We start from the raw sequence: 144,179 nt of genomic DNA, 5'->3' as shown, positions 1-144,179 counted from the left end.
ACGTTAGCTATTTCTATTAAAATACTATGTACATTGTACGTATATAAACATTATCATAATTTAAACCGAGTCATTTATCATGATGTTAATTTTAATTTTATTGAAAAAAACTCCCCTGACAATGTATGTGTAACGTTTTCAACCATGATTCAACTATAGCTGCATCAGGAGAGACAAATAGCCCATCCTTATCTTTGTTTCACAGGTTATTATGTGGTGAAATTAAAGTTTGTTTTTTTTAAATATTTGAGTCATTTGAAAAGAATATAATTGATATGTTCCAGTGTTTTGACTATCAATGTTGACCTTGGCCTTGGTCCTGTACAAGGGCGGTATGTTTTCGGTACATTGCCTTCTAGGGATGAATATTTAAACCAAGTTTTAAGAAAATCTTTTAATAAAGAATTTATAACGCGGACAAGAAATTGTCTGATATTTGCAATTTGACCTTCAAGGGTGACCTTAACTTTCAGCTAGCACAGCAGTGGAATGTTTTTTACGAAATTCTTTGTTGAGGTGAACATTTTAGCCAAATTTGAAGCCCATATGTGCCATTTTGAATGAAGAATACAATTTTTCGTTTCAGAGACATTATGTGCCTTTGAGAATATGATGACAATAACATATCAGAATCAAAGCACCTACGTATGTCTATTAATCTAATATCACGTTTGATGAAACTGTCGTTGGAGAAAACATGGAACCTAGCTTAAAACAAACGATAATGAAATAAAGTTCTATACTAAATAATAGAAATTAAATAAAGTAAAGTACTAAGTATTTTCTGTAAAACTGCATTTATGCAAGAGACAATCAATAAATTCAGGTTCTAGACTAAATTTTAAAAGTAATGTCAAGAAAAGTAAATATTTTCTATAAAACTGCATAATGCAAGAGACAATCCATGTTTCGGTAATTCGTATGGTTATGGTATTGTAAGATATTTTCTTTTTTTTATCTAGTGAAATTCAATGCAAAAGTATATTTCATAACAGAAATGCTCCCTAGAGCTTACCTTCAATATGTTCAATATTTTTTTTACAGTATAAATATATATATAATGAAATAGAAATAGATTTATTATTCCCTATAAATTTACGACAATTAAACTTTAAAGTTAAACACTCAACTTTGTTTTTTAACTTCATAATAATGTTTTTTTTCAAACTAATTAGTATATATAGTAATTAACACTGTATTATACTATCACTAAAATATAAACATAGCTATATTGACGAATCGTCTTGGGACGTAAATTATGCGGGCCGAACTACTTTATAGGTCTCATTTATTATAATTGATGAAATTTTAATTAGGATATAGTACAGAAAATGTTAAATAATATGAAAAATAAATTAAAGAAAGACAAGATTTGTAAAATCATAAATTGCCAAGGACATCAATAACTTTATGTTTACAAGGCCTGAACCCAATCATTCAATTAGGTCGCAAAAACGTGTCAAATCAACTAAATCACGTGTTTTCATCTCTCATTTATTTCATTAAGTAAATTAAAGTAGAATTTTAAGAATAAATAATAATATTTTAGAAAATAATCAGTAAACTAAAGTAAAACATTACGGTAATACCTCTGAAATCCAAATGAATTGCCGAATCGTGTTGTTTTCCAATGTGTTCAAATTTCGAAACAGCGCCACCATTTGCCTGAACGATAATCATAGACATCAAACAAAATCATAGAGCGCAACAATTACTTCCCTGGACCAGCGTTATTTTATAAACGGGGATTTGACTAATATCAATTAATTAATTAATATTATTCATAAAAAAACTAAAAAGTAAAACAACAAACAACAAAACATATTAACTAATATTTAAAGCGTTAATAGAAAGTGAAAAATTATTTCCAACTTTATTTGTTTAAACGCTATTTTTGAATATTCGGAAAAAGATTGTAACGCAAATTTTCCTGACAAAAATCACCTTCAGACTAATTCAATAAAAGAATAATAACACAAAATTAGTGATATAAAAGTTTATATAATGATTTAACTAAATGTAAAACTTCAACCATAAACAACGTTGAATCAACGTTGAATATACATTGGCAATATATCCGTATGGTCGCCCATAGTTGAATATTGGTTGAACAACGTCACGACCATATTTCAACGTTGAAACAACGTTGAGTGCCTGCTGGGATAGAATCTAACCATGACGAAATAGAATTCACCTAAAACACGAGACTACGACATATTAACAAATAATATTAACATCCATTTAGCCATTTTTAGCATAGATTTAAATTACAATATGCATTAAGCTTTTCCACTGCTCGAAACATATGCAAAGAAAATATTATGAAAAGAGGCTGTTTCGTAACACTTTTTTCACTATTCATATTTCCTGTATGATATTTCGAAATCGAAACATGCATTTATATATAACAGGTTCTCTCTCAAAACATTTAAATTTTGGAACCCAATAGTTGCTCTCAATTATCCCAAGACGATTCTAACCTCAGAGGCTTGAACTATAGCATGTATAGATATTTAGAAGCACAAATATCTAATTTAATTTCAGATCTGTTTCTTATTTGTAAATTCGACCCTGGCCAATTGTATCATTTTAAACTTTTTCGATTCAAATAACACCTAATGCTTACTTAACTTTTGTTGCCAAACGAAACAAATGACTCATACGAGTTACATTCCATCTGTTCTATTCAAACATTCATAAAACTCTTACTATGCAGTATGTTAAGCAGCTTTTTTTAATCAAGACTCTTTACATATGCACTTTAGACAATTTATCAAAACTGAACATTGCTTGACTGATATGTTTCAATTAATGAACAGAATACTATCCATAGCACTTGGTCCCCCGAAAGCAAATAATTTGCAATCGTATTAACTGCTAGATGGCAGGGGTATCACAAGGCGCTACCTTGCTCGTTGTCGCCGAGTTTAGGATTTCATGTAAGACATTTGACATAATCAATGCAGAAAAAGCTTTCTGCTAGCAAAAAAACAACAAAAAAAACAAACAAACAAAAAAACGCAAAGAAATCACTTTAATATAAAAAAAAAATCCTTCAAAAATGAAACTTCTATGTAAACATTTCAAAACTGGAAATGTTTAATTTTCATTGACTCTGCTCTAGCTAAGAAAAATCAATCTTGCAATGACATAATGATCTGTATTCATGTATTCATTGAAATTATGTTTTATAGATGTTTTTCTCAAGATTTATACATTTTGTTCCGACGCTCTGATTTTACACGGACTTGCGACCGTTAGCAAACATTAAACAATTTATCTTGCAAACAAGCATTGAAGAGAAATTGAGAAAAATGTTTGCCAGTATCATTCCCGGACCAAAACGTTTTTTTTCTGTTAATGAATGAAAATTTTGATAAGAACTCTTTTACTGATTTCGCCTCATCAAGCAAAAGCGTCAAAATGTGTTTATGACCAAGACTCAGTAACATTATGTAGCGTGTATAACCAACACGACTCAACCCACCCTTCAATCTCTCATCTATTCATCAAGAGACCAATCTGGACTGATATCGCACGCCATACAGCGATGGGAATAGAGCGCTGATCACAGACGGAGCATTAGCTGTTCGAGCTTATTATACACGTATCATAGCTGTAACAAGCAGACTTATTACACTATATTCGCCAAACAGCCAGCGAGATATAGTGCTTGGTCTTGAGACCGTATTGACAATCTGCTTGCGCTAATGTTACAATAAACACAACTCAGGCCAAATGTATAGACTTTTATCTACCAACGTTGCCTTGTTAGCAGAAAAGTGATTTCACCTCATCACTCCAGAGACAAAATGTTTTATATAGACTTTTATCTACCAACGTTGCCTTGTTGGTACAAAAGCGATGTCACCTTATCACTTCAGAGACTTTTAGTGAAAAGCTGAAATAAAAGTTCAGATTAATGCATATATCAAAGTTGCAAGGTTTGCAGAGTCCCTCGGAACTGTTGGAGCCCTCGCCCTAGTTAACCCTATATTATAGCATAAAATCGGCTATTTTTCCCTCATTTGCCCATGTTATAACGGGACCAAAACCATGTGTTAACATAGCCATGCGCTCTTGTTATAGCCTGGCTTTACATTTGCGCAATACATACAGGGCCCAGTAAACAAACAAAAAAATGACGAGTTAGCCTGTTTGCCAAAGAGTCATGCCCACTTGTTATATTTAAATAACTAATTCGAGGACCTCATCAAATCTCATAACGGTGAGCAGCATTCAAGTAACTATGCCAGAAATACGGCGTATAGACATCGCCGCTTTTCTTTGTTATCGCAGTTTCTAAGAAACGGACAGTTGTCAATGTAAACAAATATCTGTCATTCAGTTTAACCCACCCCCCCCCACCCCCAGATTTACTTACAAAACAAGATAACACAAAATGAATATGAGAAAATGTTGTTTAATTGATAATTATATTGATAAAGTAATAAATGCTCTTTATATTTTTTGAGAGAATAATGTTTAGTGCCTGATTTGTTTTGCTTGGAGAAAAAAAACAACGATTCTGATGTCACTGATCTTTTTTCTAACGTCAGTCTAAAATCATGTTAGTCATTTCTGAGGGTAATGAATCGGTCTAGCAGTATTATAAAACCTGTTCGCTGAAGTTTCTTTAGCTAAGTTTTTTCAAGTGTTTTGTTGTGAGAATTATTCCTGGTAGATCAACTTTAATTGTTTCAACCGTGTGAAAATATATGAGCCGTGTCATGACAAAACCAACATAGTGCGTTTGCGATCAGCATGGATCCAGACCTGCCTGCGCATCCGCGCAGTCTGATCAGGATCCATGCTGTTCGCTTACCAACTCTATTACAAGTAGAGAAACTGATAGCGAACAGCATGGATCCTGATCAGACTGTGCGGATGTGCATGCTGGTCTGGATCTATGCTGGTCGCAAACGCACTTTGTTGGTTTTGTCATGACACGGCTCATATTATAAAATGTAAACAAATATGTTTATCATGCATACTGGATGATACAACAGTTTGACATTTTCACTTTATATTTGAAATATTAAATCAATAACAGTCTGTAGACATAAAAATTGTTTCTGCAAAATTGCCAGGGTTCTTAAATGACTATTTCAAATTGATCAGATATGATTCATAATCTGTCTGCATATCTAGAAAAATAAATGCAAATGAAACCTAGATAGGTTAAACCCCAGTCACACTAGAGCTTAAGATTACTTGCGACCACCGGCGACTTGTAAAACTGACGATCATCAGCGATTGTCTGCGACCAAAACCATTTTTGCACATATAAATTTACTTCTGCGACTATCGTAAGACCAGTCATCATTGACAATCGCACGACAGGTCATAAGCAAACGTACGATGGTCTCAAGATTGTGTGGGATTACTTACGACTACCCGTGACCTGTCATGCGATCACCTACAACTAGTCGTACGACCATCACACGATTACTAAAGACTACTCAAGATTGTCAGTGACTAGTGGCAATTTGAAAAGACTGTCGTAAGATTGTCGCACTTCTAAACGACCATCGTGCGACAGCCTAAGACCTTATAAGATCACTAGCGACCTGTTTGATCGCAAGGAGGTTTTTGTGCAAGCTCAAAAACCTCTCTACGACTGAAATTGGTCGTGGGACCTAAATAAGATATCCTGCGACTGTCAAAGATCACCGATGACCGTCGTAAGACGTTTTAAAGATTGTCCGCGACCAGAGGTCACTGGTGATCGTGAACTGGTCTTCACTGGTCGTAAGCTCTAATGTGACTGGGGCTTAGATACTGACTCTACCCATTGAGTGTGTATTTTTTTTTATTCTTCTTAAACACAAGACTAGATTAGGAATACAAAATGAACATTTTCAGTCACAAAATAACTACCAGTTTGTAACAAAATACTGTATACTCTATGATTTAGGCCTATATGTAACAGAACAACTACATGTTGTGTGTGGGAAAACAAAGTCTGTGTGAATTGTCACTAGGACATGTATAATTGCAAATTGAAAATTTTCTCTTTGTTTATTAATGTGAAACATATCTGTGATCATTTGTGTGTAACAATTGAGTAAAACACTGAATTGTAAGAAATATCAGCCTACCATGAATGAAAATATATACATATTTATTTCAAACAGTAATTGGCATGCACTCAAAGCAAAAAATACCCAGTAACTAGCATATGGACTTGAAGAACAGGACAGTATGTTCTTTTGAAATGACAGTATCAAGTAGCTTTTCTATTTATTTTCATTTGCATGCCTTTTCATGAAAAAACATGCAAATGAAAGTAAATAGAATGACTGGCTTATATTTGTTAGAAGACTGCATAGTAACATATCAAAAAAGTATTACAATATAAAGAATATTAATCAGCTCTTAGTACATGTATAATCACAATACACAATGAAGCCAAATCATGAACAAATGACATTTTTGGAATGCCGCATTTGTCAGAGGACCAGGGACATTGAAAAATTGGATTGATAAAGTAAAAATATTTGAAATGAAAGGCGATGTACACATTACTCAGACTTGAACATGTCAACGTTTTTGAAAGCAAAAGACAAGATAATGTCTTATTTTTCAGTTGGAATTTGCCCTTCATCAAAACAAAAACGTACATTGAATCATATGCTGAAAGGTCGCAATTACGCTTATAAGTGGTGTAATTACCTAGTGAAAGAGAAACATTTGAAACCGAAGCATTTCTACTTGCCCGCCTATATGACTGAAATACTGTTGGAAAAAAGGCGTAAAATAAAACAAACAAACAAACAAACAAACAAACACTTTCTACTTGCAAAAGGTTGTCGCTAAATCGAATGCAAGTGATGTGCCAGTCGTGTACAGACTTCTACATGATGAATTGTTGTTCGACAATAAGATGACAAGTATCAAGGGGACCGCTTGCTTAACCTTTTGTGCAGTGTACAAATCAGCACACACCAACCAAAAGAAATCTATATTATTTTAAAAAACAAGGATACTATTTTTTTCGAGAAGGATCTTTCGAAGTTTAACAACAGTTTGTACGATTGTTGACAACCAAAGATAATGCTGATGAACGATTTCGAAAATCGAGAATAGCTCTGATGGCAGCTAATTTTTCAAAATCTAGCAAGGACTGTAAAGTAAAATATCTCAGAATATCAAAAGATGTATCAAAGTTGCCACCTCTTAGTAGTGATATGAAGATAAGCAAACGAGCAAATGACAAATTTGTATTGCATATTCCATGTGATCCCATATGTTCTAGACAGATACATGTTAACTTAACAGACTCAAAAATGCGCGATTGATCCTGGAGACAGAAAATTCGAGACATGCTACGACCCAAGTAACTTAAAATGTTTTCAGGTCGGACGCAAAGAAAACAAGGAGAGAATAATTTACAATTTGCATGATAAAATAGATAGAGTTACTATAACAGTTACTATAAAAGTTTTTAACAGTTTTTAACAGGAACAATAACAGAAGAGTAAAGGAATAATAACAGTTGCGAACAAGAACAATAATAGTTTTAAACAGGAACAATAACAGTTACAATAACAGTGTAGTAAAAAGAAAAGTAAGAAACATAACGATAACAATAACAGTTCTTAACAGGAACAATAACGGAACAGAAAAGGAACAATAACAGTAACAATAACAGTTTTGAAAAAGAACAGAAAGAGTTTTGAACAGGAACAATTACAGAACAATAACAGTTTAGTAACAAGAAAAATAACAGTTTTGAACAAGAACAACAACAGTTTTGAACAGTAACAAAAACAGTTGTGATCGGAAACAATAACAGTTGTGAACAGAAACAATAACAGTTTCAAACTGGAACAATAACATTATAGTAACAGGAACAATAACAGTTTTGAACAAGAACAATAACAGTTTTGAACATGAACAATAAAAGTTTTGAACAGGAACAATAACAGTAACAATAACAGTTGTGATCAGAACTAATAACAGTTGTGAACAGAAACAATAACTGCTGTGAACAGGAACAATAACAGTTGTGAACAGGAGCAATAACAGTTGTGAACAAGAACAATCACAGTTGTGAACAAGAACAATAACAGTTATAAACTGGAACAATAACAGAACAATAACATTATAGTAACATGAACAATTACAGTTTTGAACAAGAACAATAAAAGTTTTGAACAGAAACATTAACAGTAACCAGAACAGTAACAATAACACAATAACAGTTGTGAACGGAAACAATAACAGTTGTGAACAATAACATCTTTAAATGGAACAATAACAGAACAATAACAGTATAGTAACAGAAACAATAACCGTTTTGAACAAAAACAATCACAGTTTTGAACATGAACAATAACAGTAACAATAACAGTTGTGAACAGGAACAATAACAGTTGTGAACAGAAACATTAACAGTATTGTAACAGGAAAAGTAACAGAACAATAACAGTAACAATAACAGTTGTGATCAGAACTAATAACAGTTGTGAACAGAAACAATAACAGCTGTGAACAGGAGCAATAACAGTTGTGAACAAGAACAATAACAGTTTTAAGTTGGAACAATAACATTATAGTAAAAGGAACAGTAACAGTTTTGAACAAGAATAATAACGGTTTTGAACAAAACAATAAAAGTTTTGAACAGGAACAATAACAGTTACAATAACAGTAACAATAACACAAAAACAGTTGTGAATGGAAACAATAACAGTTGTGAACAGAAACAATAGCAGATTTAAAATGGAACAATAACAGAACATTAACAGTATAGTAACAGGAACAATAACAGTTTTGAACAATAACAGTTTTGAACAGGAACAATAACAGTAACAATAACAGTTTATAGTAACAGAACAATAACAGTTACAATAACAGTTACAATAACAGTAAAAATAACACAATAACAATAGCGAACAGGAACAATAACTAGAACATTATAGTAATAAGAAAAGTAACAGAACAATAACTGTAATAGTATATGTAAAGAAACAGTAACAGTGAAGTCACTGTAGCAGTATAGAAATCTAGCAGATTGGGGGTTTACATAAAACCAAGGCATGATATGGTTCACATATATTTCTGCTTTTTTTACCAGTGGGTCCACTCAAAGACATATACAAATATTTATACACAGGTCTGTATATCACTGTGTAAGACTGTACAATATCATATAATTAGTACTGTCTGGATCTGAAACAATAGCTAAAACAGAAAGTGTTAACCATTTGATATCAATGTATCAAATGTACAAGATATTCAAAGAGATATCATAGTCAAATATCATACAAAATACAATATTAAGTTATCAAAGATGCAAATAGCATTATACATTACTAAATTGACTTTAAAGCTACATTAAATAAATATGTTAAAATATTTTTGGCGTCGGCCTTAAAACCAAGCATTCTACAGTTTCATTAACCTTTTTAACAGTATCGTTGTAAATCTCATCAAATATTGTTCATAAATTAGGATTTTAAATGGAAAACCCCACGGTAACACTAAAGTTCGCATACGAATTTTAACATGCAAATGAAGACTATAATGCGCTACGTCACGGTGTTATAGTTGCTATCCGGACCACAGCAAATATAAGATTTTCATGTGCAAACACACTTTAACCGTTTAAGCTTCACGGTGCACGAGGCCTGTTGTTCAGAAAAAATAATCATCTCATAAAAAAGATTAAATTTGTATGAAAATATCCGTTACAATGCGGAAATATACCGTTAAATTAAGACTGCTACTTATAGTCATGTTTGTTGTACGGCGGAGTTTCTCATGCAAACAGAAATTGTACTACCGAATTCGCCACAATAAGGTTGCACATTTGTATGCTCATTAAACTTATTTTGGTTGTCTGGACACCAAAATAAGATCTGGAGTCGATATGAAACCCAATTTATTAATGAAATGTCGCTATTTCTTTTTTATGAAATTTATTTAATGTAACTTTAAGTTAATAACTGTATCCTTACTCTATGAATCCAGAACAATACAACAGTATAACCCTAAACTTTATAATACATTACATCACTATAATAAGATTCAAGATTAAAATATCAAATAGAGATGATGTCTTGTGGTGTAGTGGTCTATACCATAAAATAAATGTTAATTAACAAGTCCAGAATAGGCTTAAATAATATTTTACAATATGATGTTTACAACAACAATACAACAGTTACATACCTTGTTTGTAAAACAAGTACCCTGACAAAATCACTCCACTCCACTTCTCTCTTCCCCTCGGTACGTGTACGTCGTTGAGACACAGGGCATCGGCACAATAAATGATTTAAAGACCCATCATGGTTGAAAAATGATAAAAACTGAAAAGTTAAGAATGTAGTAACTTGTAAAAAATCACATCTGCTACAGTAACAGGAACAATAACAACACAGTAAATTACAATTACAGTTGTCATTAAAGTATCTATTACAGTATAATCATATACATGTAATATTAAAGGGACTCCACTGAGGTTTTTTGACATGACGGGACTGGAAATAATTTATTTAGATTATTACTCCATTCGATGTAGATCTATACTAATAACGTATGTGCAAAATTTCAAATCATTAGCTCCCTCCGTTTTTCCAGAATAATTATTATATTAGTGAAAAATGACCAAAAATTGAAAAGCGTTTAAACGCTTTTCACTCAAATCGGACTGAGAATAGCACAAACATATGATTTTCAATGTATTTCTTGTATATTTCTTGTATATTTCTTGGTTATATTTTATTTATATTTCTGTATTAAGTGCTCATGTTTATCTATGTGAAAAATTAAAATTTAAGTTTGTAGGCTTATAAACCTCAGTGGAGTTCCTTTAAATATGAAATATGAAACTTACTTTGTATTGAGGATTTGGAAGTAATTCCGATTTTTCTGAGATATTTCATTTTCTAGGAAAGGCGTGTTGACCTTTTAAGTTCAATTTCCATACACTACAGCTGAATGTCCTTTTAACTAGATTAAATAGGTACCAGAAATTCTTCCAGCACAAGTGTTTTACATTTTTTTTTTGCATTTCACAACTTTTTTAATCCCCTGCCTAACAACATATAAATTCAAAACAGGGTCTGTATGCTTCATTTCTACAAAAGTGACTGGCTGAATTTAACTGTACTTCATGATTGATGTATAACCTTGAATAAGTCAACTGTGATAACAAATCAACGGGGTGAAAATTTGGACTAAGCAGTGCATATTTAGTACTACAGGATAAGGGGCCTTTCTTCAAGGTGTGAAAGCTATTATATCTGCTCTTTTTGTGATTTACTAGACCGCTTTTAACAAAAGAGCCGGTAAGTAAATACTATTATACAATCATTGACTAGTCAGTAATTGTTTTAGTATATGAAGGGACTATAAGAATTAAAAAAAAATTGCGCCTACAAAAGTAATTTAAGTTTATAACATTTAACTATAATACTAAAGTAATGATATTTTAATCGAGAAATACGCCATAAAGATTAAAACCCAAAAATATTTTTTAATAAGCACGCGTTATTATCAGTCTACAATATATGATCATTGAATATGAGGTTCAATCTATTTTTAGACTGGGAAAATCCAATTCAGCCAATGGATATGATACTTTACCCAGTGAATATGATTCTATAAAAAAGTTCCGTTGACTACCGTTTGGACCAATGAGATTGCAGCTATTTTTAGGTCATATACAAGTATACCTGTATATGTGGCCAGCAGTTACATAGTCGGATTGGTTATGTAAAGATTAACAATATTTCCAAGAAAATTCTAGAATTCATTTTGCTTGTTTTTCTTTTTTCCAGTAGAAAGTATGTTTCCATGTTTGCTTCTAGCCATTTAACAACCCATTTAAATTGAGTTTTATAATCATAAATATATGCGACCGTATTGTGGCGAAATCGGAAGTACAATTTCTGTTTAATTTCTGTTAACTCCGCATCCGGATCATCCGTACCAACAACCATGGCTATAAGTAGCAGTCCTAATATAACGGTATATTTCCGCATTGTAACGGATGTTTTCATACAAATTTGATATATTTATGAGATGATTACTCTTTCCTGAACGCCATGCCAAGTGCACCGTGAAGCTAAAACGGTTAAAGTGTGTTTGCACATAAAAATCTCATATTTGCTGTGTTCTGTATAGCAACTATAAAACTGTGACGTAGCACATACACGAACTGATAGTCTTCATTTGCATGTTAAAATTCGTATACGAACTTTAGTGTTACCGTAGGGTTTTCCGTTTAAAATCGTTATTTATGAACCATGTTTGATGAGATTTACAACAATACTGTTAAAAAAGTTAATGAAACTGTATAATGCTTGGTTTTTAAGCCGACAGTAAAATATCTTTACATATTTAATTAATGTAGCTTTAACAGACCGATAAGAAAACAACATTAACAACAACAAACACACAAAGACTGCGAACAAATAACCACATGATCGATCTTTTTTGTAAAATTTTAATGTTACATGTAGACTACATAGTTTATTCATGCTGTTCTCTTGATTAAGTAGAGGATATTTAAGTTTTTCTATAAATGCAGGATTTATTTTCATCGAGTGGTATGAAAATAAATAGTTCATAGGTGGCGGTAGCCACGAGTGAAATATGATAATTTTCATATCACAAGATGAAAATCAATTAATCCTGTGTTTATAAAAAGAACTTAGATTTTCTGTTTATTATATACATTTTTATCTTTTTTGAAATCAAAACTTGAAATACTTCCCCATATATAAATTTTGTGTATAAGCTGAATTTAGTAGAAAATAATCGGGCAAGACACTAGTGAAAATATGAAAAATATGTTTCACTGCAGTGAATAATATATTTTTACAGTGAAAATATCAATGGGTATAGTTGAATATGTAATTGTATTAGTGAAGTTGCTATGAAGACTTGTGTTTTGTTTTTTATTTGCATTATACAGGTACCTGGTAGGCACAGATGCCAAATACATCTTTCGGTTGCTCTGGAATTTGCCTGAATGTATAAGTGACTTTTTCTTTGACAAACAAGGACTCTACGATATCTAAAACCACTTAAATTATCAGTTCTGGAGAAAACTGCTAACTCCGAAGTTCTGAAGAATAGTATATGATATCATATGTTTTATATACATATTACAATTATACAGTATATTAAAACAACTTTTCTGTAAGTATATTCCTACCTGAAGAGTGGGGGTGGATGGATGTGTAGGAGTTTTTGCTTGTTTACCGACTTCCAGTCACTGGCGTCTCCTCAATGTAGGTGTATACCCTGTATCCAGAAACTTGTTCATATGAGAACGAACGTTGGTTCAACTTTAAAAGTACCCCATGTGATTGTCATGAGTCATGGATCAGAGTTAATTCATTCGGCAATTAAACATTTTTTCTTCTTGTGATCTTAAAAGCAGCCTCTTATGTATATGATTTAATTGAAACATGAATTTCCTTTTTAAATTTATCTTTTCAAATGCAGTTTGAAACGTCTAAATGTTTATAATTTTATAAATATGTTAATATAAATTCGCTTTAGTATATGTCAAAAGCTCATTTTGAATTAAATATATCTATATCTAAATAGGGCATTTTATTGTTTTTGCCGTTATTGTAATTCTTGTTTTAGTCGCGGAAAATCTCTTGAAACAATTTAAATTGGGAAGTTATGACTAAGGATAAATATGAAGTCCTGGAAATAAAAGAGACGAGTTCTCCGAAATTAGTTTCAATCACAATGGACGTCTCAAAAGATATTTTTATTTTGTAAAACATATCTATCGGAAAGTATGAAACATTTTAAATAGTATAATTTGTGTTTTCATTTGATTTTCAGTAAAAGGAAGACAATATTAACTTCGTTCCCCACTATTATACAAGCAATTTTGTCATTTAAATGTGTTATGGTAAATCTGCTACAATTTTTTCTTTGCTATAATGAGCATCAATGGAGAAATTGTCCTGACTATAATTTTGTAAGAGATGCTGATAAATTATATTATCTTTCTGAAAAGGAAACCTCGTATGTTTTCATCTATTGAATTATTCTAATTGTTAATTGCTTATCAAATTATAATAATAATGATAATAAGTACTAAAATATCAGAAAAATATATTGTTAAGAAACTCTTTATTCCGTTTAAGTGCAATTTTCGTGTGACACGTGATCTTACGATAATCGACAATGATATTGTGACAACAATATAACTTTGCTGTTAATACAGTTTATAAAAGTATTTAGATATAGCCTTAAACCCTTAAGAGAAGACGAATCGTTCGGAAATGTAAATAAGGAAATTGTACACATCTAATCAAAATCATTAATATAGTTCATGTCAACATAATTTTTAGCTCATTTAGGTCAATGATAATAATACAATAGTTGTTTCGATATTTTTATTACAATTGATGGTGTAGTTCTTTTGACCAAGCCATTTCAAAGTGATTTATACGCCAGTATAGAATTTCATTGACGCGTATCGTATCATTCTGTCAAGTTTTATGTGTTTTAACACTAAAATATAGTATTTTCAAGCTCGGACGAGTCGATATAATCCGCCCAAACTTATCAACCATAAAGCCCAAAGTTATCAAACATAACTATAGCTGTGTAGGCTTAATATATTAACTGAGTATTCGATGTCGAATGAATAAAAATAATTGAAAAGTATGGATATTGTTATTATTATCTGCATTGCTCTATCGTTCGCATATATCTTAGAATGGGTCGTGAGAAAACTAAAAATTGACAATTTCGATAAACGGTTGTTTTGGTAACCGGATGCGATTCGGGTTTTGGTTTGGAGTTAGCAAAGAAACTAGACAAAAAGGGATTTAATGTGGAAATTCCCTGAAAGACACAAGACTATGACGTGATGTCACGCCAAGTTTGTTGTTATATATTATTCTGATAAAAAAAAATGGATGACTCTTAAATAAGAGTCAAATTAGTGTATTTTAGTAACCGTCTTTACATTTTCAAGAACACTATAAGAATAAGCTTGCTAATGCGCTCATGAAAAAGATATTTTATGGAAAAATAAGCCAAGCTTCCGACGTAGGCAATGGCAGATCTAATAAGCCATATAAAAGCTATTTATAAATTATATAATAAAACAGATATGTACTTTTTAGCTGGTGAATATGATGTGATATGTACTGAAAAATTAATATTTACCTCGGCTATCGCCTCGGTCAATATTAATTTTTTCAGTACATATCACATCATATTCACCAGCTAAAAAGTCCATATTTGTATAATATTTAAATAGGAAATAAATGGAAGCTAAATGAATATCTTGAAAATGAGTACAAGCGTACTGAATTAAAAGTTGTACATACAATATTAACATTATTTTGACATGTTAAACTCTATGATAATTTGAATCAATAAGTTTAAAAAAATATACATGTTAATGAATGAATGAATGGATGAATGAATGAATGAATGAATGAATAATTAAATGAATGAATATATTGATTGATGGATGGATGGATGAATGAATGAATGAATGAATGAATGAATGAATGAATGAAATGAAAAAAGAAATAAAATATTATACATAAAAATGAATAAAAATAAAACTAACAATGGTAACAATGATTTTGCTTAAAACAAAAGAGGTCTTAATTGTGTAAATAATAAACTTCATTAATGTGTAGTAATGCCCGGATCCGTCTGTATAATTAAAACAATACATTTATTCGAGGTTATTTCTCACAAGAAATGGCGATATAAAAACAAGAAATAGTTATGTTAAATCGAAATTTCTGATGAAATTTGGTTATATATTTAGATCGAGGACTTAAGTGATAAGCACATGATATTGCTTTGTCCTTTCCAGATATTTGTTAGAAATTTCATTGAGTTAAAATAATGGGAGAAACCGGCGTTCTTCTATCATCAGTATCTTATCTGATTATCGCATCATATGACACAATCAATTTGTCCTAGGATGTCTTTTGTATCTGATGTTTTCATTTGTTATCGCGTACAATACTGAACACAAAATGTCAATTGAAATTAAGTCACTATAATTTTCAATTTGAAATAAAATTATTATTCTTGGGAAAATAATGTCATTATTGTGTTACGAGCCAGGCGTAACGAGAAAGAAAAGCCAGCAACAAACTTGTAACAATAATAAATTTATTACAGAAAAATTATTAAAGAAAAATAAAATAACAAATTATGTTTACAAATACCTGAAGTCCAAATAAAAATGAAAATTACAAATGTCTAGTCTGATCCTGGAATGATCCTTTTTGAATAGCACAGTTAAATCCAAGTTAAATCCAAGAACACTTTAGAATAAATTCCCACAATAAAATCCACAAGAATAATTTTAACTATTTTAAAATAATCCAAGCTCCAATAAATCACTTAATTTCCAAGTTGAATAATACTCCAAGGTAACTGATGACTTAAAAGATCACTGATGACTTAAAGATAATGGTAACGAAAAATGTCAATTTATATATATTAACTAAGAAAATTCCAGAAAGGTCTATTATGTTCTCAAGTAATCATAATCTAGCAACTTCAACAATAAAGAACATTCCAGAAGTTTCTATCTAAATATAATGCATGAGTTTTCTACAACAGGTAAGAAAGTTCTAGTACATACATGTAGTCAATGTTCTAAAAATAGAACAATGATAATATTGGAAATACCAACTGGTCATATATAAATTATATACATGTAATAAGTTGCATACATATAACACTTCCCCTCTTCAAGAAAAAGAAATATGAATGAAATGAATATTTCTTTTACATAAATTCAAACAATGTAACTAACAAATAACATAGGAGAAATGTTAAACAATTTTATACATTCATATATATGTGTATTACAAACAATAGCAAACAACAACAAAAAAATATCCAATCATATCATATAAATGTTAAATTTAAAATACTGCAAATAACAGTTTTAGACACGTGAAAGTGCATCAGGGATCAAATTATCTTTCCCTTTAATGTGTCTAATGTCAAGACTATATTCTTGCAAAAATAAGCTCCACCTCAACAACCTTTGATTTTTGTTTTTAAGTTTATGCAAGAAAGTGAGGGGATTGTGATCACTAAAGACAACAACAGGCAACTTTGAAGAAGTTAGATAAACTTCAAAATGCTGAATAGCAAGAATAAGAGCAAGGCACTCTTTCTCTATAGTAGAGTAATTTTTCTGATGTTCATTAAACTTTTTAGAAAAGTAACACACAGGATGGTCAACACCATTGTTGTCTTCTTGGATCAATACACTTCCAGCACCTATGTCACTAGCATCTACAGCTAACTTAAAGTTTTTATTAAAATCTGGTGCCAAGAGAACTGGTGCACTCTTAAGTATGGCTTTAAGGCTGTCAAATGCCATGTGACACTTGTCATTCCAAATGAATTTGTTTCTTTTCTTTAACAAATTTGTCAATGGTTCTGCAATAATCGAAAAATTATTACAAAATTTACGATAATACCCTGCCATACCAAGAAATCGCATCAGTTGTCTTTTACAAGTTGGCACAGGAAATTCAGAGATAGCTTTGACCTTAGCTTCTATTGGTTTTACTTTACCCTGTCCCACTACATGTCCTAAAAATGTTAAAATTGCGTGACAAAATTCACTTTTTGTAAGATTAACTGTCAATTTAGCATCACTAAGTCGGTCGAAGAATGCTCTTATAGTTGTGAGATGTTCCTCCCATTCATCAGAGTAGATGATTGCGTCATCAATGTATGCGTCACATCCGTGTAGACCAGATATTACCATGTTTATAAGCCTCTGAAAAGTTGCTGGTGAGTTTTTCATACCAAATGGCATGACTTTATATTGATATAAGCCGTCTGGTGTTACAAAGGCTGATATTTCTTTAGCTCTATCAGTAAGTGGAACTTGCCAGAATCCTTTTAGAAGATCAAACTTTGTCACATACTTTGCTTTTCCAATTTTGTCAATACAGTCATCAATTCTTGGTATAGGAAATGAATCAGTTTTTGTTACAGAGTTCACTTTACGGTTATCTGTACACATTCTATATGTTCCATTTGATTTCGGTACAAGAATACATGGAGAGCTGTAACTGCTTTGACTTGGTTCAATAAAGTCATTATCCAATAAATACTGAACTTCTTGTCTTAGGTACTTTTGTTTTACAGGATTTGTTCTATATGGATGCTGTTTTATTGGTTCAGAGTTTTCAAGAATGACGTCATGATGTATTTTATCAGTCCGTGTGGGAATATCAGGAAATAAATGTTCATATTCATTAATAAGCTGTTTCAGTTCATCTCGTTTCGACGGTTCTAAATGAGCAAGTTTTTCATCCAGATTTTTCAGAATATCAGAGTTTTCAAGCTTTGCTGAACCAGGATCAGACTTTTCAAAATTTTCACACCTATTAGATTCAATTGAACATTGATTTTGTGGAACAGAGTTTACAAAAGATATAGGTTTACTAATTTTGCTATCTCTATCAAAATATTCTTTTAACATATTTATGTGACACATTTGTTTTTGCTTTCGCCTCCCAGGAGTATTAATAATATAATTAAGGTCACTGACTTTCTTTTCAATAGTATAAGGACCAAAGTATCTTGCCTGTAATGGTTTTCCAGGTATAGGTAAAAGAGCAAGTACTCTATCACCAGGGTTAAAACTTCTTTCCAGAGCATTCTCATCATACCTTGATTTCATTTTACTTTGTGTTGATTTTAAATTAACCCTAGCTAACTCACATGCATTAGTCAACCTATTTCGAAAATCTGATACATACTGAAGCAAATTTAAAGATATGTCATCTTCAGACAGGAATTTCTCTTTTAGAAGTTTTAAGGGTCCTCTGACAGTGTGACCAAATACTAATTCAAAAGGGCTGAAGCCAAGAGATTCCTGAACAGATTCTCTTACAGCAAATAACAATAAATGGATGCCTTCATCCCAGTCTTTTTCAGTGTCAAAACAATATGACCTAATCATATTTTTCAGAGTCTGGTGAAATCTTTCTAATGCACCTTGACTTTCAGGGTGATAGGCTGAAGACCTATATTGAGTAATTCCTAACTCATGCATGACCTGCTGGAAAATACCAGACATAAAATTTGACCCTTGATCAGACTGTACTGATTTAGGTAAACCAACAAATGTGAAAAACTTCACAAGAGCCTTGACAATAGTTTTGGCTTTAATATTCCTTAAAGGAATAGCTTCAGGGAAGCGCGTAGAAGCACACATAATAGTTAATAAGTACTGAGAACCTGATTTAGTTTTTGGTAATGGACCTACACAGTCAATAATAACTCTACTAAAAGGTTCATCAAATGCAGGAATAGGCTGTAAATGAGCTTTAGGTATTGTCTGGTTAGGTTTTCCAACCATCTGACAAGTATGACAAGATTTACAGTACCTAGATACATCTGCTTTAAGGCCAGGCCAATAAAAATGATTGAGAATTTTATGGTAGGTTTTATTAACACCTAAATGACCTGCCATGGGTGTTTCATGAGCCAAGCTTAATATTTCCTGGCGATATGATTTAGGGACCACAATTTGGTGATTAACAGTCCACTCCTCTTCAGCAGGGACATTGGGCGGTCGCCATTTTCTCATTAAAATCCCATTCTTTTCATAATAACAAACAGGGACTTGTAAAGCTTCATCTTCACTAAAAGCCTTTTGAAAAAGGACTGAAATCTCAGGATCATTTTGTTGTTCCTGGATAAGCTGTGACCTTGACAGCGTATCATGACCTTGATCTTTAGATCTTGGTGTAGAAAAATCAGATATTGAAAAATCTGTCTGAGTTTCAGGCAGAGTAGGAGTAAGAGAAAAATTCATTTCATTATCAAAAGACTGACCTATAAAAGTATCAGCTAAGTCAATATCTGAACAATAATTATCTTCTTGAATGGCCTTCTTAGCCATAGCTCGAGTAACTGCACACGAAGGATAAAGGTCAGGAATTTCCTGCTCAATGGGGTCAGGTATCTGATCCACACAAGGAGTGTCAGTTACAAGTGGATTAACCACTACCTTATCTCCAGCTAAGTCATTACCTAGCAATAAATGAACACCTTTAAAGGGTAAGAAAGATCTTATACCTACAGCCACCGGCCCAGTTACCAAATCTGAGGACAAATAAATATTATGGAGAGGGACATTAGAAAAACCACACTCTACACCCTGAATAAGGACACTAGATCCAGAAGAAGTCTTCTCAGAAAAAGGCAGTGTATCTGCTAAAATAAGAGATTGAGAAGCTCCTGTGTCTCTTAAAATTTTAATAGGAGTAGGTGGGCAAGTATCACCGATAAGTGACACGGAACCTTCCGAAAGGAATGGTTCATAAATCTCCATTATAGAATCAGACTTGGGTTCTTTGACCTTCAAAATTGCATTGTTATCAATACAAGACTGAGGTTCAGACCTTGAAGTGGTAAGACCTGTGGGTTTGGCCTCATCACGTTGTTGTTGCCTCCTTTTTAAGGTAAAGCAATCAGAAATAAGATGTCCAGTTTTCTTGCAATAATTGCATGTAGGACGAGATAAGGGACTATGACCTTTATGTTCATCAGATGACTTTGGTTTGGAAGTATTTGACTGACTAGATAAGCCAGATAAATTACCAGAACTGAACTTGGAATTAAAATATGAGGGTGTGGACTTCCCTTTATTTAAAAATGAGACTTTGTGGGTTAAAGAATAATCATCAGCTAGACGGGCAGCTTCTTCTAAAGTTTCTACCTGTTTTTCATCTAAGAAAGATTTAACATCAGAGTGAATACAACGTTTAAACTCTTCAACTAACATGAGCTGTCTGAGCTTTTCATGATTTTTATTTATTTTTTTAGATAGACACCACCGATCAAAAAGTTGTTCTTTTTCCCTTGCAAATTCGACATGGGTTTGACCAATTTCTTTCTTAGAATTTCTGAATTTTTGCCTGTAGGCCTCTGGTACTAACTCATAACCTTTCAGAATTAATTCTTTTACATTATCATAATTAGAGCTTTGTTCAACAGTAAGTTGTGTATAGATTTCACGAGCTTTACCAATTAAGACGCTCTGTAAAAGTAATGTCCAGTGCTCTCTTGGCCATTTTAAATTTTCAGCAACCTTTTCAAAATGAAGAAAATACTTATCAACTTCTTTTTCTTGGAAAGGTGGAACAAGCCTAATATTTTTAGTGACATCAAATTTTGAATTTATTCTATGTTCAAACTGATTTGCTCTCTCTTTGATTTCTAATTCTCTCATTTTTAACTGAAATTCTCTCTCTTCTCTTTCTTTTTCAAACTGCCTTTCCCTTTCTTTTTCTTCCCTTTCTTTTTCTAACAGTCTTTCTTCCCTTTCTTTTTCTAACTGTAACTGCCTTTCTTCCCTTTCTTTTTCTAACTGTAACTGCCTTTCTTCCCTTTCTTTTTCTAATTTCATTTTTTCTAGTTCAAATTTAAATTGAAGTTCAAGCTCTTTTATCTTAATTTCTGGGTTTGTTTCAACAATCAGAGAAAGTGCATCTTGTCCAAAAATATCTTCATCCACAAAATAATGAATCAGAAGATTTTTAATTTCTTGTTTACGCATTGAAGATTTAATTTCTGATAAATTATACTTTTTTGCAAGATCGAGCAAATCAGTTTTCTTAGCCAAATCTAATACCTCCTGGGAAGGTTCAGCTACAAACTTTTCTAAATTAAAAGACATGACTGCTTGTTGCTGGTTTTAAACTCAGAAAGTGATGTGTTTCAAAAATTTCAAAATGAAAGGTACACTTAATAGAACAACTATGATATCAACTCAGATGAGTAAATACGGTAATAACAAAATGTAAAATAAACGGTAATAATTTCCAATAATGTAGCCAAAAAAGAAATATTAGATCCCGGACGAGCCCCCAATTTCTGTTACGAGCCAGGCGTAACGAGAAAGAAAAGCCAGCAACAAACTTGTAACAATAATAAATTTATTACAGAAAAATTATTAAAGAAAAATAAAATAACAAATTATGTTTACAAATACCTGAAGTCCAAATAAAAATGAAAATTACAAATGTCTAGTCTGATCCTGGAATGATCCTTTTTGAATAGCACAGTTAAATCCAAGTTAAATCCAAGAACACTTTAGAATAAATTCCCACAATAAAATCCACAAGAATAATTTTAACTATTTTAAAATAATCCAAGCTCCAATAAATCACTTAATTTCCAAGTTGAATAATACTCCAAGGTAACTGATGACTTAAAAGATCACTGATGACTTAAAGATAATGGTAACGAAAAATGTCAATTTATATATATTAACTAAGAAAATTCCAGAAAGGTCTATTATGTTCTCAAGTAATCATAATCTAGCAACTTCAACAATAAAGAACATTCCAGAAGTTTCTATCTAAATATAATGCATGAGTTTTCTACAACAGGTAAGAAAGTTTTAGTACATACATGTAGTCAATGTTCTAAAAATAGAACAATGATAATATTGGAAATACCAACTGGTCATATATAAATTATATACATGTAATAAGTTGCATACATAACAATTGAAAAAGAAATTATTTATTTATTTATATAATGTATTTGTAAAACGGCTCTGCAAGATGTCAAAGGAAGTGAGAACATTTTACATTATTATGTTAATTATAATTTATAAGATTTTACACAAGTTTTGAACTTGACTACCTGACTAACAACCCAAACACTTCTGCAAATAGTGTTTAGCGGTCACGCTTTGTTTTAACAATTGTTAATTTCGTTTTGAAACTGTCTAAATATCGTCAATGTATGAGCAATCATGTGAACTTAGCTTGGAATTTTTATTTTACACACCGTTATAAAGCTGTTACTTTCATTTTTATATGCATAACATGCTGTTTGTATTGTTAAAAAAACTTAAATAATTTGCTCTTAAAATGGCTATTCTCGTCAAAAATACATAGATGCTCGCCATTGTTTAAGAAATACATGTTCATGTCAATATATTTCAAACAAAATAAACAATCCAATTTCAATGTTGCTTATTTCCCTTTGAAAATTTATTTGTATAATGATTATTTCTATATTGACATTTAATGTATTTTAAAATTATATGTTTAACCAACTTATGTTAAAACAGCACACTTACATTAGCGTCTCCGGAAGTAATTATTTTTAGATACAAGTGAGAGTATTGCTTGTTTATATACTTCTTATTTAACCAGGAGCCGTAGCACGGAGATAATTTGCCCGATAACAATTGTTTATTCAGATGAAAACTATTAAATATGCGATTAGTTATATTATCTATTATTCTTCGTGTTTGTTCTTTTATTGGGAACCTAATTTAGAGCCTGTAACCCGTTTATTTATGCACATTTTACATATGAAGTTAATGTAAGTTAACGGAAACTATAGTGTAACTTTATAAGCGTTAATAAATTCAAAAATTTAATTATATCACTCGCAGAAGGTAAAAGTTTTTTTGTATTTCTTTGTGATCGTTTTTTTTTTGTTTTTTTTTTTTAATTTACGTTTTTTCTTCATTTGTAAAACAGTCATTTGCATTATATAGATAACATAAAAAGGACTGTCTGGAAATGTTTGACCGTACCACACTATTGTAATATCGATAAAAGAATTATCCTGACATTGTCATGCCAAGCACGCGGCTGCAACCACATTACTTTAAGTATGACGCGAGTATGATGGAATAATCTGTCACTGAAGTTGTCATTCTATTCTTTACATCATTTTCAATTTAACAATTTATTTGATTAATTGGTCAACACAAAATAATCGTTTTTGTAAATATCAAATTTACTTAAATCATTTAAAGATCGTTTGCACCGAGTTATCCAAGTGTTCCATGAACGCCGATTTGAAAATAGAAATTTCTTGGTACATGTAATGTTTACTTGTTTTCAATTAAAAGTGCAACGTGTGGGTTTTTATCACCACTTATAAAATACTATTTTATGATGCAAACCTGATGCATCATTTACTGAATGAAAAAAACGGAAACACGATTATTTATGCAACTCCAAATGGAACATTTTTCATAACAAACACTGACGTGTCTGAGTATTATTTAAACTTATCGTATAAATGTTCGCGTTGCTTTTTCTTTTGCTTTGGTTTTAAATATCATATTTTTATCCGAAATATGTTTTTTGTCAAGCTCAGGTGCATGTAAAAACATACTCAACATCATTTAAAGAAGAAGTTAAAACCTTCTGTAGAACATGAAATAGCCAATATAAAAGCACGGGCACAGCCAACATTGAACTGCCCCGAACTGTCACCAAATCTCACTCCCGAAATTGTCTTAGGGCATATCAGATCATTAAAAAACGCTTCCTTGTTGAATATGATCTGCGATGAGCATATGAAATATGGTGGCCATAAGTTATTAACTACAATAACAGAGTTATTTAATCTTATAATACAGACAGGAAAACTCTCCCAAAAATGGGTATGATTATACCTGTATTCAAAAAAATGAAAAGCCAAGAACACAACCTATAAATTACAGACCGATAACACTTCTGCCTTGCATTTATAAACTCTTTGAAAAAGTATTACATGAACGATTAAACAACTGGGTAAATGAAAATAAAATAGCTTTCCCAAATAGGCAGCAACATGCTTACCAAAAGTGCACAGGGCAATAACAGCATCCTTTAATTTACAAGAAGGCATCTATTAGAATAATGAACTAAATTGTAATGTATATGAATGCATGTTAGATACTAAACAGGCTTTTGATACGGTTTGGTTAGATGGTGTTTTTTACAAAATGTCAAAATAGGTAAAACTTGTACAATTTGGAGACTTCTAGTTGACGCAGCCACAAATATGTATAGTTGTGTCGCTGCTAATGACCTTCAATCTAGTTCTTCCCCAGAATACAAGGCATTAGAAAAGGATGGACGATCTCCACTTGGCTATATAAATTGTTTATAGATGATTTGGTAAACGAAGTAGAAATAGTGAATTAGGATTAAATATCCTTTATCTGTCTGTAGGGGCGACAACTCTTGCAGACGACATAGCCATATCAGCAACTAACCCCACCGACCTTGAAGAAATGCTAAATATTGCACGTAAATATACATGTAAATACAGGAACAACATATACCCACTGAAAAATAACATAGTATTTGGTAAAAAAAAACGAAAAGCGCCTCAGGTTCAACTATTAATAGGAGGTTGTCCTATTGATCAGGTTCATAGTGTTTAACATGTAGGAATCTTCCTAAATGATAAACTAAATGACAAATACAAGGTAGAACGACCATGCGAAAAAGCAAAAACATGCCTTTTTTCTCTACTTATCACTTAAAATAGACCCGGCCCACAGAAATCCAATCAAATCGGCTTTGCTTATTTCAAAAAGTTGTATACCTAGATTATTGTATGGTTGCGAATTGTGGTCTAGCCTTAAGAAAGCTGACTATAAACGACTTTATAGATTTGTTAGGCTAGCTGCAAAAAAGATACAAGGGTTCTCTGTGCTAACACGAACGGATATGTGTTTTAGCATGTTAGGCTGGAAAAATATTGAGGATGGGATGATGACTTTAATAGATTTTGTTTTTTACATACAAATATAGTGAAGTCAATTCTTTTGGAATGTTCTTATAAGTCAACAAGCTTAGAACACGCTGTCCAGATTAGCAAAATATGAATAAGCATACTGTATGTAATAATACAAACATTTTAATGTGTCTTGATTGCGGAACACTCTGCTATGATATCATAAAACATGTTGTTATAGATTGTAATAGAATGGAATTTTTTCGCGAAGAATTGTTTAAAACTTTGTATAACTTATTTGGCAAAGATGTTGTTACAGAAATATTTTTAAGTGATAGCGAAACTAAGTTTCAACAACTTATAGGCAGACGCCTGTTATCATTACAAAACATGAATTTTCATAAACATTAGAATAGCAATCGCATATGTTTTCTATTGCATTAAAAATGCACGATGTATACAAATCTCGTAGAGACAAAGATTATGCTTTAACAGTATTATGTTAAATATACGTTCAAATTGTCATAATTATGTTTTTATGAAAGGAAATACGATACTGGCATCAGTGATAACTGTACAGGCATTTAAAGTGTATCACAAGAAACAAATGTATAATGAAATTGTAAATATTCATGTACTCATATAATCTATATCTATTCGATAATTATTTTTAGTTTTAGTATAAAATTAAGATTTTGAAGTTTATGTTATTTTCACTTTATATTTTCATGTTGCATTTGATCTGTACTTAACCAATATATTACGCCTGTTATTACCACTAATGTTTCATATCTATGCAAAATTGTTTATATGTTTATTTGTTATTTTTCACTTTATAACATTGTATTATTATGTAAATGAAGAGTATTTATAGATGGTCATGTTCAATTCTGGAGTTAATTGATTTACAAAAACTGTACCTAATTTTATGAACATTTAAAATCATTTTGAGACTGTTCATTGTCACAGCAGAAAAAATGTTATTACTGCTTTTTTATAGGTTTGATTATTAATTGAGATTTACCACCAATATTATAGTAATGTACAAGCATAATATTTCTAGTTTGACCTTAATCAAAGTGTTACACAAGAACATTGTTAAGTGTTTCATCAAAATATTTTCTCCAGTCATTAAACTTTATTCTTGTAACATTTAGCATACAATTCACTTTTTTCAATGTCCTTCCAGAAATGTTTATGTTTATTTCCAAAAAATGTTTGTTCTCTATATCTTACGAAGATGTAATCATAATTAAATATAAATATACTTTATGTGACTAAATGGATAGAAATATATATGTATGGGGAAAAATAGTAAATTAATTATTCAGAAGAATTTTCAATATAAACCAACATTAATCAAATTTCCCTTAGGAAACTAAACTTATATATATTTCATTTATAAGATTCAGCTTTTCAGCTTTCAGTAAACTGAAGTAAAAGCCCTGCTTTGTTTTTTAATAAAACATAGTCCATTTAATTAGTTTTGGTAATAAAAGCTTCAAACTCTGCAACAGATTGTTAATTGTATTAACGAATTTCATTTTATACACAAATTGGTATTCTTACTCTTTAAAACAATACTAGTACCCTGTCTGAAACTTGATTATCTTTCTTTAAGGAGAACATAAAACCTATTAGCAGTTATAAGGAAAAATCATTATTTAAAATAAGCAAGTCTAAAGGGAAAAGAATTTTCATATATTTCCTATCTGGGACACATATCTTATCTTGCCTTTGTATTTAAATTTTTTATTAAATTGTGAAAAATTGCTTTAAGATTTTTATTTACATTGCATATTTAGATGCAAAAATTAAAATTTTTTTGGGCTAAAAAACCATGCTTGTTAATTTACCCAACGGGGAATTGCCCCAAAATATTTTGGTAGTAAAAAGATAGAAAAATTTTTTGTGAGAAACGAATACCCTTAAAAAAGCATATAAAATAAATTTTCACATAAACTTTTCTTTCTTGGGTAAAACAAAAGCGTGGCTTTTCATTTATAAAGTATATATGTTCAGAAGTATAAGAAGCTGGGTCAGAATTCTGACGACTGTGTAATATAAATATTTTGTGTATTGTTTTAACAAAGCGAGAGAAAAATGTGCATGTTATTATTATTAACACTTTCTTTCGTTTTAAATTTAAATTCATACATATCGCTTATGAATATCAATAGTGTTTTGTTGTGTTTTTTTTTCAAACAAAAAAAAAACAAACATTTGTTTTCAATATAATCAAGTGTTGATTTTACAGAACACGTCACTCGAACCAAACTAATAAAATTATCGTATTATTATAGGACGAGATGAAATAAACCGTCAACTTTCTTTTCATGCATTTTCAAGATGAAAGTGTTTCAAACACTCGTTTGCTAACACTTTAGTTATAACTTTAATATAAGTATACTGATACATATTTTACTTCTTAGTTTATATGAAAGGCATGGAAAATGGACTGACAATTTATTAAACTTGTCGTAAATACTTGGCTTAAAATATACATTTCACTTTGTACAAATCTGTGAGATTACTAGGAAAGCAGTATTGTTGAAAACAGTGAAATATTCCATTATCTATACAGAAGAAAGATGAAATATAATAAGAGTTTTCTTTCCATTACATATCACGAGAACAGATATCTATTCATTCTTGATATTGTGTAAGAATTGCCCAATCTCTCAAAAGGCATGTGGCGATGCTATGTTTTATAGGGCTAAATAATAAATTGATGCAATTTTGATCAATTGTCTTTGCTTTTGATTCAAACTTTACTTTAAACCAGACCTTGACTGTCACAAAGTTAATGCAATATTATAAAACTGTAAATTGAAACATTTTGTTATCAATGTGTTTGTCAATCAATAAATGAGAAAACCTTTTAATTCTTGCATCAACATAAACATAAATATATAATACAATGCCATTTTTCACGGTGCAAGAGAGAAAATACTCACTAACACTGTAAACAGTGTAGACTAGAAGCAGCTTCTGCTTTTTATGCATGTTTTTGTAAGAAATAAAAATCTTTCCATGGCGCAATATATGATCACATAATTATATTTGATAATTTTCTTCTTTTTACCAACAAGATATCTTTCTAATTCTTCTTCTAATGGAAATCAGTATATAATTATAAGACAATTAAAATACGAAACTGAAATATATTTATTATGACATTGTACAAATGTAATACTTTTTTCAAAAGATAACTTCAATAGATTTTTATTCAAGTTGTCCTATTGATCTGTCATTTCTGTTTTTCGACACACTTTTTCTTTGAATTTACGGGATCATTTTTTAAGGGATTATATGAAAGTATGTTGGGAGCTTTGTAATATTTCTTAGATGGGTTCAATGTTAGTCCATGAAAACTTTCAATGAATATAGCATTTCAATCACAAGATAATTATTTTACATGAAAACACACGAAAACGAAAAGATTATTTGGTCACTTATGCATTATAGAAAAAGAAACAATAATTGTTATATTATAATGAAAACAAACGATGTCTTGCTATAAAAGTAACCCAAGAGATTTGCAAATTGCTTAAAGAAGCTTACATAAGTGCATAGGTTTTTTCAAATCTAAAATAAAAACGCCATTTGCTTAATTCATTGTCAGTTCTATTATGATCTATTTTTTAATCCACTCATAAAATTACATTATGCTTTCATAAAGATACTGGCGAAAATTTGCAGGCTCATTTTTTATGTCGAAGACAGTTGTTCATTTACCCTTTCCAAAACAGTTCATTAATAATGCGGTGATTCTAAAAGCTCCAGTTTGACATATAAGTTCATTAAAGTAAACAAATGCGTTTGTGTTACGGTGCGTCTTTTAAGTTTATTAAAGCCATATTTCAGATTGCATTTGCAAGTTGAACACAAACAAAAAAAGATAATAAATCAAAGCACCATTATTGACATCGCCATAATGTTCAATGTTAATACCAAGCTATTTACTGCATACGACACACGTAAGTTCACGACCTTGGACATATGGCGGGCATTTCAATGTACCACATATTCCTTCTACAAGGTAAATCACTCGTCCATCTGTGTTGGCTACTCCGCCAGCAAGCATTTCAGCATCACTATCAAGACATATATATTCAGAGGCAGACGTATGATGATGAGCACCGGAAACGAGATATCCGCTAAAATATTGAAACTACGATAGTTAGTTGAAATAAATTAACTGACATAAGGTCTCTTCTTAACAGATTTTTAAGAGAATTGACAGTAAATACCATATCATTCATAAAAAAAATAAGTTAACAAGCTAGCTGAATATTTCAATCTAATTCCTAACAAATGATTGTTTCATATAAGAAAATATAGGCCTGTCCTAAATTATGCAACGTTAAAGTTAGAAATATAAGTTATCTTATTTTTTTTAATATCAAATGTAGTACTGCTTTTTATGTTCTTGTTTTCAAAACATAAATCTGAAGTTGAACATTTTCTTCAAAAGAACATGTTAATCGTATTATTTTTATTTAATGTTCTTAACGTAAGCAATACCTGTACTCTTTTGTCCAACCAGAAAAACACTCAAGACGTCCAGGAAACATTGCTACACTTGAACGCGGAGATCTGCAGAAGGAACATGGAGCATCTTCGTCATTTAGATTTTGTTTGAAGTATTTACTGCCCCCATTGTAATGGAAATCACTGAACTCATATTCTGCTCCGTATATCTAAAGTAACAGAAAACATCTTCATCAATTATGCTGTACTTAATTGCATCGTTCTTGTGCGATATCCTCCTAGAAGCTTGACCTTGCTTCGTTTCTTTAGTCCTCATATGCTGTTGTTTAGGCTGTGTTCAGTGTTGGTGATTGTGTGCTGTTATATATTGTTGGGGCACGCGTTCAACGAATGCCGCCCTTACCTAATGTTCCAGTCAAAGTGTCCCCAGTTGCTAGATATTTATCGGGAGATGCGTTCCAAGATCACTTTCTTCTTGGTTGATCTTTACTAAAATAGTTTACATACATGAAACTCGTTATTTTGATAAAAGATTACTGTAACAGCTCATGATAGCTTTTTCAATATTTATTTCAATGTACTTACTTGTGCACCCGATGCAATATTGTCCTCGTAGTATCCCCATTGTGGTTGCTCCGAGAGACACAACCAATTAGCTGCACCGCCAGTTACTCTATAGTCTGATCCAGCACCGTAACCTGTAATCATCTATCATAGGCATAAATTAGATACACCATTTTCTTTTTATTTTATGCTTGTAAGCAAGTTAAAACGAAATTTTCTTGATATTAACTTAAATATTAAAATCTGTTTTCCCCGCTGGTAGCCTCTTTTATGTACATGTATTAGTCGAAATTCTCATAAAATACAAGAAGTGCAACCATCCATATTTTTGCTACTTACTGCGAATTTATATTAGATGTTAAATGTAAGCAGCCGCCATTTTTAAAAGTTGTGTATTTCACGGGAGGAAAATAATTGTGTTTGATTTAGAGGGATATCATTTGGATTTGTTAGTCATACACTTTTTTAAAAGAAAGAAAACTTATTTCAGGATTGTAACAGACAATGTATAAGTGTTGACAGATGTGTATACATTCAAAAAATGGTTAGGAAATTGGAAACTTGGATTTGTTGAATGGCTGCTTACGAACGCTGGGTTGTTTACTTATTCTTCGGGCTGATGGCTGTCATTGCTTTTCAAGTTTTCTTAAAACATGCGGCAGATATTGCTCGTAGGATACTTAAATATGCCCAAATATCATCAAGAACAGTTTTGCATGTAGCAGGAATGTATTTTTTAGACTGTAAAAATGAAACAAAAAAATTAAGAGACGATATTTGGTAATTGGTAATTTGGATGAAAAGAAGAAAGTTTTCTTCTTTTTATTACCTTTGACATTTAATTTATTTATTAATTTCAGTTTTCCTTTTCTCTAAACAGCCTGACATTGTCAAAATTGTCAGCAAAAATAAAACTGAAGTACCACGTGGGGAAATCTTAAAACAAAACTAGTTCGTCATTGAAAAGTGTGAAATTATATTTTGATAATTTTCACTGTGAAATTATCAAATATAATTTTCACGGATAAATCAGTAATCCACTGAAAAGCATAAAATAAAAGAAAATATTGTTTCAGTTTAATAAGGTGATATTTTGAGTCGAATTGATAAAAAAGAACAAATGACCTTTGTAGACCAGCTCATTATCTGCCGGACAGGATGACCGTCCCCATCTGACATACGATGATCCAGAATCTGTTTAATGAATAAATACATTCCATATGATTTTTCCTAAGTAGTTTGTCACCGTGTATATCCAGTAACGCCGGAATTGGAAAATAACGCACGATTCGTGCAATTAGTAACGCAGAATTGTGCAAGAAATGGCGGATACCTGACAAGATTTCCAACGTGGTAAGTAAACTGGCCAATATATTTTTTATTAAACCGAACTGGAAAAAAGGAATAGCCGCATAAGGCTGCGAAGACATAACTCCTTATCCCTTATCAAGATTATTTCCACATAATTGTTTACTTTTCAAGATCATTCGTGAAAATGATGGCTTGACCACCGTTTTGAAAGAGATTTTGGCTTTTTGTCGACTCAATGCATATTTTACGGTATGATTTCGATTTTCGGAAGGCAGGTGATATTTACTAAACTTCTGGTGACAAAGACAATTTAAATAAGCTGATAAAATGTGATTCAAATTGTTTTTATGAGGTAACGCCTATGTACGTGAAGTGCATCGCGGTAACGCCGGAAAATGTGTTTTTTTTTCATATATGGTACTGAATTGTTACACAGGTTTAACGCCATTAATCGGCGAGTATAAGCACTTTTCAAATATTTTTTTTATGAGGAAACTTTACTTCATTTTATACAGAATTTATTTTAGTTTGATTGCGTAGAAAATAGAGACACAGTCTCGAATGCGTACCTAAAACCACAGAGCTATAAGCTTCGTAATATAAGTCATTGTTGAAGTGGGTACGATGTAATGCGTGAAACATTTCTTACTCGAGGAAACAACATGATAGCAATGGGGTAGCAATTTCTCAATACCTATTTCAATGGTAGTTATGAGAATGGTAGCATTTTCCATTGTTCGCACTCTTTAACTATTAATTATTTGATATAGTAAACACGAGGAAGTCCACTTTAAGACCTTTATGGCATGGGTAGATAAAATATTCTACAAACACAATCTAATAGATCTCCATATACATGTACATTTAGGTAAGAAACCAAAATATATTCAATTTATTTTTAGTCTATGCCACCCTTTACCTGGTAAATTTATGAAATGGTTTTACTCAGCTGTGAACTTGGAACAGTTCATTCAAAGTCTGAGAGATTGGTATTAGATATTTTATGTATTTGTACAAATGAATTACCTAAGAGAGCAAATGGTCACTCTGAATGGATGTGACATGGCTCTGTACTGGTGGCCTTTTTAGGGTCATTCGTCATGGTAGTTTTGTAAACGTCTATAGTTATGCCTAGCATAAGCTCTTACTGTAGATTTATAGGTTTTTCTCAAACAAGTTAACATATAAAATGAAACCCCAAAGATAAGGGTAAATCTCTACCCCAAGGGTTATAAATTATTTAACTAGCAGAGGACAATAAGGTTATGCTTTTACAAGTTTTTTGGGTATTATATTTTCTAAGAAAAATATCTTTTGAATACAAGTCACTTTCTTATATATATGAGAAAAAATAAATAAAGTAGTACATTTTCACAGTAGTACACCAGGCAAATTGCTACAGCCAAATATTTGTTTTGGTTGGGTTTCACATCATGCCAACACAATACAGGACATATGGAGACTTTCAAGCTTTACTGATGCATTATTTCAGGTATAAAATATACAAACACTTCTCTTGATTGTTTTCTATTATTTTTACATTAAATTTATTTGCAACAGAAGTTTATTGTTCTTATTTTCTAACAACATCAGAATTGGGCAACATGTTTGCAAATCAAAATTTATTATTTGAAACAATTGTCAAGTTTGTCAAGATGTAATAATCATATATTTCTTAATAAGTTACGAAGAAAAACATTGACTAGGTCGCAAATAACTTGTTTATATTCGCCGATAAAAGGTGTTAAACCTGTGTTATAGTACTGTACCATATATAAAAATATCACATTTTCCAGCGTTACCGCGACGAACAATTCACGTACATCGGCGTTACCTCATAAAAACGGCTGGAATCACATATTATGAGTTTATTTTCAATTTTCTAAATCACCAGAAGTTAAATTTATGTCTCTTGCCTTACCGAAAATCAAAATTATACGGTATAATATGAATTGTTGTACTTAATAGAGTCGACAAAAGGCCAAAATCTCGCTCAAAACGGTGGTCATGCCATCATTTTTACGAATTATTTTGAAAAATAAACAATTTCGTGGAAATAATCTTGATAAGGCATCCAGAGTAATGTCTTTGCAGCCGTTTGCATCTATTCCTTTTTTTCAGTTCGGTTGAATGAAGAATATATTGGCCAGTTTACCTACCGCATTGGAAATCCTGTCAGGTATCCGCCATTTCTTGCACAATTCTGCATTACTTATTGTACGAATCGTGCGTTATTTTCCCATTCCGGCGTTACTGGATATACACGGTGTTTGTGCACACAAATATTATACCTTGAAGTTCATAGATGAACGTCAAGTTGTAAGAAACAAAGATAACTTATCGAGTTTTTTTTCGCCGCTCGTTACTATACGCGAGGTTGCCTTCAGTCTTGCCGTCTGTCTTAAGTGACAGTACGGGAATAATATCCGTACATTCTGTACAGACTTGTAGGGAAAATGTTGCTTATGGGATGAAAATATGTTGCTTAAGGGGGTTTACTGATCATTTAAACGTATAACGTTAACTCAGCCAAAACGTTTCTCTGAAAGTATGGACGGTCGTCTGTGAGCAATTCGTCTCTTACACATCTCAACATTAGATGATTTGACAGGAATAATTGTCATGATATCTTCTTGTGCATGTCGTAAGGAATTTGACCTTGACCCAAATAAGACCTTGAAACTTAAGTACAATTGTTTAAATGTAGCAGATATTGGCTTTAACTTTGTTAAAAATGGAGGAATAATATTCATACTTGAACATATCAACATTGACCTTCCATGTCAAATTATGAATTTTTACTAAATTGGCCATTCTTTACTTATTCGTTGATGGATTTGATTCATATTTAAACAAAACAAGAACATTACTTGTTCGTGTTAAGCACCGAAAATATCACCTTAACACTTTCATGATGCTGATAATTTAAAAATCATGCTGAAATTGACAATAATATTGTTCTTAATTTAATAGATTTTATTGATGCATGAACACTTACCATTAAAATCGTTACGGTGTGAAACTCAAATTTGACATTTTAAATGACCTTGACCTGTAGACTCAAATTCTGAAATTATACTATTTTTCCATTATTATTCTATAATGATTATTAGATGTTTTGTTTTCATTTTTGGACATAAATCAGTGCTTTGGCATTTGATAATAAGAAACAGTCAGGCTTTTTACGCTGTTTGTGATTGTTCTTTTTTTTCTTTAGGTATGGAAACTGTATGTGAGGGGGGGGGGGGGCGAGGATGGTATTTATCACATTCAGTTATAGTTCTATGTCACGATAGTATAACACTTGTTTGGTATTTATTTACAAAAAACATTTATATTTGCATTAACCTGTTAACTCATATTGTTTAAGAATAGGTGTGGACAAGTGACTGCACTAAATTGACGAAAAAGTGTGAACGAGTGATGAACATCCGTGTTGAATAAAATATTCTGACCTGTTTGCTGTAGCTGCGTCTCAAGTGAACTTAGTTTCGTTTTCAGATGCTCGACCTGACATAAAAACAGAAAAAGGATTCAGTGAAAACATATTCGTGAAAATTTTCACCAGTTTTCCTTCACGAAACAATGACAATGTTTTAAAATTAAATGCAATAACCCTAACAATTTTCTATCAAGAAAAACTATAAAAAATATCAAATGTGTCTTGAAAACAATCCAGACTGTCAATAATAATGTATATATTTAGCATCTGATACATACGAAAGTGTTACAAACCTCTGAAATCACTGAATGAAGCTCTTCCAGAGCATTGCCCTCAAGAAGAATTCTCTTCTCCACTGAGTGTGCAGGTGTAAGTGCGAGGAAAACAAGAACTGCCACACTCTTGCAGTGACTATAATTAATCATTTTTACAGACTTATTCTAAAATTGTACGTCCCTTCCTTAATTATCTTTGTAGCCTATTTGTCTCTACAGTTGACACTGATAAGACTGATTAAAGTTTTTGCCAAATAAACAATTAAGTTTACACCTTTGCTGACATTCAACTTGATGATAAGAAGAATAAATCAAAATCAAAGTCGTTTAACATAAATTGTATAAATTCTAAACGGAAGAATTCTTCAAGATCGCTGTTATTTGGCAGCACTTAAGTTGGACATAAAATCCATTTGTTTCGTATCTTTTTGGGTATCATTGTGTAAAAAAAGTTGGTATACTATGGTGTCTCATTTAGGCCATCGCAACATAACGAAACCACGACGGTGAAAACAATTCTTTTTGATAAAGCATCATTTGTATTGAAAGAAGCCCAAAAAAGATTTGACATGATAGTAATCAAAGCTACATAAGTAGTTTGACTTTTTTCATATTAGAAGGAAGCTATCCAAGTACCTTCGGAACTTCGTTTTTTTCTCTACAGGTACCCGATTTATCCTAAGATAATGCACGAACGGGTTCCTTAAATATTCCTTTACCAGTAAAGCTCGACACTTGCCAACCAGCAAGTCCATACTTTTATTGTTGTCGGAATCACTGTGTTTGTGCTGCAGATCTTGTTGTTTTAATTTAGTATAGGTTCATGATAAATGGTCTTTATTAAACATTTAGAGAACAAAGACGTTACGGTACGTTACTTACAGCAAAGTTAATCTTTCCAAAGTACTTGCCGAACTGGAATATTGTTTTCTACAGTATTACACACTAACAAATTTATGACAAAAAGAAGCATTGAAATTTTGTTATTGCATAGTAATTATAAATTCAATCGATTGACAAACTATTTCTTATCAAATTGGTATTCAGCAAAGATCACCTAGATCTGTAACTAACGCTTTGTCATTCGCGCCTTGCAATCAGTGAACTGAAAAAAAACGAAAACAACATTATGTTCATTTATTTATAAAAGAATAGATATAATCGCCTTGTGGTGGTGCGAAATGAAAAAAATGATATTAAGAATTGCTGGCTTTGTTTTATGTTAAATTAATTATTCAATTCATTTATATATCAATTAATTAATTAAAACTTTCTGGGAGAGAGATTGCTCTTTGCTTTTCTACACATCATATGTAAAAGCATGCTATAAATAAAATGCTCGTCTGTAAGTAATTTAAAATGAACGTTTTATTGAGTTAAACTGTACAGTTTCTCGTCATAATCCCGGTAATTATTTATATATATTTTACAAGACATACGTTATTAAAATTAACATCCGGTGAATGTCACATAATTATAAGGTAAGCATAGTTTACAAAATATCGAGGGTGTCATTTGTTTACTAATAATTGTATTTGCGGTTTTTATAACGTAAAATGTGTATATTAAAACGAGTGAGCGGTCTGTTATAAGAAACAAATGTCTTATTGTCGGAAAACATTTACCTGCCCATATTTCATATATTAACCGGTAGTTTATTGTAGTATTTTATATTTATTACCAAAGCATGAAAATCTTTGTACTGAAGGGGAGATTCATTGCTTGTTACACTGCATCAAAAGTATATAGATATCTTTTTATATTGACAAATCTAGACGAAATAAAATGGTAAATGGTAAAGTGGTAAAATGAAGCGTTTTGGCAAAAAGGGAATGGTGTTTGAACCCAATTTGTGTCTCTTTTTGTTTGATACTACAATGCCTATTCCTTTTGTAAATCTGGACAGGTGCGACAGTTTAACTGACACGGAATTTAGATTGGGGAAGAGTTTTTCATGGTTGAGTCGACTTGTTATATTGCGATTGTCAGCATGTGATACAGTATTTTTCAACACAACGGCTGGCAACTAAACTGTCTGGCTTCAATTATTAAACTTCATGTACAGACTCAATCAAACCGTGCCTGCAATTTTCATGTAATTTAGTTGTGATTAATGCTTCCGAGGGATCACTTTTCCAGATTCTTAAATCATTAAAATTCGTAATTTATACCGAGAATCGTTCGAAGAATAATCATTTGAACGTTTTAGAAATTAAACATGATTTAACGGACAACATTTTATTTTCTATATTTCAGATACAGGTGTCCTTGTTTCCAAAACAGGAACATAAATAATGAATGCAATACGAACATTTGACAAACAACAAAATCAACAAAGTTGGCGTTGAAAGGACAAAAAAGTCCTATAAAGTCCCGTAAACCCGTATAATTCCAATAAACATTGCCTTGAATCCACGGACAATGTTACGTCGTTCCACAAATAAGTAAAAAATACTTGTCAACGACGATTCGTTTCATGGAATGACACAATGAGTTTAGTCAGTAGTAAGAGTAAAAGTTTCTGGTTTAGAAACCAGACACCGTTCAATATTTAGCAGCCAGTACACGACTGCAACTTTAATAAACTGACGGTATGAAAACTCGGCAAAATGTAAAAAGTAAAAACATACCAGATTACAAATTCGTTTTTTTTTCTGTACTGCGCTGAATATAATTAAATATCAAACATGTTTTGTCTTTGCATAATGCATATACTTGTTTGAATTTTATTTTTGTTCGATTCTTTCGGAACCTCTAGCTTATAGGTACACTCACTCGCCGTTCCTGAAACCAACAAGTATAAAGCAAGGCCCGCGAGTTTTCTTGCTCAGGTTTAGTACGACTTACCCCTGACGGAGATTACAACCTATGCGGCTAGTATACATTTAAGTACTAATCCGACGCGTTAAGCATTCGCCGATGAATGTGTTGACATTTTAAAAGAACACTCAACTCTGCTTGGTGTGGAATCATGGTGCTGTTATACATGATACTTCAACATATTTGACATGAATTGTTATTTATAAATTAGAAAAAGAGACTATTATAAACATAGTTATTGTTTTAAGACGTTGCATATACACATTGTTTGTTTTGATTCAGTTTTTATTTCAAACATGCATATTGTACACATTTTAATTTCGGTCCAAGCCGTTTTATAAGACATTACACGAACTTAAACGCTAACATATTTTTCTGTGAATGGGTGTTTTTCTTTCTTTTTTTCTCTAAACCTGCATCATTACTAACAAGAGTTTGTTTGTACTGCATTTGAATTCACACTGACTCTGCAAAGATTATATAGTGACATTCCAGTTTATATGGTGGAGGATCACCTAAAATACCCATTCCGAGTTCCGTAAACGGAACTATAATAAACTGCTGTATTTTACTACAACATTAAGTTAAACTGAATGTAAAATTTGGGGAATTATTTTTAATTCCTCTACATCATTTTTATTTAATTAGCGAGATAAGCACATATTTTTCCACGTGCTTGCAATTCAACTCCCTTGCATGACGTCATTCAGAACTGTTCTTAAGTTCGAGCATTATAGACTTCAGCTGGACACAAAAGAAATTTATTAAGAAATATCTTTATTAAAATTGATATCACTAAGTCTTGCAGGTTTACATTCATCTTACAGAGACGTGATGCGCGTCATGTTGTATAATGACAAAATTGAAATCTGACGGTCAACTGACCAACCTTATAAGAGATACCCATAAAAACGGGTATTCTAAAAGTACATTATGCCAATGTGTTCAATTGAAAGCTAATTGAAAAAATCTTTCACAAAAAATATGATCCGGAAATATCGGATGTTTTTGGCATATTAGGACATGTTAACGAACCTTCAGGACAAATAAATGCACAGAACTATCAAAAACTGCCTTAAGGAAATATCTATCAGCATCTGTAGCTAATAATATATGTTTTGTATTTTGCATAGCATTTTCAGAAAAAGATGAAATGGTTTTGTTCCGAATGAATGTTTATAGTAGTTAGCGTGCGATCTACTACGCATACATACTACTGTAACGTCATTCTTATTTGACTTCATAACGCAACTTGCCAAGATAAGTACGATTTATGAAGGCATATTAGAGGAGTTTTATTCCAGCACCGGTGTGAATAATCGGTATATTCATATAAAAATATTATATACATATGAACTTTTCTATAATTATTTTCTTTAACAATTAGTTGGTGATTTAATGACACACTTTTACTGCCACGACGTATTATTATACAAACAAGGAAGCCATTGTTTTAGCTTTATGGTTACGGTTAAAAAGTAAAAAAGAAGAACTAGTTACAAACTTTAAAACAATAGCAAGCTTTATTCAGTCAATCAAATTACAATACAATTTTATCTATTAATGATAATAACAAATATACATAGAAAACCGATACATATGATATAGTTGTCAATGAAATGATAAAATTTCAAAAAACTTCATCAACTGTCTTTTCATTGTTATAATATTTTAATTGTTACATGTTTTCAATCGCCAAGATCTGTTTACCATAAAATCCAGACAAATATTGCGACACAATGTAGCCCCGGAATATGGCGATTCAATTCCATCCAGCGCACGTTTGTTTTTAAAAACATCATAATACATATTTATTAAAAAAAGACAAAAGTAAAACCAATAACGAACGACCAAAGCTGAAAAATTGAAGTTGTTGTAAGATCGGTTGATAGAGCCTGTTTATGGACGGCATCGGTAAATGCAAGCTACCACTCTCGCCCCCTAGCAATTGCTTTAGTAGAATTCAATATTTAAATAGGAAAATGTTTTAATTTACGACCATCAATGTGACACTTTTGTGCCATTTAATAAACAGTGGCGTATGGTTCCCAAGTAGAAAAAACATTTACTTGATTAAACAAGATAGCATTTTTGCCTGGAATTTAGGTATAGAACCACTAAATCTAATTTTAAAAAATCTTAGCATAATTGAACAATCGTCAAATAATCCTTCAAAATAAGTTTTTGCAAATATTTGTGATACATTTTAAAAGAAACTTACTCTTTTCACTCAGTTAATTTTTTTTATAACTAAATGTTAACTATTTTCATGAATAAGCATACGTTTTGCCTGTTTTGCAAAGAATATTTCCGTTGCAACGTAGAGCTTTAAAAATCTCCGTTGCGTATTTTAGTCATACCCCTTATTCCCTGTCCGTATTTGGTGTCCGTCATCAGAATATAAGTTGACACGTTATTCATTAGGTTGATAAAAGTTAGATATGATAAAAAGAACATGATATTCAAACATGGCATAATTACACCAGTTAAATGTTTATTTTAAATTTTGCTATTTTGTTATCAAAGTATAAATATATGAAATCAGACGGGTTTTCGGACAGGCATATTTGTCTTTTCTATATCACCTTTAAAAATTGTGGTGATTCTCGTAGTTTTTTATTGTGCCTCCGGAATGTTGGTTCCTTTATCTTCTGTTTCAAATATATCGCAATCGTAACTAGTGATATCGAAAGTTAAGGCGTCCAAAGTTTCATTATGTCTTTTGATTATTTTTTTCAGAGGAAAAACCTTATTGTTTGTATGCAAACCTTGTTTTAGCATCGAAGAAGCTCCGTCATTTTGAGAATCGGTATCTAAAGAATGCATTGCCTTGTAAGCTTCATTTCGTCTTCGATGGCTATGCATAGAATTCCGCCGCCAGAGTCGCCTTATTGTATCATGTTCCCATTTACTAGTATTTTTATCATATCTGTCCTTTGCGTCCTTTTCACCAACTTCCTTGCAAAGATATCGGGGCAGAAAACCTTCCAAGAACAGAATTATTGACAATTTTTGTAAACGACAATGAAGCTTAGCAGCAATTTCGCCTCCGTAATTGCTCATTAAATCTGTACACGTGTTTGACATCATCGCAATAAGGGCATTCAGAAGAAGAATTGTTGTCAACAATACAAACAGAACAAAAACGAATACAGCTAAATAAGGATGCCTTGCCCGAAATAAAATCTCTAAATCTCCTATACCAATCATAATTGTAAGCATTTTAAACATTGTTGTGTTAAAAAGAATAAAGTCGTCTTCCTCCGTGTCCGCGCCTTGCATTATCATATACATTGCTACTGAAAACGCAACTAGAAAAAATGCCATAACAAGTGCGAATTTAAGCAAATCGACAATCGCTCTCTGAATCAAAACAGTGAAAATACTGAAAGCTTTAAATGTCTTTAAAAAGAACATAACCAAATACCAACCTATAATAACAGCAAAAATAAGGCAGTAATTTTCATACCCAGAAAATGAGCCTGAAGCTTCGGTCGCTGCGAGAACACAATCAAGCATGAGAAATAATGAAAAAAAGGACAAAATATATTCTAAAAACTTGGTTCGAATATGGCGAACCAAAGTTACGGAGCACACGTTTCAGAAGATTTGATGATACCCTGTACGAAAATCGAGAAATCATTATTCTAGATATTTCCATCGCCAGGTAAAGTAAGGCAAATACAAGACCAACAACAGACACTACGGACACAAAAGTGTCGTGTGTAACAACATAAGAAAATTTAACCGTGCTATTTGTAGATACTGATGTTTCCAGTATTGACCTGTAGACTGCAGCTACCGAGAGAACAACCATGAGTACCAGATGGACCGCAAACCAGCTTAAGAAAAACCAACTGTATGATTTCCATTTTGCTCTGATAACTTCTTTAACTGGAAGGAAGTCAACAAAATGAAACGCATTGTTTGTTTCCTGATGGACAATATATTCCAATATGGATTCATGATGATCATGTTTGGTACTACTGTCGTCATCTTTCTTATGGGTTTCCTCAAAAGTTAACTGAATTGTTTCAATTTCAGTGATGTCGTACTCTTCATCAATGAAAAATCCATCCCTTGTATCTTTGGTATGATAGACCTGGAGCAAGAAAATGTATAAATTAATCAGTCGTTATGTGTTTAAATTTAATGTATTACTTCTGTGAAAGTCAAGGACAGTGTTTCTTTGCAAGGACTTGACAAGTCTTAATTACATTCTGTCATGTTGTACAATGGAAAGTTCAGGATAGATTTAATTTAAGATGTTTTGACAAGCTTTTTAAATTGGGGGCAAATAGCTACATAGATATAGAAAGAAGAATAAAACGCTGAACACAAATTTAATGAGAAATCATATGACAGAAAAGAATGAAAAGTCTAGTCATATATCAGTACAATGCAATTTTAGACTTAAATATTCAAGACCATTGCATGGTAACATACGGTGCACATTTTTATAGATGTAAAGTATATAGGTTATAACAACAAATATGAGACACGATGACATTTATCTTTATTAAAACTGTAAATGTTAATGACAAGACTGCTGACTGCTGACTACTGAACTTTGTATAAAATCTTTCAAAGTGTACAAAAATGAAATAGCTACACTTGTAGTAGAATTTTGATGCAAACATGCATAGTTGTAAAACCATTTTAAGATATGTTTATATATATATATATATATATATATATATATCAACCGCACGGTAGTAATATAATGCGAAATGGACTCCATTTCGTGAAATGGACTTATCGTCTACGAAATGGACTTTTGTCTTACAAGTTATGGTCTAACTGAGATAGATGATAACATTTTTGATAATGAGTATGTAAAAAATGACACAAAATTGTATTTTTTTAAACTTATTTATACTCGTATTTTCGAAAATAATCGTATTGGAATTTTTCTCATATGAAAGGGACATTTGTGTTTTAAAATATAATATGCTTAACTTGCAATAATCATAGAGCTAATTTCAAAAGTATATGTGCGCAATAATTAATATCATTTTTAATAACGGACATGTTATATATAAAAATACAGATTATACTACTATGTATAACTACTTTCTAATTAATGTTTCTATATTTCAAAATGATCGTATCCGGTCCCTACGAAATGGAGTTTTCACCATTCACATATATTATATGACATAGAATTACAAATATTTAAAAAAAACTTATTTATACTCGTATATTTAAAAAAATAATCGTAACTGGTTTCTACAAAATGGGGTTTTTGCCTATGCAATGGACATTTGTGTTTTTAAAAAAAGCTTTAATTGCAATAACTAGTACCATTTTTAATAACGGACATGTAATATATTCTATGAAATACAGATTGAAATATCTGGAATACCTACTTTCTAATAAATGTTTCTATTTTTCAAAATGATCGTATCTGGTTCATACGAAATGAAGTTTTCGCCTACGAAATAGACATGAATTTTGTGGTTTAAACCATGGTTTAATTGCAATTATTGATATCATTCTTAAAAAATGGACATTTAAAATATTATATAAAACTGCCGATTAAACTATGATATAACTATTTTCTAATCAATGTTGATATATATCAAAATAATCGTTTTTGGTCTCAACAAGTGTAATGACTTTGGGTTAGTTTGATTCTTCATAGAAGAATGTTATGCGTTTGTTTCGTTAAAGGTAGACCATGGGTAATGCATTACCTCCGCCTAGAAGAGTATTCAAATAGGCTAGAACCACTTGATAACTTAATTTAGGGACATGGGTTCAAAACCCAGAAGGGGACACTATTTTTTCTTTCTTTTTTCTTTTTAACATAATTTATGTATCTCTCAGATCACTTATGGAAGAAAAAAGTGTTTGATTTTAATAATGTAATTAGTGTAGGCATTTATTTATGTATTTATTCATTATTAATGTAATAGCAAATAAGAAAATAAGATAACAGATATTTTCAAAGGTAAATAAAATAAAAACTACACGGTAAACGTATTTCATAACTTGCATGATCAGCCAGTATATTTTTTAGAAAATTTAGGTAAACTTTGAAAATAGCCTCTTATTGTGGCAAAGTTAAGGGAAATTTTGGATAAGGCTTTTCATAAAGGGAAATGTTCATATAAGTGTTTAAAATGGATGGGACAGGGTAAGATTTTTATAACATATGAAAAACATTTTGTTTAGAAACAATCATTTTGCTCGTGTAATTTTTTACCTCGATGTTATTATTCGTTTCTTAACAATGAGCAATAGGAAAACATGTTGTTATAATGATAATAATTATTATAGATTATTTAAAGTTTTCTCATTTCTGAATAAAAATCCCTTCTTATGGCCAAGTTTTATTTGAGAAATATATCCATTACTCATAAACCGCACGGTTAATTTTATTTACAGTTTGCATACATTTGACCTTTAAGACACATAACTGTCTTGTGTTGTCAATTTTACAGTTCCTTATAGTGCCCATTACCTATGGTCTACCTTATATATGATGCATAAAAAAGAAAATATACAAAGCTAACACCAAAATTATAAACTTCAGGAGCCATAAATGATATCATAAACAAGGACTTAACTTTCTAATCAAGAGGCGATGTGTTAGTGCCAGTGTTTGAATGTTGTTACATGTAATAATTATTGTTAAAATGAAAACGAATAAAAGTATAAATGGATTAAAACTTATGCATACTGGAGACACAACAACATCAAATGGCGCAAGTTTTCTTAGAAGTTACACACATTTTCCCCCAAAATTTAATAGAAACATTTGAAACATTAACATCAGGTTAAAGTATAAATCAATCAAAGTGAACTGGTTCACTTTGCGTCATACAAATACAGCAGACAATAATACCTAGTCAACACTCACTTATACTATGAATGAAATACTCGTAATAATTCTTAACCTTAAGATTGATTCATTCCAAATTCATAATCTTCATAATTCATAATTTTAACTATATTCGTCGGCTTAAAAATGCTTTGTTTAACAAATAAGCTGAATTTACAAAGGCTATAACTTACCTTATTTTCCATTATAAGCTCAAATATCTTAAACTGCTGTTTTTTGACAGCAAGTTGAAGAGGATTCAGTTGATCTTTGTTTGTCATCATCAACAATTTCCGTATGTTCATTTTTGCATTTTTCTTCTCAGTGTGAAACTCACCATCCCGAAGAAATTTGCAACCAATTACATAGCTAACCATTGTTAGGACTTTTGTCAGTTCGTTTGGATGTAAGTAGGCATACTCGACCAGAGAATGAATAATGTTGTCACCGTTGCCGTTTGTAACATCTAGGGCAAATTGAAAATTCTGAAGGACACAATTAAAAATATCCTCATTGAATTTAAGTGCAGCTACTCCAAGTGGAGTCCCAGCCATCATCACAGTGTCTTGAAATATAGTACCTTTTGCATTCATGTTTTTCAGGTTTTCATCTGAAAATCTTTCTTTATCAATTTTTTCTAAAGCTTTCAACATTTCTTTTAAAATGTCCGTTCTTTCTTTGATAATTGCAAGATGCAGTGGAGTGATCCCTTGATAATTGTCACTATTCTTTGGATAAACAATCAATTCTGGGCACTTTTCAACAAGAATTTCTTTTATAATTTTATCTAATATTTTTTCCTGATCACTGCCTTTTTCTACATAAATTGACATTGCTCGAAGAAGCAGAGTGTCGCCATTTATTGGTCTATCCTCTATCGTTGCTATTAAAGGTTTATATTTACGTAAGTGTTTTTTAGTAATAATGCCTTGAAGGATGTCATTTTCAACTAATTGTTCACGGATGTCTTTACTGCGCTTGAAAACATTTTTAAAATCTTGTTCAACGGAATCAAAACCATTTTCACTTTGTTCATCACTTGCAATATATTCAAGTCCCGCATACAATCCTATTATGTCGTCCGTCAGTTTGTTAGTTTCCATCCTTATTTTGTTGAATTTAGGTTGTTTACTATGTCGGTACATCATGTCCTGATTATTTATTGTTTATGACTGATTTTGAAAATATCAAATACATGTATCAATTGAAGAACAATTACACAATTCTGGAAAGAATATCTAATAAAACTTTAGACGCTTGCCTCTATATACATTGCCCATTCGTCAGTGCCGCTTAATTTAAATCATTTTATCAATTCACATGTATATTCTTGTTACCGAATGCCAGAACGCGTCACTTATTAAAGAGTCTTATAGATAAATATCTATATGCATAATCAGTACAAAAACTTCTTAAAGATAGTTAAGAGTCCGGTTAGTGATAAAGTTGTTTATCCATTTTGATATACTTGATATACAGTTGGAAGTATCGCAACAATTCATTTTTCATATGTTAGCAAAATTTATCAATTAATATATGATGAGAACTAAATTATTTTGTTTTATGTAAAAAGAGGGTCACATATATCAATAAACAATTTCTTGGCAAAACTAAATCTGAAATCATGTTTTTATATTTGAGAGGAATTGGTTTAATATTTAAACTTAATATTTATAACTAGTCATAATTGACTGAAGTCATGTGCTTCTAACTGTTACCGTGTATATATATGACTGATATTAAGTGATTTAACCCTTAAGCTCCTAGTATTGAAAGCATAGCTTTCATACACTTCCAAAAGAATATGCCAAACATCTCTATCCGTCAACTATGGCGGCATGGCCGAATGATTAACGCATCGGACTAGTATTTAAAGAATAGCTAGCCTTTTTGGGTAAAAATTATTTACATATTTTCCTTGAACAAAAATCTTTATCTTCATTGCTCTGTATCGGATTATTCAGGAACAGATTTGAAGGTGTGTATATACATGATTTAAGCTTATAGCTTACTACAATATTGGACTAAACAAGATTGCATTTGAGAAAAATGCTATGCCACCGCATTAATAAAACACTAAATAGTAGTGTAGGAACAGATTATTTTTTGTTTCTTTACAATTGAAGATTGTCATAATGCATAGATCCCTGACCTATCTAATTCTTATTATCAGATTAGTGGTTAAATATATTGTTATTCCAATAAAAGATCAGAGTAAGAATATACCAATGCACTTGAGTCTAGTGAATTCGGTGGTGAAGGTCATATTTCACACAGCGTAAATTCACGACTACATCAAAGGACAACACAGAAAGACACTTTGTCAAAATCTAGGTCAGCTGACATCAAAGTTCACTTAACATCTTAATCTGTGCACATGGTTTCATAGCTGTACATCAAAGAACAAGAAATTTTACAACTAAAACTGTGCACAAGGTCAAAATTTCATTGTTGAACATCAAAGGACAAGAAAGTAGGTCACTGTCCCCTTGGGGCAAGGCCAAGGGTTTAATTTCAAAATAATCTTGATACAGGTCCACCAAACAACATTTTTAGTCAAATATCTAAGCTGTAGCTTTCTTCCCATTTTTACATATATACATTAAAGGAAAACCTATGGCCCCCGGGGCAGGGCAATTTTGACACTAGAGGCAAAATTTGAACAACTTTGGTAGAGTACCTATAGATGATATCATTTAACAAAATTTAATATTAAAGCTCTAAGCCTTGTATCTTCAGACAATAAGATTTTTTTATTTTTTACTATATCGAGGGGTATAAGCAAAAACCACGTAAATGAAGAATTTGCTGAAATTGACTTTTTCCTATAATTTGGTGAATTTGAGAAAGATGCGTCATGTGTCAAATTTTCATTGAAATATATTGAATAGTTATTGAGATATTGATTTGTGATCAATCCACGTAAAAAAATTTTACCCCCTACATTTTATTGTAAAAACCAAGTAAAATGATATAAAGTGATAATGTTCTATTCCATATAAATGATATCTCGGTGCTAAAACCACTCCTTTAAAGTTACCAGTCTTCTTGCAGATCCATTTTTTCAAAGTATACTGTTTAACAATTATAGGCTAGAACATCTTAAATACAGACAAGCTTTTTTTTTGCAGATACAGTATTCCCTGAAAAATCAGTTTATTTTATATCTGCAAAAACCGCGCATATAGAGATACGTCAGTCTTACAGACAAAACTTTAACCTCATGATTATTATTATTTTTTATGCAAAAAACAGCGTAAATGAAAATAAATGGTTTTTCCTGACAAATGAACCTTTATTGTTCTTACATTTTTTAGAACATTAATGAATTCAAAGTGTTTAATTGGTTTTATCAGGGAATGTGATGATACAAAGGACTCATGCTTCAGAGCTAAAACAATGTATCTGGTATATTTTCTCACAGTGTTCCGGGTAATTATAAACCGAGAGAAATCACAAGAGTTTTAAAATTTGCTTTTGGGAAAATATTTGTTTGTGAAGGTATGCTTATTTATTATTATTATAATTATTATTATCATTCTTGTTCTTTTTGCAATTAATGAAATTTTAAGCAAATAATTATAATTGTAAGAAGAAAAAACATATTTAATAGTTATAAAGGATAAATATTATAAATATATCCTGCAATGTCACTGCAAAATATCGAATCGAAAAATCTTTAATTTGTAAGTTTATTTCAATGATATAGCGTGTTTTGAAATAAACAGAACATTCTTTCATAATACTTTATTCATAATACTTTATTCTACTTAAAAGTCAATACTCATGAAGATAGAATAAAACAACAAGGCTAATAATGTCATAATAATAAGTATACATCCGTATTTTAATTCAACTAAATTATGACAAACTGACTAAAAAACATAATAAAGACTATTCAAAAAGATATTTCTTTGATTATTGAAATTTTTTTATTCAATTTTAATTGCAATATGCTGTCAGACAGCGAAGATAGTTTTTCAAATCTTTCTGGATATTGAAACTATGTTAAATGCACATGGAATTCAGGAAAAATATAATCTTGTCTGAATCTGAAAATAAATCAAAGAAAAAATGTGGACAGTGAAAATAGTTCATGGACAGTTCCACAGTTGTCAGTTGATAAAAAGTCAGCCTGTACATGAATCACTTAATCCTGTGTTGACAATAAAAATATCAATGATGAATTTAAGAAAATGTTTTTCGCTTAAAACTACAGCCAAAATGAAATTGAAAAAGAACAAATAAAACCAACACGACAAAAAACCTGCACAACAAAACCGACACGCAAAAAACATATATATAGTGGCAATTAAAAGCGACAAAAATGATAGTAAAAGTGACAGTGACAATATTCCTCTTAGCCACTTAATTGAAAAGAGAAAATTGTTTGACATGGATGCTTCTGATAGTGATAGTGGTTTAGATAAAACATACAGACCTTCCTCAAAAGATCTAATTCCACTGATTCCGAATATTCGTCCGATGTATCAGAAACCACAAAAAAAGACCGGAACGGAAGGAGAAAACTAAACGTCTGGTAGGAAAAGCACTAAAACGAAAACAAACAGCGTACTTAAATTTCCAAAGCAACGAGAAAAAGATGGTTAATAAAAAGAATTCATCAACATCTGTTGACTCTGAAATGGAACAAAGCAAAATAGCTTCAGCAACAATTTCAGCAATAAATGAAAGTATTAAAGAAAAAACCTTATAAAGGAGTGCTACGTTAAGAACTATAATAGATGCGCTACTCCACAAAGAACGCTCTTACGAGAGTCAAAGTACCAGGACATGGTAACTGCTTCTTTGAAGCCTCGATTAAATCATCTGGGTCAAGTAACTCTGCCGAGGAACTTAGGATTATGCTTACATCTGGCGAGCAAAAACTCTGAAGAGTATGCTTGCTTTTTATTAAACAAACACAGACCTGATGATGAATGAAAGCCTTTTTGAGTGAGTAGTATCTAAATGAGGTCGAAAATTTAAAACGTGATGGATACTGGTCAAGTAGAGTTGCTGATTTTCTACTGCTTGCGTTGGCCAATCTTGAAAGGAAGTTGTTGATGATATATACAAACAAAGCAGGACCAACCTATCATAAAAGTACAACCAACTCTTCTAGCAAGTTGAAACAAAAATGAAAACATAAACCTGGCATATACATCTATTCCAACAATTTTTTTAACATTATGATGCATGTATCATCAAGGACATTGCTGACACGCAGAGAACAGGGGACACTACTGAGAAGTCAGGGGAATGGCAGAATGATGATACACTGTATGCAACACCTGTACAACTTACGTATATTAATACCACGCCGCGAAAATCCTGCAACTTATAATTACTCCGGTAAAAGAAGCGTTTAGTAAGGAAAACGAAAAAGCTTACCCAAGAAAACTGGAAGCGAAAATATAAGGAAACGCCTAAGATTAAGTGGAAAACAATATATTGCAAAGTCAAGAAAAAATTGTTACCAGACAAAAAAATAAAAAGACTGATTGTGTGATTGCACAAAGTGTAAATATAAAGTGTAATTCAAAGTTTAGACAGGAACATAGAGAACAATTATTCCAGTTTTATTGGTCCCATGGGGAGCTATTGAAAGACAAAAAGACTTTGGTTTTGTAAAAACATTCAACCAAAAAAGACAAAAAACATTGCTAAGTAAAAAATGGGAAGAAGTGAAGCAAAAGAAACAGACCAGTTAGAAACAAATTTTTCTTTGAAACTTTTTAATGGTGTCAACGAAACAAGTATGTAAACGTTTCAGTGCTAGATAAACTACCGGAGCCTGACGCACAAGAATCAGATGGAGATGACTCAGACTAGCAAAACAGTGATTGCTTTGAAAAAACTATCCTATAAGAATATATATTTTTTATCTGACAGAACAAATATATTCCAAATACTTTTTGAAAATGCTATGTAAAGTGATGACTATAAGTCATTCAAATTACTTGAAATTAGGTCATAGTCCTAGTTAGTGTGAGGGTCGAACAGTTAATCTTTCGAGCGTGGAGTATTTTTTTTTTTGTTTTAAATTGTTCAATGGCCACAAACATTTTTTCCTATCAAATTCAAATCTTAAATCGTTTAAAATTGATAGCTCGTTAGAACAAAGAACTGTGTTGTCGTTGTTGACTTTGATGGTATATGAAAACCTGTATAAAAATACGGAATCTAGATTTTCCGACTTCTTTTAAGAAAGGTTTGATGCCAAATGAAGACTAGAAAACAAAAGCCTCATGTACTTTGTTAAGGAGGTCAAAATTATAAAATTATAGAAATGTATAACATTTTATAACAAGACATAGGTGTTTAGTACAAAACATAAAACTATGTATAACAACCACTTTATTGTATTAAAAATTATTAATCAAATAAACAAAAAAAGATCTGTTTATTATGTTTGCAAATTTCATTGCAGAATCAATACAATATCTTTCTTTCAATTTATGTAAAAAATATAAGCTTACATGAACAGAGTTTCTCAAAACGACTTGCTTTTTGCACGTTTAAGTTATGTCTGTTATTCAAAATGGTTTAGTGGGAAAGACCTTGTAAAATGCAATTACTGTGATTTTGCAGACGATTTGTGTAAATCAATTAAATATTTTTTTTTATGCTAAAATGTTGCACATCTACACACGAGCTTTTTGCAGGAATTAATAATGTGTTTTTTCAAAACATTGATTGTGGAAGAAAATAGTATATGTTTTTTGAAAGGTTTTTGCAGGCAAAAACAGTGTTACCCTTTTGAATATGCTTCTAGCACAAATAATGTAGATTCATATGCTATGTTTGTGCATAGAATTTTTTCTTAAGAAGTAACAATTGTCAAATGTGGTAAAATCAAGTATATACAGAAACATGGTTTTTTGCTCTACAGATTTTTTTAAAAAATGTATAAAAAACTAACATGCAAAAAAGAAGTTTCGGTATATATTGTCAATTAGGATAAAGATAAGAACTGGAGACTTTTACACCATTTACCAGAAACATTAAGCAGTATTTCAATTTAAGTAGTAAAAGATAATTCTAAGGGCAATGACAAATAAAAAGATTTTTTCGTCATACTGAAATATTTCGAATATTACATCTAACGTGGTTTTTGCTTATACCCCTCGATATGTATATATTGAAAATCAATGACCCCCAGGGCGGGGGCAATTTTGACCCCAGGGCTATAATTTGAACAATCTTGCTAGAGATTCACTTAACAATGTTCATGCAAAATATCTAACCTCTAGCATTTGTCAATTGCTAGAAGAATTTTTTTTTAAGTTTTTACTATATGTTTTTAATTTATACATATAGGGAAAACCAATGACCCCCGGGGCTGGGCTGTTTTTGTCCCCAGGGCTATAATTTGAACAATCTAGGTAGAGGTTCTACCAGACAATGCCTTATGCAAAAATATCTAAGCTCTAGGCCTTTTGGGTCTTTACAAGAAGGTATTAGTTTTTACTATATGTACATATAGTGAAAATCAATGACCCCCCAGGCGGGCCGATTTTAACCCCAGGGCTATAATTTGAACAATTCTTGGTAATGGTCTACCAGACAATGCTTTATGCAAAATATCTAAGCTCTAGGTTCTTTTGGGTCTTTACAAGAAGGTATTTTAAGTTTTTACTATATGTACATATAGTGAAAATCAATGACCCCCAGGTGGGGCCAATTTTGACCCCAGGGTTATAATTTGAACAATCTTGGTAGAGGTCTACCAGACGATGCCTTATGCAAAATATCTAAGCTCTAGGCTTTTTGGGTCTTTACAAGAAGATTTTTTAAATTTATTCTTATAATTCCTTTTAGTTGCCATGGCAACCAGATTTCTGCATGGAATGAAATTCTTTGAACAACTTTGGAAGCCCTTCACCCAAGGATCAATCCTGCCAAGTTTGGTTGAAATTGGACTAGTGGTTTTTCACAAGAAAATTTTTTAAGTTCACTATATAATCTATATAACACACAAACAAACAAACACACACACACACAGGTGAATCGCTATATGCCACCGCATCGCAGATGCAGAGGTGGCATAATAAAAAAACTGTAAAAACTAATTGTACATTTTACAATGTGACAATAACAAAGAGTTCACTGAGATAAGCTGTTGATAATCTCCCAAACATCCAATTCTTGCAAAATGATCATTCTCTAATGTCAAAACTGGAAGCCACTGGCCTCCAGAAGCTAAAATATAAAGTGAACAGTAAATACTGGTCTAGTTAGGTGCAATATGTATATAAATTATTACTATAGTTCTGTGGCGTCCAAGGCCGAGTGGTAACGTTTGTTGACTTCAAACTACTTGCCCCTCAACGTTGTGTCTTCGAATCCCGACAGGGACTTGGTATTATTTCACGTGAGAAAGCTAGCTAAAGGATAGTTCTTCTCAGGTGCCCGTTCTTGTGGAAAAGTGAAACGTAATAAAAAAATTTACAACACGTTTTGAAAATGGTCAAATAAAGACTTATGTAATCCGGGAAAACATTTGTATTGCATTTGACATAGACAACAAGACAGATAGCCAAACATATAAGTAAAAGCTTACATTTTAATCATCATTGTATATTATGTGCAATGAACTTGCTAACAACCAACCCAACATTAATAATGTTTTATTAACATACCTTCAACAATGACAAACCAGTGATTACATATTGGTTGAAAAACAAACCCAAAACAAAAAAACAAACAACTTCATCGCGGTAAGCGTGCCTATAGGTGTGTAATGCTTTATTGCTATATATTGATAATTAGCGAATTAAAATTAATGTTCATTCTATGAAAAAAGTGAACAAATACATACATGAATCGTAACAAATCGTAACAATATACTTCAACATCCCTTAAACAATATACAGTTTTAGGAGGATGTGACTGAACTTGGTATCGAGAATTCTTTAGGTTTACGTTCAACCAACACTGTAAACGTTATAATTATGGTGACTTTCCAACTTTACAAATGGAGGAAGACCTCAGGTGTCCCATCCATGCATTATTCCCTTTGTGTTACCATATTATAATAAAAACAGATACATGACATAGTGTATTGGAAAGGTTAAAATAGTACCATGAGTGATATGCGGTGTATTGCTTAACAGAATACTTAAACTATTCCTGCCATTATATGTATAAACCGAAGGTGAGCAATCTCCGGTATGGTTGTGTTTGACGACCTTCACACTTCCAATTTTTACTAATTTTAGATATAAGTTTGGTTTATCGTTGAATACTATCTAAGTTGAAAAGGTCAATAAAAGAGTAAACATTTACTTTACTTTATGTTGCTAGTATAAAACAGGTATTGTTTACTTTAAGATAACAAGAAAAATCATATTTACGTTAGGAATATGTTCAAGCCGGTAAAATATTTTAATGATTATGTTAGGTCGTCTTTAAGAGTTTTGATATCTGTAAGTTATCTTACATAAGAGAGATGCTACGATACTTTGTTTAAATCAAAACGACCATATAGTTTAAGTTTACCCTCTTAAAACTGATCAAAGTACATTTAAATGTGTACTTTTTATTCTATTGTATTTGATGTATGTTTTATTAAACTGACACTCTGTCTTGATAAACAATTGTACATTTTAATTTTATTATTACATTGTTTTTGTAAATTAAATTTTAATCGAATGACATATCGGTTTTATAATTTAAGGATTACAAACCCTAGTGGAAATTCTAAATATAGAATCGAAGTTTCGTTTTGTTTCTGACCTTTTCCTTTATCACTATATTAGACAACTAAACTTTCTAAGATTCTTCTTCTTTTGTGATCTTACATCATTTATTCTTGAAGGAATTTGCCAAACTATGCAAAAATGGATATGGCTTTGGTCGTCCTTAACAAATTGACAAGAAGTGTACATAAATGATATTTTTAAACGCAAGTTTGGAAACTCTGGCCAAACAAACTTGATTATCAAAAATATGCTGTTATAAAAAATATTAGATGGAGAAAGTTGTTTTGTATTTTTATAACTTGCTTATATATGTATCTGAAGATATTTTTGATTTAAGGATTATTCAATATCCTAAATGTAAAATACTGGTTTTTGTTGTTAGACAAGGTGTGTCATTTTTTGTCTGTGAAAAGAAATGAGGGTCTATTTTATGCACAGGCATACATTTCTGATGTACAAAATTGTAAAAAAGCAGTGGTCGCTTGTTAATTCAAGTCATGTGTAAATTGAATAGGTTCGAAATGAAAAAAAAACGGTCTGGAAGAAAGGTGAACCCTTATAAGAATTTATTTCAATACAATTACATGAAAATTTCAGACTCGGTTTGATTGAGTCTGTACATGAGAGATAATGAAGAAGTGCAACATCCCTCGTACCGTTTAGAACTGGCTTGAGCTGTACTTAATGTTCAATACAATTTAAAGTGCTCGAGTCAATGACCCCGAAGGACGAGAAAAGATATAACAACACTGAAGTGAGGTAAAGGGTTTTTTTTGCGAAGTAGAAAAGTCTGGAAGAAGAGTGACATTAAAAATATAGATAATTTCTACAAAAAAGCAGAGAGAGGATGTGACTTTAAGATTAATTACAAATTAAATAAAAAAAAGTATGGGGCAATTTTCGAATATTTAAAAATATGTTATTAGCTATGCAGCCCCGATAAAAGGAGAAAAGTCATACTCTAATTGTTATTTTTAAAAGGCAATGTGATATTTTATGAGTGGTAATATACATCAGAACAAACTGCCCACGGTGATATGGGCTTGTTCCTTGTTGATCTTGTTTATCATATTCTAAAGCAATTATGAAACAACAAGTGCTCCCATTCGGACTCCCAAACAAACTTCATCCCATTTGCAGGCTTAAACAAGACGGTTCATAAAATAATTATTATGTAAAGTATACTAAAGGCAATCTTTGAACTACTTTATTTTTTTTAACTTTATTTATTTATTCAATCATTTTTTGTTTGATATTTTAACGATTTCTTCTCTGAGTCTACGGGATAAGAGTCCGATTTGGGGCATTTTGTAGGTGTGAAATGACGTAGTAACCTACCATTAATATAACTTGGACCTACACCAGATAGTGACTGAAACTTAGATTTATAATCATACCACTGGATAATGTTTGATCGTTCTAGAATAGGTGGAATGCTATAATTGAGGTTGAATACATAATTAACACACAAAAAGAAAAAGTTTCGGAGAACCTATCCAAGCACACTTATCGTTGTTTAAATGATGCATGGAAAATAAATAATCCATATTTTGAACATACGATATTGGACATTTATAGAAGTGACTTTAAATTAATTTTAACTTATCTTGACTACATTTAAATCGTCTAAACCTTGCTTTCTTATCTTTAACAATTTTTATATTTATTACTAATTTAAGAGATTATTTAAATTTTGATTATACTAGGAATTCCTTTTCTACGCTTAGACGGAGATGTACCCCATACTTGATCTGATAAGGTGTATGTTTCTCATTGCTTAACATTTACCCGGATGTGTTGTAAAGTAGAGGTATTTGGCTTAATAGGTACATCAAAGCTATTCTGTATGAAGAATGTTTTATTAGCTACGTAAGAAAGACTGTTCGATCATTTTATTGCTTCGTAAAATTATCGAACGTTTCATTTAGATAAATAATTACTCAGCTTATTGACATTAACTGCTTGTTTAGTACTCAAATCTTTCATGAAAGTGCGTTACTTTCATTAATTAATTTATTACATCTGAAGGGCCAAGTAAGAGACTTGGGCAATTCGTCTTCTACCTAGTTTCTTTTCTACTCTTGTAAATGCGTTTTGTTTCTAGTAGCTCTGCTTTCCATATCGGCATTGAGTAGATTATTTCTCACATGCTTTGCATTCCATATGTATTTACCAGGTTTACCAGGTCATTGCTGTGTGTCATGCTTTCGAACTTTCGCTACCATTGCTACAATTTCACTTATACTGTCTTTAAACACAGTATGAATTCAATCTATGTGTCTCCTCTGATCCATTTAAACTTATAAGTAGTGATTTTGATGTTGACCGTATTAGTATGTTTTAATAAACGGTAATTGCATTATATATTTAAATCCGAAAAATCTCTATCAATATTTTGTTGTTGGTGGTGATGGTGTTGTTGATGTTGCTGCTGCCGCTGCTGTTGTTGTTAACTATTTCTACAAAAAAATGAGTCACACAATATCACCATTTATAGCCCTTTCCAGATGTTTAACCCCTTTTTGATTCGATATTTATCTGCCGATAATGATATAAACAAGTCAGATAATGTACACATTAAAATCCCTTTTGGGTACATCATGTTTGAAACAACTCTGATGATGCGAGTACAGTTCGATGTAGCGCAGTGTTAATTCCGCTATACAGGCACTTTTTAACTGTCAGAACATTATTTACCAAAAAAGGTCAATGATAAATACTCTTAGCTGTATTCAAAACAGATATGACCATCTCAAACTTTGATATAAATACAACAAGAGCACCGTTAGGTGGAGCATTATATCCATATATACTCTTCAAAGCGGAGGTAATGCATTAGGGTGCTAATACCTTAAGTTATGTTCCGAAAACGGTTTTCAGTTTTAAAGTAATAGTGACCTTGACCTTGTGACCCCAAAATCAATAGAGGTCTTCTACCCAATATGGACAATCATCCTATGAAGTTTGAATATTGTGGGCTAAATGGAACTTAAGGTATTAGCACCCTAATGCATTACCTCCGCTTTGAAGAGTATTCAAATAGGCTAGAATTACTGTTAACTACATTGAAAATGAGGGCCATGGGTTCAATCCCCAGAAGGGTCAACTTTTTTTTTCTTTCTTTTTTTCTTTTAACATTATTTATGTATCTCTCATGTCCCATATGGAAAGAAAAAGTGTTTAATTTTGAATTTTTAATTTATATAGGTATTTATTGGCTAAATTTTGCTAAATCTAGTAATAAATATGGTACCTGATATTTTCAAAGTGTAATATAATCAAAACTAGACAGTAAAAGTATTTCATATTTTACAAGATCAACCAATATACTTTTTTAAAAATTTAGGGAAACTTTGAAAACAGGCGCTCATTTGGGTAAATTTTAAGAATTTTTTTAATTAGGCTCCCTAAGTATAAAAATGGTCAGACATGTGGTAAAAATGGGTGGGGTAGGGTAACATTTTTATACAGATTTCATAAATTTTAAGTAGAAACCATAATTTTGCTTATGTGGATTGTTAGCTGAATGGTACTAGTTGTTTCTTACCAAAAATTCATGGGAAAACATTTTTCATTAGAATGTTATTGCAGATTATTTAAAGGTTCCTCATTTCTAAAAAAAGACCCTCATAACATCCTAGCTTGAGTTCAGAAAAGTGGCCATAACTTGATTTCCGTACGGTAAACTTTGTTTAAATTTTGCATACAGGTGTACTTGAAGGTATACATCTGACCTATGATGTCAATTCTTTAGTTCCTGATAGTGCCCATTAGGGTCCTAATACCTAAGTTATGCTCCGGAAACTGTTTTCAGTTTAAAGGTCATAGTGACCTTGACCTTTGACCTTGTGACCTCAAAATCAATAGAGGTCTTTTACCCAATATGGAAAATCATCCTATGAAGTTTGAACACTGTAGGCCAAATGGAACTTTAGTTATGCTCCGGAAACTGTTTTCAGTTTTAAGGTCATAGTGACCTTGACCTTTGACCTTATGACTCCAAAATCAATAGGGGTCTTCTACCTAATATGGACAATCATCCTATGAAGTTTGAATATTGTGGGCCAAATGGAACTTAAGTTATGCTCCGGAAACCAAATTGCTAACGGACGGACGTCCGCCAACAATTGGGGTTTATGTGCTTTTTCTTTGATCTTTATGTGGCATTTTCCCCCATGAACCAGTAAAATTACCACATAAAACAGTCGGTTTATGGGATTTCGTACTTTTTTAACAGAAATTATGGACGGAATGAAGCTCATAGACCATAGAATGTTCGCCCGGACAGACGGACGGACAGACGGACGGACGCCAGGGGGTATAACATAATATGTCCGAAATTCTTTCGGGCATATAAAAATTGTCTTCAACAGATTACTCTTTTCTTTTATTTACATTTGTCACGGTGACGTCATTTTGCGGTGAAGGAGTACCCAGAAGGAAATCTTATTTCGGCTTTTCATTTTAAACAGCAATGATTTCGTAGCCGCCTTTCCTTGTTGATCTTGTTTATCATATTTTACTCAGCAGGTGAAGGGTAATTAAATTATTATGTACCTACGGCTCGGGTGATATAAAATCTCCGCAGGTAATACATCTACATATTCCACTCAAACACCAAATAACATATACTATTTTTGCGTTGTAAATATTCCAGAGTGATATTTTCCACGACAAATACGTACTCATCCATCAACAAAGGATAAAACAATGTTTGCCTAGTTTTATCTCCTATTTCTTGTAAATCGACATGTTCATTTTTTCCTATTTTGTGCACATAATTCACATTTATTGTCTGAAAAGAAGCATATGTGTCTTAAAACAATCAGTAATATGTAATCTTTCTGATTTAAATCCTAACGAGCGATCCCTTTTTCCCAGATATTTGAATTTGAAATCATATGGCATTGCACTAACGTTTCTTATCATGCCATATTCTTTTTTTATGAGTAACACTATCTGTAATGTCCATGAAATTTATCCTCGACAATGTGGATAAACTTCCGTGAAAGCTAAATTGTAAACATAGAAAAAATAACAATATTTGCAACTGCAGTATTCGTTAGTTTGAAATTAATGCGTAGATATCTAAAAAAATACATGTAAATGCTTTGAAACCTTCAGGATGATGAATTTATAATACACGCATCAGGTATCTGTAAAAAATAGAAGTAATGGGGAAATTTTAAAATTTACAACGCGTATTAAAAAAATTAAAATTTTTAAATAAAATGACCTTTTTCTGTTTTTAAAAGGGGTTTTTTTTTCCCCCACAAAGGGGGGCAAAATTAAAATTGCACATTTCCCCATATTTTCATTTTTTCATTTTGTCTGGTGCCCCCAAACTTATTGGGTTTCAGTGCTGTAATTTTGCCCATACTTTTAAGGATTTTGAAAAAATTGGAAACAAATGCCTCCCTCATAAAAATTTGAAAAAACAAGATCAAAAAAAAAGGGGGCTTTTAAATTTAAAAAACGATGTGTCGCGCCCAAGAAAAAAACTCCCCCCTTTCAAATTTTAAAGGTCAAGAATTTAAAGGGTTGAATTTTTAATCAAAATTAAAATTTAAGGGACATACATTCGGGGTTTGGGACGGTAGGGTGGGGAAGAGGGTTGTGTTCATTGAGCGCCACCTTTCCTTGTTGATCTTGTTTTCCATATTTTGTCATGCATCGGAGGATTTAAAATAACTAGGCATAAATGTCCACCACATCAAAACGGTGTGTTGCGTCCAATTATTACGTCCCTTCCTTAATGTTAAGTTTCACATTTTCATAATTAGAGTTTACTTAATAGATACACACATTCGTGTCCGAACTGTATGCATCGAAGAATTTTCCAATAACTTGGCATAATGTCTACCACATCAAGACGATGTGTTGCGTTCAAAAATTACGTCTCTACCTCAAAGGTCAAGGTCACACTAACATTTTGAAGTTTCACATCATCACAATTAGAGTTAATAGGTACAAACATCTATGTCCGGAATGTAACTTTGTCTTACATCGGAGAATTTTAAAATACTTGGCATAAATGTCTACCACATCAAGACGACTTGTCTCGTCCAAGACCCTTTCCCTTTTTACAAGGTCAAGGTCATACATATAGTTTGAAGGTGCTCATTATCAAGAAGAGTTTGAAGATACACATTCATGTTCGGCCTGTAACTTTGTCATGCATTTAAGGATTTTAAAATAACTTGGCACAAATGTATACTAAATCAAGATGGTGTGTCGCAGCTTAGGCTCATGTCTGTCCGTCCGTCTAAGCGTCCCTACTTACACAACAATAGTGTCCAGACTGTAACTTTAGCATGTATAGAGGGATTCTGATATATATTGGCACAAATGTCTACCACAATGTCCCTTCATTGTGTAACGTCTAAGAACCATGTCCCTTCTTTAAAGGTTAACGTCACATTTACATTTTGAAGGTGTACGCATTCAAAATTAGAGATTATAGATACACGCATTTTTGTCCGGACTGTAACTTGTCATGCATTTAAGGATTTTAAAATAAATTGGCATAAATGTCTACTACATCAAGAACACGTGTCGGGTCCAAGACCCATGTCCCTACCTCCAAGGCCAAATTCACACTTTACTGTAAATTTGTTGTTCATTGAAGAATTTATAAAAAAAAACTTGGCAGTACTACATCTAGACAATGTGTCCAGGCTAAGGCCCATATCACTACTTAAAAGGTCATTGTCACACTTAGAGGTTGAAAGTACACATTTGTGTCCAAACTGTAGCTTTTAATGCACTGAAGGATTTAAAAATTACTTGGCATAAAAGTCAAACACACCATAGTGATATGTTTCATTTAAGACACATGTCTGTTAGTCAAAGGTCAAGGTCACACTTCGAGTTTGAAGGTTTCACATTGTAACAAGAAGAATTAAAAGGTACATATGTTTGTGTCTGGACTGTAACTTTTTGTGCACGGAAGGATTTTTAAATAATGGAGCATATATGTCTACCACATAAAAACGCCCCTACCACCAAGGTCACATGTGATGCTCGAAACTAAGTATCTGGAAAAGAACATCATATCAATGATAAGACTTCTTCAAAATAGCGGCACAAGTGACGTTCAATTCTAAAAAAAAAGAAAATTTGCAAACGAATAGACAGTTTTTCTTATATAAATATAGATAGCGGACCGGTGATAAGATGTATTGGGGGCAGAAAGTCTTTACGACGCGTAACCGACGCAATTCCTAAATGTTTCAAAAACTTTGAGATTCCAATTATCTGCTATAAATATAAAACACCTGTCAGAAATATCATATTCAATTATAACAAAGGATATTTTAGCGTTCCACTCTAAATTTGTTTTAGTTCCGACTGACAAGGCGGCCAATAACATAATTATCATATGACGTATTCATTATATAAATGTTTTACAAAATGAACTTATATAGCACCAATGCTTTTTCTAAAACCGTTCGTTCTGAAACAGATATTGTGAACAGTCATATTTCTAGTATTTCTAACTTTAAAGTACGTTTTGATGAGAAAGAGCTTAGATTCCTAAATTACATTAACATCCATATAAAGCCCGCTTTATTGCAAATTCTACATTTAGTACAACCAGTAATCTTTCTATTTTATTGACTTCATGTCTTACTGCCATCAAGAAAATAAGTTTAAAGTTCAGAATAATCAAGCCTCATCTGTAAGTACTAACGATTACTCTACCCTATATACAACATTGCCACATAATCTTTTAAATGATAAATTATTATCTTTAATTCAAAATACATTTGCAAGAGAACAGGTCACGTTTCTCGCTTGCAATTCAAAGAAGGCTTTCTTTACCAATGGTATCATTAAACAATATACAATGTGGACCTGTGAAGAAGTTTGTAAAGCACTTTCTTTTTTATTAGATAACATTTATGTCAGGTTTGGTAATACAGTTTTCAAACATGATAGGGATTTTATGTTTAGTCTTTCCCCTACTTCACATACGGAAATTACACATGCATTTAACAACACTTCCCGCTACCTAGATGATATTCTTAACATGAATAATCCTTATTTCGATCAATTGGTTTCTAAAATATATCCCAGTGAACTTAAATTCAATAAAACTAACTCTTCTGACGTTATCCATCTTTTAACAATACTATAGTAACTAAAATCTACGATAAAAGAGATAATTTTGATTTTAATATTGTTAACTATCCACATTTTGATGGGGATGTGCCTCTTGCTACATCATACGGGGTGTATATTTCTCAATTAATTAGATTTGCTAGGGCGTGCAGTCGTGTTGATGATTTTAATGAACGGAATTTATTTATTACTAACAAACTTCTTAAACAGGGTTATCGCTATCATAAATTGCGTAAATATTTTACCAAGTTTTACCATCGTAATTCAGACTTAGTTTTGAAATTTTATTGTAATTTAAAAACTCTTTTACGACTAGGTATTAGCAAACCTGACTTCTATGGAGATGTGGTTTACAAACTTCGTAGGATCATGGGTGACCCGGTCATAGTAATTTTTCTGCCGTCTTCACTAAAATTATCAAACGGTTTATTAAAAGAGGTTATGACCCAATTATTTTAAAGCATACTGCATGCTTGGTGTTCAACCCTTTTACAGTTGGACGCTTCGCTTTCCTTTTTTAATTACATCTGACGGACTAAGTGGGAGACTCTATGATGGACAGTTCTTAAAGCCCTTTGTCTTAATGTTCGTCTTCTGCTTGCTTTGTCGGGCCCTTGTAGGTGATTTCCTTGTTACTCTGCCTTCCTTTAAGGCATCGAGTACTTTGGTAATGGTCGTTAGGCTGTTCCTTTTTTGCATATTTTTATGTTTATTATAAAATAAAACATTTAAACAATGAGAAATCAGATTAATTAAGGGAAGTAGTGATTCATCTAAAGAAGCTTGGTTTAAAAAAAAAATAGAACAATGGAACTTGACCTTGAAATGTTCATTTCTTTTATTTCCACAATCCCTGCTTTTATTATACTCCAATCCTCGTTATTTTATAAAAAAAATATGTGTATAATCATATCTAGAATTTGAATCACATAGTGGAACACAACAATAAAAATGAGATTTTCCCCGGTAAGTTTAACACACTAGGGCTTATCGGGTCAGACATTATTTTTTTACATTTATGCCTTGTAAGCCTCTCTCTGTAAATGGAATGTAAAGTATGCATATAGTTTGAGAAAGGCATATAAGTCAAACATGTGTTAATAGGGGGAATCACGTGACTTTGTAAAGTAATATAACTGCAAATCGGCTCTTACTCGGCAGTAATTAGTGTAGCCGCTTTTTCATGAAGAAACCAGTGCTGATAGTGAAAATTGTGATTGGCATATTTTAATTAGCCAGGTCAGGTGTTTCTAACACTGTAGCAATGTAAGGATACATTCAAATTTATTACATAGATAATACACGTGGAGCTCAGCTCGCAGAGACAAATGAGAACACAGTAACTTTTTGATATCCTTTTAAAAAAATGTTAATTATTAATTGCTGTTTATATTTTCTAGAAAAAGTAAGCAAAACATTATTTTGTTTCATATGACAGGAATGAATTGCATTAACAATCCTAGGTATCGTTGAAAACTCATTGTTTTACATGCCAATTTAATTAATTGGACCCCATCCATGTTTGTACGTGACTGCTGGGGAAAAATAATGTTAAATGCTAAATTAAAGAGGTGACACTTTCTATATTTTTATCTGATATCGAGTTGTAAGAGCCGATTTGCAGTTATATGGGTAAGAGTTCGATCCCTACGGTCGTCTTAATACGAACTCTTACCCATACATAAATGAGTAATGGCGACTTCTGAAATTCGGTATGTATATATTATATATTTTTATAAAATAAGTTGAGAAACTTTTCCTAAATCCAAACAGACTATCCTATCATAATCACGGTAACGTTTGTCAAATATCAATACGAAGTGCATTGTCCTACGTGTAATGGTTTTCAAGAACATTCTTTGGATTGTGTGAACATTACAAATGCAGCTTAGTTATTCATACAAGACGGTATAATTTTGTAAGAAAATAAATAAAAATACGCCGTCATCTTTCATTAAGAACACAAAATCAACGAATATATTGACACCCTTTATCGTAGAAGGCAATATAAAATGTTGCTAGAGGATATGTAGATTTAAAAAATTCTTTACATATGTAGTATATTAAAACAAGCAAATTTTTGACAGTAAGTCACACGAAAACAAAAAAGTAAGTTTAACGCAAGGTTTCTTATATTAACATATACATTTATATTTATGCGTATTTTAAAATAAAGAAAAATGGCATCATTATTATATTATAGCCACCTCCCCCCCCCCCCCCCGTGTTTCATATTTTTTTTTTCAAATTGTTCTGTTTTCTTTTATGAAAGCCATATTAAAATGAAGTTGTACTTCAAGAGATATGATGTGCAATAAAGGAGAAGATAAATGTTTAATGATACATATGTCTCTTTATCTTTTTTCGAATGTGTATTAGAAAATACATGTTCACAGAGCAGTGAATGAATTATAGTTTCGTTTGCTCAACAGAAAATTAATTATTTGCTGTAAATATTCAAACATAAAATATTACAACTAATCATTTTCATTGTTTCTACCTTTCTGTTTTGTGCCTTCAACTGTGAAAATATGCCAAATAACATTTATTGAAATTACTGAATCGTAACTGGCTATAGAAAGCAAAGTTAGTAATTTGATCTGTATCGTACTGAAAAATGACTTCTATCGATCTTTAAAATTTGATTTCTGTTATTTCAAAAGCATTTGCCTATAAAAAAAAGTGCCACGAAGAGTAGACATGATTAATGTTTGAAATATTTGTGATTAACATAATCTTTAATAAGTTTGATTTTTATGATAAGGATAAACGATTACTTAATTTATCATTATCGGTGTAGTTGTTTTGGAATTCCTATTGCAATTAACAATGGGGCAACGAAATATTCAATCTGACATAAAGAAATTATATGCACAACTTGAAAAACTAGATCGATCTGAATGCAGAAACATCCGTAACTCAAAAGAAGAGGACTTTAGAATAGTGACATGTTTCGAAACTTTCTTCCAATCTTTAAGGAATAAAACAGAACATGAAGATGCACGTTCGCTTACAGATAGCGGATTTCTTTTGAAAGGTAAATTTAACATTAAAAATGAAGAAGGCCAATGGGAAAGTCAAAGCATTGATGGTGACTCTTTACTCATTCGAGCCATGTCAATAAAAAGGGAAAGTGAACCCCGCAGTGAAACGCTTGGAAAAGTTATTGAATGTATTATTAAAGATTGCCCTGAACTTATCTTTTTTCAAAAATTGAAATTAGTGAATGGCAAAGTAAAAGAAACAGGTGTTACACCAATACATATTGCAATTTTCCAGGGAGACCAATACCTACTAAAAAAGATGGCACAAAGTTTAGATAGTGAAGAAGACACAAAGAAACAAAAGAAATCGTTAACAGAGAAATGTGTTGATGATGATAGACTTAAAGGCACAATTATGACGGCAGGAACATTACTTGGAATTGCTTCCTTAATGTTTAACAAAACTATTTTTAAAGTCATCCTCAGATACTTTGAATCAGAAATTGACGTCACAGACAACAAGAAAGATAATATTATACATTCCCTTATTAAATATGCATCTATCAAGCCTGATAAGATGGATAATATTGTAAAAATGGTCAACTTTATCGTGCATTGTGACTTTATCACAAAAGAAGACAAGGAAGAAGATAATGCAGTAGATGAGTATAGCAATTACTTTGCCAAGCATGAATGGAAGTTGAGGAATCAAGTGAAGAAACTTCTGCTGATCAAAAATAAAGAACATCTGACACCATTGCAGTTAGCTGCGAAAAGAAAACAGTTTTCAATATTTGAAATACTCATTCAGCACGAGGTAAGCTCTGATACATATCAAGAAGTAGAAATTTAAATATGTTTGAGATAGGCCTTTTTACAAACAGCATAGAGACAACATACTGACAGTGGCGCTTACTCAATGAGAGTAAGTAAGTAAGAGTAAAAGGGAAATAAATATTAAAACTTTCAGAAACAAAATCAACTCCACGTGTTCATGGGTTGCACACTTTTTAAAATAGGATATGTTTGTACCCATGAACGCATGGCATGACGTCAAACAGTTTACCTATGTACTTTCCTCCCATTAAAGTGGCACTTACTTGTATAATACTAATAAGCAACTAGTAAGTAAAAACTGACGCAAAACATTCTAAAAAGTGTAAACATGAAAGAGTATATATCATTTAAATGTAAAAAGTATATACATATTGAGTATTGCATTTGTGGTTTGGTTGAAATGTGCTTCCTTCCCATTGCTTTTCACTTTGCTAGCAAATGAAAAAGAAATTATTCTTTAGGTTTTAAGTGTGTTTGAAGATCAAGAACATTAATCTTTTACAGCCTCTTTCATTACTTACTTATCTTTAATTCGGTGTGTTTTTGTTGCAGATATACAGTTCCCATAAATCAAATGATGGTCTTTATCACCAGAACAGTTACGATATTACTGATGTGGAAACGATTCCCGTTCCAAATGAGGAAAAGGGATCACATGATGAGGATATTAAAAGGGAACATCATGAGTCAGTGTTGGAATTTGTTGTTCGTCACGACACAATCAACGCTTTTCGTTTTACGAACATCACCCCTGTCAAAGAAGTGATCAAAGCAAAATGGAAGCGTTATAGACGATATTTCAGGGGATGGCTAGTTTGTCATTTGATATACATGATATTACTGTCAGTTGCCGCTGCCTACAGATCGGAAATAATAGAATCGGTACCAGGCACACGTTCAGTGACGTATGTTAACCTCGTGAGCGAAGACTTCTTTGTTACAAGTGTTTCAATAATGGGAGTCATTGTTGCATCACTGTACATTTCTATAGAAATTATAAGAATCAAAATGTCTCGATTTACTTCAAAGTCCTCGACTGAAGCAATTAAAAGAATTAAGAGTTTTTTTTCGCAGTATTCAAAAAATATGTTTCGGTTTTATTTTGTATTATTCTCCCTTTTATTAATCATTGATTTCGTGTTTGCTTTAATAACAGCGAAAGAAAAGTTTAACAAATACGAAAACTATTGTCTTATCTTTTCAGTTCTTATTGGATGGTATCTTGTTTTATTCTTTGTTCAAGTATTCGAGATATTTAGTTTTTACACTGTTTTGATTCAAAGGGTTATAACAGATATGTTTATGTTTGGACTTCTCATGGGTTTATTCCTGTTACCTTTTTCTATTGCAATGTTTATGGTTATGCAAGGAGCGGAAACGGATTCTGAAGATTTCAATAATATTCCAAAAACAATGGTGAAAATGTTCACTATTATGCTTGGTATTGGAGAGTTTAACGTGCTTTTCAAAGCAAGAGAACCAGTTTTAGCAATCATTGTCTTTGTTCTTTTCGTTCTTTTAACTACATTGCTTTTGCTCAATGCGCTTATAGCAGTGATGTCAAATTCGTGTACAGATTTGATGGCAAATCATGCAGGCTTTGTTGCTACAAAGATGCACCATCGCCTGCAAAAATTGTCTATTATTATATTTCTTGAAGGCTTTTTACCTGATAAGTGTTGTAAGACAGTTGGGAAGGTTAAAGAAATAAGTCTGTCTTATGACAAACAAGTAATATATAAGTGTAAAAGACGAATATATACAAACGAATCTGTACATGAAAAAACTGACAAAGATGTTGATGCTCCAGTCGAGCCTGTGCAACTTACTGACTATAAAATAACTATCCCTAGTCAAGAATTCCTGGAAACAATTAACCAACATATTGCTGAAACGTTAGAAAGCAGAGTAGTTAAAGCAAAGAAAAGGAAAGCTTCTAATAGGAAAAGTCAGAATACGTTACAAAAACGAATAGAAATATCTGACATTGAACAGAGTCGTTGCAAACAGTGTGATAATAAGGAAAGTAATTTATTTCAAAGTCGAATAGAAGTAATCGAAACAACCAATTGACAAGTTATAAAAAAAAACCTGTTGTTCTGAAAAATAACATTCTTATTTTACAAAAATACAAATGTATTGAAGCTGAGAATATAATAGATAGGAGCGTTAATTTTTGTTTGGATATTCAAACACACGACATAAAATTATTTTTTTGTGAAATGAAATCTTTTTTGTCAATCTTGTTTTACAAATATCACTTCGTTGAATACTGTTTTAAGGAATTTCACATAGGTTTATATAGTTTTTTTTAACGGAACGGATATGGTAGTATTCTTGCCGATATTTTCTTTTAAAAGATCATACGCTCACACCGGTTTTAGTTTCAAGATTAATCATTTTTGTTTTAAAAGATCGCCTCCAACTAAAAAGAGTATAATCAATGGGGTACATGTATATTTATTTTGAAACTGTAACAAAATACCAAAACTAAAAAAGGTTTTGAGAAGAAAATGAAAGCATTTTCGAGACAAAAGGGGGTTTTAAAAATGAATTTTCTTCTAAAATCACAAAATATTTTTACTTATTCGACGAATCTGCTTATTTGAATAACAAACTCGAATGTATTTATCTGTAATGTTATTTGTTGAATATTTGTTTAAATTTTAAATTAAAGCTTAATGTTTTGTCAGGGTGGTAATGGTAATGACGTGTAAATAATGAATCTTTTCGCATTCGTCAGTTGAGCATATTGATAACTAATAGTTGCAAAGAAAGCGTGCTTCATTGAGTTAGTACAAACAATGTGTAATGAATTAAAAGCCGCACACTTGATATATGGTTACTTATTCAAAAGCAAAGAATAAATCATTCACGGTAGTTTAAGTGAAACAAAGAAACACTAAACCTTTCTGCGATTATGATTGATCTAGTTTCATAAAAAAGAATTCTTTTTTTTAAATAGTGAGGTTCTACGTTATTCATTTTATATTGTGGTTTAAAGTGTCAAATATTTTTTAAATATCATTATTTGTCACAAATTGTAAATAGTATCCTAACACAAATGACTTAAATCTTGAATATACTTTGCGCAGCTTTCGCGTAGCTGTTGAACGCATCATGAAAAGTTCAATGCCTGATCACTTATATAGGGTAAATAATTTCATCTTATATTTTACAACCAATTGCAGAGTGTCCCTCTTATGTGTACAGCAACATTTCATGTTAAATTGCAATAAAATTCAACTCACATTTTTCTGATTTATGGTGGTATATTTACCCATGTAGACATTAGCAGGTTGTTTCAATTGTTTTAAACAATGATTCATTCTCAGTGTAATATTATACTGAATATGAAAATGAATTCATCACAGAAAACAAATCTACTCCATGAAATAGTAAATTAATTTTAGCCTTCAATAAATATGACGTAGAGATGAAATTTATACGTGGATTCTATTTTTGCTTTATCAACAGATATTGTTGTCTAAATATAAATATACAAGCCTTGACATTTGATCGGCATCATATTGTGTTAATGTTTTTTGATAACAGCCAAATTTACACTGCATTCATTACAAAAACATATTCTAAAAATGTCATAAACCTTATTATGAAATAAATACATAAATTGAATACATGTATGAATAAGAATGATAATCATTTGCCCAAATACAATAGCCCTCTTGCAAATATTTAACATTGAAAAGGGGAAGTAAAACATGAACTGAAAGAAAATGATATTTCATTTCGTTAATTTTCGAAGGAAAGTGTTATTATTGATGTTTCCATTTCATAGACAATTTTGTTCATTCAGGTGTTTTTAATATACACTATTGCAGTCCTATATGTGGAAGTCCTTACTCGGAACAATATATGTTTTTAATTTGATTTTATTCACTTAACTACATGTAATACTCAAATACATAAATTATCAGAATTTATAAACACTATAAGCTTTTTTCTTTCTGTTGTTTGTTTGTATATTTTATTGAGGGAACTGGGCTTATTGTTGAAACAGCAATAATAACAAGGAGTGATAAGTTCCAATCATATTTTATCATATTTTTATTTTTTATTTATTCAGAACTTTTTATTATACAAAAGTAATTGGAAAGTGTTTAGTAAAATTGCATACATTCACTTGTTAAGTTAATTTAAATTTGAAATCGTATTTGTACATTACTTAGTTTGTTTGCAAATAAAGAGATTACACAAAGTATGTATTTCTCATTATCGTTATTATCAAAAGGTATTCTTCTCGACACATTTTATAAAAATAACGTATCGGCATGGCCGACAGGTAAATGCGTCCTATTATTAATGTAGTAGCCTCAGGATCTCTGGCCAAATACTTTTTTTGAATTTTAACATTTCATCATCAACTTATAAATCATTATCAGTTGATTTCTCAGCAGAACATTTCAAAACACTCTCAGATTTAGATGAGGAGTCTAAGAAATTCACTTCTTCAATAGCGATAAATCCTAAGTTCTTTTTTTTTCTTCGAGTGTGTGAAAGTAGTAAGTGCTTTACAAAGACACTTTGTAGGAACAATAGCCTATTCAGTATTGATGAATCTAATTTACTTCATCTCAAATTAAACCGCTTTAAGAAGTGTAAGATATGCGTGTTTAAAATCATTTGGCTTTGATACCTGATTTGGATTCAACTTAAACATGCAGGATATGTGACCTTTATAGCCGGCCGATCTCACGGAGAAAAAGACAGTATAACGCTACGGCGTGACATATGTTCTTGCATGTATTATGCAAAGTCGAATAAGTTTACTTGCTAAATAGAGTATTACTAGCTTGCTGGTGTTATTATTGCTTGATTTTTCGGCCTGCAATCACACAAATATTTACTGCGGTTTTATCATGAAATACTTGTATGTTTACACGTTCCTTAAAAAGCTCACCAATATTTTTGACATATCTGTGTATAGATTTTCAGGGTCCGTTTCTTACAGTTTCAGATGTCTTCATAGATTAGCCTTAAATATGTGTCCGACATGTATTGGCATGTTTATCTGTTTCACGCTTAATATTTTGATAATATTCCGGCGGTCAGTCCACCTATCCGGTATTTCTAGATAACTGACCATTTATTGCCAGTTAAGAATTTTTCGTTACGTGAGCAAATATACATTGTGTCCACATATTGTTTTGAATCAGCGCTAATAGACAACTTTACATTATACTTAATATTTGCAGTCATTTGTCTCGGACAACTTTTGCCCCGAACAAGGATCAAGACAGTGACCTCTTGATTACAAAGCCGGGAAACTGAATGTTTATGTGAATATGTAACAAACAAAGAGAAGAAATTTATACCCGTGCCCAACATTCATACAAATTTATTTGTCGAATTGTGATATGCGACATAAATATTGCCATATGCCAGCACTGCTGCATTGTGGCTCTGTGGACGGTATCGTACTTTGAGCAGGGGGTCGGAGAGATGCATATTTATTCAATTGTGTCACTGGCTGGTCTCCGGCAAACGTTGACGGCAGAAGACTTCAAGAAAATGGTATATATTCACAAATTTCTATCAATATAATAAACAAGATCAACAAGGAAAGGCGGCATTCAATGAACCTATATAAACCTGTATAATATAGTATATGTTTATAATTTAAAATCATTAAGATAAACGCTCAAAAGCAGAATTTCTTCAAGACAGTATAGCTTGAATTCAATGATTAATTCTGAAAGACATTTTATTTTGTAAGAGGTAGATATGCAATTACCAAGTTAGCCTGAGTATTTTCATGAAAGAAATAAGCAGAAGATTTATATGCATTTGCCAATTAACAAAAGTTACATTTGTCAATTTCAGTAGCATCACCGAACATTTTCAATATAAAACTTTTCTGTTTCCGATTCTGAAGAAGCAACTAGAAAGACTGACATTGAACCCAACAAGTCTTGTAAAAATTGTAAGATGTCAAAACAATTGTGAAGTAACATTATTAGCTGAACTTTTTATTTCAGCTGCTAGTATCCGACTGTTCAGAATTTCCGGAAAATTGGGAGAACAAAAGTAAAAAAAACACAACAAAGCAACAAAAAAACACACAACCTCAGATATTGTAATCTATATGCGTGGAAGCTATCTCTTTAGAAATAAGAAGAAAAAAAATCAAAAGATTAACATAAATGGAGTCCTCCAATCTTATTAACAGTTTTTGTTTAAAATTTCAATTCAAAACAAACAAAAATGTTTTACACTGACTAATTCATTGATCAATCTGAAAAGACATTTAATTTCCGGGTGGGTTTTAAGGCAAAAAGACACCGTAAAGGTCATATAAAATACAATACAACAATACAGAAGCTTATTCAGCATTTAACATTTTGCAATGTTTTTAAAATAAAAGTTTACATATACAAAGAGAACATAGATTACAGAGTCTTCCCCTTTGCCCCTAGTTTTATTTATTTTATCTATTACCCCTCCCCACTTCCCCGACTCTTATGTCCCCTTTCCCTGTGCCTTTTGACTTTATGGGCCTAATATCCAATCAGTTATTTGTTTTCTTTTAGTTCCTAATCAGTTACTTATTATTTATTCTTAATAGTGGTCTGCCTGTTCGTGCTCTGCCTTGTGCCCTGTCCTGTTTTTGTAAGGGATCCTCCTGGACTCCTTGCCACTGGCTCTTGTTATTGGGTCGGTTGGGGCTGCGTTCATTGAACGCCGCCTTTCCTTGTTGATATTGTTTATCATATTTTACATGATTTATCAATATTCATTAATACTTGAAGATAACTCACTTTTGAAACAAGAAGTTCTGACTGATTGATTGATCAATTAGATATGAATTGAACAGTGTTTTTTCTGTATTATATCACTCACGAAGAGCATGAACAACAGAGGTGAGCTCGGATCTCCCTGCTTGAGGCCAATATCACAAATGAAGAATTCAAGGCTTTACTGTAGTATACATCGATTTGATAGTGAAGCGATCCTGCGGGCAAATTGGGCGTGTGATATGATAAGTAAATTAATTTACCTGAACAAGATGCTCAGTTTTTGTGATTCGTCTAGTACCAGATTAAGAAACTCAATTATATAACCAAATGAAATAAGAAGAGGTGTTTATCTAAACTAATTTTATTTACTATGTTCTACATTTTTAAAGTTATTTACATCGATGCATGCACAAAAGTTCATTTTGTAACATCTACTATAGCTCACTAGACATCAAAGAAGATTAACAGAATAAGTGACATGAAACATTTTCTATTATCTAAACAAATCACTTATAATGCACAACCTTACACTTCACATAAGTTCACTTGCTAACACTTCACTAAAAGTCATTTTAAAACACTTCCCTAAAAATTCACCAAATAGCATGTCGTCAATAAGTTATTTCCTAACACTTTTCCAAATTAGAATCATTTTTCATTCACTTTTTCACACACTGATATATTTCACTAACATGATGATCCAGGATCTTAACAATTATTATACATTTGTAATTTAATAGACGATTTTCTAAGTAGTTAGATCACCAACATGGTGATCGAAGAACTAAACCTTTTTATGTTTGAAAACCTTAATTTGTTAAATCACCAACATGGTGTAAATGTGACAAGTGGTTACTTCACCAACATGGTGATTCGGGTTCTTTACGACCTCAGTCACTTATAAACAAACTTTTCTAAGTACCTACACCACCTTTATAGTAAAGCAGTAGCTTAGTAAATCTGGCACAAAGATACTAACCCAGAAACATAAACGATTTCATATGTAGATATGAAAGCCAACAAGTTACACAAACTTGCACTTAGAATAATAAGAACTGTACAACTTTACACATTTCACAAGTTGTTAAATCACCGTCATGGTGTTTAAACAACTTTAACATTTACCCTTTCCATAAATAGTTTCTAGAAAAATATTTTCTAGTCAATGAATTGTATTAAATCCAAAGGTATGTGAAATGAGAGGAGAGACTGCACAAGTGATGCAGCTTTTTATGTAAGACCTACTTGGAATTGAACAATGGGCAGTATTCCCAATCTATTAATAACTTCGACAGGTTATCTACTGATTAAGTAATAGATAATAGAGTCTTTAGAGATAATTTTAATCTATTTAAAATTTAAGAAGAAAAAAGAGTTATGCCTCGATTTTTCTTAACACGAAAACAAGTTAATGGTGTAACTGACAATAACAGTGTGGTTATTTGCGCAAATTAGAAGGATATTTGGTCACACAAATAATATGTATCATTTTATATTATACAAAAAGCAAACACAGTTTAATATAGCATGGAAAGTAAGTGTCATAGGAATAGTTTTACAAAATAGTTTGTTGGGTCTATAGACTTACCGTTTCAAGCATAAACTACTTCAACCAATTACAATTCAACTTTCTTACAACATACTTCAAGTACAGTTTTCATAATTACGGTGGCATAGAGGAGACATCAGAAATATTAGTAGCTATCGCGTGTGCACGTAGTCGAAAAACATTTCTGATGGCCATTTATGCCACCGTACATGATAATCTCCCATCACATACATAATAGATGTTTACTTTAATAAAAGTAGCATGACTTGTACTGCGTGCTTTATCTTACACAAATTTACAATAATTACTCGTATACTGCAGTGTTTAAACTGATAAGTCAGCTAAGATATTCGAGTCATGTGCATTTCCAATGTTTTTTACCGTCATTTTAAACTATTTCACTACCGATTCATGTTTACACCGCATGCTTTAAATTTTATTTCATAAGGTTAACGTTCCATCCGTGCTATGTGCGTGTATTTATTTGGTTCAAGTGCACAGAGGCAAAGAGCTAAGTTGTAGTATAGTTCTTTGGTGGACGTGATGTTCTTTTTTCTAGAGAGAGTGAAAAAAATCATAGAGTTTTAAAATAGGCACGGTCTTAGTATATAATTACAGGAAGGCGCAAAGCAAAATGAAATGGGAATTAGGGTTCTCAGTGTTTTTGTGTTCTTTTTATCTTTTTTTTGTGTGTGTGTGTGTCTTTATATAGTCGGCCTGGAATCGAATGTGTGCCTTATTTCAGGCCATTTCAACAGCAGAAACATTTACAAAAGTCGGACCAAATCTTATTTTTAATTTTTCTTTTTATATTTTAAATTATTTTTTCTTATGCCGAGCATAAAAACTAAATATAAACATATGGTAATTGTATATAACATTGTAGTCATCCTAAATTCCATTAATGCATATTGCAATGCCCACATCATTTATGGTATATCATCATACTCGTCAGGAATATGATTTGTCATGTTATCAATTGTTTTGTTATTGTTGTCTTTTTATATTCTTTCTTGGGAGTGGGTCAAATTCTTTTTGTTTTATTTTTTATTCATCGATCTTTTGCGTGAGTGAGTGTTTTTGTTGTTGTTTTCTCGTCTGTGTGTTAATATATATTATAATACTGCCCCAATACGAATTTCATAATTATGTGCGTGAACATAAATCTTGAAGAGATATATATTCAAATTTATGAGTATTACGTTGTAACTGCATGTAGGCAGACATCATGTTTTTGTTTTGTTTTTTTGAAACGTGCAAAAGCTGGTGAGACGAATATCGAAATAAGATAAATGTCGCTCCATTAATTATAGAATAAAAAAATTCTTGTGCAGATGTTTTAATTATATACTATCTCAATAGGGAAAACTTTAACATATATAAATGCGTGCATTTAAACTGATAACATAAATGCACATACTTATGCAGTTATGCTTTTAAACCCAATATTTACATTTGTGAAACATCCTTACGTGAGCAAGTGTATTAATTTGATTAGAGGGAAAATGGCGTTTTGGATAATATGTGTATGCATTATTGTTCTTTTTCTTGTTTTTGAATGGGTAATTAGACAATTAAAGATTGGAAACTATAAATCACGATATGTTTTAATCACTGGATGTGACTCGGGATTTGGTAACGAATTAGCAAAACAGCTGGAAGCATTAGGATTTAATGTGCTTGCTTGTTGTCTCACAAAATCTGCTGTAGAAAACTTTAACAAAATGAGTTCTTCAAAACTGAAAGCGATAGAGATGGACGTCACTAAAGATGCTAGTATTGAAAAAGCATTGGAAATAGTAAGAAGGACATTGCCAGAAGGAAAAGGTAAGAAAAGTTGTTGTAATTTCTTTGTGTTTATAATATATATTCATTTCATATATGAAAATGCCTTAAGTGCTGTTTATGTTCCATAAGAGAAAATAAAAAACAGAAGCCCTGATGTACGCCAAAAGATCGACATAATTTCAAATGCTCCCGGCTCGGTTTGATTGAACCTGCTCATGGACGGTACTGGAGACAGCAAGTAACAATCCACGCAACCTTGCACCGGATAAAGCAAAATACAAATTTTAATATGAATATGGTGCAATTTTGAACTTAAAACAGATATAATAGTACTGCAGTTTCATGAAACCTTCAATGTGACAATTTTGTGCCATTCCATGTAAAGCAGCTCATGGTCCCCAAGTTAAAGTATGCGTTTTCTCTTACGAGAAAACAATGGGCGATAATCAAAATGCAAGTTTCAAAGGAGATCAGAATTTGCGAAACATGCATATCACAGATAAGATGTCAAAACGACCCATTTAATGTAGGCACCATATTCTAAAGTTGATTATACAATATTCAAGGAGGAAAACTACAACCACCTAAGTCGAAAAAGGTCAAAAAGAAAGTAGTAAAAATACCAAAATCCTGTATCCACAAATAAGATGACATGCATTTATTTTTTGAATGAAACCTTTTAACCTTTCAATAAAGTCTCGTTTTTTCGATATTTAGAGAGTCCAAACAATTCATTTCAAATCCTCATTTTCCTTTAAGTAGCTGTCAGAATGTCAACAATTCGTGGTGTTTAATAAAGGGGCTATTATACACTGCCAAAAACACATCTGACTCGTACACAGCTGAAAATATACTTCTTTTTAACTTAGCTAACGCATCTTCAAATATAGGTTTAACATCTGTCTGCTCGTCCGAAAGAATTCAGTATTGTAATAAACCATGTTTAAAAATTGATACTATTAGATGATGATCACAATATACACACTGTGCTATATTAACAACAAAGTGAATATAATACGATTAAATTTATAATTTATAAAGCATTATATATTAATATTATTGTTATCCTTTAATCATGTGTTCCTTTAATGCATTATATTATCCAAAGGATTATGGGCAGTTGTAAATAATGCTGGTATAGCTGGAGGAATTGGGTCGATCAAATTGCATTCAAGAAAAGACTATGAAGACACTTTTGCTGTCAATTTGTATGGAGTTATAATGGTAACTAAGGCATGTATGCCATTAGTCGTCAAGGAAAAGGGACGCTTTGTTAATACATCAAGTGTACTGGGACGAATCGCCGGAGTTAGTGCATCATATAGTATTTCAAAATATGGTGTGGAGGCGTTTTCAGATGTTCTAAGGTGAATGAATTATTTTTATGCATAATTATACATTTTGAAAGATAGAAATGAAAATTTAAATCCAAACTCATGGTATGATATACTAAGTAAATGCATGTTGTACCATTTTTAAGATGATATAGAGTAACTGCCAGATGTTTATAACATTAAATACGATGCTTTATTGAGATTTTTTCTTTTCTAACGACACATAAAACTTCAAATATGAAAATATCTCTATGCAAAATTTATATAAGATCATTTATAGGCAAGACACAAAAAGGTTTACCAATGAGTATAATTTAGCAAACTGTAGCCATAATACTCAAACTGAGAAGCTTTTAACAGGTCTTGGATCAAATGGGTTTTTAGTATGACGTACGTTGTTCTTAGTTTCATAGTCGGTAAAATATTCCGAGTTTGTTGTACTACTGTATGTTTTCTTGTCAGGCGAGAGATGTATAGAACAGGTGTAAAAGTTCAAATCATCGAGCCAGGAGCTTTTAAAACCAAAGTATGGGGCAGAGGTAATATCAGGCGCATGGCCGAAGAAAAAGTGGCGAGTTTGTCGGCTGATGTCAGATCAGATCTTCCTATTGACGCCGTCGAACAACGTAAAAAAATTTAATGCAACTTTTTGATGTTTATTTATCTTTAACTTTATTTATTTCTTTATATGAAATTTAAGTTATTAGTTATGACCCTTTTCGTAATGAATTGCATTGATATATAGCTGAATGAACCAACAATGAAGCATAAAACGTTTTTAATTTAGTAAATTATATGGGGAAAATGATGACAAAATGTTGTGATTCTGTATTTCATTATTCTGTTTCATTTATCGTATTTATAGTGTGCAACATGTTGACCTTTGACATGAGGCTTTGTTCAAATTGTGGTTACAGCTTCTATCAACCTATTTCGTCAAATTCATTATGAGCTACATGTATTACCTGGGACATACGTTATCGTATGTCCCAGCTATTACTCATAAATTGTCAAATATTGATTCTTATTATTGCATTTCAATTAAGAGGTTAGGTATAAACTGATTTCATCTGAAATCAAATTAGCATGACCGTAGGTCCGTCTCAGAGTTTTCAACAGAAACGTTGGTGATATTGTAATGTTGTATCTTAATTGGATCATGAGTTTGTTTTATGTGTATTTCCGTTTTAAAAAGTTGATGGGTTTCTACGACCGATGATGGACTCTGCCTCCACAAATCTTCAACCAGTTATTGATGCCTATTTACATTCTATAACGGCTAAATTCCCGAAAAAGAGGTAAATTAAAATTAGGAAATCTGACCTTTCAACAACATTAAATAGCTCATGAACACAAGGATATGTTTCTATTTTTAAACCTTTTAAAGTAAGCGAAAAATATATCAAACATCTATGTTTTATAAAGCGTGATGTATATTATAGTTAGATAAAGAACACGGAAATATGATAAAGGGGCGTTGTAAAATAAAGGAATTAAGACACAAATCTGTAGAAAGTAGAATGTTTGAAATTAATATTTTATTATTAACATTAAGTTAACACTTTATTAAAATATTTGTTAGGCGTGCAGGGTGTTGTACTTAAACATGTATCTTAATTATTCGTAGTATTCATGTGATTTCAGTACCCTCATAATATAAAGCTGTTTATAAGTGATAACTGATAAATAATGGATATTAAGCGTGAAGATGTTTGAAGTTTCAAGTACTTAAAACTATAGATAGAAGCGTCGCTGATAAACTGAACTTTTTATACATGTTTACAATTATTCGTGGCTGTAATCATTACAAACGATTTAGCACTAGACTATATGTATAAATTTCTGTTGTTACAAAATATCTGGAAAGGGAAAGATAAAAAGTTTTTTTGGGGTAGGGTTTGGGGAATTTCCCCTGCGAAAATAGCGATTTCTAAACAAAATCAAAAGGTTTTCACTTCAATTAGCCCGCCATTCAAAATAGGTGTAGCATATGACTTCTAAATGGGACGTTATTTGTATTAGTTATGTTAAAAGTATATACTATTTACATTACACCGCCATCAGTGATTAACCGAATTCATATTCCACATCTCCTTGCTTATACACAATTCAAATTATTATTATTATTATTACACACTTTTAGACGTGTAGGGGAAACTGAAAATCAACCAATATTTATATACACAAACTTATTTTTGACAAATCTATCAAGTTTTTTATACAGAAAAGTACCGAATGTTTTTTATACAGAAAAGTGCTGAGAGCTAAGAAACAGGAAGCCATTTCCATTGACTTTGTAAGCATCGGTTATTAACAAATCACCTTTAATTATTTGTATTTATGAAAAGTTATCACCCTGACTTCCATTTTTGTATAACAAACAATTTAACTTGGCCTAAAGCGTTTGAGATTAATTTCGATACTAAATACTACCATATATATTGCAGGTGTAATATGTAATTATTTATATATATTAAAGGAAATATATATATAAATAATTACATATTACACCTACAATATACATATATACTTGAAATGACATGAACATAAAAATGCATGGGTACATCACTAATCAATCAACTTACATTAAAAATTTGCGTTATCACATTATGAAAATAAAATATCGTATGGCAAAGAGATCTTTTAAAACCATAAACATATGCAACTTTGTAAATAACAAAGTTATTATGATTCGTTGTATACATTGTCCAAAAGGGTCCATGAAAGCAGAATATTGGTCCCTATTGTAAAATATATACAAGACCGCCAAAACAATATGTCATCATTATTTATTTCATGAAAGTGGAGATAAACAATTCGATAATAGGTAATACCTTTCATCAGACTCGACAAAATGCGATACTAGAAATTTTAGATACTCGGAACCTTTTGTCATAATAACACCAACGATTTTGGAATACGGTGGTCATGTTATCAAAATGTCTGTAGCTTTATGCCAAAATTGATTAAATTAGTAAAACAAAACCTTCTTATAGGTTTAGACTTATTTAGTGTAGGTTAGTGTTCATTATTAAGCATTGACAAAAATACGAAATCAAAGAAGGGTGCAATTTTATTATTTAAAATCCTATTGGATAATAGGTTAACACTTTATATAATTTAATAGGAGTTGCACCAAGGTGTCGATATGTTTGTAAATGGCGTCCGCACAGAAGCTCGACGCCCTTTATGGAATGCATTCAGATTCTTTGAAAAGACAATCGCAACTTTTCGACCCTTTCCGTCAGTCAGTCTTTGTCTAAGACGTTCCAATTGGTGAAAGGGTAGTTGTTGTTGTTTACATTTTTTAAAAAACGAACAAGTACAAGGAAGAGCTCATTGATATCTTCACATCTAAAAATTCTACATATTTCGGCGATACTTTATATGTAAATTTTATGTTAGGATGGAAGTTGTTGATTATTTAGTTATTCTCTTGAGCCGTCCCATATCCTAAAAATACCATCCAAGCACCTAAGTCAAGGGGAAGGTTTTATATCACGTGAGCTAAGAAAGTCTCTTTTCTAGTTTCCCCATAAATAATGATGCGTATGATGGGGCCATGGCACTACCCATGGCCGTACCCATCTTTTGTAAATAATAACCGTCGTCAAATTTGAAGTGGTACTAGCTTAAGTAGTTTAGATAAGTCCAAGCTGTTAAACTGGCTGTTAGTTCCGTCTTTATCCAGGAAGAATTTACAGGCGTTAAGCGTGTGGGGAACAAGAATTTCTTAGCTCACGTGATATAAAATCTTCCGTTTGGCTAAGGCTCTTGGATGAAATTTTATGATATGGGACGGCTCCAGAGAAGAACTAGATAATTTTCTAAGTGATGTCACCAACCTCCATCCTATGTAACAACATAACATACTCAGGCTTAAATTTCCTGTTACCATGGCAACGAGGGGACATCTCAAAATTGCCAAAAATCATTATTTTGCGTTGATTTTTTCATCAAAATTGATTTCAAAGTGCTGCAACCTCTTTATGGATTGAGATAGAGTCAAATGCTTTTCAACGTTGGTTACACGTTACCTTATGATCGATCTGGGGTCATTTTAAGCACATCCCCTTCTGGCAACCCTCTGATGTATGTTTTGGTTGGGGGCCGCGCCGAAAAAGTGGTCACTTTTTAAACAACATTTCTCAAACGAAAACATGTGTTTTGGGCACAAACAGGAATTTTTTTCATTATTTGCGGCCTTAAAGATGGGGTGGGGTCGAAAGTGCGTTTTTTCGCGTATATATGAGATAAAGGGCTAATAAAAATGATGAAAATACCTGAAATTACCCGAAATCACGTTTTTCCATGTTTAAAACGTGGTCTAACACATTAATGAAGAAAAATGGTTGTTTTGTAGATTTTTTTTTCATTAACCTATTACTTCATAAGAATTTTGTGAAAAAATGGCTGTTTTCATTGAAAAGTCTCTCGTGACAAGTTCAAATTGCTATAAATCTATAAAAACTGTTTCAATACTAATCAAACTTGGCTAAAATGGATTTCAAAGTGCTGCAACTTCTTAATGGATTGAGATAGAGTCAAATGCTTTTTTAGCGTTGGTTACACGATACCTTATGATCGATCTGGGGTCATTTTAGCCAAAATGTCCTTGCAATGAGGGGGACTGCCGCCGCCTTCAACCCCCCCCCCCCCAAACAGAAGGGGGCACATTCACCTTCTTCCACCCCTGATGTTTCCTTTGTTTTAGGGGCCGCGCCGAAAAAGTGGTCACTTTTCTAACATCATTTCTCAAACGAAAACATGTGTTTGGGGCCCAAACAGGACATTGTTTCATTATTTGCGGTCTTAAAGAGGGGAGGGGGTGGGGTCGAAAGTGCGTTGTTTCACGTATATATGCGGTAAAGGGTTAAATGACTTTTCTTTCATGCCTATAGATATTGTTGAAAATGACATGGAACGTTTGTGTAAAGAAACATACTGGATCCATAAGTTAAAATCACTTAACCCATATGAGCCGTGTCACGAGAAAACCAACATAATGGGTTTGCGACCAGCATGGATCCAGACCAGCCTGCGCATCCGCGCAGTCTGATCAGGATCCATGCTGTTCGCTTACCAACCCTATAACAAGTAGTGAAACTGATAGCGAACAGCATGGATCCTGATCAGACTGCGCAGATGCGCAGGCTGGTCTGGATCCATGCTGGTCGCAAACCCATTATGTTGGTTTTCTCGTGACACGGCTCATATGGTTTAAATACTAAGGTTATATTTTACATTGATCTGTATAAGATCTGTGTACTTTTTATCTTGACAGTTAAAAAAACATGCAAGTACCATGCTTATACCCGTCTAAAATTACATTAATAAATAATGTTTCACAATATCAACATGCTATGCAAATATATTCATGATTTTAATGTATCATTGTATGAACACAAAAGAAAAATCCTGAATTCGGTCACTTTGAAAATCATCCCAATATTTTTCATTCCAGTGTGTGTTCTTTTTTCAGTTATCATCTGGGACTTAAAATATTACTACTGTATCTCGAGTCCCGGGCATTAAAAGAAGGCCTTTAGTTAAATTTGACTTGAAAAAATGCATGTAATATTACTATATAAGTCCTTCCTATGTTGCTATTTTTATATACCATTTGTATATTTGTTACATTTATAATAAAGGTAAAATACAGACTTTGTTCATTTTGACTAATGTTTTATATGTTCCGAAGAAAATACATTTAATACTGTAACCTCTAGCAAGCCTACCAAAGTTTATGATGGACACTGTATTTCGTTCACCCATTTATCTATGATTAAAAATTCTGGTAAAATCCAATAAACCATTGAAAAATTTATAAGAAGATATCTGGTCATCAGTTTATCGTCGCTTGCTCCAATTGTCGCTTGGACGCCCTTTGATGCTTCATCAATGATTTTCTTGTAACAACTGGACCATATCAAGTATGAAATTACATGAGTTAGTGTATTCAATAATCCTGTCATATCTACATACAACAGTTTGTTTATACCTCAAATCAGAAATATCGTTCCTGATTACTGCTAACAAAAATAGATTTATAATTTACGTGAGCTACTCCATATTAAATATTTGTACATTTTAATGTTAAGGTTGTGATTTTTACATTACATAATTTAGATACATTCGGCTACTTAAAGTAACAAACAAGCGAGTTAAAACAGCAAGGGAGTATAATGTGAATATGGTGGGCTAAGGATGCAAGGGAGTTATCTCACTTTTCGCTTAATATCAAATAACTCGAGCTCTGTTGTATTTTCCTATGGTGGCTAATTAGTGCCATGTCATACTATCGCGTTATCATCTGGCGCCCGAGATGCGTAAGGTGAATAAAACGACAAAATGATCATTTGTCGTATATTTGTGGTTTCGTATGGCGCCTCGCGGATTGTAAGGTGTAGATATTTTACCGTGGTTAACTTGAACCCCGCGGAGCGAAAATACGACTTGGCACAAATCAGCCACCATTCTTTTTATACGCTGATCTCGAGAAGTCGAAGACATATAAGCAACAATACATTATGTTATAATAAGAATAATAATAATTCGGTAGGCATTCAAGCGATAAAGAGAGGTGTGTTGTTGTTCTTGTTGTTGTTGTTGTTCCTGTTCTTGTTGTTGTTGTTTGAACCAATAACACTAACTATGAATAATCACACACTTAGGTGCGTTAAAGATTCAATAAAAATACTGGTTATTTTCTTAAACAGTTACGTTCACGTCATCAAACGGATGGATTCTAACGATTTCTCATAGGGATTAACTTGTGATTAATTTTACATGCAAGGCAAAAGTTTTCCTTGAGTTTCCCTTTATGATATATTATTATTGTAAATAAAGAAATGTAATTAACATAGGTAAAGGTAATCATGTTAATTATTGGCATTATGTATCCATGTTTATTTTTGTATTTTTCATGAATTGTGAAATGAAAATGCATTTGATTCTGTAATATGTGTTTCGAATAAGAATTAGCCTGTTGCCTGCCCTGCAATAGTTCGTTGAGGAAAGTAGTTAGAGGTTATTACACGGAGCATGTATTACATTAAAAGTACAATAAAATACAGCCGGAAAAATCACTTAACTGATAATCCTTCGTGCTGAATATTTATATTTAATTATAAAAATGGTCAACGATTTTAAAAAATGTGCAACGCTTTTCTCTCGAATCGGATGATCAATGTAAAATGTAAGATTTTCAAAGTTTATGTTATAGGCATTTTGACATCAGTGAAGCACTTTTATATTAAAGAACAGAGGGGCCTATAATGTCATAATTCATTAATACAGCTGCATGAAATACCATCATATGATACCTTAGAGAATTGATCATTTAATAAGATATTATTAATTGATGTGTGTTTTTTCTTCACTTTTATTGCACATTCCCTATGTTTGATATTTATTTTTATCACATAAACCGCGGCGCAGGAGTGTAATAAAGCCATGTAATAAAAACAATATTACACTAGTATAATAATATTGTATAGCGTGAAAGCGCGCTTATGTTAGCGATACACTATAGGCGCGTGACTGAAAAATGACTCATTTGAGCTGTAAACCGTTCTCTTTTAAATAGTGATAAATAGAATATATATTCGTGTAGATTTAATACTAAATTTATTGAACTCGTTGAATAAAACAAGAGGCTCGCATAATATGATTTTATTCCACTCGTTCAATAAATTCAGTATTAAACCTACATTCATTCAATATCCTCTATTTAACGCATGGCTAATTAAACTTTTTTTAAATTGAACGTAACATTCATTGCAAAGGTGTTGCATATGTTGATACAAATGTAACGTCAATGCATGTATGTCTTTTATTGTAAAATGTGTTTTATTGTTATTATAAATGAAATACATTATTTAACGAGATTGAGTTCGAGGGTTGTTTGTTCAACCAATTTTAGAAAAAAAAGTGACATTTTAAAACATAATCAGCATTTCATCTACAAGTGCATTAAGTTTCAAAGAACAATGTTGTAATCTGATAGAATTATATTAGTGTGAAATAGGTTTATACTTTTCACTTCGTGTAAATATTGCCGACGATGCGTAGTTCCGAAAGTATTGAAAAAACTCATACTCTTGGAATAAATCTATTATTATATTTCTGTGAAATGTGTAATTTTCAGACCTATCGACAGATTATACTGCTCAGTTCCTAGATAGATTTCTTTTTTTAGCTCATCTCGAGTTTAAGTAAATGATTGATTTATATCATATCATAAAACCTATGTTTTAAAGTCGCAAAATCTTTGGGATGTGCGTATCTTTTAAACCAAAACTTAATGTTTATGAACTACCATATCGCATGATAGCGTAGCGGTTGAGTAAACTTTAACAAATATTGTTTGTAAACATATTTAAAGTGGTTTAAGCGTGTACACATTGATATAAAATGGCGTTTTGGATAATATGTGGATGCATTATAGTTATTTTACTTGTTTTTGAATGGGTTATTAGACAGGTAAAGATTGGAAACTATCAAGCACGATATGTTTTAATCACTGGTTGTGACTCGGGATTTGGCAACGAATTAGCAAAACAGCTGGAAACATTAGGATTTAATGTGTTTGCTTGTTGTCTCACAAAATCTGCTGTTGAAAAATTTGATGAAACAGGCTCTTCAAAACTGAAAGCGATAGAGATCGACGTCACTAAAGATGCTAGTATTGAGAAGGCAATGGAAATAGTAAAAAGGGCATTACCACAAGGGAAAGGTAAGTGAAAAAAGTTAAAGAGAAATTCTAGTGCCGATGTATACATATACATGTTTATAATTATTGAAATTGACATGTTTGGTTATAATTCACCAATAGGTTACTTGTTAAAGGCTGATGATGAAAGAATGATCTTAGTTTAAAAATGTATTATTTTCTTTAAATTTAGACATTATATTTGTTTTAATTACATATACTCAATTGTTTGATTTAAATTGCAAGGTTTGTGGGCAGTTGTAAATAATGCTGGTATATCTGGTGGAATTGGATCGATCAACCTGCATTCAAGAAAAGACTATGATGACACATTAGCTGTGAATTTGTTTGGAGTTATAATGGTAACTAAAGCATTTCTCCAATTAGTTATCATGGAAAAGGGACGTTTTGTTAATACATCAAGTGTTATGGGAAGAGTCGCCGCCTTATGTTCGTCATATAGCATTTCAAAATATGGTGTGGAGGCATTTTCAGATGTTCTCAGGTGCTTAACTAGTTCATTTTATTTCCTTTAAACCCATAGACTTGTAAAATGTCCCCCTTTTAGGACTGCACATTGTCATTTTTGGAACGTCAAAACCAACGCATAGAATCCGGTCAAATAACTCCGATGTACAGACTGGTTAAATCTGTCAAAGCATAATTGAAATCATATATATTTAAACTATTTTCAACAGTTATTTGAAGAAAAAAATGAGTGTAGGGTCAATACTGAATTTATTGAACGAGACTCCGGGGAGCTTAATATTATTTTACTCAACGAGTTCAATAACTGAAGTAATGAAGCTACACACACATAATCTTCTTTCTATTTATCACATACATAAAATAAGAATTGTTTACATTGAAATAGAATCAAAGAATTCATTGATGAGATCATAGTGTAACGCTAACATTAGGCGCGTCCTTACGCTTTATTTACATAACGCAGTGGACGTCACATTCTATATTTGCACGACATTGCAAAATCTTTTTTTTCTCTCTGAAATTCGTGATTAATTTTTAATGCATACCGGTCGGGCAATTCATTTTTCATACTAATATGACAAAATTGTGACTTGAAATATATATTGTAAAACTTTATGGTTTGCATTTGTAAAACTACAGAGCTGAAATACCCCGTTAGTGAACCTTGCCCTTTAGATTTGTATATGAACATGTATACTAAAACAATATTGTGCATGTATTATATTTACATTTGGGCTTGTTTTAGGAGGGAAATGTATAGAAAGGGTGTAAAAGTACAAATCATAGAGCCAGGAGGTTTCAAAACTGCAATTTGGGGCAGAGGAAATCTCCGTCGCTTGGCAGAAGAAAAAGTGGCGAGTTTGTCAGCTGAGGTCAGAGTACAACTTCCAAACGACGCTGTTGAAAAACGTATGGTTTAGTAAATAATTCTAAAAGTAAAATATGCGTTTTTTATTTTCTTTGTTTTGATAAAATCAACTGTATGTGTTTTTTTTCAATTATAGAAATTTCAATTAAATCATTAGTTCCAAACACAAGTATATGTGTCATAGAAGTATGAAATATCATGTTACCAAAACAAATGGCTACAAGAAAAGAAAAGCATGAAAAACTGAATTCTTAAAAAGACTTATATTTAATTATTTCAACTCGAACCTGTTTATCTGTATTGATATTCAAAGTGTTTGCTTTTCTTTATGGCAAAAATTTCAATGATTATAAAAGCTGTTGCTCTCGTCGTTGGTATTGTCGTTGTTGTTGTTGTTGATGTTGTTTATTTGCTTTCGTTGTTGTAATTGTTAAATAAAATCAGAAAAATAACAGTCAAATAAAAATGAAATCAGAAAAATAACTAAATAAATTCACTGAATGTTAAACGAATGTATTACACAATTATTTCATGGGTATTTGTGGAACAGTCCAAACTGTTGCCTCGAGGTATCAAGGATGACAATTGGAACTGCTACCAGAGGCCAAAGGCCCATGTAAACCTTCCAAGAAATAATTGTTTTATTACCTAATACTCAATTAAGATACATTATGTGGATATTTTACTTTATATTTTCACATTGAAACTCATAGAAATCTATTATATGTTCTGATTGAATATAACCCTCCTAGGATATATTCCCCGGTGAATATTTCTTATATCACCCTTGGGCACATAACTCTTGCATAACTCGATAACAATGAAAAATATCTTTGATCACTTTCAAATAGATAGAAAAGCTTCATAACTACATTTTATAGTTTAAATATGATATTTAAAGGATTATACATGTATATTGTGTCTCATGTAGAAATGTATAGCATCATTCTTGAACTGCTATTGTTACGTTTATTGTTTTGCGCAAAATATGAATAATAAAATGATAATGCGTATATTTTCTTGACTGCGGACTTTAAAAATAGTGTTGGTGTATAGGTCTTTCGGTAAACATATGGCTGTCGGGGTGATAGAGGATATTGCCAACCCTTTAACTGGCATATGATACCCCTCTGCTGCGCCTCGGGGTAATATACCAGTTTTCGGGTTGACAATATCCTCTATCCTCTATTTATGTAATATTGACCAGTCATCAGTTTATTTCATTATTTCGCATGCATCGGTTCAATTTAAGAGTTGTAAATAAGGAATTAGTATTAGGTAAACTAATTATTATTAATAAAACATCAGGTGTACATTTGAATATAACTTTTTTATTACTCTTTGTATACTTATTCTTACGTAGCGAAAAAAATTGATTTTAAGTTGATTGAATCACTTTTTAAACCATTTCACGTCAAGCGAATCCTATGAACGCTGCATAATTTACAGTCTTACACATAGCAAAATCATATTGTGTTGATTATATCTATTTATGAACAATATAATTCATTATTGATTATTGTTTTCTTTTTAAAAGTTGACGGGGTTCTTCGGCCGTTGATGGAATCTGCATCGCCAAATATTCAACCTGTTATAAACGCATACATACATTCTGTAACGTCGAAATTCCCTAAAAAGAGGTAAATTACTTATTCCAAAATCTATGTTTTTGCCGGACATATATCGAATGCTCAAGTTCGTTCATTTAAAGCATTTATGTTATAAGTAGTGGTTTTTCAGATAGCTGTATCAATAGTTTTTACAAATTTATTTTAGTTCGAGTATATAGGAGGCAAGCCATAAGCTTTTAGATATATTCTCGTTTCCGTTACCGAGACCAACCAAAACTGAGCAATGTGTGTAATGTTTATTACTCAAGGAAACATCGGTTCGTAAAGGAAACATCAGTTCGTCACTGAGAGGATTTGAACACACGCAGCTAGCGATCCTTAGATAACAAGTTGAATGCGTTGACCACTCGGCCATGCCGTCACTTCAATGCTTCCTTGAGAGTGGGGGAAATATTCGACCATCTTCGAAAATCTTAATTACAAAAACATTTCATTTATGTTAGAACATTTATTTTACGAATAAAGTTTGTAAGATTGATACGTACAAAAAGGAAGTAATGATGAGAGTCGCATACGTAACCACCGGCAGCATTTTCAAATTTTGCCATGATATACTCCTCTATGTTTCCGCCTTTTACTGTTATACATGTACTTTTACAATACCAATATGTCATATATATATATATTAGAATACTGCAATGTTATTATTATCCAAGAGATATGCACAGAAAAAATAAACTATCAATAAAAATTACTATTTCTTGTTTTAGATATTTGGTAGGCACTGACACACTTTGGATTCGGATCATGTGGAATTTGCCTGAATGTATCGGCGACTTCGTTGCAGATAGACTTGGTTTTAACTCAATTTGAAACTTTATGCGATAATCATATTTTTATCTCTTGTCCACATCTAATTAAGATGATGCCATTAAGAAAAAAGGTTTACCTACCATAGTTATTTAATAAGTAATCATGGTATTAAACATGTTTTATGTTCACATTGTTAAGCATTAAAATTTCTATATGTATATAAGTGATCAGTTTGGTGAACATTTTTGTAACAATAAGACATTCGTTTTCAACACTTTAGGGTTATATAATTTATATAGTCGATAAATGGTGGTAAAATAGCATTTTCAAAGTTAAATTTGCTATAAGAACAAACAATAGGTGAAGCAAAGGGTAAAGCGCACTAAGATATACACAAACCTCACATACTACATGACATTGTCCAGAACACTAAGAAATATGTACATATTAAATAATAGATAATAATTATGATACGCATTGATAACTATGCTGTTTTAACTACCTTAATATCATCGCAGCCAAATTCAAAATGAAACCAAATGTGATAAGGAAAACAGAAATCTTGAAGGGTTAATCAAGTTAACATGCAATAATTCAACGGATTGGATTTAAAGCTGGATTTAAATCTGAACATACTACTGTAAAGGCACCATTAATAGCTTCAATAGTAAGCATGTTATTTTTATCTTCAGTGTGAAATTATTTAAAACAGGTTATTTGTTTAATATCAAGAAGCATGATCGTATATCGGTTGCCATTATGACCACCTGGGTTTTGAAAGCTTACAAACAAGTTCCAAAATTAAAACTGCTGAGTACTGAATATTCACGCACAATATTCGGTAGAATAATTTTGTTCCTGGTCAAACCATTTTATTTTCATTTTCTACTTTGTCAATTTCATTATGAACTATGTGTCAGGTGAGTAAAAAATTGCAAATTGAAACCTATTAAAAACTTTTGGGAATTCACAGCCTAAAATAGAAAAATCGTAGATGTTTAATAAATTTTATTTATTTAACAAAGTGCATTTATATAAAACCTGTAATTTTCAATAACAAAGAAAACTGTTCCCCTCTGAAAGTCATGAAAATAAAGAAAAATAAGAATCGGCATACAAACATATCAAAATATATACTGGCCGGATAAGTGCTAAAGTATTAAGATATACGGTACTAAATAACAAGTCTTTTTAAGTCGACAACAAGAAACCAAATATTTTGTTTAAATAATCCAGATATATATTCTTATTTGCAAATTAAAAAAAATCATAAACTAGCTTTTTTAAAAGGTTTGTTATTATAAGCGATCTTTTACAATATTTTAAAAGGGGGACAATACTGACTGACATAAGATAATATTTTTATAAGGCGATTATTTGAGTTAAGGGCCTTATATGCTTATTGAAGTAAACGGTAACGTCAGGTATGCAACTTTGATAGTTTTATATGAAATCAAATATTCAATTTGAAGAAAGCAAGAGCAAATGATAAGGAAAATATCATTTGTATTAATAGAGTTACATCATTATCTTTTCTTTCGATGGAAACTGTTTACAATTTCAGCATAAAGCTTTTTCAACAAGTTTAAAATTACTATATATTTTGATTTTGTTCTTTCTTAGAAAAGAATGTTTGGTGCTCTTTAAGAGGACTTCGAATCATTACTGCTTCACTTAGAGATTTATTTCTCATACATGTGTAACGCTAACATTTGATGGCACAAAGGTAACATGTGTGTCTGTGTGTGTTTTTATTTGTCTCGTGCGCACGATATACTATGTAGTGGACACGAGTTACTAAGTCGTGCACACCAGATAATTTAGTGGTGCACACGAGGTACTATGTCGTGGCCATGAGTTACTAAGTCGTGTGCACGAGATAATTCAGTCGTAGAAACGAATAAGGATATGGTGCGCACGACATAATTAACTAATCAGATTTCACTTTATTTTTGAGTTTTTTAAATTTAGACAATTTTTGGTTAAATTGAACATGCAACATTAATATTTTAATTTTCTTAAGGTATTCACTTTAAACTAAATACATGTATATAGGGTCATATTATGAGATCACTGTCCAAGGCCAATAAATTAGACATTAATTTTGAAAAAGTTATGGCCCTTTGTGTGGGGACAATCCTGTGAAAGGTAGTGAAATGTAGTACTTACGGCCTGTTAACCTTGTCCATACGATATTAACTTGAGAAGGAATAAGCCCAGGCTTATTTTATTTGATAGAGACATTGCCAATGGCAAGTAGATGACCTATTTTGATGTTTGATGTCATAAGGTCAAATGTCTGATGAAAGGTCAAAGGTCTGAGAAGGAATAAGTCATGGTTTATTCGACAGCAAAGCAGCCGAGTCTATTAGGATTTTGAAAAAGATGCATAATCTACTGCGGAATGACACGATTGACTTTGCAAGTCGTCAACGAAAACAAAATTATATAAAACATTCATATTCATCAGCTTCACACTTTAGCACCAATTTGAAATTTCCTGTTTTGTTTTTATTTACATTTTCATTAAAATGCAATGACATTGTTTTCTAATCCTCGTATACAAAACTATCTGTTGTTTACATGGAACCAGGCTAAAATTAATCATGTTTCATCTATAAATAGCAAAAGTAAGCCTAAAGGGGAACTGTTTCAAGCAAAGGTAAATCTTAAGTGGAACTATTTCACATGGAGCAAAACGCATTGATGTTGTATTGAATAACACATCTAGATTTTTGGATCTATCCTTTTGTTTACTTCAAGAATCTAGAAAACAAGTTTGTGTTGAAGAAAGTTAAATGTAGATATTTTAAAGTTTTGTAATTGCTCTTTTCAGATGATTTTGATAGTGCTGTGCGGCTTAAAAACTTAAATAGCCGCCTTTTATACAGTAAATATTGTTAACCTCCTTAATATATATATATTTTTTTGGTTTAGATTTGCTAACGGATCTGATAACTTTTATGTCTTATACATGAATAATATGCTCAAATTTTATTTTTTTATTTTTTGGCCATTTGGTTATTAAAGCTGCACGCATCGAGGTGAGCCAAAATATTTCAAGAAATCCAATCTGGAGAAAATGTATTAAGATCTTAAGAAATGTAGAATGATTTAATATTTAATTAATCATTTACATATTTTATGCGATTAATGACTTATTTTGTAGTATCGATCACTATAATTTTACTGCGTTACTAACGCAATAAGAGGCATTTTTGTATATTTTTGGGTAAATTACGTGGATTGAACGTGCCGTTTGCAATGTGTTAATTACTTTCTTTGATTACTTCAAAATATTTTACTTTTAAATACAATTTCAAAGTTATTATGAAAATTAGCATGAATCTGGAGACATGCTGCTTTAAAAGTTTAGGTATCTTTTAATAAGCATATTTAAACTAATAATGTCCAAGGCATTATGATAAACCATTACGAGCGTGTCAGATCTGTCTATATATAAATCAGATACATGGTGCCGGATTCCTGGCACAATATGACATTGACATTAAGGGGTAACCGTCATGCCACAGTATAAAACGAATATTACTATTAAGACGTAATACAATTTTCTTGTCGTAATGTTTCGCCTTTAATTTTAACAATTGCGCAGATCTAAACAGATATTCGTATTCGTAGAAAATATTTGGTTATTCTTAAAGAATGCAGTGCACAGCCAGCCATTTTACATGTATGGAGGCTATTCGTTGCCAAAAATCCAGCCTAGTTGATCAGAGTTGAACAGTTTGTTAACGGACAAAATACAATTGTATTTCTTTGCATGTAAACCCCAATGTTGCATTCTAGGATTGAGTTTGCCGATTTTACATTGTAAACATGCAATTCAATAAAATACATTTTGTTAAACGACAAAACATTAACTGTTTTGCTGATAGTAGCAATATCAAGTGTTCGAATACTCTTTGTTCGTGTATACCCCGACAAAACAGAAGTTACATTCTTAGCTTTACATTGTCGAACCATCATGATTCGGATCAGCATTATCCTGCTTTACAAGTTTTTCAATATGAGATAAAATAAGCTCCGCCCATTTCCCCGCCCACTGCATCATCGTAAATACACGTATTTATCCGTTCATTTTCGGTATTTACCGTCGGCGACTTCCGTTTACCTGTTTAGTTATTCACCAAATATAATTTACTTGCATAATTGCCGTTCTATGCCTTTATACAATCAACATCAGCGGACTTTAAAGGATTATACGCATATAAGTTTTATAACGTTGTACGTAGATACCACATTTCCTAGAAAAAGAAACTAAAAAATAATAATAATAACTCACCAGGCTACTTACTGCCTAAGGTTAATTATTTTTCAAGGAAGTAAAAACTATTGATATGACTATATTCAACGACGAATAAATTTTACTGTGGGTATTCCAATTTGCATAGGAATGAGTAACATTTACAGTTAAGCTACTGTTAACTTCACTACTTTCAAATTTTCAAGTCAACATCTGATAGAGATTTTGAGAAGACTAATTACTAATACAGACCAAATTAAGGTTGTTGTCTTTCCTAGTAGTAGCATTTACTATTACATTAGTAACATTAATTCTAGCGTATGACTTGACAAGAAAATTTTTTAACAATAGTAAAATTATAACCAAAGTTGTATGTACCCTTTTTATTTTCACCATACTGTATAGATATATTTTCCTATTTTCACCATTTTGTTTTTCAATAATAATATTAAAATGAGTCCAAAGGCATGTATGTTGATAATCAATTTATGTACACCTTGTTTATTTTATCTCTTAGAAAGCCATCACTTACAAAACTTAATGAATATTCTGTGAAGTATTTTATGTACATTAAAGTAGTTCTCTGCTTCAGCAAATCTAGGTAACAACTATTGACAGCAGGTATACACAGATTTTAAAGCTGCTATTGATTCAGTACAATGCATAAAATACCTTAACCTACGTCAGCTTACATGTATTTAATAATAAAAGGCTAAATCACATCATATGACTCAAAATACTTCCAAATGGAGGTAAACAGAGATGCTAGGATACACTGAATATTTATTTCAACATTAAATGGGACAATTTCACAAGTTTTTGGTTATACAACGTAATTATCGATAGTAAACTTTGAATTGTTTCGTGGTGATACACTTGATAAAAAATATGGGGTTTTCTATATAACCCGACATAGCCCTTTAAAGAAAGAAGGCAAGGCTAACTGTTCAGTTCTCTTTATTCGTGTTGCCAAAAGTGACTTCCATGTATCGCTTTCTAGTACTATTTGCTGAATGTAAAAGACATGCACAGGAGCAACACTGTGTATTGTTTGAAGGCACACAAACCTATCGTTCATATCATTACTTTGTGGTTTGTGTCCTTATATTTGGAAAACATTCCCTTATGTTAATTCACCAACTTTAGTTTTTTTCATATTATTATGCTCATTATTAATAAAACCGTTGTTACATTGTGACATTATATCTTAACCAATTTTGCATTACTTGAATATCCTGCACTAGAATACGTTTTAACAAAATCAGAGGATGTTCAAAGTTACCTGTAATGCCGTTGATGTATGTGAAATATTTTTGTACCTGCAAGAGTTACCTCTCTTTATATGTTGCTTTCGTGAAAATTGGCTCCGCCTATTAATTTTCGTCTATTTCCGTGATAATTCCATATATGGAAGTTGCAAAATCGTTTACAAATGTTAATCGCGTTAGAATGTAGAAGGAAAATGTGGTGTTGTAAATCTGAGTGTGTCGAGTTGATGCAGTTACATTCTCAACGTCATGATGCACAGCATTTAACGTATTGTGTACGTTCTATCGTTTACATTCCTACATGTCGCAAATTTGAAGTTATTCATTTATAAATACAGTTTGCAATTTATATAAGTTGCATGTTTACAGCTTCCATTTTATCAAATCGAGATAATCAAAATGCTTAATACCAGTGCAGTATGTAACTCTCGGCTCGACAATTAGATTTTTACTAATCTGTTTAGTAGAACCGAAGTATGCATTGCTGGATTTTTGGCAACGAATAGCCTCCATATACATGTACATAAAACCTCGCTGCGGACGTTGCATGACATACAATAATATTGAGGTCATTGGATCAAACATCGGGATCTTAATGACGCTTAATATACAATCATTGTCCAATCAATAACTTGAATATAAGGTACTGTGGCAATATTACGATGGTACAAATGACATACGTGGGTGGTTTAATTTATCTCGTGCGCACGAGATAGTATGTCGTAGCCACGAGTTATTAAGTCGTTCCCACGAGATAATTAAGTTGTGTGGACGAGATTCAATGTCGTGGCTACGAGTTAATAAATCCTGTGCACAAGATAATTCAGTGGTACGCACGAGATACTATGTCGTGGCCACGATTTACTAAGTCGTGGTAACAAGTTACTTAGTCGCGCGCACGATTTACTTTGCATTGGCCACGTGTTACTAAATGATGCTCACAAGATGTACGAGATAATTTGTCATGGCCAGGAGTTACTTAGACGTGGCTACGAGTTTTTTTCACGAGATACTTTGTCGTGGTCATAAGCTACCACGTCGTGCGCATGAGGTTATTAAGTGTAGCGCACAAGATACTATGCCATTGTAACGAGTTACTTAGTCCTGCACACGAGATAATTAAGTGGTGCGCAAGTGAAACTATGTCATGGCCACGAGTAACTAAATTGTGTCAACAAGTTACTAAATGATGCTCACGAGATAATTAAGTGTTGAGCACGAGATACTTTGTCATGAACAGGAGTTACTTAGTCATGACCACGAGTAATTTAGTCGTGCGCACGAGATACTTTGTCGTGGCCACGAGTTTCCAAGACGTGCGCACGAGATAATTAAGTGGTGCGCACAAGATACTAAGTCGTGGCCACGAGTTACTTAGTTCTGCACACGAGATAATTAAGTGGTGCACAAGAGGTACTATGTCGCGGCCACGAGTAACTAAATTGTGTCCATGAGTTACTAAATTTTCAACATGTCAATAACAGAAGGAAAGAAAAATAATGGCTTTAAATGTGAAATTAAAACTATTTAAACTTAGGTACATGTGTATACTAGCCTATAGAAGTCTGTTTTACAGATTGTTTTTGTACAACTTGTATTGTTTCAGCCTTAATCAATAAAAGTATTTTGTTTGTAATTTTTTTATTAAAATATTTTAGAAGAGAAAAAGTCGGTTTGATATTTTTATCACGAACAAAAATGCTAAATGTTTTTGTCGATTTTACCCTTACATTTTTAGAATTTGCATTTCATTTCTCACTCTTGATTTTACTCCTTGGGCAAAAAAAAAATCTGGAACCCTGGCATTAACTTGTTCCGTTTAGAAGTAGCCCATTTTAGGTTACACTAAAACGATCTCACAATACCTAGACGTAGACAAAGAAATTCGTCTCTCATGATTCATATGATCTACATAACATCTTTTCTGTTAACTTTGCACATTTTTATAAAAAATGACTGTAACATTGCAATTTGAATTTAACAATATGAATAGTTAATTAGCTTATTTGCTTTATTGTTTAAATGAAATCAGATATGCAGTTAAGAATATATTTGGCATGTCATAATGATCCAATAATAGACAATTGAATGATCTTTGTCAAAACAAAAATGCTGAGTCAATGATTTCGTAAAGTTAATTGTTTTGTATTGTTACTGCATTGGCTCGTTTAAGTTTTTTATTTGGACAAATCTTTAAGAAAATATCTTATACAATACATGTAAATTCAAATCACGTGTAAATTGACAAGTTAGAGCCTGTCAGTGACGTGTTTTTCGATATCAAAGATTTCAGTATTTGTGTCTTGAAATACTGACATGGATATAGTCTCGTGTTCTACGCTCGTAAAGTATCCAACAAGTTCATTCCTCTCTAAAAAAAACGATGGAAATTTGTTGACATATCGTAGAACCAGAACAGTCTGGAAAGTTAACTTAAGTAATTTCTGCTGTTTACTGTTTGTTGTAGATATTGTAATCTAAACAATAAAATGGTTTTAGGCAACTCAAAGCACGATTTGCATATTTTAAAACTCTACGCCTCTTTGGAACGCATTGCAAGGAAAGAGGAAATGGAGCAAGAAGAACTTCACGAGATCAAATCAATTTTTGCATCTTTCTTTAAAGACATAAATAAAAAAGGAAATGAAGACATAAAACGTTATCTATTGGACACAATTAAGAGCGAACATTTTCTCCGAAAGAAACAAATAAGAAGCACGGATTTGAGGAAGATTGGCGAGGAAGACATGAGCGATTTGAAGATAAATGGGGATTCGTTATTATTACGTGCAATGTCAATCAGAAAGGGAAATTGGTTGCGAAAGGATACCGTCGACGAAATTATCAAATTGTTGATTGAGAATGTTCCGGGTCTCATCATCTTGGATCAGTTACATGAATCCAAGGAGAGTAAAGGCGTAACCCCAATTCATCTTGCTGTTGTACAAGAAGATATAGAGCTCCTACAGTTGATGGCACAAAAGATAGAAAACAGTTTTGAAGGGAAAATAATTAAAGCAGACAAGGAAATATTTCAAGGAACAGTAGTGATGGCTGGATCTCTACTTGGAATTGCTACCTTGAAATGCAACGAGAAAATATTCAGCATAATTCTCGAGAAGTTTGATCATGAGATGAATGTTACAAATGGAAAAGGTGATAATATTATCCATTCTCTAATCAAATATGCTTGTATTCAGCCAGATAAAGTAGACCTAATACTGAACATGCTCAGGTATATTATTTCTTGCAAATTTATTCAAAATGAATCGGGAAAACAGACAAACGAAATCAGAAATGAATGCAGATTTTATGTGGAAAATGAGAGCAAGTACAGGAAACAAGTTAGAGAACTATTGAGGATGAAAAATAAGGAAAAACTTACACCATTGCAACTGGCAACCAAACGGCAGCAGTTCAAAATATTTGATATTATAGTGAACCATGAGGTATGTTTAAAAACACCTTAAATTATGTAATGAACGTAAATCCTAGTCTTATAATTTACATGTCATGCAAATAAAATAGAGAAAATCAGAATCTCTAATGAACGCCCAAAACGACAAAATTAAAAATGTTGCAGACTCGGTTTGATTGAGCCTGTTCATGGACGGTACTGGAAAGTGCAAGTTACAATTAACCCCACAAAGCACCGGCTTAAGTAGAATTCAACATTTGAACTCAAAAATGATGATTTTTTAATTTCGAAACATCCGCATATGTGTTCATAAGGCGGTTATCATGGAACCCTCAATATGACACGTTAGTGCCATTCCATGAAAAGCAGCGTATGGTCCCAAGACAATATTTTTATTCAGTTTTCGGTGCTTTCGCTTTTGAACGAAATAGACATTTAGTTTTTTTACTCACGGCATTGAAACGTTATTCGTTAAATATAACAATTGTGCAATTGTACAGTTTTTGATCAGCTGTGAATTTTAGAAAACAATCTCTATAATAAGATATTAAATGTTTGAATATAAATGGGATGTTCCGTCCTTTTGACAGCTAAACTTATCACAAAAAGCAAATGGTGTTATTTTTTCAAAAAAATCACTGAGAAAGTAAAACTATACATTCAATGACTGGCATTTTTTAATAATTGTTTCATTTACAGTTAGATAGTTTTTTTTTGTTTTTGTTTTTTTTTTGTTTGTTTGTTTTTTGTTTTTTTTTGTTATTTTTCTTCCTATTTACAGGCATACTTGTCACAGAAAACAGATGATGGTATTTTTCAAAGAATTGAATACGACATTACAGAGATGGAAACTATTGCATTGAAAAGTGACGTCAAAGGAACAGCTGATGAGGACATCAAGGCCGAGAATCACGAATCTGTGTTGGAATTTGTTCTTCATCACCAAACAGCTAACGCTTTTTTGTTTTCAAATGTCACTCCTTTGAAGGAAATTATCAAAGAAAAATGGAATCACTACAAATATTGGTTACATAGCAGCTTTGCTTTTTATTTGGCTTTTTTGTTTCTACTGTCTATTTCTGCTGTTTTCAGGTCACATTTAAAAGAGACAGTGAAGACGAATGACACAGCTAAATACATGTACCCTGTAACAAAGAATGTCTTTGTTACTTTTGGCTAAGGTATTGGTCTTTTGTTTGCTGTAATAGTATTTGCCATTTTTATAAGAACTTGTTGTGCTAACCGTTTTAATTCAAAAACGTCTTCAAAGCTTTGGAAAAGAATAAGGATGCATTTAAGTTTGCCATACTCAAATTTTATGTTCCGGGCGTACTTTTGTATACTCACTTGTCTTTTGATGGCAGATTTTTTATTTGCGGTACTTGCTGCTCATGAGGTTGTGCCTGGTTATGAAAATAATTGTTTGGTCTTTGCTATCATCATTGGCTGGTATCTTGTTTTATTCTTTCTTCAGACATTTAAGCAGATAAGTTTTTACACTGTTCTTGTTCAGAGAGTTATGACAGATATGTTAAAAATGGCTTGTATTATGATTATATTTCTTATAGCATTTTCTATTGCAATGTATATGATAATGCAAGGAGCTGATATAGATCAGCACGATTTTTCTAACCTAGGAAAAACAATGGTTAAAATGGTAACAATAATGCTTGGTATCGGAGAATTAGATGTACTTTTTCAAGCAAGACAGCCCATATTAGCCGTACTGGTATTTTTGCTATTTGTTCTTCTTACAACCATTCTTCTACTGAATGCACTTATTGCAATGATGTCCAATACCTGTACAGATTTGATGAGCAATCAGACTGGTTATTCAGCCTCAAAAATGCATTATCGTCTCCAAAGGTTGGCTATAATTGTGTTTCTTGAGAGTTTTCTTCCCCTTAAATTTTGTAAACGGGTCGGCAGGATTAAAGAGGGGCGACTCTTGTATACACAAAGGTTTGTAAAGGAAGATGGAGAAACGGCCGAGGAACTTTCGGACGACCATTTGCAACATAGAGATAAAACAGACATTTCAAATATTGAACTGATAGATACTCTTAAACAGGGACAAGACAGGCGACAAAAAAGAAAAAGGAATGAACAAAGAAATGGAAAAGGTAAAGTTTCAGATATATCAACCTTGCAGGCAGTACAAAAACGCATTGAAATAAAAGATTATGAACAAAGACAATGTGCCCGATGTATGGATGAAACATTGACATGTTTGCAGTCACAAGAAATCAAAGAAGTCACAATATTTAATTGACATTTTGTAAATGGATACAAAATTAAGATTATCCCGTCTACTGCGTGTGTTATACTTACAGTTCGTTTGATAATAAGCCATCAATTTCTAGAATAGTAATCGTAACTGATCGATAGTCCAAATAGTTTATCGTTACAAAAAGACTGCAATGACCTTCGTACATTTGTGACGTCACTTTGTACTTATTGTGTATAATTGAGTCGTGTATGAGCTTTACTTTTTTAATTCATTTAAACTTCAAGTTTAAACTTAAAGTATTTTGTTTCAATGTAACATTTCTTACTATAGATGTTTTTTAAAAGATTAATGCGTGTACAGTCTGCATAAACTCAATGTGTAAACTGTAAACCGTTGGAACTTTTGCATTGCATTGTAATTATTGCATGTCATCTGTAACACTTTTGTGACCGCTACAAACACATTTTGACAATAAAACATGTGAACCAGTTTTCTTTTGACGTTAGATTAAATGACCTTTGAATGACAACAAAACTATGTATTATTATAGGAATTCACTAACAAATATGTGCACATCGACATTTCTACGAAACAAAATTACTTCCCAATGTTATACAGTCTTTAGTGATGTACACTCTAATAGAGCTGTAGAAATATGTTAAACGGGCATTCACTCGGAAGCCCACATTGCATGTACTAAATACATGTATACAAGAAGTATCAACTATTGTTTGATCTCACATTTAAAGATGCCGCCAACGAAGACGTCTATAGAAAAGGGATACCGAAGAAGCAAATGTTACAATTATAATTATTAGCCTGCGGGAACTGAAAAAAACAGCATTTGCATCGGTTTGAATTTAGAAACATCCGCAGATGCGTGCCAGCATGCTCATCCATGCAGTCTAGTCAGGCTTGTATCACTATAGCTGGTGTCGAGTGCTGTTTGACAGCCTGTACTTGTGTACCGCTCAAGCCGGTGCTAGGGAGCGTGAGGGATATTGCACATATTCATTATCCCTCATGTACCGAGTCAGCAATTTTCATATTATTTTCCTGTTTTAATGCTTGCGCGGGATCACTTGTTTTCCAGATATTGATAATAAATGTGTGTACTTTGATGTTGACCTCGATGTTAATTCAAATCAGGGAAAATCCAGTAAACAAATTCATTTGATTTGAGACTTAAGTTTAAATATGCATTAGTTCGACAATATCAGAATGATAGCGTTTTAAGTGTTACAAGTGTCCTTAATCTTGATTACTTGCCCCATCACTGTGTGTGTGTTTTTTAAGTACGTTGGTACCAGCTTAAAAATGTTCAACTTGGTACAACTATCCATGCTTCTTGAATGTCCGGCGATTTTTACGGTAACAGATAAGATGGGGCTCACAGATCATTTTCAGCCTAAACACGTAAATGTAATATAATTTATTAAACTTATTTCATTTCGTAGTAACTGCCAAATAACTCTCTGTCTCTCTCTGTCTCTGTCTCTGTCTGTCTCTGTCTCTCTGTCTCTCTGTCTGTCTCTCTCTCTCTCTCTCTCTCTCTCTGTCTCTGTCTCTCTCTGTCTCTCTGTCTCTCTCTGTCTCTCTGTCTCTCTGTCTTTCTCTCTCTCTCTCTCTCTCTCTCTCTCTCTCTCTCTCTTCTCTCTCTCTCTCCCTCTCTCTCTCTCTCTCTCTCTCTCTCTCTCTCTCTCTCTCTCTCTCTCTCTCTCTCTCTCTCTCTCTCTCTCTCTCTCTCTCCTCTCTCTCTCTCTCTCTCTCTCTCTCTCTCTGGAGTTTGATACTCTACATTTAATGTAGCATAAACGTACATGTATTCTTGTTTCATTTACATGCCTCCAGCGTTGTAACATAGCCCATTGAACTTACCATTACAAGAAATTGCTAATAACATGTCGTGCCTTGATGCAGGTTTTTTTAACTCATTAAGCATTTTAGTATAGTAATGTGTTGAATTTAAGTGATTATAGTATAGTATAGTTTATAGCATATTCGGCCATAACCTGCAAATAACCTTCAAAAAGTCACCCAGATTGGGAATACTTATATGTATTTCTTATTTTCTTTTTCTTTATTATTTCAAGGACTTCTTTTTAATGAATCCTATGCGTGCCGTTTTAAAATTGTATGAATAAACTGGGTTTAAGTGTCAAATAAGTTTGATTTTCGATAATACCAAAATACCTACGTTATCTAGTAAGTCTTTTGTTTACTGACAAGGACGTTAACCATTATCAACAGACGCTTAATGTTAGAAGTATTAAGTTAAAAATTTCTATGTTAGGATTCAAGTGTAAAAAAAGCACGTTTATGCTCAGTTTATCAAACTCATTGAGCCCAGTTGAACCATAATAACTTGAATTTAAAATTCAACTCTTAATGTCCCAGTCACATATTCACGGATAATGCCACGAAAGAGCTACGGTCTAATCGTTCACGGATTACTAGGGAAATGTGAAATTCCGTAGTCCGCTACGGTTCCGACGGATTTACCACCAAAAGCCCCCGGAGAGACACGTATAGGTTAGAGTGCATATTGGGTGTTCTTCGTAAATAAGAAAGCTTAAAAGGAGCGGAGCTTGCGAAGCGACTGTAGCTTTCATATTTACGAAGAACATCCAATATGCACTCAAACCGGCTTAGTGCTCCGCCCACTTGCGTTTTATAATATAAAACGTCCAGTTTATATAAAATCTGTTCTATTAAGATTTGTAACCTGAAAATTTGAAAATTCCTTGTCGGTGATTGGCTTAAAATAAATGGCGAGCACTAAGGATTGTTATGGACCGTTACGGTTTGATACGGAGCGACACGAATCAGGACGGATGCACTACGGATACACTACGGTCTGCTACGATATAAGCACGGGTTAGTGCGAATAAGTACAGTCTGGTACGGAGAAGAACGGATTGATACGGAGTAGAACAAATTGCCACGGATCTATACGGCCCTTTACATCCGTCAACAACCTCTTGCATGCTCATTGTCAATATGCCTCACAAGAAAAAAACACCTAGAAAACAAATTGCAGAGTTAAATGATTTTGGCGGAGAGGATACGGCCTAATCGTGTCCAAACCCCGAGACACATCAGGTCTGATTTAAGTGAATTTTTAAGGACGCTGGATCTTAAACAAGTTCGGCCATGAGAGCTTCATAAAAATGTTCTAAACATGAAGCGGTCTTCGTAAAAGCCCATCTCTAGTCAGCCATCTCATCTGTCTTCTCTTACCTGATCAAATATGGACTAGTTATCATTAAGGAAAGATGTTGATCAATATTGGTTCTCTTTTAATTTTAAAATTTGCTGTTCATTTTACAAATTCATTAATTATCGTGAAGTGAATAATTATGTTTTAAAATATGTAAAAAGCTTGTTAATTTATCTTATTATCACTCAAGGGCCAGCGTCCGAGGCTTATGAGAAACTTAAACTATGTAACATTCAATGTTATTCTATTACTTATGAATTGTAGTACGATATAAATACATTTTAACCTCTATGCATGTCATAAAGCAGCTCGACCACTGCCTTCGCATTCTGAGCCATTTCAATATTAAGTTGCAGCCAGTAAATGGCAATTATCATTTATTGAATGTTCCCTCAAATATGTCTGTTTTAACAAGAAGGTAGTATTTATACTCTTGAAAAAGTACAGGGTACTTAATTCATCCGTACTAAGCAGTGGTACCATTCCGTACCGTTTCTTGTTGCAACGCAATAAACCGTATAAGACCGTGCTAATCATTGCCTGTCCGTAGTACAACGTATTACGATCGTGGCTTTCCATGACAATGCCGTATTAATCCGTATTAAAACCGTAGCTTATACGTAGGTTGTAACCGTACAAATACGTAGTTCTCCGTACCAATTAACCGCAAGTTGATGGACTACGAATCAGTTCGAACTTGTACGGTTTTCGTACGGACTAGTACGTATCAGTACGGTTTAAAACGGACTAGCAGCGATACGGTACGGTTGATTTTTCATTTTGACGCGTATTTGGATGTTCCAAAGAAAATTCCACATGAACTTGAAATTCTATCAAATATAATAATATTATATAAAAATACGCCCTTTGATGCATTGCATCAATGTTTTTCTTGTATCTCATGAAATAACATAAAAGACTTTTAAAGCGTATATTATCGGAAAATCACTTCCATTCGCGTGTACTGAAATACATGTATAGAGATTAAAGACGGTGAAATGCTTTACTCCATTCACTGAAAACGCCATTTACTTAATATGATTCAAGATTCATCTTATCAATCGTGCAAAATAGGGATAAATGTATTTGCATAAGAAGGGAAGAATGTTATAAACTTGTTAGAACAAAATATTAAGTTACATATTTCGTTTCAACTGGAACACAGTACAAGTATTTTTAAATGTTGATTGGGATTTTACACATAACAACTTGCACTTAATAACCAGTTTCTCGGCAAGTGACCGATTACTAATACCACATGGTTTCTGAATCAGTTGCGAGCAAGAGACAACTGATCTCAGTTTCCTTAATCAATTGTTAGGGAGAAATGTCTATGGAGTCTTACAAATAAGATGCCCTCTATTTATTGCGCGTACCAATACAAATATTAAGTGTGTAACGGTATGTCATTCGTGTTTCCAATGGCACGTAATGGAACAAATTTACAAATTGTTTGCACTTATAATGATGTTATGATTCTGAGCAACTTTTTTGTTAAGACGAAACCCGACTTCACGTTCAATCTGATAATGTGCAATAAATATAAAATAAAACCCGATAGGTCAAATGCATGCACTGATTTTACAATTTTATCAATAAATATTATACTACAAGGGAGTCAAACAAAAGCAAATATAAAGTTATTCTAAAGTTTAACACAATCTGATACACACATCAAATCCTTTATCACCCTCTTCACACGAGTTAACCAAGTGGCGACAATGAGAACATGTTTGTATAACCAAATACTAACATAATGCTAGTTTAAGTATTCATGAAACATAAAACGCATGCCATCAGGAAACTACATTTTCCGGTTCTTTTCCTAGAAGAATGTTCAAAAGCTATTGACCTTTCGCCTGCCGAATGTGTGTAGTAAATAAACTAAAACTTTGAATTTGGAACATTGCACACTGGGAGGAATGGTTGTTTTTGTTATTCATTCATCTTCTTTTGATTTTAATAATGATTTTAATATGTTCATAACATTTCAATCATTTGACGCTAAGATTTGTTTTTCTCAAGTACGGTTGTAATTAAAGCTGTCCAGATAAACGTCATTCTTTACTGACTTTTGCATATTTCACTTATTTCACAAGTTCTTTTCTTTTTATCGTTACCATAAACGGCAAATAAACAATATTATTGTAACAAACAAGTCGGTTACAACTCCTCTTATTTTGTATCAATTAGCCTTAATTGCCTTTGTCATAATCACGAGGTGTTAAAAACGTGTGTCGCCGACTGTCATTTATTTAGGACATGTCGACTTGTCTTTTTGTGTTCGACCGAAAAGGTGTGATTTTTGAGAGTTCGAACGATCGGTGTTCGAACGATCCGAGGTAGAACAATATATATTATATAGGAATTATGCCGGGACTGGGCGATGCGTTCGAGCGAAGGGAGGTATTCGGGTGATCCGAGTTCGAGCAAATGAAGTTTAACTGTAGTTTCATATGTAGCTCTACAAATGTTTGAGCAAGAGTCGACAAACTTGATCTAGAATCATCAAAATTGACATGAATGTTGATCAGCATGTGAAGCTGGGTAGCTGGGGCTTGGCATTTGGATTTATACAGTTTTGTCAGAGTAATTGTCATTTTCTAAAAATAAATCTAAGTACACAATGTATACTTTAGGATATAAAATTAAGATTTTAAATTCTTAATACTTGTATTGATAAAAACGAGATGTCAACATTGAAAAATTTGGTTGTCGTTTTTATGCCCCAACCATAGGGGTAAGGGGAATCTTGTAAAATTGCTTTGTCCTCTAGTCATGTTGTCCTTCTATGCGTCAATAGACTGACAAAACAGTCGAGTGTGCGGACTTCCGTTTATTAAGACATGCCTTTCTTAGGTATTTGGTATAGATGTACTGTGCATGTTTCCGGTTTTTAGTAGCAGAAAAGAAGTTCGTTTTGCTTATTTGTGATTAAAATCAAAACCCATTATAAAGCCTTCAAAGAATCTCCATTTACTGACCACTATCTACATAAGTGTGTATGTTCGTCCCCTATATAGATGAATACCGATAACCAAAGGCAAATTAAACTGATGAAACAATGAGACGAGGACAGTTGCAATCGTCATTTCAGCCGTCTATATTGGTCATGCCCCCTTGTTTTTGATAGCTTACAAACTATGTTTACTTTAACTGAATATACAAGCATAATATCTAACTAAGTACGTCATGCCTGATCAATTCATTTTTTGTCATTATCCACTTTGTCAGTTTCATCTCATTATGAACCATGCGTCAGGGGAGTTAATATTACAACTATGAATCTAACTGCAAAAACCTATTGAAAATGCAAAAGAGAAAAGAATTATTGTAGATGTCGAAATGTTTCATAAAGTATAGGGCGTTCATACGATAAGCCTCTTGACAAATAACAGTAACTGTCAATGACAATGGAAACTGTTCTTCACGGAAGATTATCTCTTCTTGAAACTCACAAAAAAGAAAATTAAGAATCGGGATTTAAACATAGACAAAATAAATAGGCTGATCACAGCATATCAAATTGATGAGTGCAAAACATTACGATATACACTATGTATAACAAGTCGTCTTCAGTTGACAGCAAGAATTCAGATATTCTTTTTTTTATTCGCGACTAAAAAATTATAAACGAGCTTTTTGTAATAGTTCAAACCATATTTGAGTTTAGCTAGAAAACTTAATTCATTATTTAGAACCAATTTGTTAAATGGTATTACAAGCGTTCTCTTACACATTTTTAAAAGGGTGACAACACTGACTGACATAAGATAATATTTTAATAAGGCGATTATTTGAGTTAAGGGCCGTATACACTAATGAATGTAAGGTATGCAACTTTGATAGTTATATGTGAAATCAAATATTTAGTTTGAAGAAAGCAAGAGTAAACGATTGGGAAAACACCTTTTGTATTATTGAATTTACTCGATAACCCTTTTCTACCATTATCAATATATTAAAAAAACTATTGTTAGAACCAAAATAAAATATAGCGAATTTACGTCGGCAGTAACATTATTATTTGACTTGAAAATGTTGTTTTACAGTCAGAGCGTTAATGTATTACTAGAAACAATAGATATGAAAGGTCAATTATGTATGTATTATTTACCTAACAGTTTATGGAAAAATGGTTAAAACATTGGAAAATGATTATTAAACATTTTCGGTCTTCTTGCATTCGTTTTAAAATTAAAAAATAATGGACTTATTTGGTCGGGAGTTTTTTTTTTAATTTAGGTTACACCGAAGCTTGAAAGGTGATATGGGGGCGTTCCAGCGTAACTGGCCCCGCCCCTCACACACACACCTTAACCTACCTAGAAGCAGTTTTATTGATCTGAGTAAATAAATGTTTGTGCGTGTTTTTGTATGTAATTTAGTGTTCGTCATTTTTCGTCTGTCATGATTAATTTTATTTTTCGGTTTAAAAAGTTTGGGCCCCGATATTTTTTTAATTATTTAAATTTAAAAATTTCGAATATGTTAAATTTTATTTAAAAAGTGGGGGGTTGGGCTTTTTAGCCCCTTTTTGCATGATTATCCCCTATTAAAAAAAATTTTAAATTTAAAATTTCCAAAAACCCCTTTTTCCCCTTTTTTTGCATTTTTCTTTAAAACCCGGGTGGGCACCCAGCAACTAAAGAAACAATTTTGGGTGTCATTCAATACTTTTTGGTGTAAGTTTCAATTAATTGCTAAAAAATTGTTTAAAGAATATTTATGTTTTTGTTGAGAGAACATTAAGCGGTATATTAACCACCATTCAACCAACTACAAAACCTTTCAAATTGTGAAGTCATTTCCATTTAAATCGAATTTTAATACATTTTTGAAAATATCAACTTATGCATTAAAACCAAGTGTCAATGGACAAGTTCCAGCTTGTCATTAATAAGATATAATTATTATATAGACAGGAATATTGTCTCGTTATTGGATCTACGCTAAACAAGTTCTTTCTTCGCTATAAAACAGAGAGAAAGTTGTTGGCATATTGCAGAACAAACACAGTTGTGAAGCTAAACTTTTGCAATTTCTACTGTTTGCTTTTTGTTGCATATTTTGTATTCTAAACAAACCAAAAAAGGTTTAGGGGAAATTTTAAAAAACGATTTTCCCTATTTTAAAGCTTTTACGGGGGCTTTTGGAAAGCATGCAAGGGGAAAAAGGAAATGGGGAAAGGGAAGGGAAATTGAAAAGGATTTAAAAGAATTTTGGGATTTTTTTTTTGAAGAAAAAAAATAAAAAAAGGAAAAGGAAAGAAAAAAAAAAGTTAATTTTTAATTGGGGCAAAAAATTTTAAAAGCGAACATTTCCCCCGAAGGAAACAAAAAAAAAAATCGGGAAAGAGAAAAAATTTTTTTAGGAAGAAAATGAGTAATTTGGGAAAAAATTTAAAGGGGATTTTGTTATTATTACGTGCAATGGGCCCAATTTCCCAAAAAGGGGGAAAAATTTGGTTGTGCGAAAGGACACTCTTGACGTAATTATAAAGTCCTTGATTGAGAATGTTCCAGATCTCATCACTTTGGAACAGTTTCATGACTCCAATGAGAGTGCAGGAGTTACCCCCATTCATCTTGCTGTTGTACAAGGGGATCTAGACCTCCTACAGTTAATGGCACAAAGTATAGATAATGGATATAAAGGGGTAATAAAAAACACAACAGGGGAAATATTTCAAGGTACAGTAATGATGGCTGGATCACTACTTGGAATTGCTTCTTTGAAATGCAACGAGAAAATATTCAGCATTATTCTCGAGAAGTTTGATCATGAGATGGATGTTACAAATGAAAAAGGTGATAATATCATCCATTCCCTAATAAAATATGCTTGCATTCAACCAGAAAAACTAGACTCAGTACTCAATATGCTAAGGTACATCATATCTTGCAAATTTCTTCAAAACGAATCGGGAAAACAGACAAACGAAATCAGAAATGAATGCGGATATTATGCAGAAAATGAGAGCAAGTACAGGAAGCAAGTTGGAAAACTATTGATGATGAAAAATAGGGAAAAGCTTACACCACTGCAACTGGCAACAAAACGGCAGCAGTTCAAAATGTTTGAAATTATACTGAACCATGAGGTATGTTTAATTTTGTAAACACCTTAAATAGTGAAATGCGAGTCTTTTATAAAAAGCAAACAAGGCGTTACTTTTTTGCTTTTCTTTTCTTTGCTTTCATGTAGACCCCCATTTTTCAGAATTTTGTGAGTTTTATCAAGATGGAAGAAATGATTCAGGAATGTTGATTCAAAAATGCATTTGATAAAAATACATCAAAATTATTGTGAATCAAGTGAAATATGTTTTACGAGGTGTGTTCAAATTTGAATGCAGCTGGGTCAATTCTCAGAAGTGCTTAACAAACAATGCCAAAATAATTATCTAAACCCTTAAAGAAAATGGAGAAAAACAGAATCACTAAAGAAAGCCCAACACAGCAAAATTGTAAAGTGTTGCAGGCCTGGTTCGATTGAGCCTGTTCATGGACGGTACTGTCAAGTGCTTGTTACCGTCCACGCCCCCTTGCACCGGCTTAAGCAGAATTCAACATTTTACACAAAAATGGTGAAATTTCGAATTTAGAAGCATCCGCAGATGTGTTCATTGTCTTGCAACAACCTGACACCACCAGTTGCTGGTCGAGGGTTTTTTAAATATTACTTTAATTTATGAAGGAACGTACATTTGTAAAACTTGGCATTCCCAGATTTATCCTTTGGTAGGGCAATTTGAAAAACAGGACATTGAATGGTTAAGACAATTACAAACGCGATCTTTTGACGCTCATGGTGCGTTTTGCTGTGCAAGGGTTTGACTTCCTTTGGTTGCTCATATTTTGTTATCTATCTTTCGAACGCCAGTGATGATATTTGCGAAAGATCGATTGTTGTATTTACGGAACTGTTTCAAGAATTATTTGGAAATTCTTACCCGAGCAAGATGTTTCTGTAAGGAGATGTGGTATCCATATCAATCCGACACTAATCCTTCTCATTTTTAAATCACGTCTGAGAATTGTATGAACGGCTTCTAGAGAGATACAAACGCATTTAGCTATAAACATAGCTGTAAATCGTGCATCAGTAGCAATCAAATCATTTACTTTGTCACCATTTTTGGCGAAGTTGCAGTTTTCGGACGGCGTGCAATATGTGCATCTTGTACTGAATTTACACCATTTTTAAATTTCTAACACCACTGTATGACAGATGAAAAAGAAAGTTCATTGTTCCGATATACACGACCTATTTCATTAAATATATATTTCGCCTGTATACCAAAATACAGCGGTTCTTGATATAGGACCGTTTTTGGTCAGGGAAAGGAAACTTTTACCCAACCATTTTAGCTTTAGTGTTCACGAGTAGATAGCGTTAATCTAGCTATTGTCAAAGCTAGACTGAACTGATTTACACATTTATTTATCAATTGAGAGCTTACATAACCATCTATGCGATAGATTGTACAAAGTTCGTGTAAAACGTGCATAAAAGCAAGATATTGGCCTAGTTGCATTTACATTTGATCACCCCTCGTAATATGAATTGAATTGAGCGAAATATGTTACCATTTAATTTAGATCTTTGCTCAAAGTAAAAAGTAAACATAATTTGTTTTCATTCAGTCACTGGCCTTGGAAAAGTCATTAGTTCAATTTTACATTTACGTCTTTCCATAAGCTGAGAATCTTTCCAAACTATCTCGTAAACACATATTATTTAAAGAAATTTATTGTATTTAATCAGATTTTCCGTCCTATTGACAGGCATACTTATCCCAAGAAACAAATTGTGGTATTATTCAAAGAAACCAATACGACATCACAGAAATAGAAACACTTACAATGAAACGTGACGTCAAAGGAGCAGATAATGAGGACATTAAGGACGAGCATCACGAATCTGTATTGGAATTTGTTCTTCATCACCAAACAGCTAACGCTTTTTTGTTTTCAAACGTCACTCCTTTGAAAGAAATCATCAAAGAGAAATGGACTCACTACAAACATTGGTTTCATGGAAGCTTTATAGTTTATTTGGCTTTCATGGTTCTTCTGTCTATTTCTGCTGTTTTCAGGTCACATTTAAAAGAGAAAGGGAATAAACAAGATACAGCTAAGTTTATGTTCCATGTAACGAAGGATGTCTTTGTTACGTTTGTTTCAGTTCTTGGTCTCTTTTTTGCTACTGTAACAATGGTTATCGTCATAATTATAAAAACTTGCTGTGCTAACCGTTTTAGTTCAACAACGTCTACAAAGTTTTGGAAAAGATTTAGAATGCATTTAAGTTTGCCATACTCAAATTTCATCTTTCGGGTGTACTTTTGCCTTCTAATCGGTCTTTTGGTGGCAGATTTTCTATTTGCGACACTTGTTGCTCATGACATTTTACCTGGTTATGAAAATTACTGCTTGATTTTTGCAATTATTATTGGCTGGTATCTTGTTTTATTTTTTCTTCAGACATTTAAGAAGATCAGTTTTTATACTGTTCGTGTTCAGAGAGTTATAACAGATATGTTAAAAATGGCTTGTATTATGGTCATTTTTCTCATAGCATTTTCCATTGCAATGTACATGATAATGCAAGGAGCTGAAACAGGAAAAGACGACGACGATTTTGATAACATAGGAAATACAATGGTAAAGATGGTAACAATAATGCTTGGTATCGGAGATTTAGATATACTTTTTCAAGCAAGAAAACCCATATTAGCTGTGCTGGTATTTTTGCTATTTGTTCTCCTTACAACCATTCTTCTATTAAATGCACTTATTGCAATGATGTCCAACACTTGCACAGAATTGATAAACAATAATTCTGGTTATTCAGACTCTAAAATGCATTATCGTCTCCAAAAGTTGGCTATGATTGTGTTTCTTGAGAGTTTTCTTCCCGACAAATTACTAAAACGGGTCGGTGTGATCAAAACTATCAATAGGCATGACAATGAGATGCAAAAATTTGTGATAAAAGAGCGTTTCTTCTGGACACAAAATTTTGTAAAGGAAGATGTAGAAACGGACATTGAACCGTCGGACGAGCATTTCCAAAATAATGATATGACAGATATTTTAAAGAAGGAACTGATAGAAACGATTAAACAGGGACAAGGCAAACTACCAAAAGTGAAGAGACATAAAATTCCGAAAAGAAAAGTTTCAGATACATCAGCTTTTCCCTCGGAACTACAGACAGTACAAAAACGCATTGACATCAAAGATTATGAGCAAAGACAATGTGAACGATGTATGGATGAAACAGCGACGTGGTTGCAGTCACGAGAAATTAAAGAATTCACAGAATTTAAATGACATTTTGTTAGTAGATACAAATTAAGATTATACTCGAGATAATCTATGGCCTATTACGTGTGTTACACTTACATTATACATTAGAACCTAAAGTTCGCTCTATATAGTTACCCATTTGTTTTGAAAATACTCTATATAGTTACCTATTTGTTTTGAAAATAATACTCGTAACTGATTGATAGTGCAAAGATTTAATCATTCCAAAACGATTGTAATGAAATTCGAAGAAGTGTTATATGTGTACATAATTATATATTATAATTTTGAAGCGTGCTTAAAGCTTTATATTTTTAATCATTTTAATGCTAGGCATTCTTTTGTTTCAATGTAACGTTTCTAACAACTGATGTTAAACAAAATCAGTGAATGCATATATATTCATTATATACATATATAATGTGTAAACTGTACGCCACTTGTACTGACACACTGCATCGTAATTATTTTATTTCATCTGTAATAATTTGAAACCACTTTATCAAGATTTATGTATTTAACATGTGAACCCTTTTTTATTTTTTTCAAACATCAGTACATTTGATTCAATGATTTTTATCTGACAACAATACTTAGATTTAATATAAAGTATTATTGTTATTGATATCACACATATATGTACACATAGACAGTCACAAAAATACATAAAGTTGTGTTTAAGAACATTATCTAGAGCCTTGAGTGAAATAAAACTGTTTTCTTTCGGAAGCCTGGCGTCCAAGTGCTAAACACATGTATACAAATACTAGTGTTATATTTTGATCTCACGTGTAACGAGATCCTTAACAACGACGTCTATAGTAAACACAATTAACCAGATGCAAAATATGCAAAATATGTGTCTTGAAAGCATTTTAAATGTTGAACCATGAAGCAAAAAAGACAGGTTAAGGTGTCTTCTTTAATAAAAATTAAGAAGTCTTACTTGCTGATTCTGTTGATAAAATCACGTAGTGTAGTTATTTTACATATACAGTTGTATAATATAATTTAATTTATTTGATCCTTGCCGCGCTAAAAACTTCACATGGGCTTGTCTACCTTTCAATGTGTAAATATTAAATACCTACAGCATGCCCATGTGTATACATTTTACTATTGTAATATTATGTATGCATAGTAATTGATAGTTCTTTAGATTTTGTAACCGGATAAAACTAAAATATATTAGTGAAAATTTTCTTTTCTTTGTAAGGATATCATAAATCCTTACCATGCTATATAACGTAATATATGGATTTGTCCGGCTTTAAATTCGGGTAAATCATTCCTTACTTTTAAGGAAAGGTTTTGAGAATAGCGGACAGTACAGACCATGATCAGAAGGCACAGGTGTGCCGGATATTCTTTGTCTGATCTGGTCGCATGGATAGAACCTTGTGCTAAGGTGAGTGTAAATATTTCACTAAATTCGTTTTGATTATACTCCTTCAATGTGTATGATATTAGACTCCTTTTTCTGTTAAAATATTACACGAGATCTTCTTTCTCGAAGGATACATGTATTTAAGTTGTCTGTAGACAGGAAATTAAAGTAAAGGTACTCGAAGAGTATTGTACACAAATTCAGTTGATATTACTTGCAATTAAATTCTTCAACACCTATCAAAAATGTTTGCATTCTTTTGTTGTTGCTGAGAACGGTTGACAATGGTCTAAAACTCTAAAAATCTATACCCGTCGAATGATAGAAATTATTATTGACTGAAATTGCTTAATCATATATGATTATTTATGACTCACAAAAAATAAAGGTGCCAAGCCAACGGACCTCGTTTTAAAATATACTGACATTCACACATTACTATCAAAATATTGAATTACATTTGGTAAAAATGGCTATTCGATTTAAATATCTCAACATAAGAATTACAAGATTCGAGTGTTTTTAAAGATGTCTCTTTATACGAAGTTAAGTTGTAATATGTTATTTAGTATTGGAATGAGTGACAGGCACAAGTCCTATACAGGAATATATTACTGAAGAACTCTCTTTGGTGTGGGCGAATTTAGATTTATGGGGCATGAATAACATTTGATTTTTACAAGTTCTCAAGGCATTGGTACATATTCAATATTAAAGCTGGAGGCATTGAAGTTTATATCAATAAGACTTTAACATATTTTCCCTAAGCATTTTAATAAAAATTATGTCCACATCATCTTGGTATGTGAAACATTTTAAACAAATGGATATGATGTAGATACATGATCACAATTTTAAAGTGGTCAACAAGGCAATACCACATGCTAAAAATTTAAGGTTTAGGCATTAATAAGGTATAAAGGTGTGCGTATGTGTTTCTATATAAGACGTGTCCTTGACCTATGTGTAGAACAATATGAACAACTATGAAAGAGGACTCCTGGAGTGTGGTTAATGTGCAGGCTTTGGTTTCATAGATATCATTTAAAGAGAAACTAAATTATCATTTGGGACAACAGATGAATAGGGATCCCAATTTCTGTTTATGTTCACCAGAGCACATCTTGCTCATATTGAGCATAAAAGGGAAATATATTGTAAGAGGGCTTGGTATAATGACAAAGATTCAAGGACAATAATCAACACAAATATAGTTTATTCCTTTTCCTTATATATCTAATACTATCCCGGATCTCGGGCGTCTCGGATCCCGGATCCTGGGATTTTCCCCCACCCTATATAAATACCTGAAAGAATAAAATGACCGGAAAAAAAGAAAAAGAAAAAAATGCACAAAACTAAATGTACACTTATGTTAATTAACCAAACGAAAACTTACTAAAGAGAAAACAGGTGAAATCGCTAAATCAAAAGTCAGTGTAAATATGATTTATTGAAAAGAATTCATGAAAACAAACATTTTAATCATCATTATATCTTTGCGCTCAAAGCAATACTCGCTGTTTTTTAAAAATCGGGTGAAATTTGAAGGTTTTTTGACGCTATGTAAGATTAAATTTGATTGGCTGAATAATTTTGGATTCCAGCCCTGACAGATAAATTTTGTAGAAAGCTGAAAACCAAGCTTCGATTAATTTTTTGGATGGATTCGGAGTTTTAGGTTGTTTCTCAGTAAAGTCCTAACGTAATACCGGCACACCACGGCGAGCCGGTATAAGTTGCCTATGCAATCAAGTACATTTAACGACTTTTGAATGTTGTGACCACCTATAATCCCACCCGATTATTTTCATTAAATGTATTAAGCGACTATTTATTAATCAGTTTAATATCGTTTTCTATCTTTTCATCGAGCAACCACTTTTACCTGTCAAGTGTTTGTTTTAATAGAACACCGCCACGTGCGATCACATATGTCAGCAATCAAAACCAAAAGCATATGTGAAAACCTTTTATTCCCAAAACCGGTAGCGTAACGTTTTTGCAAATGCACAATCTGCGTAGGGCAAAGTTTATAAACAGTTCCGAATAAGTTAAAGGCTACATATATAAAAAATAATTAAAGATGCTTTGATGTCCTTATGGTCAAGATTACCATAAAAAGACATGGAAAAAATGATTTTATTTTTTTACAAATCCCCTCATGCGATTACGAACTTGACATTGAGATTATTGTTGTAAGAATGTGAAAATATGTTTATTAGCAAGAAAATAGCTTAACTTAATTTTTGTTGAAATAGTTCATATAAAACCTCAAGAGATTTTTATATGGAATCGAGTTTAATGTTCATTCTGAATAATGTCAGAACACGTGATAATGCATATAGTTTCAGTTTACCTTATTCTATCCTTTATCCGATTTGACTCCGATGTCCAACAGAAAATTTATAAGTCAAATAATTTTACAAAATCGTGTTAAGTTAAGACATTTCCTAGATGGGTTGTGAAATAACACACGTTTTATACGGTTTATAGTAAATACACGTCAAAACATTGATGAGATTGGTATATGTAAAAGTTACATAAATTATGATTTTCATAATTTTACGTTATGAACTATATCATGGTACTTAAACGTCGTGGTTGAATGATATTGTAACCTATATAGCTGCAAAAATAACACAATAGGTAACATGTCAATCTGTTTGTCACATACCGCCTTACCAGTCCACATAACCAGTATCCATTGTGTAAGCGAGCATTTTATGTGTATCAACATGAAACTTTATTAAAGGGTATATCTTATTAAGTTATTGTTGAGCTAGCTTTTAGCTATATATAAACCATGTTTTGCCGATAAAATATCAAGGTCTCTATGATAGGAAGTGATAATTCAACTATACCAACAAGTCCTGAACGTGCTGTTTACAAACCATTGATCGTTTGTGGTTCTTTTTTATCCCTGCAAAACTGATTAAAATTGAACAAATGTTTAAATATATTGCCATATGCACATTTAATGTTAAATTTTTATAAGTGGACAAGTTGGAGCGGGTCAATAACGTTTCTCTCGATATCAACGGTATGGAATATAGTACACTTTAGGTTCTATGGGAATTGAAAATTTTCAGTATTATTTTACAAAGCATATTTTTTAATACTTAAAAATGAGAGAAAACCATTGGTCATAATATTTACACCAAATAAACAATGAATTAACGAATTCAAATGCATCCTTAACTTATCTACATGGGAGGTATCAGGAAACATACTATATTTGTATTACATTAAGCAAAAACAGTTCATTCGTTTTGTTGAGATAAATATTTAAAAAGGAAATAAGATCCTTCTCTACAACATACTTTGGTTGCGGGCATGGGGATCGAAGGTTGTTGTACTGTGTGTGTGTGTGTGTGTGTGTGTGCGTGTGTGCGTGCGTGCGTGCGTCCAAGCGAGCGTGCGTGCCTGCGTGCGTGCGTGTATGTGTGTGGTTTTAATAAAGTTTAAACGAACTATCGAAGTTTAAATTTTGAAGTTTTATTCAGTTGATTACTTATCATAAGACAAGTTTACGCTCGTAAAGTTACTAAACAAGTACATTTGTTGCTGATAAGAAAAGAAACAAGACATAATTGTGATATGCATATTGCAGAACGAAAGATTTTGAAAAGGAACGTTTACTTAGTAATTCTCGTTTTTTTTTATACAAACAATAAAATGCCTTCACGTCATTTAAATAAAGAGTCGCGTATTTTAAAACTCTACGCCTCTTTGGAACGGATTGCTGAGAATGATGATATCGAGAGCAAAGAGCTTGAAGAAATGAAATCCAATTTTACATCATTCTTTGAATATCTAAAAAATAATACAAGAAAAAAAGAAAATATATTGGATTTAGTTAAGAATGAAAACTTTCTAAAAAATACAGAAATAACAGGAAATGATTTGAGGGAGATCTGTATCAAAAACAAAACCGATTTTAAGTTAAATGGGAAGTAGCTGTTATTTCGTGCCATGTCAATCAGAAAGGGAAATGGTCTGCGAAAGGACATCCTTGACGAAATTATCGTACACTTGATTGAGAATTTTCCGGATCTCATCACATTGGAACTGTTTCATGAATCCAAGGAGAGTACAGGAGTTACCCCCATTCATCTTGCCGTAGTGCAAGAAGATACAGAACTTCTAAAGTCAATGGCAAAACATAGAACAAATTGTGAAGAAAAAATTAAAAACGCAGACGGTGAAATATTTCAAGGTACAGTAATGATGGCTGGAACTCTACTTGGAATTGCTGCTTTAAAATGCAACGAGAAAATATTCAGAATTATTCTCGAGAACTTTGAACAGGAAATGGATGTTACTAATAAAAAGGGTGATAATATTATCCATTCTTTTATAAAATATGCTTGTATTCAACCAGATAAGCTAGACTCAGTACTCAATATACTAAGGTACATTACATGCTGCAAATTTATTCAAAATGAATCAATTAAAGAAAAGAACGAATCCAGATTTTATGTGGAAAATGAAAGCATGTACAGGAAGCAAGTTGGAAAACTATTGATGATGAAAAATAGGGAAAAATTTACACCATTGCAACTGGCAACTAAACGGGAGCAGTACAAAATATTTGATATTATAATAAACCATGAGGTATGTTTTTAAGAAATCTTCTTGAATTACATAATAAACCTAAATGCGAGGCTTGTAATAAATATGTTATGCCAACGAGGCAAAACGTGTTGCTTTATTTTCGATGTTTTTAGGAGATCTCCTATTTTTATGCCCCGAAGGGTGGCATATTTAAACTGCACCGTCCGTCCATCTGTCCGGCATTCGTGTCCGGATAGTACCTTTTTCATGCATTGAGGTACTTGACAATAACTTTGCACAAATGTCTATTACATCAAGACTATGTGTCGCTTCGGAGAATCTTGTCCCTACCTCAAATAAAAGGTTGAGGTCACAATTACAGTCTGAAGGTTCACAGTATTGAGAAGGCAATGAACATAGTACATGTAGTAAAAAGGGCATTACCACAAGGGAAAGGTAAGTGATTCTAGTGTTGATGTATTCTTAAACATGTTTATGATTATTGAATTGACATGTTTGGTTATAATTTACCAGTATGTTAATTGTTAAAGGCTGGTGATGAAAGAATGGTCTTAGTTTAAAAATATATTATTTTTCTTTAAATTTAGACATTATATTTGTTTAAATTACATAGACTTAATTGATTGATTTATATTGCAAGGATTGTGGGCAGTTGTAAATAATGCTGGTATATCTGGTGGAATTGGATCGATCAACCTGCATTCAAGAAAAGACTATGATGACACATTAGCTGTGAATTTGTTTGGAGTTATAATGGTAACTAAAGCATTTCTCCAATTAGTCATCATGGAAAAGGGACGTTTTGTTAATACATCAAGTGTTATGGGAAGAGTCGCCGCCTTATGTTTGTCATATAGCATTTCAAAATATGGTGTGGAGGCATTTTCAGATGTTCTCAGGTGCTTAACTAGTTCCTTTTATTTCCTTGTAAACCTTAGATAGACTTGTCAAATGTTCCTTTTAAGGACTGCCCATTGTCTTTGAAAAAAGACAATACCAACTCGTAGAATCCGGTCACATTGCCCCGATGTGCAGACTGGTTAAATCTGTCAAAGCATAATTGAAATCACATATATTTAAAATATTTTGAGTTCAACAGTTATTTGAAAATAATGAATGAGTGTAGGGGCAATACTGAATTTATTGAACGAGACTCCGGGGAGCATTATTTTACTCAACGAGTTCAATATCTTGAGTAATGAAGCTACACACACATAATCTTCTTTTTATTTATCACATACATAAAAAATAAGAATTGTTTACATTGAAATAGAATCAACGAATTCATTGATGAGATCATGGTGTAACGCTAACATTTGGCGCGTCTTAACGCTTTGTTTGCACAACGCAATGGACATCACATTCTATATTTGCACGACATTGCAAAATCTTTTCTTTTTTTTTTCGGAAATTCGTGATTAATTTAAAATGCATACCGACCGTGCAATTTATTTTTCATGCACATATGACAAAATTGTGACTTGAAATATGATATTGTAAAACTTCATGGTTTAGCGTGAGCTTAAATACCTCGTTAGTGAACCTTGCCCTTTAGATTTGTATATGAACATTTACACTAAAACAATATTGTGCAAGTATTATATTCACTTGTGGATTCGTTTTAGGAGAGAAATGTATAGAAAGGGTGTAAAAGTGCAAATCATAGAGCCAGGAGCTTTCAAAACTACAATTTGGGGCAGAGGAAATCTCCGTCGCTTGGCAGAAGAAAAAGTGGCGAGTTTGTCAGCTGAGGTCAGAGCACAACTTCCAAACGACGCTGTTGAAAAACGTAATGGTTAAGTAAATAATTTCTAAAAGTAAAATATGCGTTCTTATTTTCCTTGTTTTGATAAAATCAACTATATGTGTTTTTTTTCAATTATAGAAATTTCAATTAAATCATTAGTTTTCAAACACAAGAATATGTGTCATAGAAGTATGAAATATCATGTTACCAAAACAAATGGCTACAAGAAAAGAAAAAACATGAAAAACTGAATTCTTAAAAAGACTTATATTTAATTATTTCAACTCGAACCTGTTTATCTGTATTGATATTGAAAGTGTTTGCTTTTCTTTGCGGCAAAAGTTTCAATGATTATAAAAGCTGTTGTTGGTGTGGTTGTTGTTGTTGTGGTTGTTGTTTTTGCTGTTGTAATTGTTTAATAAAATCAGAAAAATAACTGTCAAATAAAAATGAAATCGGAAATAAAACTCAATAAAATTCGCTAAATGTTAAACGAATAAAAATGTACTAGTATTACACAATTATTTCATGGGTATTTGTGGAACAGTCAAAACTGTTGCCTCGAGGTATCAACGATGACAATTGGAACTGCTACCAGAGGCCAAAGGCCCATGAAAAACTCCCATGAAATAATTGTTTTATTACCTAATACTCAATTAAACTACATTATGTGGAAATTTTACTTCATATTTTTACAATGGAACTCCTAGAGATCTATTATGTGTTCTGATTGAATATCACCCTCCTAGGATATATTCCCTGGGGAATATTTCTGTTATCACCCAGGGGCACATTACTCTTGCATTACTCGATAACAATAAAAAATAACTTTGATCACTATCAAATAGATAGAAATTATTGTTCACAAAGCTTCATAACTACATTTCATAGTTTTAATATGATATTTAAAGGATTATACATGTATATTGTGTCTCAACTTTATGTAGAAATGTATAACATCATTCTTGAACTGTTATTGTTATGTTTATTGCTTTGAGCAAAATATGAAATGTAAACTGATGATGAGTATTCTATTTATTTCCTTGACTGCGGACTTTATAAATAGTGTAGTTGTAGGTATTTTGGTAAATTAAAATGGATAACACATGGCTGTCGGGGTGATAGAGGATATTGCCAACCCTTGAACTGGCATATTGATTTTTAGTTGATTGAATCATTTTTTAAACTTTTCACGTCATGCGAATCGTATGAACGAGGTCAAAACTTACAGTCTTACACAAAGCAAAATCATATTGTGTTGATTATTTTTATTTATGAACAATATTATTGATTATTGATTATTGTTTTCTTTTTAAAGTTGACGGGGTTCTTCGGCCGTTGATGGAATCTGCATCGCCAAATATTCAACCTGTTATAGACGCCTACATACATTCTGTTACGTCGAAATTTCCTAAAAAGAGGTACATTACTTAGTTTTTGCCGGACATATATAGAATGATTTAGTTGGTTGATTTAAAGCATTTATGATAAGAAAATATGTTATAATGAGTGCTTTTTCAGATAGCTGTTTCAATAGTTTTTTACAAAATTTATTTTAGTTCGAGTGTGTAGGAGGCAAGACATAAGCTTTTAGACATATTCTCGTTTCCGTTACCGGGACCAACCAATACTAATACTGGGTAATGTTTACTACTCAAAGAAACATCGGTTTGTCCCTGAGGGGATTTGAACACACTTGGCTAGCAATCCTTAGATTACATGTTCAATGCGTTAACCACTCGGCCATGCCGTCACTTCACTGCTTCCTTGAGAGTGGGAGGAAAGTATTCGACCATCTTCGAAAATATTAATAACAAAAACATTTCATTTATGTCAGAACATTAAGTTTACGAATAAAGATTGAAAGATTGATACGTACAAAAAGGAAGTAATGATGAGTGTCGCATGAGTAACCACCGGCAGCATTTTCCAATTTTGTCGTGATATACTCCTCCATGTTTCCGCCTTTTACTGTAATAGTTCTACAATACCATATATAATATATATATTCGAATACCGCAATATTTGTATTATCCAAGAGATGTGCACACAAAAAAACTATCAATAAAAATTATTTTTTCTTGTTTTAGATATTTGGTAGGCACAGACACACTTTGGATTCGGATCATGTGGAATTTGCCTGAATGTATCGGCGACTTCATTGCAGATCGACTTGGTTTTAACTCAATTTGAAACTTTATTATTCAATAAAGCGAAAACCATATTTTTATCCACTGTCCACACCTAATTAAGACGATGTCATTATGAAAAAAGGTTTACATACCCTCGTAGTTACTTAGATTTTCATTTATATATATACTACTATATATTACTACTCATGGTATTAAACATGTTTTATATCATTAGAATTGCTATATGTATAAATGATCAGTTTGGTGAACATTTTCATAATAATAAGACATTCGTTTTCAACACGTTGGATTTTCTTAATTTGTAAAGTCAAGAAATGATGGTAAAATAGCATTTTCAGCGTTTAATTTGCTACAAAAAACAAACAACACGTTGGAAGCAAAGGATAATGCGCACTTAGACATTCTCAAACCACACATTCTACATGGCATTGTCCAGAACACTAAGAAATATGTACATAAACTTAGAATAACTATGATTCACATGGATATTTGCATAAATTATGCTGTTTTTTAACTACCTTAAAATTTTGGCGGCCAAATTCAAAGTAAAACCAGATGTGATTATGGAAAACAGAAATCTGGAAGAGTAAATCAAGTTAACATGCAATAATTCAACGGATTTAAATCTAAACATACTACTGTTGAGGCACTATAGTAAGTATGTTATTCGGACGAAGTCCGTCTGTCATCAGTTTGACTTCCTGTAAAATTAACAAGGAAGGACTGAATATAAGAAGAATTTTCATTGGTCATTTTAAAACTACAAACACACTGAAATATGTGAATCTCATTGGTCATTCTATAATAAAAAGGAACGGACAGTTCTTACAAATCAAGGATAGTTTTGACCATTCTAAAAAAAACTTTAAGGATAGTTCCACCGGGGGAGGGGGTATCACGTGACTTTGTATAGTAATACCCACGAGAAATTTGGCGACTGCTGAGCCCTGGTAAGTACCTTATTATGTTAAATTAAGGTGACAAGCGTTTCTTAAATCAAAACAAAACCTAGCATATCATATACGCGGAAATGTTCTTCAAATGACAATACAAAGTGCATTTTCCTACATTTTGTGGTTTTTGAGAATATTGTTTGAATTGTGTGAAAATTGCACATGCAGCGATAGTTATACGCACGAAGCGGTATAATTTGGTACCAAAATAAATAAAAATATGCTTTCCTTTCTTTCTGCACTCAAGACACCAAGTCAATCATTTTTTATTGGCATCTGTTATCATAGAAGTCCATATAAAATTTTGTTCGAAGGTCTGTAGCCTACAAATGTTCTTTGCTAGTGTTTAGTAAGTAAAACGAACAATTTCTGGATAGTAAGTAGCACGAAAACAAAATAGTAAATTTCATATGTAAAGAGATAGATCTAGAAATACTTATTTTATTCTATTATTCAAGATCAAATATTTCACTTTTGTCAATAGGACGAATGCTTAATTGGTTGTTTTTTTTATAATATATCAAATGAACTTTTGATGGGAATGGGATTTGATATCACACGGCTCAGTGTTTTCTTTTCTTTTAAATAACTTCCTCAAAAAAAATCCAATGATACAGTGATTCGAGTTATGATTGCATCAGAAATCCATATTGTTTTAATTCTTTTGAAATGTCAAACGTGTGTTTGATAATGTTTTAGTAATGGATAGAACGCATGATATAGAGAATATTGTTTAGTTCAGTGTAAGATCGGAACATATTTCTCCGAGTGAGCACCAAAAGGTACATTTCACGAATGGCGCAGCCACGAGTGAAATATGAACTTTTGGTGTTCACGAGGTGAAATATATTTCAATCCTACTCTGAACTAAACAAATTCTATTTTTATTATATGCAGAGAAATGTTTAAAAAGACATTTTAACCTAATACTAAATGAAAAGCGCGCCAAAAAATAATAAAACGTGACGTAACTTATGACGTCACGCCATTAAGTTGGTTTCCAGTACTGTGTAAGCTGGTATTTCACTGAAACAACGTAACGGGCTTAAATATAAAACAGTGAAATTATATTTTTCTTCACTGATATATTTCTTTAAACCACCGAAAATCATGTAATAAATACAGGATATTGAATGAGTGTAGTTTAATACTAAATTTATTGAACGAGGAGTTGAATAAAATCATATTATGCGAGCCTCTGGCGAGCATAATATTGTTTTATTTAACGAGTTCAATAAATTTAGTATTGAATCTACACGAATATAATATTCTATTTATCACATATATAAAATAAGAACAGTAAACTGTTAAAATGAGTAATTTTTCAATGACGCGCCCTAGTGTAACGCTAACATTAGCGCGCTTTAACGCTATGTTTCTATATAGCGCAAATCACGTCACGTCAAAGTGTTATTACACTAGTGTAATATCGTTTTTATTAAATGGCTTTATTACACTCCTGCGCTGCGGTTTATGTGATAAAGTATTTTATTACAACTGAAAAAGGTAGCGCTGAACATTAAGTGATGTGTCGTAAAGATAGCGAAATATAAACAAAGTAGTGTTTTGACTTCCATACAAAATACTTATTCACTAAAGGTATACCACTTGCCAACAAAATTAAAGATGCAAAAGATAATTTGGGTATCTAGCAAATGTTTTCGGAAACTGTAACAAGATACAAAAAAAATAAACAGTTTGTTTTTTTAAATAAAAATGATAGCATTTCACAGGCATAATGGGCCTTTAGAGAAAAACGAATATTTGAAATCAAACCGTCAAAGATATTTGTACTTTTTAAAGTGAAGGCAAATGGAGTAAAACATATTATTTACATATGCTGGGTTTTAAATCACACCGTCACTGTCATTACACCTGAGTTAAACCACCGCCGTTTCGTTAGCTAGTTTGATAAAAGAATTCAAGGACGCTGGTGAGACTATAAATCATAGCGGTGAGAAGCATGTGTATAAAAATCAGTCGGCCATGGAAGCCCTGAATATCTATATTTACTTGCTCTATCACAATCAAACAGTAAGAGTTTACGACGCAACACATTTGTGCACATGATAGGTAAATAAGCGTATACTAATACATAACGTTTTAACAAAACTTCTTGTGTTTATTTATAAAATCTACCAGTATATAAAAGAGTAAATTTAATAAAAACTTGGTATACCTGTTCTATGACGGCATTAAATATCAATATGGCGAATGTCCTCTCCTTTGCGTTTTTGGTCCATATTGCAGATACTGAAAAAGTAAATGATAGTGTTGTAATATTTCCTTCTGCACAGTTATTTCTTTGTACATCTAGTTCTACAGATGACGGATGTGTGTCCGATCTAACGTGAAAAAGGGCCATGTGAAACGTACATTGTTAAGTATCAATATCAATGTCTCATTTATTTATTATTTTTAAGTTAAGTAACCTTTTATGAAATTACACGAATATGAATATTATGAAATAGAATGAATTATTATTAAAATACTTTCTCGACATTTGTTTCTCTGTCACCGTACTTGCAAATTAGTAAGCCAAAAGAATTATAAAATAGTTTCGTCACATTTTAGAAAGCTATTGGAAACTGTGCGTAAAACTTACTATAATTTTGTTTTCGTGCTATTTACTATCCAGATATTGTTCGTTTTACTTACTAAACACTTGCAAAGAACATTTATAGGATACAGGCCTTTTTATATGGCTTTCTACGATAACAGATGCCAATAAAATGATTGATTTGGTGTCTTAAATGCAAAAAGAAAGCTTATTTCATTTATTTTGGTACCAAATCATACCGCTTCGTGCGAATTACTATCGCTGCATATGCAATTTTCACACAATTCAAACAATGTTCTCAAAAACCACAAAACGTAGGAAAATGCACTTTAAAGAAAATTTCCGCGCATATGATACGCTAGGTTTTGTTTTGATTTAAGAAACGCTTGTCACCTTAATTTAACATAATAAGGTACTTACCAGGGCTCAGCAGTCGCCATTTTCTCGTGGGTATTACTATACAAAGTCACGTGACCCCCCCCCCCCCCAAAAAAAAAAAAAAATTTATAAAGTATAACCAGTAAAAGATACACCTCAAATAGAAGTTGTCATTCCTTGAAAAGTCATCAATATCAATCTGTTATGATTTAATTTCAATGTTACAAAATGGGTATTTTTTCTTTATAGCTACAAGAAATAATTATCATATATGTATTACAAGTATAATTTGCTCACAATAGATCACAAAATCTCTATACGTGTGTATTGTATGGTATCAAAAATTCAATTGAGTTCAATTTTTTACACTATACTGTATACACGTATAGAGATTTTGTACATACATCTTTTTAGGAGGTGGGGGCGTTGCTGCTTTTTTTTTGTTGGTAGGGGGTTGTTCTCAATTGTTCATCTTCTTTTGATTCTTGTTTTAACATGACAACGTTTAGATGGCTTTAACACGCATGCAGTGCCACAAATTCCATATACACCTACAGAAAACCTTGTTAAAAGCTAAAGACCTAGCTTTCTTACATTTGGTATGGGCTCAAAGAGGTGAGCAATGTTTATAGAATAACAGACCGGTGTTTAATATTTAGTCCGCTATGAAATGATGTGTAGGCTTTTATTAATATATGTCTGCCTTAATTTCTTAGAAATTTGGTATATATGTTCCATGCATGTTTTCGTAACCAGTTATAGGAGTAAAGCTCCCACTACCTTATTGGATATTATTTTCCAAATCCTTTATATATTAAAGCCTTCATCTCCATTTATTGACCACTATCTACGATAGTGTCCATGTTTGTGGCTTATACAGATATATACCAACAAATATATCGAATTAGAGGCAAATAGTATTGATGCAACAATGCTTAAATAGGTATCTCTATTTTTCATCGAAGAGATGTGGGTAGTTGCAATCATTTCAGCGATCTATATTGATGGCATTATGACCACCATGGTTTTGAAAGCTTACAAACTATGCTGAGTTCAAAATACTGCTGAGTACTGAATATACAAGCACATATTTGGATCCTGGTCAAATCATTTTATTTTCATTTTTTACTTTGTCAGTTTCATTATGAACTACGTGTCAGGTGAGTGAACATTGCAAGTTGAAACCTATTTAAAACTACTGTGAATACACAGCCTAAAAGAGAAAAGATCGCAGATGTTTAATAAATTATTTTTATATATAGCACAGGGCGTTCATATGTAAAACCTGTTATTGTCAATAACAAAGAAAACTGTTCCTCTAGGAGGTTTACCTCTGAAAGTCATGAAAAGAAAGAAAAATAAGAACCGGCAAAAAAAAACATATCAAAATATAAACTGGCCAGATAAGTGCGAAAGTATTAAGATATACGGTACCAAATAACAAGTCTTCTTAAGTCGACTGCAAGAAACCAAAGATTTTGTTAAAATAATCCAGATATATATTTTTTATTTGCAAATTAAAAAAAATCATAAACTAGCTTTTTTAAAAGGTTTGTTATTATAAGCGATCTTTTACAATATTTTAAAAGGGGGACAATACTGACTGACATAAGATAACATTTTTTGAGTTTAGGGCCTTATATGCTTATTGAAGTAAAAGGGAACGTTGATAGTTTTATGTGAATTGAAAAAAGCAAGAGTAAATGATTAGGAAAATACCTTTTCTATTAATAGTTTTACACCATTATCTTTTCTTCCATTATAAATATAACGATTGAAACTGTTTGCAATTTCAGCATAAAGCTTTTTTCAACAAGTTTAAAGTTAATATATTTGATTTTGTTCTTTCTTAGAAAAGAATGTTTGGTGCTATTTAAGAGAACTTTGGATCATTACTGCTTTACTTAGATTTAATTCTCATGTAACGCTTACATTTTGTGGCACAAAGGTAGCATGTGTGTCTGTGTGTCTTTGTATTTGTCTCGTGCGCACGAGATACTATGTCGTGGACACGAGTTACTAAATCGTGCGCACGAGATAATTAAGTGGTGCACACGAGATACTATGTCGTGGCCATGAGCTACTAAGTCGTGAGCACGAGATAATACAGTCGAAGGAACGAACAAGGATATGGTGCGCACGACTCGATTAACTTATCAGATTACACTTTATTTTTTGAGTTTTTTAAAAGAAAATTCCTGGTTAAATTTTACATACAACTATCCAAGGCGCGTAAATCACTCTGACAGTATAACGATGGCACAAATGACGTTTGTGGTTTAATTTATCTCGTGCGTACGAGATAGTACGTCGTAGTCCCGAGTTACTAAGTCGTGCGCACGAGATAATTAAGTCTTGCGGAAGACATACTTTGTCGTGGCCACGAGTTACTTAGTCGGGCGCACGAGTTACCAAATGGTGCTCACGAGATAGTTAAGTGGTGCACACAAGAACTTTGTCATGGCCACGAATTTCTTAGTCAGGGCCACGAAGTATGAATTCGTGCACGAGATGTTATGGCAATGAGTTACTAAATCGTGTTCACGCGTTACTAAAATTTTCGACAACAACATGTCAACAATAAGGAAAGACATAATTAATGACTTTAGACTATATAAACTGGGATACCAGTACACCCTAGCCTTGAGAAATCTGCCTTTACAGAGTATGTTTGTATTGTTTCACACTGAATCATTAAAGATACTTTGTTTGTTAAAGTTTTTCTAAAAATAAAAAGAAGAAAAAAAAGTCGGTTGGATTTTTTTTATCATAAACAAAAATTCTAAATGCTTTTATAGATTTTAACCCAAACATTATCAGAATTTGCATTTCACCCCTAACTCTAGATTTTAAGAAGTAAACACCCCTTGGCAAAAACATTATCTGGAACCCTAGTATTTACTTATTCCGCTATTTAGGTTACACTAAAACGATCTCACCCTACCTAGACGTAGCTTTATTGATTTGAGTAAACAAAGAAATTCTGTCATAGTTCGCCATTCGTCTCTCATGATTCATATAATCTTTTGTCAAAATGTTTTCTGTTAACTATGCACATTTTATAAAAATCACTGTGACATTGTCATTTGAAGTTTACAATATGAATAGTTTATTAGCTTAATTGCTTTATTGTTTAAAATGAAATCATATATACAGTGCAGAATACATTTGGCATGCCATAATGATCAAATAACTAAAATTTATTTAGTTTGTCTCGCGAATGATTTTTTGGATCTGATTCTTTTGTTATTTATTTATTTATTTTTTTGAAGAACAAATATTGTTACAATGACGTGCACTGAATCTTTTGTAAAAAGCAGACAATTGAATGATCTTTGTCAAAACAAAAATGCTGAATCAATTATTTCGTACAGTTTATTGTTTGGCATTGTTACTGTTAAGCATTGCTCGTTTCTGTCGATCTGTTTTTGACAAAACTTTAAAGCAGCATGCCTCAAGATTCATGCTAATTTTTATGAAATTTTGAAATTGTATTTGAATGTATAATATTGTGAAATAATAAAAAAAGCAACTTACACATTATCAAAGGCACTTGCAACACACGTTAATTACCAAAAAGAGGTCAAAGGATGCAAAAATAACACTGACTGCGATAGTAACATAGTAGAAATCATCAACATGAAATTTCATAAAATGCTATAATTATATCTTATAAAGTTTATGTTGAGCTAGCTTTCAGTTATATTTGAACCATGTTTAAACCAATTTAAGTGCCTATTAAATACCACGATCTCTATGATAGACAGTGATTATTCTGGTATATAAACAAACCCGTGAACCTGCCGTTTACAAAACATTGATCGTTTCTGCAAGATCGTTTTCAAATCAAACAAATGTTTAGATATATTGACATATGCACATTCAATGTTAAATAAGAGGACAAGTTAGAGCAAGTCAATAATATCTCAGTTTCACTTTAGGTTCTAGGAATTGAAAAGTTTCAGTATTATTTTACAAGGAATATTTTTTTCAATATCTAAAAAAAGAGAGAAAACCAACGCAGAATTGGTCTTAATATTTACACACAAAAAGCAACGAATTAACGAATTCAAATGCATTCATAAATTATCTACATGGGAGGTATCTTATTATATAATTATGTACTATTTTTGTTCGACCGTAGGCAAAAACAGGAGACATTCGTTTTCTTGAGTTAAAAGTCTAAAAAGAAAATAAAATCATTCATGTACAACGTACTTTTGTTCTTCTACTTTAGGTTCTTGCATGCGTGCGTGCGTCTGTCTTTCATTAGGTCTTCTATATAATATTAACAGAAATATTTCATACAAACCATGAGTAAAAGCAATATAAATTATGACGTCTTAATTACTATGCCGGATGCTATTTTTTTAAAGTCCTCAGCATGCTGAATTTCTTTAAATAGTCTTCTTAATTTCTTTTATGGATTTTTTCTAGAGACCGTTTCCTTACCATGTGTATGCTAGCCTGACTCTATACTGAAGGCAAAGGCTACCTTATTCTCTCATTCGGGTTTCGAAAAGGTACGGTTGATAACGTGCCGAGTGTTTCAGCGCTTCGATCGCGTAACTTAAAGTTTAATTATTCCACACATTAAAATCGTATTGATATCAGTTGCATTTCAATCGTACAAAAATGACAAAGATATTATTGGTCTATCGATCGTATCGCGTCGGTATTAATTAATTGTATCATACTGATTATTGAAGAGACCGTTTACATGAAATTCTCATTGGATTTATCTAATGCACTTAGTCGATTGTTCTGACTAGTTGTGTCTGATGCATTTGATAAGCTACCTTTTCATGGTTTTCACATAGTGACATTAGCTTCATACAAAAAAAGTTTGTGATGGGGTTTTCATGTGATCATTATTTTTCATACAATGAGTTTGTAAAAAATGATATATATATTTTTTATAATCGCGTCGATACGAAAGCATAATAGTGTCAAATAAAATAAAAGAATAAAAATGCAAAGGCGTTATAACGCGAATTGAAATGCATAATTATGCAAATCAAAAAGGCGTAACATCGCGAATACAGGCGTTATAACGAAAACCAAAAGGCGTAATAACGAGAATCAAAAGGCATAGTAACGCGAATATAGGCGTAGCAACGCGAATACAGGCGTAGTAATTATAACGCGGACCAAAAAGTGTAATAACGCAAATTAAAACGCATTATAATGCCAATTTAAAACCATATTTATACTAATCAAATGACCTAATAACGTGAGAAAGGAAGAACAATATTGATCTGAATTTATTGCTCAAGATATAAACTCGTATATAATAAATTAAATACATTTACAATAACTATGATTCTTCGTTATCAGTTATAACGCAAACTATTTGTCATAAATTAATGAAGACTCGTTGATATATGTCAATTGAAGGTGACTTGGAGACTTTTTTTTTTTTAATGCGTTTATTTAAGGTCGCCGCCGGAAACCCATATGGGCGACCGTACACTCAAGTCGGGCCATCCTAGAGCGTCCCGCTGAGATTTTTTCGTTGATTTTTTTCCCAGCTTTATTGGTGGAGGAAGACCCCAGGTGCCCCTCCGGGCATTATTTCAGGCACGAGCGGGCACCTGGGTAGAACCACCGACCTTCCGTAAGCCAGCTGGATGGCTTCCTCACATGAAAGAATTCGACCCGAGTGAGGATCGAACCTACAGCGGTGAGGGACCTGTGATCTCAAGTCAGCGACCTTAACCACTCGGCCACTTTAAAGTTACTACAGCACTGTATAGTTGTTTGTGTTCTGCTAATTTGATCCATTTAACGTATTAAAGAGGTGGTATAAAGTCTTAAAGCATGTTATGTCATACCAGTTGTTGCGTTGTTAAGATTAATGCGATCTATAAAGAACTTCATGTCCTTTAAATGAAGACCTTTAAAAACATAGTTTACATTTAAGAATCGTAATAATGATTTTCAAGAAAAGTTTTGTGAAATTGATAATGGCGATCTTATGACAGCAAACTTGTCATTGTTTCATCAAAACATCGTTCACATTGTCTTTGCTACTAATCTTTGATGCGTTTTTGTACTGTCTGTAAGGCTGATATATCTGAAATTTTACCTTTTCTATGTTTATCTTTATGATATATCTTAGGCTTTCTAAAACCTTTTTAATGCATGACAAAGTTACAGACCAAACACGAATGTTCCTTTAACCAATTCTTGTGAGAATGTGAAACCTTCAAACTGTAAGTGTGACCTTGACATTTGACATACGGACATATGGGTATTAAACGCGACAAATAGTCTTGATGTCGTTGATATTTGTGACAAGTTATTTAAAAATCCTACAATGCATAACAAAAGTTACAGTTCGGATACAAATATATTCGTTTAAACTCTAATTTTGAGAATGCGTACATTCGAACTAAAAGTGTGACCTTGACCTTGGAGGTAGGGACATGATTCTTAGAGGCAACACATTGGCTTGATGTGGTAGACATGCATACATGTATTTGTATTGGTATTTCTTGTGTATTGTCATTGCATCGTACTATTTTATGTACGTTTTTAATGTTTTTGTTATGTTTGTGCATTCATACGTCTTATTGAACTGTCTTATGGCTAGACAGAAATAATGGTACTTACTTTTCCGAATTTCAAGTAACCCATTTTAGGTTACACTAAAACTATCTCACTCTACCTACATGCAGCGAAATAGATATAAGTAAAATAAGAAATCCCGTCATTATATATATTCATTATTCGTCTCTCGTGATTCATATTATCTACTGTCAAAATGTTTTCTGTTAACTCTGCACATTTTTATGAAAGTCACTGTAATTTTGCTAACTGAATTTTACAATATGAATAGAATATTTGCTTAATTACTTAATTGCTTTATTTTTTCAAAAGAATCGGATATGCAGTGCAGAATAGATTAGACATGCGATAATGTATGACTAAATATTATTTAGTTTGTCTAGGAACTTTAAACGAAACTAGGCGAATGAATTCTTCGGAAGAACAAAAAATAGTAATACTGACATAAATCTTCTGTAGAGTTTAAACATAATATGTACATAGTGTGCAGACAAAACATGACTGTTTATTTTATATTTCCAAAATGATAAACAATTAATTGCACTTAACCGTGTGATTATTATTTAGTCGCGTTAATACTATTCTTATAAAAAACATTATGCATCACGTATATTTAAAAAGATTTACATGTATGGAAAGCCTTAACTGTCTTATAATTATAAACCTAAATGTTGTTATGTCCATATAGCAATATATTGGGTCAACCTTTCCTTATACAATGTGCACTTATTAATATATTATGTGGATCCATCTGTGATGTCAACGTGTTATATATGATGTCAATCCATCATTATACGTTGTGCATTTTTGAATATATTATGTCAAAATAACAATATATGATGTCAATCTGTCCTTATATGATGTCAGTCTGCCATTATATGATGTGAAGTTATGAATAAATTATGTGGAATAATTCTTATATAGAGTCAGCATTATATGATGTCAACGCGTCCTTATATGATGTCAATCTATCATTATACGATGTGCATTTTTAGTATATTATGTGAAACCATCCTTATATAGAGTCATAATAACAATATATTATGTCAATATGTCCTTATATGATGTCAGTCTTACATTATACGATGTGCATTAATGAATATATTATGTAGAACTGTCTTTATATAGAGTCAACTTAACATTATATGATGTCAACACGTCCTTATATGATGTCAGTCTTTCATTATACGATGTGCCTTAACGAATATATTTTGTGGAACCGTCTTTATATAGAGTCAACTTAACATTATATGATGTCAACATGCCCAAATGATGTCAGTCTTTCATTATACGATGTGCATTAATAAATATATCATGTGAAACCATCTTTATATAGAGTCAACTTAACATTATATGATGTCAGCATGTCCTTATATGATGTCAGTCTTTCATTATACGATGTGCATTAATGAATATATTATTATATAGAGTCAACTTAACAATATATGATGTGAATTTGTCCTTATATGATGCCAGTCTTTCATTATATGATGTGCAATTGCGAATATATTATGTGGAATCATTCTTATATAGAGTCAAAACAACACTACATTATGTAGAATTGTCTTTATATAGAGTCAGCTTACCACTATATGAATTTATTTTCCTGTTGCCACGAACGGTGCATAGTGAGATATAACCCGGTAAATTTAACCCCATCAGTATAATGACAGAAGCACACCATATAATGATGTTTGCACTTCATATAAAGCAGCGGTCGTACAACAATAGCTGCACATCGTATAATGAAAGATTCACATAATACATTGATAAGTTGACTGTATATAATGATGCAACCACATAATATATTAATAAATGCACATCGTATAATAATATATGCACATCGTTTAATGAAAGATTGACATAATATATTGATAAGTTGACTGTATATAATGATTGTACCACATCATAATTATATTCATAAATGCACATCGTATAATGATTGGTCGACATCATATAAAGACACATTGACCTCATATATTGTTCAGTTGTCTTCATATCAGGATGCATCTACATAATATATTCATAAATGCACATTGTATAAAGAAAGAGTGACACAACAACGTTCATTTTTATAATCATAAGACAGTCAAGGCTTTCCATATACATGTATATGCAATTATGTTAATAACATTTTAAAAACTATAACACATGCTCAGATTATGATCTATTGTTATGGTGACTTATAGGTCCTATGAGCCGGGTGTTCATCTTTCTGTATTTATGTGTATGTATACACGTATTACACATGTCACTATAATAAGGAATTTACTAGCTTACTGTATATTATTTGATTACTTCATTGGACGCCGCGTGCACGCGGCGGCTGGTATATATACATTCCTCTATTCAGCAATATCTTGCTCTTGTGTATATTTTTTTGTTATTTTTAATTTTATTGATTTTCATTATATAATAAATAATTTATTTTTTGAAAAATATGCAATAGATATTAAAGGAACATTGATAATTTTCAATCACATAAAGTTTTTTCACCTCAAACGGCGAAATAATGATAGAAGAATATAAATATCATGTAATAGTGTTATGTACTTAATTTGGTGTAGTTCCCAGGAAGCCAGGGATTTAAATTTGGGCAGTACAGAAGTATGACTTTAAAGAATTTGACCCACGGCCACCAAAGTTTAGAAAAATGGTAGGAGACCAGGATTTCTTCAATAACACATGTCTGAATTTTAAAGGAATTTTCAAAGACCCAATTTTTCAACAATTTCAGCCCGCAGTTATTAGGGCATACACAATTATCATGATTATTTTAATTCGTCACCCGAACACTTATTTTCAAAAAGTGCAGATTGACAGAAATTTCTTTGAAGAAAATGGTTTATATTTAAATGTAAACAAGAGGACACAATAGAAATGAACAATGGTTTAAAGAGCGATGAAAACGGCTGCAGTCATTTCACGTCCACCGTATTTATACTGCAACAGAAAAACTTTCTTATCAGAAATGGCAAAGACCTTCGTAAAAGGAAATAATGTTATACAAAATGATGACAAAAATATGAAAAAGCATCAATGTGACATGTCAATATATGTTAATAAGATTTAAGCTGTGATATTTTAATTTATGTATTACTAAATAGATGGAATAAATGTTGATTTATTTTCATATTTTTTTTTGTTAATTCATATTATGCAATGTCCTAGACAGGGATGAAATTAGTACAAATTAAAAACAATACTAGAAGTTTCAGACGACCATTCATGTACACCTCATTTACATTTCCAAGAGTTAAAACATACAAGTATATTTATGGTAATTTAGTATTTGAACGGGAGTCAAAATACTACTTTCAAATTTTGCTACTTTTATGACAAATCATTTCACATTCATCACAACTTTCTTCAGGTAATATTTGACTTATTCCTTTCCATTTATTCTCAGCCAGTTTACGCTCGCATAAAACCTCGCTCGTTTATCTAATAATTGATATGTCAGACCTCCTCATCAAAAGAGTTCAAACATACCCCCCCCCCCCCCCCTCCTCCCTCTCCTACGAATTCTTATGGCCGGCGCTGTAATAACAGAGTAAGTCTATTTGAATGATATTCTTTCCCTCACAAATCTTACTCTGCATAATATGTGTGCACTGTTATAAATGCCCTGACTCTTGAGGAAAATATTACTTCCTTATTAATTTTCTGTGTTACCAAACTCGGAACAAATAAAATTTAAAATATTGCAAGGTCTCATATCACTTGTATATAAAAAAGACTGGAGCCTGATGGAAACATAAGCTTAACTGTCCTTCTATCCTTCTAATCTTGATGTCATTAGTGTCCGCGTTGGCATACAACTTTCGTTACAGATTTTGGGGCAACGTTCAGCTTATAAAGCATGGAACTTCATAAACAATTAAAATATTTACTTTTAACTTCAGAAATATTTTTGAGATCGTCCGTAATATAATTTGCAAAGGCAATAACTCTAGCATTGTTTTTTGACAGAACAAATTGACAATTTTGAACCAAATTAATCTTGCTTATTTCTTTCTATTTAATTGTTTATGTTTTCAGGATTATAAATGGAGGTTACTCTCTGAACCCCAAAAATCTAACAATCATTTTAACAGAGTAATAATATTTTTTTAGGTTAGAATAATCTAAATTTAAAAATTTGCAAGAAAATCAATCTTTAGCTAGTGTTACGAGCCAGGCGTAACGAGAAAGAAAAGCCAGCAACAAACTTGTAACAATAACAAATTTATAACATATAAAATTTTAAAGAAAAATTAAAGAACAATTTAGGTTTACAAATACCTGAAGTCCAAATAAAAATATAAATCTCAAATGTCTTGTCTGATTCTGCAATGATCCCTTTTTGAACAGCACAGTTTAATCCAAGTTAAATCCAAGACCACTTTAGATTAAATTCCCACAATAAAATCCACAAGAATAATTTATTATTTTAAAATCCAAGCTCCAATAAATTACTTAATATCCAAGTTGAATTATACTCAAAATGTATTGATGACATAAAAGGTAACTGAGACTTAAAAGGTAAAGGGTAATGAAAAATGACCCCTTATATAAATATAAGCTAAGAACTTTCCAGATCAGTCTCTTATCTTCTGCAGTAATCATAAAATAGCACCTTTTATAATAAAGAATAATATAGAAATCTCTATCTAAATGTAATGCATGAATCAAAATCTAGAACTTTCAACAACAGTTAAGATACTTCCTGTACATACATGTAGTTTATGTTCTTAAAAAAGCAGCTTTATAGACAAGTTAATGCACTTAATGACTTCGTGACGTGGAACCAATTAATATGCATGTCACTTGTCTATTTATCACAGATATACCGACAACACAGGATGCGCTATCTGTAGATCGGCACGTGGTAAGAGTAATGACATGCATGGGCTATTTTTAGATTACCAATCACCAGACTGGAGTTTAACTCCGCGTTAAAATTACGTTTAATGATTAGACACTGTAGATCTAAATATAACTCAATCGTAGACAAATGTGATAGAGATATGCAATTTTAACTTGTTCGCACTAATTCTCTGTGTGATTCGGTCACGATCTGTTTTAGGATCGTCCTAAAAAGTATTAAAACTATTAAGTATCTTACATAAAAACAAACCACGAATTAATCATAAAGATATACTGCGAATTCACTTATATTCGTGGGCATGAAATTTTGTGGTTTTATCAAAACGGGCATTTTTGTGGGTTCTTGTATTCGTGGATTTTCGTTTTGTTGTTAAAAAAAATTCAGTAACCTAATGCAAAGTAATCTTAAACTTAACCACCGAACATTTTTACTTACAACGTGTACATATCTCTTAACCGCCGAACATTCTTACTTACAACGTGTACATATCTTTACTTGTCACACATCGCTTGTCAATAAACTAAATCCTTGCCTCTGGGCATAACTCTAATATAGCACAGTTACTGCCGATAATTGACTGCAATTAACACATGTATGTGACATGATCACTGATGATATGCACTTCCATTGGACACACTGACCCTGTAATTCGCCGATGTAAACATCGCATAATTTATACGACACCTGACATGTTTTAACCAGCGAGTTTAAAAGTTTACACCCTGAATTGGTCTTAACATATTTGACACTAACTACACGCAACGTCACAGCGACTGTGTAAATTTACATGCATATAAATTAATCTCGGTAAATAATACTAGTATATGCAAGGGGCAGGACGTGAAGTGGTTGCACACTTGGTTCAAGTGAGCGAATTGGTTGCAAACTTGACAAAATGTCGAACACGGCGTGATTTTTGAAACGGGCGGACGAATTTTTGCCAGGCAAGTGGGTTTCTTTGTTATTTTGAAGTTCATTAGTATGTCTATTCCATAATGCAATATATATGCCACACTCGGTTTAAGGTTTCAGCATCCTAGATTCTGTTTTGACGAAGTTATTGAAGATATAAACTGATCATGTAGATATTTTGAAATTTGACATGTGACTGTTCTGGTCGGTTTTTCTCCTAATTTATTCGAATTTATAAGTTTTGAACTGCATTTAACAATAACAAATTTATGTTTCTGTCAATGCTGTACAAATGGTTTAGTTTGCAAGTCCGAAGAAAACGTTCAATACACAAAAATATCTTGTTCAAGCACATTTTGGTTGCAGACTTACACTTCAAGCATTTTTGGTTGCAAACTTTTGTGTCAATAATGTGGCATGCATATTTTAAGCGAGGAATTACTAATCATTTTTTTTTAAATAATTAGCAATATTAAGGCAATTATACCCGTTCATCTAATAAGAAATATATATACAAATTGTGCATGCGTGCAGATATATCCTAACACAGGGTCTTTCAAATAGATATATAACGCAATATGCTAAATTGAAGTTCAGTTGTGTTTATCTTCATCATTTTTTCTCCTCGATATACTTCTTTTTTTACAAAGTCTAAGGACTTTTTTTATATCTTGGCATGACTAACTGTAAAGGAAAAGAAGAAGAAAATAGCATCAAACAGCTTTCATTATTGTTCTTTTTTGAGATTTGAAATAAGTTTGATTATATATTAGATAAAAACTTATTAACATTGACACAAGAGCATTATTCACATGTTTCTTTAAATTGTTCCTTATTATTGACCAATCGAAACATCTTCCAAATTCCCTAACTCGAACAATGACTTTAAGTAGTTTTGTCACGTATCAGTCAATGTAAATAACCGATCGTATATCATTTATACTATGATCTAATAATGAAAATCATCTTTAGAATACCAATTGACATATGATGTACATCAAATCCGAAATATTGTAAACAAACATGTCATTTTAACTTTTGGTTTGTAAAAATATTAAAGTACATTTACATAATTTATGTCTAAAGCAACTGCTGATCATACGAAACAAACAAATTAACATTTCTTGTGGTTTTGATAATCTTTAGAAATTTTGCCGAGTAACATCGTATATGTGTGCACATGTCCTTATGTTTATGATGAAAATAATTCACTTACATACAATAGTACTCTCACATTCTATATGCTATTATTTTGTATGCAGGCTTTTACTGATGATTATAGTATTGAACCGAGAACCATGTAATTTGAAACATGGAAGTGGATAACTGTTGTAAAAGAAGAAAGTATAAATAACATTTATAACAAAAACAAGTAACAAAACATAAATGTCAATAATTGCCATTGAAAATAGGTTTCTACACTCCTTTTGCAAAATTTTACTATGGATTTCAATAGAATAAGAATACTGTAAGTTTGCAACCAAAAATGCTTAAAGTATAAGTCTGCAACCAAAATGTGCTTGAACAAGATATTTTTGTGTATTGAACGTTATCTTCGGATTTGCGAACTAAACCATTTGTACAGCATTGACAGAAACATATTTTGTTATTGTTAAATGCAGTTCAAAACTTACAAATTCGAATAAATTAGGAGAAAAACCGACCAGAACAGTCACATGTCAAATTTCAAAATATCTACATGATCAGTTTATATCTTCAATAACTTCGTCAAAACAGAATCTAGGATGCTGAAACCTTAAACCGAGTGTGGCATATATATTGCATTATGAAATAGACATACTAATGAACTTCAAAATAACAAAGAAACCCACTTGCCTGGCAAAAAATCGTTCGCCCGTTTCAAAAAATCACGCCGTGTTCGACATTTTGTCAAGTTTGCAACCAATTCGCTCGCTCGAACCAAGTGTGCAACCACTTCACGTCCTGCCCCTTGATATGTGAATCTTGTAAAAGTCGGTGGCGTCTTTGGTGTTTACGGAATAGCATTCGCACAAATACGGATTAAAATTCATATAAACTTGATCATTTAAAAACGACAAAAGAATGTACAATAAATCTGTTTTAGCGATCGTATTTTTTTTATAGTTTTGTGTACTTACGACATTAATACCAAAGACTTTTTTTTTAATTAATAGAAGCAAACTGACAATTTTTATTAGCGATAATCATAGCACTGCCTGGGTTCCCATATTTACTCGATTATGTCAAGTATTCTTGTTAACACAATCAAGTCCTAGTAGACTACAACGATCAAGTATGTATATGCGACATTTGTGACAGTAAATTGAGGACATATAATCGAGTTTTCTTTCAAGTTTCTTAAATATTGCAAACGGATTTAATATGTCACTAACCTGATTATCTGTCTGTATTTACATCCATTTCACGAAATATCGGCCGGAAAAGAGCCGACGCATGTTTGTAATATATATAGAACAGAGACTGGGTAAGAGGTATTTGTTGGGATAAAAGTTCGTCGGATCTTAAATTCGTGGATTGACCTACCCACGAAAACCACGAAAATTCGTGCCCCACGAATAATAATGATTTAAATCTAAAGAAATATGATGTAAGAAATATTCCCCAAGATTTTTGTAATGATCTGCTAACGCGCAATGTGTTAGAAACTGTTGAAAGGCTTGATATAAAAATATAAATCAAGAAGAAATAGACAATATTTACTCACAATTTTGTTCATTAGTTAAAAATGAAATGCAAGATAAGCTTCCATGCAAATGTTCTATTATTAAATATGGAACAAGTAATAAGCGCAGGAGATTGCGAAAGCATTGGTGGAATAATGATTTACAAGAGATATGGAATGATTTGTGTGATGCTGAAAAAAGTTGGCGCAAATGTAATAATGGTCATAAAAATAGATTGAAACATGAATTTGTTAGCAAACGTAAACATTTTGACCGTAAAGTTCAGAGTTGTAAAAGGTCTCACTGGTTAAGTGTACAAAATGAATTATTATCACTTGCTAAAGATAGATTTTTGGAAGTCTATTGGTAGAGTTGGGATAAGGGATAACAGAATAAGTGATATCCCTGTGGAAGTGTTTGATAATAATGGTGTACTATCGCAAGAAAAAGATATAGTTTTTGATAAATGGAAATTGTAATTTGTACAATACAGGTAATGATATAATTGTTGATAGTGAAAATGTTGATGTTAACTTGTCAATCAATCCTGATATTGATAATAGTGTTTTTATACAAGATTTTACCGGACAAGAAGTCAAATTAGCTGTACTTGACATTAAACGAAACAGGGCGGTTGGTGTTGATAAACTGCCTGGTGAAGCATTGAAAAATGAATTTGTAATCTCCTTTTTGCATAAATTATTTAACAAATGTTTTAAATCAGGATTTTTGCCAAAGATATGGAACAAAACTTTTATTAAACCAATTCCTAAGTCAACTTCTAGTGATCCAAAAGATCCTTTGTCTTGTCAGGGTATAGCAATAACACCAGTTATATATAAGATACATTGTACATTAATAAATAAAATAGATAAATAAAGAATCCGTAAAGAAAGCCCAACACGGCAAAATTGAAAATGTTGCAGG

At 32.1% G+C, this 144,179-nt stretch overlaps 5 protein-coding genes across 6 annotated transcripts; 3 read left to right on the top strand and 2 right to left on the bottom strand.

Moving 5' to 3' along the window:
- Positions 1 to 29,399: 29,399 nt before the first annotated feature.
- On the bottom strand, positions 29,400 to 35,800 carry LOC132737625 (uncharacterized). The gene is made up of 6 exons (XM_060724962.1): positions 35,599 to 35,800; positions 35,319 to 35,373; positions 31,678 to 31,746; positions 30,574 to 30,686; positions 30,022 to 30,197; positions 29,400 to 29,654 (listed from the first exon to the last, which is right to left on the bottom strand). The coding sequence occupies exons 1-6, from the start codon at positions 35,728 to 35,730 to the stop codon at positions 29,453 to 29,455; spliced, it is 747 nt and encodes a 248-aa protein (XP_060580945.1). The 5' UTR covers positions 35,731 to 35,800; the 3' UTR covers positions 29,400 to 29,452.
- A 4,134-nt stretch (positions 35,801 to 39,934) lies between these two features.
- LOC132737619 (transient receptor potential cation channel subfamily V member 6-like) lies at positions 39,935 to 46,496 on the bottom strand. The gene is given in 3 exon segments (XM_060724951.1): positions 39,935 to 41,910; positions 41,912 to 42,502; positions 45,421 to 46,496. Coding segments are annotated over 3 exon segments (2,394 nt in total). The 5' UTR covers positions 46,330 to 46,496; the 3' UTR covers positions 39,935 to 41,016.
- Positions 46,497 to 65,741: 19,245 nt separating this feature from the next.
- LOC132737797 (transient receptor potential cation channel subfamily V member 1-like) lies at positions 65,742 to 69,450 on the top strand. Its single transcript, XM_060725147.1, has 2 exons — positions 65,742 to 66,858; positions 67,431 to 69,450. Exons 1-2 carry the CDS (start codon positions 65,887 to 65,889, stop codon positions 68,949 to 68,951), a joined length of 2,493 nt encoding a protein of 830 aa, XP_060581130.1. The 5' UTR covers positions 65,742 to 65,886; the 3' UTR covers positions 68,952 to 69,450.
- A 7,155-nt stretch (positions 69,451 to 76,605) lies between these two features.
- Positions 76,606 to 125,242, top strand: LOC132737771 (17-beta-hydroxysteroid dehydrogenase type 6-like). 2 transcript variants are annotated; one of them, XM_060725118.1, is made up of 5 exons: positions 76,606 to 77,012; positions 78,082 to 78,340; positions 78,770 to 78,933; positions 79,503 to 79,605; positions 124,281 to 125,242. In XM_060725118.1, exons 1-5 carry the CDS (start codon positions 76,616 to 76,618, stop codon positions 124,381 to 124,383), a joined length of 1,026 nt encoding a protein of 341 aa, XP_060581101.1. In that variant the 5' UTR covers positions 76,606 to 76,615; the 3' UTR covers positions 124,384 to 125,242. The 2 variants fall into 2 exon arrangements, with proteins under 2 accessions (XP_060581101.1, XP_060581110.1); XM_060725127.1 differs by lacking the exons at positions 76,606 to 77,012; positions 78,082 to 78,340; positions 78,770 to 78,933; positions 79,503 to 79,605 and adding exons at positions 120,812 to 120,878; positions 121,084 to 121,342; positions 122,069 to 122,232; positions 123,509 to 123,611.
- LOC132737786 (short-chain dehydrogenase/reductase family 9C member 7-like) lies at positions 86,691 to 90,868 on the top strand. Its single transcript, XM_060725136.1, has 5 exons — positions 86,691 to 87,044; positions 87,267 to 87,525; positions 88,255 to 88,418; positions 89,915 to 90,017; positions 90,719 to 90,868. Exons 1-5 carry the CDS (start codon positions 86,723 to 86,725, stop codon positions 90,819 to 90,821), a joined length of 951 nt encoding a protein of 316 aa, XP_060581119.1. The 5' UTR covers positions 86,691 to 86,722; the 3' UTR covers positions 90,822 to 90,868.
- Positions 125,243 to 144,179: the final 18,937 nt, after the last annotated feature.

Source organism: Ruditapes philippinarum, unplaced genomic scaffold, assembly GCF_026571515.1.
Source record: "Ruditapes philippinarum isolate M1 unplaced genomic scaffold, ASM2657151v2 ctg1266_1_1_1_1, whole genome shotgun sequence".
In the NCBI taxonomy this organism is placed as follows: Eukaryota; Metazoa; Mollusca; class Bivalvia; order Venerida; family Veneridae; genus Ruditapes; species Ruditapes philippinarum.
The sequence above is the reverse complement of the archived record's forward strand: the minus strand, read 5'-3'. Positions and strand labels throughout refer to the sequence as shown.

Excerpts from the sequence above, each read along its gene's own strand:
- LOC132737625 (XM_060724962.1), bottom strand. The coding sequence starts at position 35,730 with ATGATTAATTATAGTCACTGCAAGAGTGTGGCAGTTCTTGTTTTCCTC. Across the intron at positions 35,374-35,598 it reads TTCATTCAGTGATTTCAGAG|GTCGAGCATCTGAAAACGAA; the intron begins GTTTGTAACACT and ends TTTTTATGTCAG. Across the intron at positions 29,655-30,021 it reads GGTTGGACAAAAGAGTACAG|CGGATATCTCGTTTCCGGTG; the intron begins GTATTGCTTACG and ends TCAATATTTTAG.
- LOC132737797 (XM_060725147.1), top strand. The coding sequence starts at position 65,887 with ATGGGGCAACGAAATATTCAATCTGACATAAAGAAATTATATGCACAA. Across the intron at positions 66,859-67,430 it reads AAATACTCATTCAGCACGAG|ATATACAGTTCCCATAAATC; the intron begins GTAAGCTCTGAT and ends TTTTTGTTGCAG.
- LOC132737771 (XM_060725118.1), top strand. The coding sequence starts at position 76,616 with ATGCTTTTAAACCCAATATTTACATTTGTGAAACATCCTTACGTGAGC. Across the intron at positions 78,341-78,769 it reads GCGTTTTCAGATGTTCTAAG|GCGAGAGATGTATAGAACAG; the intron begins GTGAATGAATTA and ends TTTTCTTGTCAG. Across the intron at positions 78,934-79,502 it reads TATTGACGCCGTCGAACAAC|TTGATGGGTTTCTACGACCG; the intron begins GTAAAAAAATTT and ends CGTTTTAAAAAG.
- LOC132737786 (XM_060725136.1), top strand. The coding sequence starts at position 86,723 with ATGGCGTTTTGGATAATATGTGGATGCATTATAGTTATTTTACTTGTT. Across the intron at positions 87,526-88,254 it reads GCATTTTCAGATGTTCTCAG|GAGGGAAATGTATAGAAAGG; the intron begins GTGCTTAACTAG and ends GGCTTGTTTTAG. Across the intron at positions 90,018-90,718 it reads TCGAAATTCCCTAAAAAGAG|ATATTTGGTAGGCACTGACA; the intron begins GTAAATTACTTA and ends TTCTTGTTTTAG.